At 46.5% G+C, this 143,982-nt stretch overlaps 1 protein-coding gene and 1 pseudogene across 1 annotated transcript; one reads left to right on the top strand and one right to left on the bottom strand.

The window, feature by feature from the left end:
- Window positions 1-28,923: 28,923 nt before the first annotated feature.
- LOC142835536 (ubiquitin-conjugating enzyme E2 variant 1 pseudogene) lies at window positions 28,924-30,020 on the bottom strand (annotated as a pseudogene).
- A 45,523-nt stretch (window positions 30,021-75,543) lies between these two features.
- On the top strand, window positions 75,544-127,090 carry Lats2 (large tumor suppressor kinase 2). Its single transcript, XM_075948987.1, has 8 exons — window positions 75,544-75,677; window positions 87,513-88,054; window positions 115,120-115,252; window positions 116,889-118,183; window positions 119,420-120,002; window positions 120,469-120,651; window positions 122,321-122,427; window positions 124,987-127,090. The coding sequence occupies exons 2-8, from the start codon at window positions 87,716-87,718 to the stop codon at window positions 125,467-125,469; spliced, it is 3,123 nt and encodes a 1,040-aa protein (XP_075805102.1). The 5' UTR covers window positions 75,544-75,677; window positions 87,513-87,715; the 3' UTR covers window positions 125,470-127,090.
- Window positions 127,091-143,982: the final 16,892 nt, after the last annotated feature.

The following is a 143,982-nucleotide window of genomic DNA, read 5'->3' as shown; positions in this document are numbered from 1 at the left end:
TGCCTTCAACTCGGAGGCAGAGTCAAGCGAAGCTCTGTGAGTTCGAGGTCGGCCTGGCCTGCACAGTGAGTGCCAGCCAGGACAGCTAGGGCTCCGTAGAGAGACCATGTCTCAAAAACAATACGAAACTCCAAAAGCAAACAAAAAGAATGAATCAAAACCCGGAATGAAGGTTAGGAGGAAGTGTGGTGGCAGAGTACTCAGCTAGAACCTAGGAGGGAGGCCCTGGGTTCAAACCCAGCGCCCGCCCTCTATTAGCCTCTGCAGTGACAGACCTTATAAAATCGAGCGCTCTCTCTCTCTCTCTCTCTCTCTCTCTCTCTCTCTCTCTCTCTCTCTCTCTCTCTCGTGTGTGTGCCACCACCGCCCCGCTGAGTACTTTTTGAGTAACATTTACAATCTAAGCCATAGCATCACTGACTTTATAATATTTGATGAAAGTTCCTTTCTTTCCTTTGTTGGCTTTTTGTTTTGTTTATTTTTTGAGACAGAGTTGCCCTGTGTAGCCCTGGCTACTACCTTGAACTTGCTCTGTAGATGAGGCTAGCCTTGAACAGAAATCCATCTGCCTCTGCCTCCCAAGTGCCAGGATTGAAGTGTGTGCTATCAGACCTAGTTTATTATATTAATGGTGTGTTTAAGCTGTGAGTGACAGCATACACCTGTGATACCAGCAGTTAGGAAGCTAAGATAGAAAGATTGCTATGAATTTAAGGCCAACCTGGGATAAGAGTGACCCTGTCCAAAAAGGAGGAGGAGTGGTGGCCAGCTCAGTGGTTAAGGCACCTGCAAGCAAGTCTGACAGCCGAAGTTCAAGATCATCCCTAGGACCCACGGAAGAGGAGAGAGAACTCCCACAGAAGTGTCCTCTCTCTCTCTCTCTCTCTCTCTCTCTCTCTCTCTCACACACACACACACACACACACACTAAATGTAATTGAAAAAAGGAATAAAAGCATTTTTATCGTGTTTGCACCTTTCTGTGTCAAACACTATACTATTACCAAAACAGTTCCACCAATGTGGAATAGTATCTTATGGTTTTGTTAGGAGGACATCTGAGGGTAAGAATAACTCTGTGTGTGTGTGTGTGTGTGTGTGTGTGTGTGTGTGTGTGATGAGTATTATTCTAGTAGACAGATGTTAATTGATCAAAAGAGAAGCAGTCAAGAGGCTGGGATTCTGACCGGTTTGTAGAGTTGCTTCTCGGCATTTTGATGTCTCCTCATACCTTTGGAAATTGCTTCTCCTACCCAAGACTCAATATTATAGTCACAAGTCTCAATGTTCATTGTATACAGAATCTATTCATCCATTGGTGCTGATCTAACCTTTAAAGGCACAAGTATCTTTTTCATTCTAAGTTGGCATTTTCAAAAGCCAGAGATTCTATAAGTACTTTACTAGCTTCTGGGTCTGTTACTCCTATTTGTATAGTCTTAGTTAATCTTTGTAAAAAGTCACTAAAGGGTTCTCTCTGGCCCTGTTTAACCCTGGTATATGATTCAATTGTTTTTCTAGTTCTTGAATCCTGTCCCAAGCATTTAAGGCTGCTTTGTGGCATAGGGACAAGATTTGTTCATTGTAAAGAACTTGAGCCTGTGGGTCAGCATAATTGCCTTCACCAGGAATTTGATTTTGGAAAGTCTCAAGTCCCTTTGTTTTTCCCTGTTGTTTTAAAATTTTTGCCTCTTCTTGCTAATAGCATTTCCACAGTAGATTTAGCCCATCTTTGAGGACCACTGAAACTAATTGAAGCCAATCATGTGGGGTTTCTTTATTGCTGGAAGCCCACGTCTTTACCATTTCCCTAACAAATGTGGAATGCAAGCCATAAGATACTACTGCTTACTAATGTCTTTCAGATCTTTCATACCTATAGGCATTCATCTACCTTCTTTGGATCCCTTTGAACATTTAGAACTTGATGATTTTTCAAAGTTGATTATAGAGTAGGAAGCTAAAACCCTGCATTAGTCATCTCTGACTCTGACAGGTACTGGCAATGTTGAATCCTGTCCTTGGACCTTCTGTCATCTCTGACTCTGACAGGCACTGGTGATGTTGAATCCTGTCCTTGGACCTTCTTTCCCTGCTCATCGGCCCCAATAATTTCCTCAAGTTTTTCAAATCTTTTTATTAATATCTTTTGTAAAGCATGAATCTCTTGACCTGTATGTATTTCTAGAGAGATCCCCCATCTGTGCTAACCTATCATAACTTTAACAGACTTTGGTTGTCAAATTCCAGAGTGTGACTTCTTTCAGATAATTTTTCAGTACCCTTTGACATGGATTGAATTTTGCCTGTCAAATTAGTGTTACTCTTTTTGGTAGTATGAATTTTTTCAGATAACTTGATTTTTGTGGTATTAATCCTGTCAGCTAGCTGTTCATTATTAGTCGGTAAAGACTGTATCATTTCTAAAAGTTCTGTGGTACCAGACAGTGCTTTGCACATTAGACAGGGTGTGGATTTTCATTAGCCTCTGCCATCCGGTTAACTGTCAAATTTTTGGTTTTTTAAAAATGCATTTAGGATAAGATTCAGCAGGCAGGTCATGTTCATTTTTAAATGATATTTAAATTCCTTCTGTTAAATGATTTTAATTGTAAGCCTGTTTTGAAATGTTCATAATAGAAAGGTGCAGACACATGAGGGCACTGTTAACCAATCAGTTAAAAAGGAAACTGTAGCTGTGAAAAGGAAGAAACTCAAACCTTTGTAGTGGCATTCATTTGTATTTTAATAAATAAAGCTTTCCTGAAGATCAGAAAACAGCAACACTGGCCAGCTTTACAAACAAGGCAGCAATGACACACACTTTAATCCCAGTAGGTACAATGACACACACACACTTTAATCCCAGTAGCCACAGTGACACACACCTTTTATCTCAGTAGGTACAATGACACACACCTTTAATCCCAGTAGCCACTATCTTGCCACAGAAAACCAGGCAGCAGGGTTGCACACCCTTAGTCCCAGAATTAGAGAGGAATATAAAATGGTAGGAGACAGCTCTCAATCTCAGTCTCCTTCTGAGAATTCCTGGAGGCAGAATCCCCAATTTTGGGCTGAAGTCAAGGTAAGAACCAGTGGCTGGCTGCTTTGGTTTTCTGGTCTTCAGGTTGAACCCCAATATCTGTCTCTGAGTTTTCATTAATCATGCTTCACCTTTTGTTGGGGATATGGGAGAAGAGTTCATTTCCTAGTTACCAGTTCTCCTCGGGGGACTTTTTTAAGTAACCCATTGTTCACTAAGATGGCCTTTCCCAATACCACAAGGCAGTAAATCTGCAGCTGATCTTCAGGGAATTCGGATCAGGTTATAAAGACTCCTGAGCAAGCTTGGTGACATGAACTCAATCCCTGGAACCCAATAACGGTGGAAAAAAGAGGAGGGAATGCACAAAACTGTCCCTTGGCCTCCACACACGTGTGAGCAGGCACAAATACAACAGCAAATCACTTTAGAGAACACTAAGATCACTTTTGGTCTCCTTTATCCACTCCCCACCCGTGTAGGAGCAGCTCTACACAACAGTCTTCAGGTGTATGCAAACTCTCTCTGTGTATTATCTATTTATTTAGAATTTACACAAGGATGCATTAGGCTTCCAGGTATGTCGTCCTAAGAATTAAAGCAGGGACTTGAGCAGACACTTCCTAAGTGTGCACAGCAGCATTAGCCACAAGAGTCACTCTAGAAAGTCCCAATAAGGCATGTTCACAGAGGGAAAGACACGCACGGGCTGGGTGTGGTGATGCTTTAATTCCACAAGGAAGAGGCAGGTGGATCTCTGAGTTTGAGGCCAGCCTGGTCTACAGAGCGAGTTCAAGGACAGTCAGAGCTATACACAGAGAAGCCATATCTAAATAAATAATTAAGAAGAAGGAAGAAAGGGAAGGAGGGAGGGAGGATGGAAGGAAGGAAGGAAGGAAGGAAGGAAGGAAGGAAGGAAGGAAGGAAGGAAGGAAGGAAGGACACTGCAGGTTATTTAGTTTTTAAAGGGAATAGCATTCTGGTACTTGCTACTGCGTGGATGAGCTGTGAAAAGCTGGTAACTGAAGCAACCAGGACAACGAACAAACCCGATTTTACTCACATGGGCACTTGGAATAGTCGGACTCATAACACAGAGAGTAGAATAAAGGTTACCAAGAGCTTGGTGTGGGTGCAGTGGGCCACTGTTGCATCATGAGTGGAGTTTGTGTTTGAGATGATGCGGACTGCTAGATATGGACTGTAGTATTGGTGGTACAACACTGTGAGTCCACTAAATGACACTGAATTACATACCTCCTAGGGGTTAAAATGATCAAGTGAAATCTATGGAAACTCTATCATCATTTTTAAATTAAAAAGGAAACATCAGAGTTATATAAATATAAGTCATCAAACTTTCTACTTCCTTTTTGAACTCCATATTTTTTACATGCCCCTCAGCAACATGAATGAGGAAAAGGCAGATTAGCCTAATTAAAATCAGAATACACAGTGGGAGGTTTCTCAGCCACTGCAATTTCTTTTAAGATTTAAAAGGATGGGTTCTTTCTGACAACAGAGAGTAAGCCTTTGAGAACACTAGGCAGAATGTGTTCTTGTCGAGACCAAATGAAATGTCTTATCCATAGTTGTTTTAATATAGAAAAGTTTGAGGCTATACATTTGCGTATCCCTGGGGGATTATTGTTCCTTCTCATGTTCCTAAAGCGGCCCTCTTACTTCCAGGTACATCTGTGGGCAACAGTGGGTACAGAACTCATAAGCACAGCGTTGGGGATTCTGTCTCAAAGAGGCATAGACAAGCATCCCCAGCAGAGCATCTGACTCTTCCTGAGAGGAAAAAGGCATTTTTTTTCTATCTTCCAGAGCCCTAGTTCTCAACCTCTGGGTCATGACCCCTTTCCCAGGGGCTGACTCTCAGAGACTCTGCACATCAGATATTTACATTACGATTCATAACAGTAGCAAACTTGCAGTTTTGAAGTAGCAACAAACATAATTTTATGATAGGGGTCAGTCCAACACAAGTAACTGCTATTCCATGTTACACAACAGACACACTCTCTTGTTGTGGGTACTCGATCACACTGTGAACCCTGAGTTTGCATTTGCATAAATAAAAATCAACCTTGGGTCAGGAAGTTGAGGTAGCAACTAGTGACAGAAAGTCACCACAGAGAGTCAGAGAGTCTGGAAGACGGTAGAGGGGTGCCCTGGAAGTAGTAGGGAGGGGCTTTGAGTAAGGTGAGGGTTTTTTTCATTGTTGTTGTTTTGGCAGAGGGAAAGCCTCTCTCTTTTGGAGAAGCCAGAGAAGCCAGCAAAGAGAGATGTTCAGCTAGTTGGTACTCAACCTCTCTGAGCAAGCATTTGACTTCCGAGTCTTATGGATAACTAGAATAATGGAGATTTAATTAAAAGCTCTATGTGGCAGCAGTGACATAGCCAGTGCCTGCAAGAACAGAGTTCCTGCCAGGCCATAGCCTGAGTGACCAGGCTGCTGCCGCAGAAGCAGGTCAGTAACTGTGGAGCTACAATTGCTGGCTGAAATAGCAGTAGATAATTGGGGGAGCCTGCTTGTTTGTTCCCGGCTGCTCAGCTCCGAAATAACCATGCAGAAACTGTATTAATTAAATCACTTCTTGGCCCATTAGCTTCTTATTGGATAACTCTTACATCTTGATTTAACCCATTTCTATTAATTTATATTTACTATGAGGCTCGTGGCCTACTGGCAAAGTTCCAGTGCATCTGTCTCTGGCGGTGGCTACATGGCATCTTGGTGGCTACATGGCATCTCACTGACTCCGCCTTCTTTCTCCCAGCATTCAGTTTAGTTTTCCCCACCTAGCTCTATTTCTGCTAAGCCATTGGCCAAAACAGATTTATTCATTAGCCAATAAAATCAACACATATACAGACAGACTTACCACATCAGTAGATTAAAGTGCAGCCACTGTGCTGATGGGAAAAGGACTCTTTCTCTTCCTTTCTCTAATCTCCCCATTGTTAGTATTCCAACCTCAGGACGGTAGCAGAGCTGATGACTGTTGGCATTTGACTGTGTGTGAGGGAACTCTGTAAATGGAGATAATTGTATGGTGTTGCTATCGACTCCCAGGCTTGAAGCAAGTATGGTGGGCTAGGAGTAAGAAAACCCTCATATTATGAATTAGTTGGCTCAGAAGGTCAACCTGTTTATTTTGGGGAACACAGTTGTGAAATGATGGGTTTATGAAATTAAATTTTTTCACATTTCTCTCTCTGTCTTTTTTTCTGTCTCATCTCTGTCTCAGTCCATATCTGTGTGTGTTTGTGTGTGTGTATGTGTATACACCACATGTATATAGTGGCATGTGGTAGTTTGAATGTAATTGGCCCCTATAACCTCATAGGGAGTGGCACTATTAAGAGGTGGGGCTTCGCTGAAGTGGGTGTGGCCTTGTTGGAGGAAGTGTGTCACTGTGTGGGTGGGCTTTGAGCATTCCTATGTTCAGGATACTGCCCAGTGTGTCAGTCACCTTGATGTTGCAAGATATAGACTCTCAGCTACCAGCACCTTGTCTACCCATCATGATGATAATGGACTGAACCTCTGAACTGTAAGCTGCCACCTCAATTTTTATAAAAGTTGCTATGATTATGGTGTCTCTTTGAAGCAAGAGAAACCCTAACTAAGACAACTTACGTGTGGAAGTCAGGAAAGCAGCAGTGGAAACCCTAACTAAGACAGTGGATGCCAGGACATCTTACAATCACCTCCTTCCACTATGTGGATCTCAGGGATCCAGCTCAGGCTGTCTGTCTTGGTGACAAACACCTGTCCCCACTGAGCCATCTCACTGGCCCTGGTTTCAGAAACATGTTATTTTAATCATGACATGATGAGGAAGGCATTCAAATGACATTTTTTTTTCATTTTTTCTCACAATCTACTCCCGACTGGCCAGGAATTTATACAGATTTGCTGTAGGATAAAGCTCTTGTATACTATAAAGACTTGTCACTTGTATTAGTTTAATAAAATGCTGGTTGGCCAGTAGTCAAATAGGAAGGATAGGTGGGACAACCACACTAAAAGAACTCTGGGAAGAGGAAAGGCAGAGACACAGTCACCAGCTAGATGCAGAGGAAGCAGGATGAGAATGCCTCACTGAGAAAAAGTACTAAGCCACATGGCTAAACAATTATGGGTTAATTTAAATTGTAAGAGCTAGTTAATAATAAGCCTGAGCTAATATGTCAAACAGTTTATGATTAATAAAAGACTCTTGAGTGTTTCTTTGGGACTGAATGGCTACAGGACTGGGCAGGACAGAAGCTTCTATCAACACAGATTCTCTTGCCTTTGCCTCTACCATGTTTGGGCACATGAACACCTCAATTAGATTTTGCTCTTTTTGAGGCAGATCTTGCCATGTATCTCCCTCCAACTCTCTGTCCTTCAACCTCACCTCTCAGATGCTGTCACTCTTCGCCTTGCTTTCTGAACAGCAAAACTTTCATTAAACTCTAGGCTTGTGAGAAGATTTGGGTCACAAAGTGAGGACAGTGTGCTGACAGAGCATATCTCTGCTCACCTTAGTTATCCTCCAAGGAAACCCTGGTACTAGAGGCACAGTCTCTTTCTCCAAGAGTAGCCCAGCCAGATCACCTTCCACAGGAGCCCCCCTCTGCCAGGAACAGTGACATTGACACATCTGAGAAGCTGGGAACTCTCAGCATCCACTTTTACCATAATTCTCAGAGATGCTTCTAGAAGGTCTGCTTGGCCACATTTTGTTTTTGTTTTTCCCAGAGTGTTTTGTTGTTGATAATCCCCCTTCGTATTTATTTATGTGCATGTACACTTGAGTGCATGCATGTGTGTGCTATGGTATGCACGTGGGAGTCTGAGAATAGCTTTCTAGGGAGAGAGAGAGAGAGAGAGAGAGAGAGAGAGAGAGAGAGAGAGAGAGAGAGAGAGAGTTTTTTCCTCTGTCAGTTCAGGTGCTTAAACATCAGGTGTATTACTTTTCTATTACTGTGATAAAACGCCATGACCAAGGCAACTTATAGAAGGAAGAGTCTATTTGGGGTTATATGGTTCCAGAGGGATAAAAGCCCATCACAGCAGGGAAACATGGTAGCGCGGGGGCAGAAGAAGCAGTCAGGGACTTGTGTCTTGAACCACAAGCAGGCAGCAGAAAGAAGGAACTCAAAATGACCTGCATCCTTAAACTCTCAAAGCTTACGCGCAATCCCACACTTCCTCCAACAAGACAACACCTTCAAAACCTTCCCAGATATTACTATCAACTTTGGTAATGTGTTCAAAGGTGCAAGACACTGGAGACATCTCATTCAAACCACCACAACGGGCTTAGAGGCAAGTACCTTTACCCACTCAGCCATCTTGTCAACCTTCCCATCTTAGTGTTTCTATTGCTGTGAAGAGACACCATGACCACAGCAACTCTTATAGAGAAAACATTTAATTGTGGTGGTGGCTTATAGCTCAGAGGTTCAGTCTATTACCAACTGCTGTGGAATAATTCTTTTGTACACTGTAAAGATTTGTCATTCGAATTGGTTTAATAAAATGACGATTGGCCAGTAATCAGATAGGAAGTATAATCAGGGCAATCAAACTGAGGATGCTGGGATAAAGAAGGGTGGAGTTAGGGAGGCACCAGCTAGCCTCCAAGGAAGCAATACATGTAGAAAACGGGGTAACAAGCCATGAGCCATGTGGAAAGCATAGATAAGAAATATGAGTTCATTCAAATGTCAGAGCTAGCTAGTAACAAACCTGAAGTATCAACCAAGAATCTGTAATTAATTTTAAGCCACAGAGTGATTGAGAGCAGCTGTGGGAAAGAAACATCCATCTATGATCATCATGGTGGGGAGGATGGTGGTGGGCAGACAGGCATGGTGTTGGAGAAAGAGCTGAGAGATCTACATCTTGCAGACAACAGGAAGTCAGCTGAGACACTGGGCAGTATCCTGAGCATAGAAAACCTCAAAGCCCGCCCCCACAGTGACACACTTCTTCCAAAAAGGCCCTACCCATTCCAACAAAGCCACATCTCCTAATAGTGCCACTCCTTTTGAGATTATGGGGACCAATTACATTCAAGCTATCATACTTCCTGTGTGAAGAATGGAAGGGATGACTGCTTTACTTTTCATCAGAAAATCTAGAATGTTTCTGGCCATTATTATGCAAGCACTGACAGAGCCTCCTCACTGTCCTTTTCCATGTATTTCACATTGTTTGTCCTGAGAAATTCCATGCCTGGATCCCTGGGGCTCTCCAAGGTTGATTCCAGGCTGTGGGTAGACAGTAGGGGCTGATAGGTCTCTGCGGTCCTGGCCATTCACACACTGTGGACATTTCCACACTACTTACCAACAGCGGTGTGGTTTCAACTCTACAGCAACGCTTCTCAAAGAGGTAGAAGGTGATGGAAAAATATATGAAGAGCAGAGATCTAAACGGGAGTAGAAGGAAGAACCTGCTGGGAAGAGTCACAAAATAAACACCCTAGGTTTCGTTGAGAGAAGAGAGCAGGGAGGTTAAGTAGAGGACTGTGTGGGAGGCCACAGCCCCGTGGCATGAGTGTGCTGCCATGGTACCTGGCATGGCCTTCTGAACCTCTTGGATGTAGTGGTCAGACAAACAGAGGGCCTCAGTTCTCAGTTCTCTACCAAAGTCCTTGTTCAAAGATTTTCCTTATTGTTATTCACTTTGAGACATTCTCATACACACATACACACACACACACAATTTTAAAGCTCACAAGTTCAAACGCAATCAGACTGAAATAAGCTTCCAACGCGTTTTAGGTGAGTTGGTCCCACAGTTGGCCAGGGAGACTCTGTAGAATGAGCGGCCCTGCTGAAGTTAGTATTTAGAACTTGACAGACATCAGATACTTTGCCCTTAAAAATATGTTTTGCCTTTAAAAGCCTTTTATATTCAAGAAAATATGTGCAGGAGTCCCCTTTGTCAACAGCAGTACAGTCTGAGACTCCAGCGGCTGCCTGGCGACACAGGCAGCATGGAGCCTGTTTTCTCCTGTCCGGTGACTAGTTTGTTTATGTCAGGCTCCTTAAGAGATGAATACAACAATCACAAACAGAGCCAGTTACAAAAATATAAATGTACTTATTTTTGAGCAAGCTCTGACATGTTTTATTAAGGAAAGGTTTTCCTGGTTTACTTGGCACCTGTCTGCCCCAGGAGGACCAGCGTCACTCTGTCACTCTGGACTGCTTCCACCTGTGCCCAGTCCCTGCCACTGTAGTGACAGACAGTGCTTGGCTAATGTCCTAGTTCAGATTTCCTCAAAGCTGGGCCGTTGTTGACAAGGATGACCACTTGACTTTGCCCTGTCTGATCGTCCTCAAGTCTGTTCATATCCCAGCATGTACTTTGCCTTTTTCATAAGAAGATGGAGCCCAGAGTTGATCCACTCCAGAAACTTTTCCATCTCCTTCGTGGCCATCATCTTCCTGCCCTAGGTGTAGGATTGCCCCCAACCAAGAGCAGCAGCCAAGATGTCCAGAGAACAAGAAAGGAAATTATTATTTTATTTAGATTTATTTATTTATTATGTATACAACATTCTGCCTCCATGTATGCCCACACGCCAGAGGAGGGCGCCAGATCTCATTAAAGATGGTTGTGAGCCACCATGTAGTTGCTGGGATTTGAACTCAGGCCCTCTGGAAGAGCAGCCAGTGCTCTTAACCAGTGAGCCATCTCTCCAGCCACAGGAAATTATTTTTAAAAATGTTTTTGGTCCTTAAGAATTTCATGGAAGCCGGGCGGTGGTGGCACACACCTTTAATCCCAGCACTCAGGAGGCAGAGGCAGGCGGATCTCTGGGAGTTCGAGGCCAGCCTGGTCTACAAGAGCTAGTTCCAGGACAGGCACCAAAGCCACAGAGAAACCCTGTCTCGAAAAACCAAAAAAAAAAAAAAAAAATTCATGGAAGGGGCAAAAAAAAAAAAAAAGAATTTCATGGCCAGGTGGAGGTGACGCACACCTTTAATCCCAGCACTCAGGATTGAAGCAGAGACAGGTGAATCTCTGTTAGTTCGAGGCCAGCCTGGTCTACAGAGCGAGTTCCAGGACAGGCTCCAAAGCTACACAGAGAAACCCTTTCTTGGAAAAAAGAAAAAGGAATTTCATATAGTTTATTTATCATAGTCTTTCACAGTCCCCTCCACTCCTATAAAATTTCTTACTCTTTCTTTCTTTCTTTCTTTCTTTCTTTCTTTCTTTCTTTCTTTCTTTCTTTCTTTTCTTATTTTTGAGAACTCACTGTGTAGACCAGACTGACCTCAAACTCACAGAACCCACATCCTCTGCCTCCTAAGGGCTGGGATTAAAGGCATGTGCCACTACCACCCAGCTTTAAAATGTACTTCCTTTATCATAATTGTCATTATTACTACTATGATGTTTGGAGTCATTATTAAGTAACATATGGGTAATTTGAATGTTAGCACCAAGGCTCTATGACAATCAGTCTGATAAAACAGATGACTTCTCAGGGATTAACAGGCAGGTAGTGTATACAGTGTGGATATGCTTGCCAAGTGGATGGTCCATACAGTATTTGCGTGAATGTGGTTAGTCCTGATACTTCCCCTTTAATATCTTTGGACCATGGTAAATAACGGCCACTAGAGCTTCAGTACGTGAAACCATGGGTATTGGAGAGTCTGCTACACACACACACACACACACACACACACACACACACACACACACACCATAGTCATGTAGACTCGGATATCTACCTTCAAATGGTCAGTATACACATATTAACATTATACATTTTGTAACATCCATTATACACGAAGTTGTGAGATGTACTCACCTGTTCAATTGAAACCTCCAACTTAACCTGCACGATCCCGAAAGCCCCAGTACCCCCACCTCTTTCCCCTCTAAATCCCACCCTCTCAGAGAATCTCCAACAAAGAAAAGGTGCCAAAAAGAAACCAGGTCCGCATTCCTAGGACGAATCAAGTCCCTGTCTAGGCATTCCAGGTCTCCTCCTACTTGGGCAGAGACCCAGCCTGTGGTGAGCATTCATCACCCTTCAACTACAGGCTATAGAATCTGTCTACTTTTACTTCTGGCGTGCAGCTTCTCCATCCTCCATCTCCATCTCTGGGCCTGGAGAACCTGCCCAGGAGTTGCTTTGCTCAAATAAACCTGTTGTTAATACTTTTTCAATTCATCTTCATCTGGCTTACTGCATTGGCAGAGAACCCATTACCACCTACTTATTAAACAAATGTCATTTTATAACAGTACTTATATTAAGTAAAAATAATTTTCACTGCATTTTTATTAAAATAGCACATTCATTGGGTGGTGGTAGTACATGCCTTTAGTCTCAAATTTGGGAGGCCAGGTCAGGAGGATCTCTGTCTGAGTTCAAGCCCAGCCTGGTCCACAAAGTGAGTTTCAGCATGGCCACTAGGACACGGGAGAGGTGAAGGGCAGGACACATGGGCATCTCATAAGGGCAGGTGTTAGAATAGCTGTAATTTAATTTTAATCTGCAGTCAGCTTGCATGATGCTGCAAGTCAGCTTCCATGTGAGTTAACTCTAAGAACGCCTGGCGACCAGCCTGCCTGCAGCCTGGAAGGAATGGGTTACTGTTCCTCACAGCCACGTGTCTCAAATGCCACCCTGAAAAGGGAAAGGAGAAGGGATGGAAAAGCCGTGATTTCATCCCCAAATCATCCTGGGAAAGGCAATGCTGTGGGGTTGGAGGAACAGCCAGTGATTGCCAGGAGCTGAAAGGTGGGGTCGGGGAGGAGTAGTCATCCCTGTGGGACCACGCTGTGAGTTCCTCTCCAGACTCAGCTGCGTGTTAAAAAGAGTGAATTACTCATTCCCGCACACAAGCCGCTGTGAGGTAGATGGGAGCACTTAGACATAGGGGCTGTCGGGACATTGTGGCTTAGGAGGACGGAGGGCTGGGATGGGATAGCTCGCTGGTTAGGAACACTTTCCAGAGGACCTGAGTGTGATTTCCAGCATCTAGGCCACAGCCTCCTGTAACTCCAGTTCCAGGGAATTCCACACAGCCTCAGGTCACAGAGGGCTCACACAGGCACGCATGAGGATGCACACACATACACACACATACAAGAAAATGAAATAAAGCTTATGAAAAAGGAAGCAAGGAAAGAAGGGAGGGAGGGAGAGAGGGAGAGGGAGAGAGAGAGAGAGAGAGAGAGAGATTAATCAAAACCATGAAGTGGTGGCACATTCAGAGGCAGGCAAATCTCTGAGTTCTAGACCATCCTGGTATACAGAGTGAGTTCTAGGACAGCCGTGTTACACAGAGAAACCCTGTCTTCAAAAACAAAACAGCAACAAAAAGAGAACTATGTAGAACGATTTACGAAGCTGCTTAGCACTCACCGAGAGAGTGAGGGGAGAACTCTGATTAAATGATCCCGGAAGGCGGAGAAAAGTCAGTCTGGTTGGTTAGAGGGGGACTCCCTACATAACACTAAGTCAGTCTTTTCATTGGGCATCAGTTTGCCTACATGTACGCTTAAAGAGGGCCTGCCTGTCTAGTGGCCTCACAGAAAAGATTTTCTTTAAAATCTTTCTTGAAAACTAACCTTTTAAAATCTATACACAAATGCTGCTGAGCAGTTAATGGCTTGCAAATTGGAGTGTTTGGGGAGACAGTAGGGGTGCCTGTTGACTAAATAAATCCAGACATTAATAACATGGACAGATAGACAGATGGAAGACTAAATAGATAGATGTGTGATAAGTATTTGTGTACCACATAATGACATTTTAGACAATACAAGACCGTGACATTATAGGGAATTTTTGACAGCTTGCGACAGTGTAGCTGTTAGCGTCATAGAGCGCCCTCACGTGGACGTGTACACTGTATGTCCCCAGCAGCGGCCTTTCATGTCTTGTGCTTATGTGCTGTCTCCTGTCACATCTAGAGGCTGACGAGTGAGTGTCGCCACGGTGACGTGGCCTGTGACTGTATGCCGAAGTATCGGCGTAGCACCATGATCTGTGACTCTCAAATTGATGTGCAGCACAGAGTGGCATCTGCGTCCCTGGACACGTCTCTGAATGTGTATCGTCAGCTAGAAGCCTTGAGGCAGACTTCCTGGGGCGGCAGCATAACCTGTGTTTTACAGTCTGGGTGATTCCACTGGTGTACGTGGATGACGGACAGCTCTGGACAGTGGTCTGCTGGCATACGTGGATGACGGACAGCCCTGGACAGTGGTCTGCTGGCATACGTGGATGACGGACAGCTCTGGACAGTGGTCTGCTGGTGTACGTGGATGACGGACAGTCTGGACAGTGGTCTGCTGGTGTACGTGGATGAAGGACAGCCCTGGACAGTGGTCTGCTGGCGTACGTGGATAACGGACAGCTCTGGACAGTGGTCTGCTGGTGTACGTGGATGACGGACAGCCCTGGACAGTGCCCTGGACAGTGGTCTGCTGGCATACGTGGATGACGGACAGCCCTGGACAGTGGTCTGCTGGTGTACGTGGATGACGGACAGCTCTGGACAGTGGTCTGCTGGTGTACGTGGATGACGGACAGCCCTGGACAGTGGTCTGCTGGCGTATGGGCCTATGCATCACACAATGCCTTCATGCTTCAGCTTGTGATGACCAACTGTATTAAGATGCTGGCTGACAGAGAACAGAGTCCAGGAGGTGTTGTAATAAGAGCAGCGGGGCTGCGTTCCTGGCACCCGGCCGCCCGCATGGCTAGCTTTATACCCGAAATAATTACACGGAAACTGTATTCATTTAAACACTGCCTGGCCCACTAGTTCCAGCCTCTTATTGGCTAGCTCTTTCATATTGATCTAACCCATTTCTAATAATGTGTGTAGCCCATGAGGTGGCTTACCAGGGAAGATCTTAACCTACGTCTGTCTGGAGTGGGAGAATCATGGCGACTCTGCCTGACTCGGCTTCTTTCTCCCAGCATTCTGTTCTGTTTACTCCGCCTATCTAAATTCTACCCTATCAGAGGGCCAAGCAGTTTCTTATTAGTTAACCAATGAAAGCAACAGATAAGATACAAGACCCACCTCCATCAAGGAGGGGTTCGTTGGCCCTGTCAGGAAGTAGAACCTCTGTGGGTAACTATGGCCTGTCCTTCTAGTGTCCCTGTCCCTGTGAGCAACTAGACTTTTCTGAAAAACATGCAGAATCTCACAAACAGGCTTTGATTTGATAGACTAGCCTCTTGTTATTTAGTGGTACAAACCGCAGAAGTGGGAGCTCTCTGGAAATTAAAAGTCTCTAAGTACTAACTGATTAAAAACAATGAGAAATTGCCCTCGCTGGCAAGAACGAGAATTCAGAAGCCTGCAGCCTTTGCATCTAGAGTCTGGCTTGAGGTTGGAGGATCACTTGGCCCAGAGGCCAATCTTTGCTGGTATGTCGTATCAGCCACAAAGTTACAGGCACAGCAACTCTGAGGACAGAGAGCTAGAACTTCTCTGAGCTACTAAATGGGCTCTATCAGCTGATTTGTGCTTGCTTTGCTAATAGTTATGTCTAAAGCACTGATTCTCAACCTGTAGGTCTCGACCCCTCTGAGGGTCAAATGACACTTTCACACAGGAGGCATATCAGATATCCTGAATATCAAATATTTGCATTATTATTTGTAATAGTATCAAAATTAGAGTTATGAAATAGCAGAGAAAACAATTTTATAACAGAAAGGACTGTATTAAAGGGCCCCAGCATTAGGAAGGTTGAGAACCACTGAGAAAGCCTGGTGGTGGAGCTTGATGGCCCTTGGTTCCATTCCTAGCGAGCGCGCGCGCACGCGCGCACACACGCACGCACGCAATGCCCTTTTGTTATGCACATTTCTGAATTCTTTTGTTGGCAGCTACCGTTACTCCCCAACACTGCACCTAGGAATGTAATGTGATCAGGCTCTGTTCAGTCCGTCATAGCACTGGGCAACAGATTATTTCACACCCAGATATTTTTGGAACATTCGCGTGGTTACTTGACCAGAAATTCACCAATGTGCTGCATCTACTTTAAAAATTCCTGCTCCAAAACCACAGAGAAACCCTGTCTCGAAAAACCAAAAATAAATAAATAAATAAAAATTCCTTGTTAAGCTTGGCAGTGGTGTTGCATGGCTTTAATCCCAGCACTTGGGAGGCAGAGACACGCGCAGTGCTGTAAGTTCGAGGCCAGCCTGGTCTACAGAGGAAGTTCCAGGACAGTCAAAACTACAGAGAAACCCTGTCTGGGGGTGGGGGGAATCCTTGAATCCTTGTTAAGTGTTTTCTGGAGAAGTACAAGGCTTTAGGCTGTGGTTTCCAATTAGTTACAGATGATGTTGTCACCTACAGATGGTGTTGTCACCTACAGATGGTGTTGTCACCTACAGATGGTGTTGTCACCTACAGATGATGTTGTCACCTACAGATGGTGTTGTCACCTACAGATGATGCTGTCACCTACAGATGATGTTGTCACCTACAGACGATGTCTGTCACCTACAGATGGTGTTGTCACCTACAGATGGTGTTGTCACCTACAGACGGTGCTGTCACCTACAGACGATGTTGTCACCTACAGACGGTGTTGTCACCTACAGACGGTGTTGTCACCTACAGACGGTGTTGTCACCTACAGACGGTGTTGTCACCTACAGATGGTGTCTGTCACCTACAGATGGTGTTGTCACCTACAGATGATGTTGTCACCTACAGATAGTGTTGTCATCTACAGATGGTGTTGTCACCTACAGATGATGTTGTCACCTACAGATAGTGTTGTCATCTACAGATGATGTTGTCACCTACAGATGATGTTGTCACCTACAGATGGTGTTGTCACCTACAGATGGTGTTGTCACCTACAGATGATGTTGTCACCTACAGATGATGTTGTCACCTACAGACGATGTCTGTCACCTACAGATGGTGTTGTCACCTACAGATGGTGTTGTCACCTACAGATGATGTTGTCACCTACAGATGGTGTTGTCACCTACAGATGATGCTGTCACCTACAGATGATGTTGTCACCTACAGACGATGTCTGTCACCTACAGATGGTGTTGTCACCTACAGATGGTGTTGTCACCTACAGACGGTGCTGTCACCTACAGACGATGTTGTCACCTACAGACGGTGTTGTCACCTACAGACGGTGTTGTCACCTACAGATGGTGTTGTCACCTACAGATGGTGTTGTCACCTACAGATGATGTTGTCACCTACAGATGATGTTGTCACCTACAGATGATGTTGTCACCTACAGATGATGTTGTCACCTACAGATGGTGTTGTCACCTACAGATGGTGTTGTCACCTACAGATGGTGTTGTCACCTACAGATGGTGTTGTCACCTACAGATGATGTTGTCACCTACAGATGGTGTTGTCACCTACAGATGGTGTTGTCACCTACAGATGGTGTTGTCACCTACAGATGGTGTCTGTCACCTACAGATGGTGTTGTCACCTACAGATGGTGTTGTCACCTACAGATGGTGTTGTCACCTACAGATGATATTGTCACCTACAGATGGTGTTGTCACCTACAGATGGTGTTGTCACCTACAGATGGTGTTGTCACATACAGATGGTGTTGTCACCTACAGATGGTGTTGTCATCTACAGATGGTGTTGTCACCTACAGATGGTGTCTGTCACCTACAGATGGTGTTGTCACCTACAGATGATGCTGTCACCTACAGATGGTGTTGTCATCTACAGATGGTGTTGTCACCTACAGATGGTGTCTGTCACCTACAGATGGTGTTGTCACCTACAGATGGTGTTGTCACCTACAGATGGTGTTGTCACCTACAGATGATGTTGTCACCTACAGATGGTGTTGTCACCTACAGATGGTGTTGTCACCTACAGATGATGTTGTCACCTACAGATGGTGTTGTCACCTACAGATGATGTTGTCACCTACAGATGATGTTGTCACCTACAGATGATGTTGTCACCTACAGATGATGTTGTCACCTACAGATGATGTTGTCACCTACAGATGGTGTTGTCACCTACAGATGGTGTCTGTCACCTACAGATGGTGTTGTCACCTACAGATGGTGTTGTCACCTACAGATGGTGTTGTCACCTACAGATGGTGTTGTCACCTACAGATGGTGTTGTCACCTACAGATGGTGTTGTCACCTACAGATGGTGTTGTCACCTACAGATGGTGTTGTCACCTACAGATGGTGTTGTCACCTACAGATGATGTTGTCACCTACAGATGGTGTTGTCACCTACAGATGGTGTCTGTCACCTACAGATGATGTTGTCACCTACAGATGGTGTTGTCACCTACAGATGGTGTTGTCACCTACAGATGGTGTTGTCACCTACGGATGATGTTGTCACCTACAGATGATGTTGTCACCTACAGATGATGTTGTCACCTACAGATGGTGTTGTCACATACAGATGATGTTGTCACCTACAGATAATGTTGTCACCTACAGATGGTGTTGTCACCTACAGATGATGTTGTCACCTACAGATGATGTTGTCACCTACAGATGATGTTGTCACCTACAGATGGTGTTGTCACATACAGATGATGTTGTCACCTACAGATGGTGTTGTCACCTACAGATGGTGTTGTCACCTACAGATGGTGTTGTCACCTACAGATGATGTTGTCACCTACAGATGGTGTTGTCACCTACAGATGGTGTCTGTCACCTACAGATGGTGTTGTCACCTACAGATGGTGTTGTCACCTACAGATGGTGTTGTCACCTACAGATGGTGTTGTCACCTACAGATGCTGTTGTCACCTACAGATGATGGTGTTGTCACCTACAGATGGTGTTGTCACCTACAGATGGTGTTGTCACCTACAGATGGTGTTGTCACCTACAGATGGTGTTGTCACCTACAGATGGTGTCTGTCACCTACAGATGGTGTTGTCACCTACAGATGGTGTTGTCACCTAAAGATGGTGTTGTCACCTACAGATGATGTTGTCACCTACAGATGGTGTCTGTCACCTACAGATGGTGTTGTCACCTACAGATGGTGTCTGTCACCTACAGATGGTGTTGTCACCTACAGATGGTGTTGTCACCTACAGATGATGTTGTCACCTACAGATGATGTTGTCACCTACAGATGGCGTTGTCACCTACAGATGGTGTTGTCACCTACAGATGATGTTGTCACCTACAGATGATGGTGTTGTCACCTACAGATGATGGTGTTGTCACATACAGATGATGTTGTCACCTACAGATGATGGTGTTGTCACCTACAGATGGTGTTGTCACCTACAGATGATGTTGTCACCTACAGATGGTGTTGTCACCTACAGATGGTGTTGTCACCTACAGATGATGTTGTCACCTACAGACGGTGTCTGTCACCTTTGTCACTTTTCTACTGTGACAAAACAGGGTGAACAAGGCAGCTTATAAAGTGTTCAACTGACTTAGAGTTTCAGAGGCTTAGAGAGAACGTTTGAGAGATCCCGTCTTGACTGACAAGCAGGAGGCAGAGAAAGAACCCCAGGATGGCAGAGTCTTTTTTGAAACCCCAAAGCCAGTGACACACCACCTCCAACAAAGCCACACCTCCTAATCCTTCCCAAACACCCCACTGACTGGGGACCAAGCACTGAAACATATGAGCCTGTGGGAGACATTCCCATCCACATCACCACACTAGGCGTCTCCATTTCCCCTGAGTTCTGAAAAGTGTTTACAGACCATGCTAGGAAGTTCAGTCCCTGTGGAAGGAGAGGGAGTAACTTAGCGCATATTGCAGTTGCTTCTGACAAGTACTGACCCTACACTGTGTTAGCCCAGGCTATCCGTGTGTGGAGCTCTGAGGGTTGCTGTTAACTATCAACACGACAGAGGTTGGTATCACGTATCACCCTTGGGGCGGGCCTCTGAACGTGCCTAAGGTCGTTATCTTTATTACATTCATGGAAGTGGGACAGCCCACACACTGCAGGTGCCATCATTCATTCCCGAGGCAGGGGACTGTGGGCTCTGTAAGAATGAAGAAAGCAAGGGGCGAAGAGGCAAAGGGAGGTTGAGGCAGTTGGGGACTCCGGGACTCCGCAAGTTCAAGGCCAGCCAGCTTTACATAGCACATTCCAGGCCGGTCAGAGCTACAGAGTAAGACCCTATCTTAAACACACGCACACACACACACACACACACAGAGAGAGAGAGAGAGAGAGAGAGAGAGAGAGAGAGAGAGAGAGAGAGAGAGAGAGAGAGAGAGTTAGCCAAGCACCACCTTATGCACATTGCACACAGTGTCCCAGCTGCTTCCGGCAGTGGTGGACAGTAACTGGAACTGTGGGCTCAAACAAACCCTTTTGCCTTTACGCTGCGTTGGTGAGAGTATTTTATCACAGCAGGAAAAGAGACTAAAACACTGTCAGCGTGAGTACAGGTTGTATTTTCATTGCCTGCCTGCCTGCCTGCCATCTGTCTTCCTTCTTTGCTTTCTTCTTTCCTTCCTTGTCTTTTTTCTTCCTTCCATCCCTTATTTATTTATTTATTTCCTTTTGAGGTTGAAGTCTCCTTATGTTACTGAAGCTGGCTCTGAACTCCTGGGCTCTCTGGAGACACAGGGGTCCAGCTGAGAGCGTCTTAATCGCAAGTGGATAGAACCCAAGTGGGTTCGCGAATTGGTAAGAACTGCATCTTTATTTTATCTGACCTCTGATTAAAACTGACTTTCTTTTTGGTGTAAATATAGTGTATCTTAGTAACACTGGCACTTCCAGTGGCCGCACTGCCCACAGAAATTCTGGGTATTCTCACCGCCATTCCAGGAATGCCATGGATACCGATTGCTACTGCAGAGAACCCGACACATCAGGCCTGCCGTCAGGACCTGATACACGCACCTGTGTGCACACAGAATAACCAGATCACATGGTCATTCTCCTGCCTCAGCCTCCCAAGTGCTGAGACTACAGGTATGTACCATCATATTAGCTAAAAGTTGTCTCATAAATTATCACTATTTTTAGTTTTTTGCTACTGTTATTCAGTGCTGGAGGTTGAACTCTGACTTCATACACGGCAGACAGTGATGTACTGCTTTTCTCAGTCTCGTTTGGGAGCTCATGGCTCAAAACAGGGTCTAGACTGAGACTCCCCTGAGATCTCCTGAATGGCATGGACTTGCTGGAAACCACTCCTGGGTCCTGGCCAGTCAGACTTTGCATTATCCCAAAGTCTGAAGTCCGGACTGAAGGGAGGGGCTGTTGATAAGAGTTGCTGGAGGAGCCAGGCCAGAAAAGGAGGCTCCTTGGCCGAGTCAGCTTCTGTCACCTCCTCTGAGTGCCCCAAACCTCCCATGTGGGTCTGGTGACTTGCTAATATTTCGTTGACATGCTTTTTGCTATGAAAAACAATCTTCGAATTCCTCGGTTTTGAGATGAGCCTCAGTCTTTTCAGTGGAATAAAAACAAAAGTCAATTTATTGCAAATGTATTACATAGTTTTCAGTGAAGCTCAGTCTTGGCCCGTTGTATAAAATGTCACGGTAAACGTCTCTTGGTTTGGCTGCTGTAAAGTCAACTAGAAGCTATTCCAAGCTCCAGATGAGCAGTGTGTTTAATGTAATAAGGAAGAGGAGGAGGGGGTAGGCTCCTTGATGACCTCATTCAAGTCACTAGCTTTATAGAAAAGGTGATTTCTGGTTGTCATGTCGTGACTGTTTTTTTTTTTCCCTTCCTTTCCTGGAAAAAAAAGTGTTAAAATGCTTAATATAAGTTGTTAACTTTGTTTTTTTTTTCATTTTTATTGAAAATAAATTTTTTTCATACCAATATATTTGGATCCCAGTTTCCCCTCCCCCATCTCCTCCCAGATACTCCCTACCTCCCCACCCTTCTAACTACATGCCTTCTTTATATCTTTAGAAAACAAGCAGGCAGAAAAAATTAAAAAGAGTGCACACTAACATACATGCACAACCACCCCCCCCAGAACAATACACAGCTGGAAGCCATAATATAGAAAGATAAAAAGTGTATGATAAAAAATGCTCAAAGCCGGGCAATGGTGGTACACACCTTTAATCACAACACTCAGGAGGCAGAGGGAGGTGGACCCCTGTGAGTTCGCAGCCAGCCAGATCTACAGAGCGAGTTCCAGGACAGCCAGGGCTATACAGAGACCCCCCCCCCCGCCCCTTCTCCAACAAACAAACAAACAAAAAAATCTCTAAAACTGCTATTGAATTTGTTTTCTGTTTCAACTGCTGGGCATGGGTCCTGCCCTCTGAATGTGGTTTATATACCCAGTGAAACTCCATTGGAAAAAAACAGATTTTCCTACTATGCAAATGGCTGTCAATTGGAGATAGAGAGCTTCCTGGTTAGGGAGGGGAGCTTATCTTGACTTTCCCCTTCAGTGCTGGGAACTAGCTTGAACCTGTGCAAGCCCTGTGCAAGCTGTCACAGTCTCTGTGCATTCACGTGTGCACCCGCCCTGTTGTTCTGCAAGACACTGTTTCCTTGAAGTCACCCATCCTCTCTGGCTCTTACAATCCCTGCCCCCTCCTCTCCTCAGAGTTCCCTGAGTCCTGAGGAGGGTTTCACTTATGATTCCACGAAGTGTTTCAAAGTCTCCCACTCTCTGCATATAGTCTAGTTGTGGGTCTCTGTGTTTGTTTCCATCTGCTGCAGGAAGAAGCTTCTCTGATGAGGGCTGAGCAAGACACGGATCTGTGAGTCTAGCAGAATGTTGCTAGGAACCATTTTATTGCTATGTTCCTTTAGTAGAACAACAGTTGGGTTTCCTTTGGGCCTGTGGTCTGTCTGGTCTCCAGACACCACTCACATAACCACAATTGATGCAAAAGCAAGAGGATTTTTATTCTGTCATGACAGGGCCCTTCAGGTTCGGGATATGAAGGACAATGATAGCTGTTACAGTCCATCCTTTAAAGCAAAAAGCTACAGACACAAGGGGGGTGACCTGTAGGTTGTTTTCCAACTTATTGGATTGGCTTATTCAAAGGGTTACTAGCAGTGATTGGTCTATTCCAGGGCAGAAGAATAGCTTGCATGATAAGGGAAATATCTGTGGGTTGTCTTTGCCTCAATTTCCAGAATGGAGTTATGTTTGAAGATTATTCACAGAGACACAGGAGGATAAGCAGTCCAGCAATGTGTGTGTTGGGGGTGACTCTTCCATTTGTGAACTGCTGACATTCTAAGTTTGGCACATGTGCCAATCACAGATATCCTGTTCTCCTAAGCAAACGGGATGTTCTCATGAGAGCAGGCCAGCTGCAGGTCCTGAGGGGGTCCTAGGGGTCTCTCAAACAGGATGTTCTCATGAGAGCAGCCAGCTGCAGGTCCTGAAGGTCTTTCAAACAAACAGGATGTTCTCATGGGAGCAGGCCAGCTGCGGGTTCTAAGGGGAGGGGTCCTGAGGGTCTTTCAAATGGGGTGGGGCTTAAATCCAATCTGATAGTGGTTGGTTACTCCCACAACATTTGTGCCATTATACCAGCTCATCATGCAGGCAGGTTACCACTGTAGAGTGCAGTTTGCTGCTGGATTGATGTGTACCTTCCAGGACTATGAACACTAGTCAGTAGGGAGGAAGCTTCAAGCTATGACTTCTGTGTTCAGTGAGATATGAGATACGCAAGTATTGTCTCCAGAAACAGGGACTGGACTCACCACCAGGTTGTAGAGAGTAACCAATCACCTTGGCAATAGTTTGTGATGTTTTGGGGTTTCTGTGGGGTCCCTTTGGCCAACAACTCAACAAAATGTAACCCATTCCAGGAACTAGAGGTTTTACTTGGTGGCCAAAGTCTAGTTGGAGCATCATCTCCCCTGCAGTTTGCTGATTCCACTTAGATTCCTTTCATGTATAGAGGTTTTTTAGGAAGCTTCTACAGTAGCAGGTTTCCATATGGTTTTTCAAATGGTTTTTAGTGTTAGTTGCCCTCCCCATATTCCTTCCTACATATTCTATTTCCCCTTCCTTAGGAGAGTATCCCTTCCTCCTAGTTCCTCACTCCATGCCTAGCCTTTGTGGCTATACAGATTGTAGCACAACCATCAGAGGCTGAAGTGCTAACATCCACATATAAGAGAACACATACAATAGTTGTCTTTGTGGTCTTGGTTACCTCACTCAAGAGGATTGCTTTTCTAGCTCTATTCATTTATTATTTTTTCTTTTTTTAAATATTTATTTATTATGTATACAATATTCTGTCTGTATGTATGTCTGCAGGCCAGAAGAGGGCACCAGATCTCATTACAGATGGTTATAAGCCACCATGTGGTTGCTGGGAATTGAACTCAGGACCTTTGGAAGAGCAGGCAATGCTCTTAACCACTGAGCCATCTCTCCAGCCCTATTCATTTATTTTTTTGACAACTGAATAATATTCCATTGTGTAAACATACCACATTTTCATTATCCATTCATCAGGTGGTGGACATCTAAGATGGTTCTAGTTTATGGTTATTATGAATAGAGCAACAATGAGTGTGGTTGAACAAGTGACTCTGTAGCAGCATGAAGTGTCCTTTAGGTAAATGCCCAAGAGTGGTGTAGCTGGGTCTTGAGTAGATCTACTCCCAGCTTCCTGAGAACCACCACATTTGATTTTATTCTTCCACCAGCAACTGATGTTTCCCTTCCCCCACATCCTTGCCAGCATGAGCTTACTGATCATGCATTCTGACTGGGGCAAGAGAAATCTCACAGCAGCATTGATCTGCATGGTAGTTTGAAGGCAATTGGCCCCCATAAGCTCACAGGAAGTGGCACAATTAGGGGTGTGACCTTGCAGGAATAGGTGTGGCTTTGTTGGAGGAAGTGTGTCACTATCAGGGTAGGTTTTGAGGTTCCCTATGCTCAAGCTACTCCTGGTGTGGACAGAGACTCCTTTTGCTGCCTGCAGATGAAGATGTAGACCTCGCTGCTCCTTCTCCAGCACCATGCTCGTCTACACACCACCATGACCTGCCATGACGAGAATGGACTAAATCTCTGAAACTGTAAGCCACCCCAAGTAAATGGTTTGTTTTGTTTTGTTTTTAAGAAAAAGTTGCCATGGTCATGTTGTCTCTTCACAGTGATAGAAACCCTAACTAAGATAATTTGCATTTCCTGGATAACTAAGAATGTTGAATATTTCTTTAAGTGTTTGTCAGCCATTTGTGTTTTACCCTTTCAGAACTATTTAGTCCCGTACCCCATGTTTCATGGGGTATTTGTTCTCTTGATGTATAGATTTGGTTTGGTTTTTAATTCTTTATATATCTCTAAATATTAACTCTGTATTGGATGTAGCCTGCCACTTTGTCTGGATGATGGTATCCTTTGCCATACAGAAGCTTTTCAGTTTCATTTGGCCCCGTTTATTAATGTCGATCATAGTGCCTGTGTTAATGGTGTCTTGTTCAGAAAGTCTTCTGTGCCAATGAGTTCCAGACTGCTCCCCACTTTCACTCCTCTCAGATTCATGGCATCTGGCTTTATGTTGAGGTCCTTGATCCATTTGGAGTTGAGTTGTGTAAAGGGTGGTAAATACGGATCTATCTGCATTCTTCTCTAGCCATCTAGTTTGAGCAGCACCATTTGTTAAAGATTCTGCCTTCTAACCAGTTTGTATTTGTGGCTTTTCTGCAAAAAATCAAATCTCCTCCATAGGTGTGTAAATTTATGTCTGGGTCTTCAGTTATATTCACCAGTATGTTAACGTCATGCTGTTTTTATTACTATAGCTCTGTGATCCAACTTGTAATTGGGGTTGGTGATACCGCCAGCAATTTTTTTATTACTCAGGTGTATTAGCTTTTCAAAATTTTTTTTGTATTTCCACACGAAGTTGAAAATTGTCTTTTCAATTTCTGTGAAGATCTGTAATTTTGATGGGGATTGCACTGAATCTGTAGATTGTTTTTGGATAGGTTGGCCATTTTCATAATATTAAACCAACTGATCCATGATCATGGGGGATCTTTCCATCTTCTGATAACTTCTTCACTTTCTTTCTTCAGTATCGTAAAGGTTTTATTATGCAAGTCTTTCACTTGCTTAGTTAGTTACCCCAAGATATTTTAACTTTTTGAGGCTATTGTGAAAGCTAGTGTTTCCCTGATTCCTTTCTCAGTTTGTTTGTCATTTGTATATAGGAAATCTATTTATTGATTTTTTTAAAATGTATTTTGTATTCTACTACTTTCCTGAAAGATGTTTATCAGCTGCCAAAGTTTCCCAGTGGAATGTTTAGGGTCACTTATGTATACTATCATATAGTCTGTGTCTTAGGATTTTATTTCTGTGAAGAGATAACATGACTATAGCATCTCTTAAAATGAAAACACTTACTTGGGGCTTGCTTACATTTCAGTGATTTAGTCCTTTATCATCATGGTGATATTTTCTTTTGGTTGCCAACCAGCTTCCAAATAAGGACATGGAGGTTTATTGTTAAATATGAGTGCTCAGCCTTATCTTACACTTGTCTCACTAACTCTTTTAACTTAATTTAACCTGTTTCTATTCATCTGTGTTTTGCCTTGGGGCTTTTTACCTTTCTTTCATTCTATATTCTATATGTCCTACTTTTTTGCTTCCTCTGTGTCTGTTTGTCTGGCCCCTGGAATCTTCCTGTCATCTCTTTTTCTTTTTTCTTTTCCCCAAGCCAAATTCTTCCTCCTGCTTACTCTCCCTGCCTGGAAATCCTGCCTGTACCTTCTCCCTCACTGTTGATCATTCAGCTTTTTATTAGATGATTCTAATGTACTGCCTAAGGTATCTTAGGCAGGCAAGGTAAAACAGCAGCGCATCTTTGCATAATTAAACAAATGTAACATATCTTTACATAGTTAAACAAATATTCCACAACATAAACAAATGCAACATATCTTTACATAATTAAACAAATATTTTGCAACATGGTGGGAAGCATGGCCACACGCAGGGAGGCATGGTGCTGGAGAAGTAGCTGAGAGTTCTACATCTGCATCCAAAGACAGCAGGAGGAGAGAGGGCCACAGTGGGCCTGGCTTCAGTATCTGAGACCTCCAAGTGACATACTTCCTCCAACACCACCGCACCTACTCTATCAAGGTCTTACCTCCAATGGTGCCACGGAGACTAAGGTGGTCATTTTCTTTCAAGCTACTACAATCTGCAAATAAAAATACTTTGACTTCTTCCTTTTCAATTTGTATCCCCTTGATTTCTTTCAGTCATCTTATTGCTCTTGCCAAGATTTCAAATGAATACTATATTGACTAGGTATAGAAAGAGTAGACATTCTTTTATTGTCTCTAATTTTAGTGGGATTTCTTTGAGTTTCTCTCTCTTTAAGTTGATGTTGGTTGTGAACTTGCTGTAAATTGCCTTTATTATGTCTAGGAATGTCCCTTATATCCCTAGTCTCTCCATGACTGTTTTGTTTGTTTGTTTCTCCAGACAGGGCTTCTCTGTGTAACCCTGGTTGTCCTGAAAATAAATCTATAGAGCAGGCTGACCTTGAACTCACAAGATTCTCCTGACTCTGCCTACCAAGTGCTGGGATTAAAAGGCGATTGTGGCATCATTAAAAGAAATAGGTAATGCTCCTTTTGTTCCTATTTTGCAAAATAATTTGAGGAGTACTGTTGCTAATTCTTCTTTGAAGGTCTGGTATAATTCTGTGCTAAATCCATCTGGCTCTGGGCTTTTTTTGATTGGGACATTTTCAGTGACTGCTTCTATTTTACTAGAGGTTATGGCTCTGTTTAAATTGCTCATCTAGTCTTGATATAACTTTGGTAGATCAAATATATCAAAAATTATCAATTTTTTCAAGTATGCTAAAATACATAGTTTTAAAAGACATCCTTATGATTCCCTGGATTTCTTTGATGTCTGTGGTGATGTCCTTCTTTTTTCCTCTGATTCTATTAATTTGGGTAGTCTCTCTTCATCTTTTAGTTAATTTGGCCAAGGGTTTATCAATCTTACTGATTTCCTCAAAGAACCAACTGTGTGTTCCATTGAGTTTTGAATTTTTTTGTTTCTATTTTATTGATTTCAGCCCCAAGTTTATTCCATGCTATCTCATCTTTTTTAGTGTTATTTCTTCTAGAACTTTCAGTGCACCATTAAATTGCTGATATGCACACTCTCCAGGTTTTTTATGTGGAAACTTAGTGCTATGAACTTGCTTCTTAGGACTGTCTTCATTGTGTCTGATAGGCTTGGGTATATTGTGTTTTCATTTTCATTCAGTTCTAAAAAGATTTTAATTTCTTTCATAATGTCTGCCTTGATCCATTTTTCATGAGGTTTTTTTTTGCAACACAACAAATTGCCTTTATTTCGGTATGCATCCATATTTCAACATTTAGTGGTCCTGAACAGAGTGAGGAACATGGCAACGAGCCAGGAGGCTAGGCCCACTGAAAACTCGTGACACCGAGCTCCTCCAGGTCCCTGCCTAGGGTCTGAGGAGCAGCAACACTGAAACCTGAGTCCACAGGATCAGGGCCTCTGTTCCAGCGGTCAGGCTCCACATCAGACAGGGCCAGGGAGCCCTGTCCAAATCTCTTCAGTTTGTAAAAGCAAAGCGATTATGAGAAAAGGAACCAACACAGAACCCCGTGCACTTAGGACTCTCCGCATGGCCTTTCTCTAGGCGGAATCACCAAGGACCCTGAGCACTGTCAGGTTTGTTGCCTCGTGACTGCTCTGTTCACCTCAAGACCTGAGCTCAAAGTGCATCGGCTGAGGACCCAGCACCCCTTCCCAGGCTGGTGGCAAGTGAATGTGTGGTCCAGAGCTAAGTGAGGGAGGCCAGGCTCTTCCAACCTCATCTGATGGCTTCTGGCCACAACAAGTGTTGGGTGGAATTGAGGAGGGGGAAAGCAGCACCCCTTGATAAAGGTGGGGATACAGGAAGCCCTGAATTCCTCACCCACGGCCAATTTCAGAGGGAGGGGAGGGTTACAATCTAAGCCTTGGCCAAGGGCGGGAGTGGAGGAATGGGGGAGACGATGGCTTGGACGGGGCATCACTTAAGACTTAAGGAATCAGGGGTACAGCCAAAGCACCCCAAGCCCAGCAGTAGTCCCACGGCTGCTACCTGAAGCCTTCCCATCTAGTCTAAGGGCCACCACACAGCTGTGGCAGGAGGGCGGGGCGGGCAAAGGCAGACCCAGGCCATGTGTCAGCAGCTGGTGATTGTGTGACGTGTCTGTTCACAGTTGCGTTAGCTGTGCCCGCCGCTCCCAAAGGAAATTGATTTCAACACACCTTCTTGATCCCAGAAGTTCAACTAGGCAGCCAGCGGTTACACTCGACAGAAGATGTTACACAGCACAGCTCAGGTATTTCAAATGGACAGAAATTAGTATCAGAACAGTGTCTCAGGATGAAGTCTCAGTGGAGCTTCCTCTCCAGGACTTTGAGGTCTACAAGATGAATCTAGAAAATTCACTACTGTGGAAAATGAAGACTTAGGTTGGATTGGGGAGGGGAGGCCTGGGCCCTGGTGATGAATTGCTGTAACACTGTCCTTCTGGCGGCTGTGGCAGCTTCATGTTCTCTTTTGACATCATCAAGCGTCGAAGCTCCTGCAGGATGACTTTGGTGCTGTGGGAATTCTGCCACTTTGCCAGCACTGCTGTGGCCCTTGGGTCCACCACGCCATTTGAACTACTCACGCCACTCATACTGACTTTTGTTACAAATCTCACAGATGGGGGTGCTTCTGGGTATTTAGGCCCACATTCTATTTTAAGGCTGTATATTCGGTTTTCATAAATTGTTCTTGGAGGCACAATTATCATCCCTGTCCCTCTTGTAAGTGTTCTGTCTCCTCTAGACCCCAGCTAACTGTGCCGTCGCCTACTCCTTTCTGGCCTTCTTCCAGCTCTTCCAACAGTTGGAAATTTCGAGGGACTTTTACTCCCGAGCCTGTGGTGGCTACCATCTTGCGTCGCTGTCGCTCAAAGGCTGGCCCCTTCTTCACCCCCCCCCCCCTTGAGCTCTGCCGAGCGCTGGTGCCAGTTTTCATGAGTTTTATACTTTCTGTGATGGTTGATATCCAGCTTTAATTCATGAGGGTCAGATAGGATTCAGGGTGTTGTTTCAATTTTCTTATGTCTGTTGAGACTTTGTATCCAAGTATGTGGTCAATTTTGGAGAAAGTTCCAGAGTTTCTGAGAAGAAGGTATACTCCTTTGTATGTATATTCCTTTGTGTGTATATTCCTTTGTGTGTATACTCCTTTGTGTGTATATTCCTCTTTTGTGTGTATATTCCTCTTTTGTGTGTATATTCCTTTGTGTGTATATTCCTCTTTTGTGTGTATATTCCTTTGTGTGTATATTCCTCTTTTGTGTGTATACTCCTTTGTGTGTATATTCCTTTGTGTGTATATTCCTTTGTGTGTATATTCCTTTGTTTGTATACTCCTTTGTGTGTATATTCCTCTTTTGTGTGTATACTCCTTTGTGTGTATATTCCTCTTTTGTGTGTATACTCCTTTGTGTGTATATTCCTCTTTTGTGTGTATACTCCTTTGTGTGTATATTCCTTTGTGTGTATATTCCTTTGTGTGTATACTCCTTTGTGTGTATATTCCTTTGTGTGTATAATCCTTTGTGTGTATATTCCTTTGTTTGTATACTTCTTTGTGTGTATACTGCTTTGTGTGTATATTCCTCTTTTGTGTGTATACTCCTTTGTGTGTATATTCCTTTGTGTGTATATTCCTCTTTGGTGTGTATACTCCTTTGTGTGTATATTCCTCTTTTGTGTGTTTACTCTTTTGTGTGAAATGTTCTGTAAATATCTGCTAGATCCATTTGATTCATGATGTTATTTAATTCCAGCATTTCTCTGCTTAGTTTTGCCTGAATGACCTATCTGTTAGTGAGAATAGGGTATTAGAGTATCCCACTATTACTGTGTGAGAATCTATACGTGACTTTAGCTGTAAAAGTGTTTCTCTCATGAACTTGTGTGACCTTGTGTTTGGTCCACAAATGTTTAGAATTGTAATATCCTCCTGGTGGAGTTTTTTTTAAAACTAGTATGTAGTGTCAATGAGTATGTAGTATCCTTCCTATTTCTTCTGATTACTTCTAAAGATTTCGTTTGACTTCCTAAATTTTTCTTTTCCAGTTTTATCTTGATTTGGGCTTTCTCTAATGATTCCATTTGTACTTTCACATTTTGGACTACTTTCATTATTTCATTGTATTGTTTGTGTTTTCACAGATTTTGTTTTTGTTTGTCAAGACAGGGTTTCTTTGTGTAGCCCTGGCTGTCCTGGAACTTGCTCTGTACACCTTTAAAATGGCTAACTGACAAACCTGTCTGGGTGGATCAATAGCCTTTGACATCAGAAAAATTATAGCAGTTGGCACAGGAGCTGCTAAATGCTCAACATATTGAAGAATAGACCAGTGCTTGAAATTATCCTCTATTTGTTACTAAAAGAAATCTGGAAAATGATGAATGGTGACGGATTTAAGAGCTATTAATATGGTGACTCACCAATGGGCTCTTTATAACCTGGAATTCTTGCCTTCTCTATTACCTAAATGATGCTCTATTCTAGTGATTGATTTAGAAGATTGCTTTTTAAATATACCTTTGATAGAACAGGATAGTGAAAAATTTGCCTCCACAATGCCTACTTATAATACATCCCAGCCTATAAAAAGATATCAATAGAAAATCCTTCCACAAGGAATGTTAAAAAGTCCTATCTTATGTCAATATTTTATACAACAGTCACTGGAAATAATTAGTAAACAGTTTCCTCAATCTATAATTTACCATTATATGGATGATATTTTACTAATGTGTTCAGATGCAGATACCTTAGAGAAAATGTTTAGAGAAGTAAAGAAAAATTTGTCTTGTTGGGGATTATAAATTATTCCTGAAAAAACAGAAAGAGGAGATACTATTAATTACCTAGGATATAAGATAGATTTACCAAAAATTCAACCACAGAATGTATGAATCAAGAGAAACCAATTATGAACTCTTAATGGTTTTCAAAAGTTGCTTAGAGATATTCACTGGCTACAGTCTATAACTGGACTGACAACTCAAGAACTAAGTAGTTTATTTCAAACCTTACAAGGTGATAAGCACTTAAATAGACCAAGAAAATTATCAGCTGAGGCTGAGAGAAAATTGGCTTTGGTAGAAAAGAAATTACAGAATATACATGAGGATCATTTGCATCTACAACTTGGTTGTATTCTGGCTATTTTACCTTCTATGTATTTTCCTACTAGAATTCTAATTCAGAGAGAAGATAATATCCTAGAATGAATAATTTTTTACCACACAAACAGTAAGAAATTAAAGACCTATGTAGAAAAGGTTTCTTATTGATTCTAAAAGGAAAATTAAGACTTTATCAATTAGCAGGAATAGACCCAGCAGAAACTATAGTGCCTTTTACTAATGTTGAAAGCTCCTCATCATGGACAGATGATATGAGATAACCTTCTGTATATGTGTTGCTTTTATTGGATAATGAATAAAGTTGTTTCAGCCTATGGTAGGGCAGAATAAAGCCAGGTGGGAAAACCAAACAGATGTATATACAGAGAGTAGGCGGAGTCAGGAGTCATCATGTAGCTGCCAAAGAAGACAGACACCCAGAACCTTTACTGGTAAGCCACAGCCTCGTGGCAATACACAGATTAATAGAAATGGGTTAAGTCAAAATGTAAGAACTAGCTAGAAATATACCTGAATCATTTGGCTGAACAGGGTTATAATTAATATAGTTTCTGTCCTATATAATTAATATAGTTCAGGTCTAAGCAGTCGGGAAATGAACGAGCAATCTCTGTATACAGACAGAAGATTGGCAAAGGGCTTGCAGTAAATTTTTGGGAGAGATTAACAACAAATATCCCAAAAGCAGGAATTGGATCCTTCCTCACACTGTAGAAGGACACCAATTTCTGGAGTCCCTACATTCTATACTAATGCAAACAAGTCAGGAAAGGCATGTAGGAATTTCAAAAAGATAGAAAGACAGTGTTGCTTGCCCTTACTGACAAACAGGCTATCACAGTAGAGATTGGGATGAAGGGAATGGGTGAATCCAGGGTTCAGGGATATTTAGTAACTTTATCTAATGTTTTGGATTGTCAGGTATTTCGCTTTGTGTGCTGGCCCTTCCTGGGTGGTGTCAGCTTTTCTTGGAGTACCACATTATCAGGATCTACCTGTCTTTTTTTTATGATTCTGAAATGCATACTGATATCATTGTTTTGTCCTATGGAATTTTTTTAAAACATGTTTGTAAACTACAAACCTGGTGGAGATACCCTTCTCTCTGCTCCTTTGCCCAAAGAATAAAGAACATGCAGAGGTAATGTGCTTAAGTTAATGTATTCATTTACCCTCAGACATTTTTTGTAGCGGCGTCAATAAATGCAGGCAGATATTAAAGAATATATACAACTTTAATGATTAAATAAACTTATAGAACTGAGGTTCCCGCGTAGCACAGGAGGCAGGAAAGAAAGGGCCGAGCCGCCTCCCGCGTGCCCGATTTATCCGTATGCATTCGCCCGAGGCAAACCCACCCCCTAAAGGGGCTGGCTTAACCCTACAATTTTTACTTGCTATGATGTCCTGCTCTGAGCTCTGAGGGGGTGCCGAGGCTGGCACTCAAAGCCGCCATTATACCTGTAATATGCATTATGTTGTGATATGCAAAAAACTGTTTTGTCTTACTAGACGCATATGCTGGAGCATTGTCAGTCTTGATTTGTACAGGTATTCCCATGATGGCCATAACTTCTAATAAATGTCTAATTACAGAATCAGCCTTTTCAAAACTCAAAGTAGTTGCCTATTGAAATCCGGAATATATAGCTATGGTATAGTATACATATTTTAATTTACCAAACTCTGCAAAATGAGACATTTTGGGGTCTTTATTACCCCTTTCTGTTTATTAAGCATAACTTCTAGAACTCGATTCGATCTTTCTCTAACTGCTTGCCCTGTAGGATTGTGTTGTACACCTGTGTGGAGCCACAGGTATTATACAGTAAATGTACAGCTGCCAGATTCTTAGACAGACACACAAGTGTGCAACTTACGGGGACCCAAGGGCAGAGCTTTGGGAACACCTGTCTTTTGGATAGTCGCTGTCAATTCTGTAGAAACCTTGTGACGCCATGATTCTTTTCCCCTTTAAAAAGGGATTCATGCCCGAAATACCTCATCACTGTAATTTCCTGCTGTACAGACAACATAGCGACCTTCCATGGGCCTTAGAGCAATAACATTCAACTCCTTGTTCTAATAGTCAACTGTCTTTGGTCATAAAGTCAATCCTCCACAATATTCTAAAAACTGCACCCTCAACAGCTTCAAGAAAAGAGAAAAGAACATTGTGAAAATGACTATATTGTTGAAAATGATTAGTCAACCCAAATCCGACCAAAGTCCAGTGGCATTCTTTATAAAACCATAATGTTGATCCCCAGTCGTCGCACGTCTCTCATATACGCCCTGCCCTCCGTTACGTGAGTCATGCCCCTCCTCTCGATACTGAACTTGTAGAAGGTGTGCATCACCAGGATCAAGGTTTGGAGCTTTCCTGCTGCATCTTCTACAAGTTTTATAGTTTCAGGTCTTAGACGTAAGTTTTGACTCTACTTTGAGTCAATTTTTGTGGATGATGGAAGATAACTGTCTTAGCTTCAGTCATGAACTTGACAATCAAAGAAGAAGAGTCTCAACTGAGGAACTGCCCTCATTGGATTGACCTATAACCTTGCTTGTGGGGTTTTTTTTTCTTTCTCTCTTTGTTACTAATTTTATTTTTATAATTACTTTATTTTACTTAGTCTTTGTTACATTATATTTTGGTAAAATCCTTTTCCTTCCCAAACTCCCAGATCCTCTCTACCTCTCTACCCATCCAACTTCATAGTCTCTCTCTCGTTGTCTTTCTAAAAAAAAAAAAAGCAAAACATCATCATCAACAACAACAAAACCAAGACAAAATTTAAATACCTAATGAGAAAAATGCCAAAACAAAACAAAAAAACACCATGGAGTCTGCTTGTGTTGGCCAACTAACTCCTCCTGTACATAGGGCCTGCCCTGGTATGTGGTTGACACACCGGTGGCACTCAGCTGGCTTGGCACCCATTCCCATCAGGCATCAGTTTGGTTAGAAGTGGGCCTTTGTGTTCACTTCCCCTTCTCTGGGACTTTGTCTGGCTTGAACCTGTGGGGGTCTTACGAGTGAACACTCTCCGGGAGCTCACGTGAGCGTCAGTCCTGTTGCGTATGGAAGACCGTTTCCTGGAGTCATCCGCCGCCTCTGGCTCTTACAATCTTTCCATCTCCTTTGGGGCATTTTATTCATTGCTAATGGTGTACAAGGGTCAAGTCTGATAGGGTAGGTGATCCCGGGCGGTGTTAGGGAGCTGAACAAGCCAAGGAAGCAAGCCCGTAAGCACCATTCCTTCATGGTCTCGGCTTCAGTTCCTGCCCCAGCTTTCCTCAAAGATGAAGGGTCACCTGTGAGCCAGATAAGCCGCTCCATCCCCCAAGTTGGTATCGGTCAGCGTTTATCACAGGAACTGAGAAGCAAACTGGACCAGCATTCAGCCCATCGCTCGGCAAGGTCTGCGCCGTCATCTGTTGGCCTTGCCCACTGCGCATTGTTTGTTTCTGGGCTCCCTATTCTGCTCCATTTATCTAGATGTCAGGAGTAATAGCGGTATAATAGTGTCACGTGGCTTTAATGCCATAGCTTTGAAATGGATGTTGAAGCCAGCGACTGTGCTGCATCCAGGTTTGTCATTCTTCAAGATTCTTGTGTCTGTTTGGGACCCTTTCAGATTTCAAGTGAATCTCAAAGTTATTCTTTCTATAACTAAGCGTTACTATTGGGGCTTTGGCAGGGATATCACTGATTCCAAAGATTGCTTCGGGACTATGGACATCTTTCTTACCAGTATCAAATCCAACCCCCTCCTTTCTCAGGAAGAATCCAGGGACTACAGTCTCCTGGTTGTATGGAGCTGTGCTGAGGGTAGTGATTATGGTCACAAATATCTTGACTTTCCCTAACATTTTTGATAGATGTGTTTCTGCACTCGTTCAGGGTGCAGGGGTCTCTCACCTAGTCACCTAGTCTCTGAATTTCTCATAAAGAGGAAATGTATATGGAGCGAGTTCTGGTCTTTTTTCCCACCATCTGGTTGACATCATTGGTCTGATTAATTTCAGTGTACTGACTTGGGAAAGTGGGTCAGATATGAGTTTGGGACCTGGTTTTGCCACTTCCTCCCTGCGAGATGTTAAATCAAAAACTTCGTGCCTGAGGCTTGAGACATGCCTTGAGTAGTTTCTGCTCCTGTAGGGGATCGGATCTGGATTCAGTTCCCAGCACCCACGTGACAGCTTACAACTGTCTATAACAACAGCTCCAGAGAACCCAAAGCCCTCTCTGGCTTCTGAAGGCACGAGGCCCTCCCATGGCGTACATACATACAAGCAGGCAAATATTCATGCACAAAAATAAATCTTAAAAAAATCTTTAATAGGCAGGTGGATTGCTGTGAGTACAAGTTCAGCCTGATCTACAGAGTTCCGGGACAATCAGGGCTGTTACACAAAGAAACCCTGTCTGGAGGGGAGAAAAAGCTTTGTTCTTCATTTTAATTTATATAAGATGGTGTGCCAGCTACTTTTATATCAAATTAACACAAGCTAGACTCATTGGGGGAAAGGAAATCTCAACCGAGAACACATCCCCACCAGACTGGCTTACAGGAAAGCCTGTGGTACATTTTCTCACTTAGTGAACGCTGTGGAGTGGCCCGGTCTGTTGTAGGTGGGGCCACCCTGAGCTGGTGGTTCCAGGAGTTATAAGAAAACAGGCTGAGCAAGCCATGCGAAGCAAACCAGAAAGCAGCTCTACCACAACCTCTGCAGCAGCTCCTGTCTCCGAGTTCCTGTCCTGACTTCCCTGAGTGATGGGCTGTTACCTGGAAGTATAAACTGAAATAAACCTTTTCCCTCACAGGTTGCTTTTGGTCCTGGTGTTCTTGACAGCAATGAATACCCGATGGTGGCTGGTATCAGTCAGATCGGTCATTTCACAGGATGTCTCTGACGCTATGATGAGAAAAACCCTTGAGGGAATGAATTTACCCCAGGACTTGCATTCTGAGCAAATGCCTCAGCCGGGTTCCCCCTGAGCTTGGAGAGAGCAGCCGCCTGGGAAGGAAGCGCCTGTTTTGTCGTGGTAATATATAGGTACTAAGATGGCCTTTTCACTATTTCGGCTCAGTGGCATCACGTATGTGGCACTATTGTGTGATCACCACTACTGTACTTCTCCAGAAAGTTTTCATTAGCACGAACAGTAACTCATTAAACAATCACTTTCTCACCGGAGGAACTTCCAAATAATGTCTAGGCCCCACCCCTGACCCACTGAGTCAGGGCTTCCTCGAGGAAATCCCAGCACTGGTGTTTAAAAACTGTCAAAAGGCTAGAGAGGTGGCTCAGCAGTGGAGAACACTTGCTGCTCTTGCTAGGTAGCCAGATTTGGCTCCCAGCACCCTCATGGTGGCTTGCCTATAATTCCAGCTCTGATGCCCTCTTCAGGTCTCTGCAGGCACACACACACAGTAAATAAAAGCATTTAAAATCACAATCAAACTGGGCACTCTGGTGCACACCAGTAATCTCAGCACTCAAGAGGCAGAGGAAAGAGGATTGCTACAAGTTCAAGGCCAGTCTTGTCCACACAGGGAATTACAAGTTATCTAGGGCTATCAAGTGAGACTCGGAGAAGTGGCTCAGTACTTAAGAGCACTCTTCACTCTTACAAAGGACCCAGATTCAATTCCCAGTCCCCACATGTCATCCCCAACTCCAGCTCCAGAGCTTTGATGCCCTCTTCGGACCTCAAGGACAATGAGCACCTGTGATATGCATACACACATGTAGATAAAACATTCACATAAAGTAAAAGGAATAAATTTAATTTAAATTTTCTAAAATAAAAATAAAAACACCACAAAGCAAACAAGAGTAATAGTTACTGAATTCATCCACTGTTAGCAATTAAGCATAAAGATTTCAGGCCATTAAGTCTGTCCTGTCACCTAGACTCCCTGAACCTATTCAGGAAGAAGATGAAAAGAATTGCATTCTTGGGTGTCTCAGCTGGTTTTCCATCAATATAATGAAATTGGTTTCATTAACTTAGATAAAAGGTTTGTGTAGCTCACAGTTGGGTTCCAACCAAAGCCAGAAAAGCACATGCATTGAGCCTCTGGCGGGAACGCTGGGTGGCAATGACCAGGGGCCTATGACAGAACAAAACTTTGTACCTCGTGGGCCAGGAAGCATAGAGAAAGAGAAAGAGGTCAGAGTCCCACCATTTCCAGGCACCAACCCAAGGATCTCCTATTATTCTCTCCCCTCTACAGGGTCACCATTCCTTAGTAATGCCACTGTCTTAGTTGGGGTCCCCATAGCTGAGAAGAAACACCATGATCACAGCAACTCTTACAAAGGAAAAACCATTTCATTGGGGTGGCTTGCTTATACAGTCTCATAGGTTCAGCCCAAGGCTAAAGTTGAAAGTCTCTTCTGAGAGTCATGAAATTTCTTAACTGTAATTGTTATTCTTTTTTTAAAAATGCTGCAAGATCCCCGCGGCAGTAGGCAGCAGAAATGCTGTAGGTCCCAAATGGTGGTAGCTGGCCATGTGGTGGCAGGCAGCGGGCTCTGGGAGCAGCCAGTCCCAGGCAGAGACAGCTGCTGGTCCCAGAGCAGTGGTGGCGGGCCATGTGGCAGCAGGCAGTGGGCCCCAGGCAGAGACGGCTGCTGGTCCCCGAGCAATGGCTGGTTCCAGGCAGGGAAACACATGGCGGGCAGGCAGAAGACAGAAACATGGATAGACACGACATGCAGGGTAAGGTTGAATGTTTATTCAGGGGGTTATGGAAGAGGAAGGGTGAAGGGGGGGACAGAGAGAGAGGGAGGGAGAGAGAGAGAGAAGAGGAGAAAGAGACAGAGAAGGGGGAAGCAGAGAAGTGGGGAGAGAGGCAGAAGCGAAGCTGCCTCTCCGAGAGGAAGATGGAAAAGAGAACGAGCTCAGGCTGGAAGCTGAAGATCAGCCTGCCTCAGTGGATGGGGGAGGGAGTGGGGGTGGCTTGTCCCTTAAAGGGACCAAAACCATAACATTCCCAGGTCTTCCTTATAATAAAAAGCAGATTAGACACCACAGTTTGAAGGAATTGGAGTGGCGAATTCTCAAAACTGCTTCCTGCTGACTTGTGGGCATTGTCTTTGGGGGGGGGGCTGAAGAAGGCTGTGTGCTGGGAACATCCTGGCATAGCTGGTGTCTTTGCTTCTGACTGATGTCTGTGGCATGGGAATGTCTGGTGTCCCTAAGGTATTGGCAGAACAAAGAACAAAGTTAAGGTAAAAAAAAAAAAATTTAGGACTAGGGAATCGAGAGAGATGATCTGACCTGTTTAAGGTAGATTCTTTAATTCGGCTCCCTGGAACTCACAAGAACTCCTTGAATTTGTGAAAACAGAAGTTTTAGACATATAATGACTGTAGCATAAGAGATAAATTTGGTTTGAAATTTGTTTGGTGAGGTAATCTGGGAAAACCTCTCAGCTATCAAACTGTCAGAGATCTTTGAGAAGGATAAGATTTTACTTGAGTTACTGATTAAAAAATGACAGAGAACTTACTTGGTTGGCACCCAGTGCTACTCTTTTTTGGGTCCTCCATGGTCGCGGAAGGTTGCACTTGAGCTTTGCTGTTTAGCGCAGGGCCTGCCAGGCTCCAGAAGATCCTGTGGGCTAAGAAATCTGTAGGAAGACAGGCCTACTTTGACCTGAGCAGCTAGACTGTCGATTCCAGTGATTCCGTCCATGTCTAGAGGTCTTTACTTTAGACGAAAGGCAGGTTTGCCCAATGGTCAGTGCTCGCAGTCGAAGTGAAATGCAGAAGGACGTTGTTCTGTGCGTGTCTGTCTTCTGTCTTCTTTGGAGGGAGCAAAGAGCTGCTGCTAGGAGCCAACCTGTCTCTTTTTTGTTGTTGTGAAAAGTTTTTAATAATTAAATACTTAAATATCACATTCCCGAGATCTCTGAGCAGTTGAGGGCTGTTTATCAGGTATAACTATAGTATAGAATTTGTTTGGAAAGTTGGGTCTGAGCTTGACCACACTGGCTCTCAACAGGTAAGATTTACATTTGTAAAAAGGCAGAGAGAGGGAAAAAACTGCTTGTAATATAAGGTTAGTGGCAGAACTGACAATGGTAGAGAACAGCTTAAGAGACTTAAAGGTACATGGCAGTTTAAAAGATATGTATTATTATGTATAGAAAGAGTGAACAGGAATTGGGCAATGTGGACAACTCTGACGGGCCCCATCAGAGACATGCCATTGCTCAAAACACACGTAACCGAGTTAACAGGAGGATTTTAGTGAAAACGGGTGAGAAGGCAGGGTAAAACCAGGAGAGTGTGGTCACATGACCTGGCTCTCAGCCAAGATGGCGAAAAGGTCACCTGACCCATCTGGCCTTCAGCCGAGATGGCGACCACCACATGTTGTCTGCTCTGTTGGTGAGTCGGCATGCCATAACAAAAGCCGCAGAGGGGAGGGGCAAAAGGCTGGAACCCAAAAAACCGGCCATTTAAAATTTTTTTAAGGTAGTTGGGGCCATTTTGGACAGAGACTGATAAGTGTGAGGCATTTAAAGCATGAGGCCAGAGTGATAGGTCTGGATGGCTTGGCTCCCATGGTCAAGGCCGTGAAAACACCCACAAAAACCGTGGTACCTCAAGCCTACAACAAGAACGGCTCCCCGTTAAGGCAAGATGCAGATGGCACGAACACCCAGGCCCTGTGAACAGGCGTCCGAGCTCACAGGGGGGTGCTATAACCTGGCTGAATCGACTCGAGCCTCCGACGGGAGAGGGATTCCCAGGGAAAAGGGATTCAACCAAGGTCAGGCCACACCGTAGCGGCGTGCCGCACCGTAGCGGCAGTTACGATGAATAGAAGGAAGAAAAGAAATGAAAAGAGAAAAAGAGGGAGAACTGGAGACCCCGGGCCTCCAGGCGCGGGTGAGCTGAGGGGCTGGCTAAGGCCATGCCATCCCAGGCACAGGCTTAGCACAGGAGACAAGCCGAATTGAATGCCAGCGAAGGAAACAACCGAGGCCCTGAAAGCCTGCGGTTGGAGGTTCCCCCATCCCTAGAAAATGCGAAGGGTTGCCGGGAGCTCAACGGTCAATCCCTTGGGTTAAAAGAGATGGTTAAGCTGGCCGAGATGGGGACACTCACGATTAGTTGATTTGTTGTTTGGAGGAGCTGCATCCAGGCAGATGGAACACGTGGGTTGTTGTAGAGAAGGTCTTCGAGTCCTGATTCTGCCCCAGGAGGGAGCTCAGAGTCCCGGACTGCGCCTAAAGCCAGAACTCTGGCCCCAGGTGGAAGTCCGGGGCGAGTGAATCATCCGAGTCACGGCACCAAAATGTTTTTTTAAAAAAAATGCTGCAAGATCCCCGGTGGCAGTAGGCAGCAGAAATGTTGTAGGTCCCAAAAGGTGGTGGTGGGCCATGTGGTGGCAGGCAGCGGGCTCTGGGAGCAGCTAGTCCCAGGCAGAAATGGCTGCCGGTCCCAGAGCAGTGGTGGCGGGCCATGTGGCAGCAGGCAGTGGGCCCCAGGCAGAGACGGCTGCTGGTCCCTGAGCAATGGCTGGTTCCAGGCAGGGAGACACATGGCGGGCAGGCAGAAGACAGAAACATGGATAGGCACGACATGCAGGGTGAAGTTGAATGTTTATTCAGGGGGTTATAGAGGAGGAAGGGTGAAAGGGGGACAGAGAGAGAGAGGGAGAGAGAGAGAGAGAGAGAGAGAGAGAGAGAGAGAGAGAAGAGGAGAAAGAGACAGAGAAGGGGGAAGCATAGAAGTGGGGAGAGAGGCAGAAGCGAAGCTGCCTCTCCGAGAGGAAGATGGAAAAGAGAACGAGCTCAGGCTGGAAGCTGAAGATCAGCCTGCCTCAGTGGATGGGGGAGGGAGTGGGGGTGGCTTGTCCCCTAAAGGGACCAAAACCATAACAGTAATCCCCTATAAATTCAAAATCAAAAAGCAGATCATATACTTCCAACAGATGATGGAACAGATGATTCCAAAACATAGGGAAGGGAGCATAGTGAGGAAATACTGGACCAAAGCAAGACCAAAAATCAGCTAGACAAACTCTGCATCTCCATGTCTCATGTCAAAATGCTCTTTAGATCTGCAACTCTTTCCGGCTTTGTTGCCTGAAACACACTTCTTTGTCTTGGGCAGGTTCCACTTCCTGTTAGCAGCTCTCCTCTGCAGGTATCCCACAACTCTGGCGTTTCTAACATCTTGAGTCTCCAAGTTCAATCCAGGACTGAACTTCATAGCTTCTAGCAATGGCCTGTGTAGGCCTCCATTCAAGGGCATCCCTGACACAGTGGCTTTCCTTAGTCTCAGAGGCAAATTCGATAGCACCTTTTTTCTGTCCTTAACTCTGGGACCACATGGCTGAAGCCGCCAAGTTCTGCGCTTACTGGGGCTGGAACACAGCCAACTTTACCAACTTTCTCTTTTCCATGGTTTCTTTCACTGTCTAAGCTTGGCTGTTCTGGAACTTGCTCTGTAGACCAAGTGGCCTCGGATTCAGAAATCTGCCATCCTCTACCTTCCAAGTGCTAGGATTGAAGGCATGTGCCACCACACCCAGCCCTAAACTTTTCTTTAATTCATTTCACAGGTTGGAAACTCAGCTGGGTGGGATCTTGCCCTGAGGTCACCACTCCCTTTATTCCTTTTCTTACTCTGTTTATATCCTCGAGCACAGGATTTAGCTCCATTCCACTTCCTGGTATTCCTTTCCCCCTCAAATTGTACATTTCCTTGTTCCTTTTCATTATAAATCTTCATTAGAGTTACCACTAATAACCACAGGACAGAGTCTGTACTGGGCTGTTTTGAGATTTCCTCTGTCGACGGAATTAATCTAAAACTCTTCACTTCAGTGTCAGGCAGACTCTTCAGACGAGGGCAAAAGACAGACACATTCTTCACCAAAATATCACAAAAACAATCTCTAGGCTGTATACTAAAAATTTTCCTCCTCTGAAACCTCTTGAGTAAGCTTCTCACAGTTCAAATAACTCTTAGCACCATTGTTTTCCATGTTCCTATAAGAATGGCCCATTAAGCAACACTCAAATCACTCATTCAACTGCTTTTCTAATCTACAGTCCCAAGGTCCATATTTCTCCAAACAAGAGTATGGTCAGGCCTATCACAGCAGTACCCTACTCCTGGTACCAGCTTCTGTCTCAGTTACGGTTTCTATTGCTGTGAAGAAACATGTTGACACCTGATAGGTCCACTTCTTTTAGGGGCCATTTTCTTTCAAACGACTACAGCCACCAATGGGACTTAGCGTATGGACCTCAGGGGAACATTCAACTTCCAAACATTAACACAAGGGCTTGAACAGAGAATACAGAAAAAGTATCAGGTTCTTTCAACCTAAATTCCCTGAGCTGACTTCCATCCCAATTACCTTCATACACTCTTTTCCAATCTTTTAAAATCTTTATTATTATTATTAATTTTTCAAGACAATGTTTCCTTGCATAGCCCTGGCTGATCTAGAACACACTCTGTAGACCAGGCTAGTCTTAAACTCAGAGGTCTGTCTGTCTCTGCCTCCCAAGTGCTGGGATTAAGGCCATGTGCCACCATACCTAATTTAATATTTATTTATCAGGGGGTGGGATGGGGTGGACAGAGCTTGCACGCTACAGTGTGAGCATTAAGATCAGAGGACAGCTTTCACAAGTTGGTTCTCTCCATTTTCCATGTGGGCCTGGATCTCAAACTCAAGTCATCAAGTTTGGTGGCAAGCACATTGCCACCTTTACGATCTTTCCAAAGGAATCTACACTTGGAGTCATTTGTTGTTGTTTATTTCTTCCTGATAAGAAAGGCAACACATGTTTTTTAAAGTCCTCAAAAAGAACCGCTGGAGAGATGGTCCTCCTAGCGTTTAAGAACACTTGCTATTCCATCACCAGAACACGAGTTTGGACTCCAGGACCCAAGTGGAGCACTCTTTTGGCCTCTGTGGGTCCCCCCCACACACATACACACATACACACAAACACACACACACAAATACACACACACATATTTTTAAAAATAAAAAAGAACCATAGTTGTCATATTATACCTACTTATGGGCTGGGTGGTGGTAGCCTTTAATCACAGCACTCAGGAGGTAGAGGCAGGTGGATCTCTGTGAGTCCAAGGCCAGCCTGGTCTACAGAGTGAGTTCCAGGACAGTCAAGTCAACACAAAGAAACCGTGTCTCAAAAAAAAAAAAAGAAAAGAAAAGAAAGAAAGAAAGATGAAAAAAAAACCCTTCCTATGATGTTTTAAAAAAACTCTAGGTCTATGAGAAGAAAGATGCCTGACGGCCATCTGCCATATGTCTATCCTGGGTAGCTGTGGTTCAGAGCATCCTGTGTGGCCTTTAGCCTTATGCTCAAAATTTTAGGGAACAGTTTTGTAGAGATGGAAGATTCTGTTTCCTGACACATTCACGTCACATCCTTGGCTTGATTTGTTCTTGTTCACATTTTTAGTTGGAACCAATTTTACTTCAGCCATGTGAAGTGCCCATAAAATATAAGGTGAAAGGCTCTGTTCATTCAAATAATTTTAGCTGCTTCCAAAGAAGAATCTAAATTTCCAACGTGCTTTTTAAAATATTCTTTCTCACAAAGAAAAAAGTGAAATCACCAACAATCATGAATACTGTTCAAATGACTCTCGGAAGAGAGCCGAGGGATGGAAGAGGATGGGCTTCTGATTCCCTGTGATGATGTTCTGTGTCCCTGTGGTTGGGTTCTAGCTCCCTGTGGTGGGTTCTGAGTTCCTGTGATGGGTTCTGAGTCCCTGTGATGGGTTCTGAGTTCCTGTGATAGGTTCTGAGTCCCTGTGATGGGTTCTGAGTTCCTGTGATGGGTTCTGTGTCCCTGTGGTTGGGTTCTAGCTCCCTGTGATGGGTTCTGAGTTCCTGTGATAGGTTCTGAGTCCCTGTGATGGGTTCTGAGTTCCTGGGATGGGTTCTGAGTCCCTGTGATGGGTTCTGAGTTCCTGGGATGGGTTCTGAGTTCCTGTGATGGGTTCTGAGTCCCTGGGATGGGTTCTGAGTTCCTGGGATGGGTTCTGAGTTCCTGTGGTGGGTTCTGAGTTCCTGGGATGGGTTCTGAGTTCCTGTGGTGGGTTCTGAGTTCCTGGGATGGGTTCTGAGTTCCTGTGATGGGTTCTGAGTTCCTGGGATGGGTTCTGAGTTCCTGGGATGGGTTCTGAGTTCCTGGGATGGGTTCTGAGTTCCTGGGATGGGTTCTGAGTTCCTGTGGTGGGTTCTGAGTTCCTGGGATGGGTTCTGAGTTCCTGTGGTGGGTTCTGAGTTCCTGGGATGGGTTCTGAATTCCTGGGATGGGTTCTGAGTTCCTGTGGTAGGTTCTGAGTCCCTGGGATGGGTTCTGAGTCCCTGGGATGATGTTCTGTGTCCCTGTGATGGGTTCTGAGTCCCTGGGATGGGTTCTGAGTTCCTGTGATGGGTTCTGAGTTCCTGGGATGATGTTCTGTGTCCCTGTGATGGGTTCTGAGTTCCTGGGATGGGTTCTGAGTTCCTGGGATGGGTTCTGAGTTCCTGGGATGGGTTCTGTGTCCCTGGGATGGGTTCTGAGTTCCTGGGATGGGTTCTGAGTTCCTGGGATGGGTTCTGAGTTCCTGGGATGGGTTCTGAGTCCCTGTGGTTGGGTTCTGAGTTCCTGGGATGGGTTCTGAGTCCCTGGGATGTGTTCTGAGTTCCTGGGATGGGTTCTGAGTTCCTGGGATGGGTTCTGAGTTCCTGGGATGGGTTCTGAGTTCCTGGGATGGGTTCTGAGTTCCCGTGATGGGTTCTGAGTTCCTGGGATGATGTTCTGTGTCCCTGGGATGGGTTCTGAGTTCCCGTGATGGGTTCTGAGTTCCTGGGATGATGTTCTGTGTCCCTGTGATGGGTTCTGAGTTCCTGGGATGGGTTCTGAGTTCCTGGGATGGGTTCTGAGTTCCTGGGATGGGTTCTGAGTTCCTGGGATGGGTTCTGAGTTCCTGGGATGGGTTCTGAGTTCCTGGGATGGGTTCTGAGTTCCTGGGATGGGTTCTGGTTCCTGTGATGGGTTCTGTGTCCCTGTGGTTGGGTTCTGTGTCCCTGGGATGGGTTCTGAGTTCCTGGGATGGGTTCTGAGTTCCTGGGATGGGTTCTGAGTTCCTGGGATGGGTTCTGAGTTCCTGGGATGGGTTCTGAGTTCCTGGGATGGGTTCTGAGTTCCTGGGATGGGTTCTGTGTCCCTGGGATGGGTTCTGAGTTCCTGTGATAGGTTCTGAGTTCCTGTGATAGGTTCTGAGTTCCTGTGATGGGTTCTGGTTCCTGTGATGGGTTCTGTGTCCCTGGGATGGGTTCTGAGTTCCTGGGATGGGTTCTGAGTTCCTGGGGTGGGTTCTGAGTTCCTGGGATGGGTTCTGAGTTCCTGTGATGGGTTCTGGTTCCTGTGATGGGTTCTGTGTCCCTGTGGTTGGGTTCTGTGTCCCTGGGATGGGTTCTGAGTTCCTGGGATGGGTTCTGAGTTCCTGGGATGGGTTCTGAGTTCCTGGGATGGGTTCTGAGTTCCTGGGATGGGTTCTGAGTTCCTGGGATGGGTTCTGGTTCCTGGGATGGGTTCTGAGTTCCTGGGATGGGTTCTGAGTTCCTGTGATGGGTTCTGAGTCCCTATGGTTGGGTTCTGAGTTCCTGGGATGGGTTCTGAGTCCCTGGGATGGGTTCTGAGTTCCTGGGATGGGTTCTGTGTCCCTGGGATGGGTTCTGAGTTCCTGGGATGGGTTCTGAGTTCCTGGGATGGGTTCTGAGTTCCTGGGATGGGTTCTGAGTTCCTGGGATGGGTTCTGAGTTCCTGGGATGGGTTCTGAGTTCCTGGGATGGGTTCTGAGTTCCTGGGATGGGTTCTGGTTCCTGTGATGGGTTCTGTGTCCCTGTGGTTGGGTTCTGTGTCCCTGGGATGGGTTCTGAGTTCCTGGGATGGGTTCTGAGTTCCTGGGATGGGTTCTGAGTTCCTGGGATGGGTTCTGAGTTCCTGGGATGGGTTCTGGTTCCTGTGATGGGTTCTGTGTCCCTGTGGTTGGGTTCTGTGTCCCTGGGATGGGTTCTGAGTTCCTGGGATGGGTTCTGAGTTCCTGGGATGGGTTCTGAGTTCCTGGGATGGGTTCTGAGTTCCTGGGATGGGTTCTGGTTCCTGGGATGGGTTCTGAGTTCCTGGGATGGGTTCTGTGTCCCTGTGATGGGTTCTGAGTTCCTGGGATGGGTTCTGAGTTCCTGGGATGGGTTCTGAGTTCCTGGGATGGGTTCTGAGTTCCTGGGATGGGTTCTGGCTACCTGTAATGGATTCTGAGTTCCATGTGCTAGTTTCTGGGTTCTGAGTTCCAAGTGATGGGTTCTGAGTTCCTATGAGAGATTCTGAGTTCCTGGGATGGGTTCTGAGTTCCATGTCATGGTTTCTGGTTCCTTTAATGGATTCTGAATTCCATGTGATGATTTCTGGCTCACTGTGGTGGCTTCTGAGTTCCTTTGTTGACTACTGAGTTCCATGTGATGGTTTTCTGGTTTCCTGTAATTGGTTCTTAATTCCATGTTGTGAGTTCTGAGTTGAGTTCAATTTGATGGTTTCTGATTCCCTGTGATGGTTTCTGAGTTCCATTTGATAGGTTCTGAGCTCCATGACATGGTTTCTGGCTCCCTGTGATGGGTTCTGAGTTCCTAAGATGATTGACTTCTAGTTTTGGTTTTAAAAACACAATGACCCTATGTGGTTCCTGCCTTCACACTCTCTTGTTGGGAAGCTGTTCTTTCCTACCAGATAGAACTTGATACCAAATTGTCAAAGAGGTCAAAGTTCAGTTTTCCTTATGAAACACCTTCTTTCCTGAACTACTCTCCCCTCCCCACATGCCTTTCCTTGAAGATGAAGAAGGCAGCTTAGAAGCTTCCTTATTTTCTTTGTTTTCATATGAGATACTACCAGACAGCCAAAATAAATATTGAAATGTTTGGCTGGGCAGTGGTGGTGCATGCCTTTAGTCCCAGCACTTGGGAGGCAGAGACAGGTGGATCTCTGTGAGTTTGAGGCCAGCCTGGTCTGCACGGTGAGTCCCAGGACAGGCTCCAAAGCTACACAGAGAAATCCTGTCTCAAAAAAACAAAACAAAACAAACAACAAAAAATTGAAATATTCATAGAGCCTTTTCCACAGGCCATGGTAGGCACAGAATAAAGAGCCATGGTTGGCAATCTCTCCTCCTCCTGTTCTTCCTCTCCCTCATTAGCATGGTCACCAACACCATCATTGTCTGTGCCACACCGCCTCTGGCACAGGTGTGCTAGGTTGCTTGTATTCACCTTAGATTTATTTCTCCCCAGAGAAGGATTAATAATAGACTAATTTCAACCCCGCACTTCTGGCCCCAGTGAGTAACATCTACTAACAAGGTTCCCTTCAATCAACACAGACAGGCATGTCATTAGATACACGTTGGTGAGCTTGTTAAGGACAAGTAGGACAGCTAAACTAGACGAATGTCTTAATCTTACATATTTTAAATGTGTCTTATTAACATATATTAATTATGTATAATAGTGAGGTTCGTTATGGTTTATTACATGGACAGAGTGTGTTTCAGTCATATGCATCTCATCCTGTGTTTCTCTCCTGCATCCATCTCCTGTTAACCACCATCCTCTACTCCTCACTCAATATTCATGTCCTTTGGGTGTGTGCGATGACTCAGTGAGTTTCATCTGGGTTATGTCCAGGACGTGGGCACCTTACCTGCGGATCCACACTGAAGAAAACAGCTCTTGTTCCGCCATCAACATTAACTATGAATAAATCCTTAGGGAGGGGTATGCCCCAGAAGTCCCTCCCTCCTGCATGATAGAGTACTGATGGCCTCAATCTTTTTTTTAAGAAACATTTAAAAATATTTTGTCAAAGTAATTTGAAAATGAATCTAAAAGTTTGACATCTTAGAAGTTTACTTTTAAAAAGTGCACCTTTTTTTTATTGTTACTTATTGAACTCTACATTTTTCTCTGCTCCCCTCCTTGCCTCTCCCCTCCCTCTTCAGCCCTCCCCCAAGGTCCCCATTCTCCCAATTTACTCAGGAGATCTTGTCTTTTTCTACTTTCTTCTACTTTGCATCTGGATTAGATCTATGTAAGTCTCTCTTAGTGTCCTCATTGTTGTCTAAGTTCTCTGGGTTTGTGGTTTGTAGGCTGGTTTTCTTTGCTTTACGTTTAAAAACCACCTATGAGTGAGTACATGTGGTAAACTGTTTTTCTGTGTCTGGGTTACCTCACTCAAAATAATGTTTTCTAGCTCCATCCATTTTCCTGCAAAGTTCAAGATGCCATTATTTTTTTCTGCTGTGTAGTACTCCATTGTGTAAATATACCACATTTTTCTTATCCATTCTTTGATGGAGGGGCATTTAGGTTGTTTCCGGGTTCTGGCTATGACAAACAGTGCTGCTATGAACATAGTTGAGCACATGTCCTTATGACACGATTGAGCATCATTTGAATATATACCCAAAAGTGGTATTACTGAGTTTTGAGGAAGGTTGTTTCCTAATTTTCTGAGAAATTGCCACATTGACATCCAAAGGGGGTTGTACCTGCTTGCATTCCCACCAGCAGTATAGAAGTGTTCTCTTTTCCCCACAACCTCTCCAGCATAAGTTGTCATCAGTGTTAATTGATCTTGGCCATTCTTACAGGTGTAAGATGGAATCTCAGAGTTGTTTTGATTTGCATTTCTCTGATGACTAAGGATGTTGAACATTTCCTTAAGTGTCTTTCAGCCATTTTAGATTCCTCTGTTGAGAGTTCTCTGTTTAGGTCTGTACTCCATTTTTTTTCATTGAATTATGTGTTCTTTTGGTGACCAATTTCCTGAGTTCTTTGTAGATTTTGGAGATCAGACCTCTGTCTGATGTGGGGTTAGTGAAGATTTTTTTTTCCCCATTCTGTAGGCTGTTGTTTTGTCTTGTTGACCATGTCCTTTGCTTCTCAGTTTCAGGAGGTCCCATTTATTAATTGTTTCTCTCAGTGTCTGTGCTGCTGGGGTTCTATTTAGGAAGTAGTTCCCTGTGCCAATGTGTTCAAGTGTACTTCCCATTTTCTCTTGTATAAAGTTCAGTGTGGCTGGCTTTATGTTGAGGTCTTTGATCCATTTGTACTTGAGTTTTGTGCATAGTGATAGATATGGGTCTATTTTCATTTTTCTATATGTTGATATCCATCTGCCAGCACCACTTGTTAAATATGCTTTCTTTTTTCCATTTGTTATTTTTTGCTTCTTCATCAAAGATCAGGTGTTCGAAGATGTGCGGATTGATATCCAGGTCTTCTATTCAGTTCCATGGGTCCTCCTGTCTGTTCTTATGCCAATACCAGGCTGTTTTCAGTACTGTAGCTCTGTAGTAGAGTTTGAAGTCAGGGGTTGTGATGGGTTGCCTCAATCTTTTGCAGATCCTGGGTAGGCAATCACAGCTGCTAGCATTCAAGAGTCTAAGGAACACAACGCACTTAGAGGTCAGTATCCACCCTGCTCCTCACTCCTTCCTCGGGCTCCTACTTCTTTATGCCCCTTGTTTCACCGTGCTCCCTGAACCTTAGAAAAGTTGATATAGAGGCCCCACAACAGCTGTGCACTCAGCAGCCATTTCTCTTCAGCACCTTGACCAGGTGAGTGTCTGCAATAACCAGTAAGCACTCTGAAAAGAAACTTCTGGAAACAGAGCTGATAGGCGCACTACTGTGAAGGCAGAAACACAGTTTGGAAAACAACTCCACCGCACATTTTGTCCATTTATTATAACAATGGGAGTGGCTTCTCACTAGGATCTCCAATCTCCCCAGCCCTGGGCTTTTGACTAGGTTTACAGTACCCAACATGAATCCCTCTTGTGGCATGGGCATCAAATTCAATCAGAAATGGTGTCTCCATAACAAACCTGCCACTTTTGTCTCTCTCTCTCTCCATTCAAGGACTCTTTCCCTGCTCACAGGCCCCTTTCTGGTTTCCTGAGCTCTATACACACACTACCCCAACATACGTGCACATGTAAGTTAGAATGATTTCCACACGAGAAAGAATATGTAGTTGTTTGTCTTTCTGAGCATGAGTTACCTCAATGTATTTTTCAGTTCCATCTCGGAAATTCTGCAAATTTCCTTTTCTTCACAGCTCCATAAAAATCTACATTTTCATTATCCATTCATTGGTTGACAGACATCTCAGCAAATTGCATCATTGCTATTGGGGCTTTGCTCCATTTGAAGTTTATTTATTTGGGGTGTGTGTGTGTGTGCATGTCCATCCAGGGTGAGAGAGGAGGATCTAGTTTGATTATTCTACATGGAGATACCCAGCTTTTGTGGCACCATCTTTTGGAGAGGCTGTTTTTCCTCTAATGTAGCTTTTGTCAAAAATCAGGAGGTCATAATTATGTGGGCTTCTTGCTGGGCCGTCTGTTCCATTGATCTACCATCCCTTCTTCTTTTCTTTTCTTTTCTTTTCTTTTCTTTATTTTTGTTTTGTTTTGTTGATTTCTTTGAGACACAGTTTTTCTGTGTAGCCTTGGCTGTCCTGGGCTGCATCTCCCCCAACTCCAGAAGCTTTGGTGTAACTGTGGCTACTGATAAGCCGACGAGCCTAGGGCCAAGGAAGAGGTTTCTGGGACAGAGCTACAGCTAGCTGCCTCCTGTAGATTAGCCACCACTGTGTGTTGAGAAGGTATGTCATAGTTGGAGTTTCTATTGCTGTGAAGAAGCACCAGGACCATGGCAACTTTTACAAAGAAAACATTTAATTGAGGGGGTGGCTTACAGTTCAGAGGTTCAGTCCATTATCATCATGGCAGGGAGCATGGTAGTGTGCAGGCAGACGCAGTGCTGGAGCTGAGAGTCCTACATCTTGCAGGCAACAGGGAGTCAACTGTTTCACCGGGTGTGTGTAGTAATATGAGCGGCGGGGCTGGGTCCCCAAAACCCCAGCCGCCTGGCTCGGCTAGCCTATGCCCGAAATAATTACACGGACACTGTATTCTTTTAAACACTGCTCTGGCCCATTTCTAATCATCTATGTAGCGCCCCTAGGTGCGCTTACCGGGAAGATTCTAGCCTAAGTCCATCCTGGGTCGGAGCTTCATAGCGCGCGTCTTCCCTGGAGCAGGTAGCATGGCGTCTCTCTTGCGTCTGCTCCGGAGAGCAGAGCTGTGGAGTCTGACCTCACTTCCTCTTCCTCCCAGCGTTCTGTTCTGTTTACTCCACCCACCTAAGGGTGGGCCTATCCAATGGGCCTAGCAGTTTCTTTATTGCTTAGCCAATGAAATCAACAGATTGATATATGACACTCCCACATCACTTCCCCTTTTTCTGTTTAAACAAAAAAAGGAAGGCTTTAACCTTAACATAGCAAAATTACATATAACAAAACAGTTATCAAGTAAAAATTACATCAGAAACATTCATACATATAACAAAATTGACCGTAAATCTCTATCAATAAAGCAAAATCTATACTAATGCAAATTATTCATATCTATAACATATCCCCCTTTAAATGTAAAAGAACGTTTATAAACCATATTTGGGAACATGGGCGCAGTTTTTTCTCTCCAAACTGCTTCCTGCTGAATGGGGGCGTCGTTAATTAGGTCTTTCATAGTATAACCTGTGTGCTAGTTTCATCTCAGTTGGCAGTTGAGCAAAGCAATTTTCTGAAGATGTTCACAGCAACCCTTCAGGAGGACGTGGTCCATCATACCAAATCGGAATAGATGTAATCCACAAGGTCTGATCCTCTGTGAAAACAAAAGAAGAATCTCTTTTCCAAAGTATCATATCCTTAGATCCAAATTCTGAAATCATACCCTCATGATATCCGTTCTGGTTCCACTTGGCAGCCCATATAATGAAATGTCTCTCTGTACTTAGCTCTTTCACAGTCAAAAATTTTAAAGAAAACACAATGTACATAATCCAGACTCTCTGTGAATTTTCCATTTTTTACGAGGCTTATTATTTTTTTTAATCTCTTAACTATCTGTACTCTGTCTCTTTAAAGACTTTACCTTTTTTTTTTAAACCATTAACTTTATTCTCTATATTCTTTTTCTTCTCTCTCCCAAGCCTACGTACATTCATCCAACAGTGTGACTCATTTAGTGGTCTGAATCTGTCCTATTGTGAATCTGCAATTTTTTACTATTCAGGAGCACTTTTGATTTGCGCCTTTAAATCACTAGGTGCTTAAGAATCTAAGCTGTGACATTCCTAAATTAACTTTTTGCTTTTTGGGCGTATATCTGTAGACCAGGCTGTCTTTGAACTCTCAGAGATCCGCCTGTCTCTGCCTTCCAGGCATTGGGATTAAAGGTGTTTGCTACTACACCTTGAACTCACAGAGATCTGTTTGTCTCTGCCTTTTAGGCACTGGGATTAAAGGCGTGTGCTAACACACCTTGAAGTCACAGAGGTCTATCTCCCTCTGCCTCCCAAGTGTTGGGATTAAAGGTGTGTACACATAACAACTCTCTTCCTTTTTTTGTTTTTTGCTTTAAGAACTTCAACTTTCAGCTTGCATATATTTTTTAACACACTTTAAACCATTCAGAAGTTTTCTCTGTCTTTGAATCTCTCTTTACTGTATATCTCTCTTTTTCTGACCACATGAGTCTTTAATTTACCAAGCAATCTCAGTAGGACTAAAGGCGTGGCTTTGCCAGCTAGATCCAGTCCATTCCTTAGCTTTCCAGCCCCATGGCTGAGGTACTCGCTGCAAGGTCCCTGCCAGCCAGCGAGCTACAACAGACAACACTCAAGTCCTCTCTCTGTAGCTGGCCCTCCTGCCTCAAACAGTCAGTGTTTGCCCTGGCAGGACAGCCCAGAAAGCCGGCATTTTTAAACGCGCAGCTTTTTTCCTGCTATGGCTGAAAACCGAAAAGCATGCGTTCAGCTTTTCGCCAACACCGTTTAAGTGTTTTGTGGCAGGACCTCTTAATGAGCTGCAGGGTGTTGCAGCTGAAGCTGAGTCAGGAAAGCCTCTCTTAGATTAGAGCGCTTGCTTGCCTCTAGCAAGCAGAGTAGACCAGAGAAATTGTTGCTATAAGAAACATGCTTTACTCTATTCTTTTCCAAGCTTTCTCAGGCTTTCTGTGGACTCAGTTAGCCACACGTCTGGGCGTCATCTGTAGTAATAGGGGGGCGGCGGCGGGGCTACGTCCCCAAAACCCCAGCCGCCTGCCCTGCCCGGCTAGCTTTACCCGAAATAATTACACGGACACTGTATTCTTTTAAACACTGCTCTGGCCCATTTCTAATCATCTATGTAGCGCCCCTAGGTGCGCTTACCGGGAAGATTCTAGCCTAAGTCCATCCTGGGTCGGAGCTTCATAGCGCGCGTCTTCCCTGGAGCAGGTAGCATGGCGTCTCTCTTGCGTCTGCTCCGGAGAGCAGAGCTGTGGAGTCTGACCTCACTTCCTCTTCCTCCCAGCGTTCTGTTCTGTTTACTCCACCCACCTAAGGGTGGGCCTATCCAATGGGCCTAGCAGTTTCTTTATTGCTTAGCCAATGAAATCAACAGATTGATATATGACACTCCCACATCAGGTGTGGCTTGAGCATATGAGACCTCAAAACCCGCCTCCACACTATTTCTCTAAAAAAGACCACACCCACTCCAGCAAAGCCACCCATCCTGAGAGTGCCATTCCCTTTGGGGGCCGTTTTCTCTCAAACTGCCGTGGGAGGCAGAAGGCTGGGCCACCAGTTTCCACCCCCACTGTACTTTCTTGCAGGAGAGAAATGACTTAGCTCGGGATGGGGTGGGGACAAGCATGGCATTTTCCCTTTCACTGCCTTCTGATTTGGTGTCCATGGAACTTCTGTTTGGGTTTAGTCTTCCAGAAGTTCATAAGCAATGAATTTGGCTCAGTCTTTTTTTTTTCTCCTTAGAAACTCCAGCTCAACACAAATCTTCCAACATTTGCCTTCACGTTACACAGATAGATCCTTTGTCTGCTCCTTCTTTTCCTAACACCCCTTTGTCTGTTTTTATATGAACCTGATTTATGTGCCTCTGTAAACCATTCTGACCTGGGGAGCCTCTGTTACTTCTTCTACTTCTTCTACCATAAAGCTCAGCAACGCCACTAAAGCCCCACAGCAGTCCTGAGGTCCCTGGTCTTAAACTCCGGTTTGGTACTGGGCATCAGACACACCCTCCCTCGTGCGCAGTGCACTACGTAATGCCTATGCTTCCTGTGTTTTTCTCCAGGCTCTGATGCTCACAGGGACCGTGGCTGACAATACCCGCTCTATTTCATGCTCGTATGCACCAGTCCAGAGTGACCGATTTTCCTCATATTGCCCCAGATTATTCAGCCTTGGTTACATAACTCTGATGTGGGAGTGTCATATATCAATCTGTTGATTTCATTAGTTAAGCAATAAAGAAACTGCTTGGCCCTGATAGGTTAAAACATAGGTGGGAGGAGTAAACAGAACAGAATGCTGGGAGGAAGAGGAAGTGAGCTCAAAGACGCCATGCTCCCCTCTCCCAGACGGACACCAGAGCTCTGCTCTCTGAGGCACACGCAATGAAGCTCTGACCCAGGATGGACGTAGGCTAGAATCTTTCCCGGTAAGACTGATGCTACACAGATTATTAGAAATGGGCTAGTCCAGGTGCAAGAGTTAGCCGAGAAGAGGATAGATATAATGGGCCAAGCAGTGTTTAAATGAATACAATATGTGTGTTGTTATTTCGGGGCATAAGCTAGTCAGGCAGCCGGGGTGCTGGGGACGCAGCCCCGCCGCTCATATTACTACAGAATGGCGCCCAGATGTGTGGACAACTGAATCCACTGAAAGCCTGAGAAAGCTTGGGAAAGAGTAAAGCATGTTTTCTTGGTAGCAGCAGTTTCTCGGGTCTGCTCTGCTTGCTAGAGGCAAGAAAGCGCTCTCAGCTAAGAGAAGCTTCCTGACTCAGCTTCAACTGCAAAACCCTGCAGCTCTTAAGAGGTCCTGCCACGAAATATTTAAATGATGTTGATAAAAGCTGACTGAATGCTTGTTTGTTTTCAGCTGTAGCAGGAAAAAAAGTTGTGCTGTTTTAAAATGCTGGCTTTCTGGGCCACGCTCATATTACTACATAACTCAGTTTCTCCATTTGCTCAGCGTTCAGACTGATCCCATTTGCCCCATGTCCCACTGTTGCATGGCCACACTGTGAGAAAGTTTCCCATCTGTTGTTTAGAAGTCTCTTCCCAATCCAAACAGTCCAAAGGCAAAATATTCCCTGATCATCATGGTCTCCTGTATAGGGCCATTAGTAAGGCCCCCATCTGCGTGTTATGGAACGGACTTTTCTTTCCTCTGTATGAAAGGCTAGCTTCTATAATTCACTCCTTACTCCCTCCCTCTTCGTTGTCTAATTCTTCCTGAGTTCCAGGTTTGGGGATTCCAGGAGGGGCTGCTTAGCAATAGCCTAATTTGTACACTTTCCTTTCCCCTGCCTGCCACGAGAAAGAGCAAGCCAGGACCTCCATCTCCTTCCCCACCATCGCCAGCCCCTTTCCTGCTAATTTAGAGCTAGTGCAGAAGGTAGCATCCATGCGTCCCTCCTCCCTCATGTATGCTCTTTCTGGGCAGAGAGCTCAGCCTCAATTGCATGTCTTACAGCCCAGAGCCACGTGACCGATGCCACGGCCTGCTAACCATCCCATCCCGTACACACCACTTTCAGATTGTAATATCGTCTCTGGTGTGTCCACCACCACATACGCATGTGTAGACCCCATTCATCAGGAAGGCCCACCACTGCATACCACACAGAGGGCGACAGCCACCCCAGGGTTCACACGGCAGCGTTAGCTGTACATCTTCACACACTGTAGACAGTGCAGCTGTCACTGCAGCAGTAGACACGACAGTCCACACCACACAGAGGACAACATACTGCATTCATCAGGATTATGCCCCATGCATGCTGAACCCTCAAACAGCTTGGCTTCAGCCACATCTCGTCACTCAGCGAAGAGACAAGGCAAGGGCTCCTCTTTGACTCATCTTAGGTGATGGCAGGCCCCTTTCTCAGGCTCCAAGTGTATGAACTTTTTCTAAGGAGACCTGAGCAACATCTGCTCACCCCAGAGCGACAGGAACAAAGAAATAAATGCCTGCAGGCCAGAGTGGTCCGGTGAACCAGTGAGTACCACTGACTTTCTTACAGGAGCATGGGAAACTTCACGGGTAGTTATAACAATGAAGGAAAAATTTCTCTTCCAGCAACTTCTGGGTGGTGGTGGTGCCCACCTTTAATCTCAGCACTTGGGAGACCAAGACAGGTAGGTTCTGTATAAGTTTGAGGCCAACCTGGTCTGTAGAGCGAGTTCCAAGATAGCCAGGGCTACACAGAAAAGGCCATTCTCAAATAAATAAATAAAGCAACAATAAAACTGTCTACAAACTCTCGTGGAGGGGAGGAGTCTTGTGAGCCTCCTCTGGATGAGCCCTTGGGGAGGGGAGACCTGGTGAGCTCCTCCCCACTTTCACGACACAGAGGGAGCAACCTTGTGCAGGCCTCTGTCTTTCCAAGGTCACAGCCGTTGACCGTTCAGGAGTGTGGTCAAGGACAGTGTTCCTTAACATACCCTACGTGTGGGCAGTGCCCCTCATGGGCTGGGGCTCCAAGGTGATGTAGAAAAGAGAAAGCAAACTGAGCGCCAGCATTCCCCATTCCCTCCCTCCCTCCTCTCGGCTCTCTCTGCTTCCCAGCTGTGGACACAACGCAATCAGTGTCTCACGCCCCTACCGCCATGCCTTCCCGCCTTGGTAGAGTGTTTCCTAGACTGCCAGTCACGTTAAGTCCCGCCTCCCCGTTACGTTCCTTTAGTCAGGTGTCTTGTCACAGTGACAACACGACAACACTTGTACCCAACCCCCTGCGTCTGTGCACACCGCACACCGTATTTCCGGAGGCTTTCGGCCCAGCCTGTGATAATGAAGACGGCGGGCGGCATCTCTCCTCTACTCTCAGAGCCGCTCCTCGACTTTACCTCCCTGGTACTTCGCCAAACAAAAGCCTGTCTTCGAGGAGCCACAAGGAAGGTGCCCATCCACCATCACCAAGGGCTATGCTGCCTCGGCTGGCCTCAGACTCCCTCCTTCCATCTCAGCATCCCAAGTACCATGCCTAACTCTGTGCTTAGGTTGCAGCCGAGCCCCAGTGGCTGAACACATTCTACCTCTTCTTAATGTCTTGTTGCCATCGAGCCCCACACGTTTAAGGGTTGTCGTCAAATCAAACGTCAGTTAATTATGCAGAAACTCAGGGTTTTTTTTTTTTTTTTTTACATTTACCCATTGCAGTTCAGGGAAGCAGATAGCGCTTTTGATTGAGCAATAAAATTAAGATATTGGAGTGAAATTATAGTTCTCTGAGGCTAATTTGGGGGTGTGGTTTTAAAATTGCGTTTCCAGGCTGTGGTCCTGGGTTTGAATGGCTTGGGTTGTCATAGCTCTGACCCCAGCATGAGGTCTGTGCTGTTCGCCTGTGTTTTCTCCAGAGCAGCCCCCGTTTGAACTTGGGGTTCCAACTGAGCCCTCAATTGCTGTTCGATGCCCTCTGGGCACTTAAACTTTGGTTAGTCTTTTGCTCTGAGCTTCTTGGCGGGTGGTGTTATAAAAAGCATGGTCCATTATTTCTCTCCTGTGTGGGACTGCCCCTTCGGTTTATCCCATTCATTCTGTTCATGTTCTCTCAGCACAAACGCGCTCAATGGAGGCCTCTGGCTGACACCCGGTCCTCTTCAATCTGACAACAGAAACAAAGTCTTACACCACTGAGGGCTGCTGGGTATTGCCAGGAAGGTAGTAGCCGTGACCCAGCACCTCAGAAAACTACCCCCGGTTGCTTTCTTTATCTCAGCGGAGCCAGGAATGAAGGTTCAAATATGAAACCCATTTCAACAGAGCCGAGACGTGCTTAACTCAAATGGAACGTGCGTGCCAGTGTTTAGTCAGCTCTGGTTTTTCGAGAATTTGTAGGTAATGACTTCACTGCATATTAACGTCTAGGGAATAATCCATTACAAGTAGCTGCCAGGGAATTCTGGGGGTCTTACCCCTCGCGCGGGCCTGCATCCTCTGGCACAGACTGCCATGCACATGCGCGTTAGATAGGAGAGCTGCTTCCAGGAAGCAAAGGGCAAATTCCTCTCAGCATTCCTCGTGGTGTGAGGAATGGCTTCTCCAAAGGAAGGAATCGGAATCATCTGACCAGCTCACTTCACCCAGGGTCTCAATTTCCTGACAGTCTGCAAGTTTTTTAGTGACACATTCTGCAGGCGTGTGAACTGAGGAAGCCGGGAGCAGCCTGAAGCTGTGAGCACCACGCTGTGGAGACTCCTGCCCAAAGAGCCAGCACCCTGAACTGCTGAGGGTGGGCGTGCGTGTGTGCTGTTTTAATTATTGATCTTTTAAGACAGGGTCTATCTATGTAACCTAGGCTGGCCTTAAACTCCTCACTCAAGAGATTACAGGCCTGCTGGGTAGTGGTGGCTCACACCTTTAATCCCAGCACTCAAGAGGCAGAGGCAGGTGGATCTCTGAGTTGGAGACCAGCCTGGTCTACAGAGAGAGTACCAGGATAGGCTCCAAAGCTACACAGAGAAACCCTGTCTCGGAAAACAAAAACAAAACAACAACAAGAAATTACAGGCCTACATCATCAGGCCTGACTTGGATCCCTTTCAGTAAAGGAGCACAGGGCAAGCACAGAGCTTGCTTGGCTGAGATCAGCTCAGGTAACTATATGATGAATGCAAACAGACCTACCAAGAAAGAAGGAAAAATAGAAGGGAGGGAGGGAAGGAGGAAGGAAGGGAGGGAGGGAGGGAGGGAGGGAGGGAGGGAGGGAGGGAGGGAGAAGGAAGAGAAGGAGAAAGCAAGGGAGAAGGGAAGGAAGAAGGGAAGGAGAAAGCAAGGGAGAAGGTAGGGAAGGGAAGGAGAAAGCAAGGGAGGAGGGAGGGAGGGAGGAAGAAGGGAAGGAGGGAGGAAATGATGCAATGCTACGGGCTCCCAACAGATCAAATCATCTGCCTATTTCTAGTCTAACCTGTGAGTCCTGTTTCTTCTCTCTGCATATAGTGTTGAGGAAGACTCTGGTTATCCCTGAACGAGAACCCCAAATTTCAAATCCTCCACAATAGTGTTCTACTCTTGCCAAACAAAATACTTGTCAGGCCTTAAAATGGCTTAAAATTAATTCCCCAGCTGCAGCTGTGTGGTGTTGAGTTGGTGGTGTTCCTTGCTAAGGCTTGGGAAATTCCAAAGTCCCCAGATTCGTTTAGCTTTCCTTGGCATGCACAGCTTGTAGGATAAAGCCTAAAACTATTCGAAAGCTACAGGATGTTTGCTGTAACTGTGTCTTACTCAAAAACCACCAAGACTGCCTCTTTTTAGAGGCTGCACTCCTGAGTCCTAAGAACATGGAGCTCTGGGAGGTAACAGGCAGTACATGGGGCCATCTCGTTCTGAAAGATGCCACTTCCCTCTTCATCTGGTTCAGAAGACGGGACATTCCGGAAGGTTTCTACCCTCCCTTCTAGAATGTTCTTTCCACTCTTGGTACTAAGCTCGGGTGAAAGGTTTACTCAACACCTACTCTCCCCCCCAGGGGCTTCACACATTACCTCACCAGATTCTCTTGGCACTAGAGATAGCCGTGGACCTCTGCTTTACCAATGAGAAGAAAAAGGCCCTAAAAGTTAAGAAACTTAGTCATGGTTCCACCACTGGCTGGCTATGTTGGCTTCCAAGCTTGGTGGGGGTGGGCGACGTCTTTCCAGACACACACACACACACACACACACACACACACACTGTTGCTTCCCAGATTAAAGGTTGTGAACCTACCATCCAAGGTCAGGAAGGGCTCTTCTTGAAAAGGGTGGCAGAAGGAAGAAATGTTTTAAGGTCAGATAAATGAGACTTTTTTTCTTTTGAGAAAAGAGAGGGGAATTATCACAAGTAAAACCCCACATATGGAAGCCAAGGTTGTGCTGTACCAATGAATTTCAGTATTCAGGAAGCTGGGGCAGGAGGGTTGCCCTAAGTGTGGGGCTAGCCTGGGCTACAGAGTGATACTCTTGTCTCAAAACTGCAACACCAAACACAAACAAACAAACGGAAACCCATAAGCAAAATAAAACTTTAACACAGAATTCCTGGGTACCTGACCTAACCACGAACGAACCCATGCGATTGCCTGATCAACCCTTCAAGGTGAAAATCGTCTCTGCAGCGCTGTTCACTGCAGCAAGGTGAGGCTTCTCGCCAATACCCCAGGGGTTCATTTCTAGCCCTGTTCAAGAAGAGGAGGTTCCAGCGTAGCTTCACAGCAGATCCCGGCTGGAGGCGGGGCCTCAGGGGAGCAGAGGCACCCACAGCATCTCTGTCATAGCTACCCTCAAACCTGATGGCACAAACACATGGCTGGCGGCAGCAGGCTGGCAAGGGGAAGGCCCACTCACACCTGCTAGGCTTCCTAGCCTCTCCAGTCTCCTTCACTTTGTTTACTCCGGTTGCTTGGCCTACAGCCCAGCAGAAGGTGCCGCCTCCCACTTCCTCTCCTTATGCGGGCCCAAGAAGTCAGCTCCTTCCTGTCTCTGCTGCTTTCCCCAGACAAGGATACGGGAGATCAATTGAGTTTGAGGGATGGAGGAACCTAAAAACCTAGAAGGGAAAATAACATTCCAGGAAACATGCTGATGACCTTCAGAAAGAAAGATGCCTGGGCCTGCTATCCACTAACACCAGCTGGGCAGGTATCTTAGTCTGTTTTGTATGTGTGGGAATTTTTTCTGTGTATGTGTGTGTGAGCGTATTGTATGTCATGTGTGCAGGTGCCTGCAGAGGCGGGAGGAAGGCACAGGATCCACGGGGCTGGAGTAAGCAGCCGTAATCAACGAGCCCTTTCTCTAGCCTCCCTTCCACATCACACTAGCGCCTGGATAATTTCTAAAGAAATTTATTTTTCACGAGAGTCTTGAAAATCTGAAATCAAAGTGCCAGCATCTGCCATGGAGAAAGGGAGTTACAGTAGCCTGCTGTGCTTGACATAAGCTAGAGGTATCTGGGAAGAAAACTATGTCAACCGAGGAATTGTGGACATCAGATTAGCCTGTAGGCACATCTGTGAGGATATGTTTTCCTTCCTTCCTTTCTTCCTCCCTTCCTTCTCTCCTTCTTCCTCTATTTATGTATTTACTGTGTATAGGTGTTTTGCCTGTGAGTATGTGCACCATCTGTGTGCCTGGTGTTAGTAAAGGTGAGAAGGGCACCTGATCTCCTGGGGCTGGAGTTACAGATGATGGTGAGCCACCATGTGGGTGCTGGGAACAGAACCCAGATTCTCTGCAAGAACAGCCAGAGTTCTTAACCACTGAGCCATCTCTCCAGCCTTGCAGGGCATTTTCTTACTTAATGGTTGATGTGGGAGAGCCCAGTCACCCCTGAGTGCAGGGTCCTAGGTTGTATAAGGAAGCCAACGGAGGAGCCATGGAGAGCAAGCCAGTAGCAGTGTTCCTCCCTGGCCTCTGCTTCAGTTCCTGCCCTCATGTCCCTCCATCATGGACCTGTAGATACCAAGTCCCTTCTCCTTCTCATTGAGCCCATCAAGGGATTTGCCCTCATTTCCTTATCTAACCCTAATTGGTTTCCAAAGGCCCGATCTCTAAAGCCCATCAGCAAATACTTTGGGGAATTGGTTTCCAGCACACGAACTTTAGTGGGGGATGCATACAATCACAGCAACAGGGACCCTGGGGTTTGACTGACACGGGCTCCACCACTGCCCGGGAAGGCTCACTGGACTCTCACTCACTGAAGTCGTAGAGCGGTGTTCTAGTAGATCAGCCTGGACTAGCATCTGGTTCGTGTGTCTCCTTCATCAGTATAGTGCTTCTCACAGGGAAAAAGGTTTTCTTTTTCTTTTTTGCAAACCTGTAGGCTAAGCATTTGCCCATTAGTACAGGTTCAGTCACTGGGCACATTCTGGGCTATTCCGTAATGTGCAGGTGGGTGGGGATGCTAGAGAAACAAGAGTAATTGACAACCCCTTTCTGTTCCCTGGCCTTCCCCCACACTGTGCTGATCTTGTCTCAATGACTCTCCCTCCCATTCACGGTTTCTCCACGCCTGCTGCCATCGCTCTGGAGCAGAGGTTGGCAGATTTCCTGTAAAGGACAGATAACAAATCTTTAGGCTTTTCTAAGCCATATGGAGTGTGCGGCAATTGCTCTGCTGTGGAAGAAAGCAGCCCAGGGAGATAGGGAATTGAATGTGCATGGCTGCGGTCCAGTTACAGCTTGCTTCGTGGCACTGCAATATGGGTTGCACCTCCTGTTCATGGGTCACGAAACGCTTTTCTTCTTCTGGTTTTCTTCTCCCGATAACTTATAAATAAATACTCCATAAATAGACAGACAATGGACCAGACTTGCTCCATGTGAGCTTGTGACGTGTGAGCCTGTGTTCTTCCAACATGCAGATGCTGGTACCTTAACCCTCACTATCTTACCTCAAAATAGGACCTTAATTACAGATAGGATCTGTGTTAGATGCAGTCACACTGAAGTGAAGCCACTCTCCTGACACAAAGCAGGGGGTGCAGACAAACACAGAGGGCCAACCATGTGAGAAACACAGGAGGTGGCCAGGGACGTGGAAAGATTATCCAAGGCTACCAAGAGGGGGAGAAGAGTCTGAAATAGATTCTCCTCAGCTTGTGGGCACCGATCTTCTCCACACCTTGCTGGAGGACTTCCAGCCTCTGTGGATTTGAGGGCACTTGGTTTCTGTTGCTTAAGTGACTCGGTTTGTGGCACAGCTGCTCTTCAGTCCACGATGGGGCGTGTCCCAGTAAGCCACCATGAGCCAAAAAGACCAGGAAGGAAGCAGAAAATGCATTTAATAGCCCAAGCCAGCAAACACGGTAGCTCAGTCACATAGCACACTATGGCTGTACTGTTCCCCTTGGAGATTTCAGAGCTGACCTGGAGCCCCAGATGCTTATCAGCACAGCTGACTCTGCTTGTATTGGAAGTATATTTTCACCTAGCTAGGAATTACCTCGCTTGTGGGTTAGCTCAGTGTTTAGTTTGAGCAGCACACACACCCTGTCTTCATAGAACGAGCACTTTACAGGAGGAACTAGGCCTAAGTCAAATAATCCTACAGAGAAAAGCGTGAGAAACAGTACCACATGCCACACAGCGTAATTTCCCTAGCAGACAGCAATCGATCTAGTGGGCAGGAGAGGCCATCAGGCCTGGCCTTTTGGAGGGGAGGACACAGGGAGTGACACTAATATCCTAAACACATAGCATCCCCTCCTTTTCTTGAGGACATTTTCCAAGCAAAACCCCAAGAGATGCCTGAAGCAGGCTGCATTGCCCTCTGCGACACTGCTTCCTCTTGGGAATACTTGTGGTAAAGTTGAAGCTAGGAAGTTAGCACGGTGAGACTAACCACAGTCAGAGTCAAACGGGAGTTCTAACACTGCACTGTGACCCGTTATGGATGGTCTCCCCCAAAGTGGTTATGACACAGTAACCCCCTTTTATCTTCCTTCCCCTCCTCCCCTCTCTTTCCACCCTCCTCTTTTTGTACTGGTGGTTGAACCTAGGTTTCCCCACCTGCCAGGCAAGCACTTTAGTGACTGAGCTATATCCTATCCTAATTGTTTCTTTCTTGAATTTTCCATTTAGAAATTTGGGGGCAGGGTTGACTGTGGGAGACGAAGACTTTGGATAGAGGGGTGGGTACTACTGTGCAGTTTTTGCTATGCTCACTTCCTCTTTGTGGTTTTTAAAGAAATTAAGACATGAAAAGATTTTCGTGGGGTTCTAACAGCATTGCACGCTCTGGGATTTGGGGTCCTCAGTCCCTCCAGTAAAATAGACAACCCAGGTACTGGTGGCTTGGGACAAGCTCCACATTTGTCTCAGCCAACCGTGGCCCCCCGATCGCCCTGTGATGGCTACCACGAAGGATGTGTCTGGAGAAAGAGTGGATGGGCCCAAGTGCGGTGTCCGTGCAAGCTGGTGCAGCCGCCCCTGTCCAGGAATGCTCCAGTCGCCCCAACGCTGCTCCCACACACTCAGCCCTGCCACCCAGTGTCCTCCCCTCCAGAAGGCCAGGCCTGAGGGCCTCTCCTGCCCACAGATAGATTGCTGTCTGTTAGGGAAATCAGACTGTGTGGTATGCAGTACTGATGCTCACCACACCGTTTCTATTGAGGATGATTTGACTCAGCCCTGATTCTCCCTACAGAGTGCATGTTCTGTGGAGACAGGCTGTGTGGGGGCTCACCGCGATGTTCAGTCTAAGCACGGAGCCTGAAACTCGCAAGCTAGGTAACTCATAGCTAAGTGAAAACACACTTCTGGTTCCACCTCCAGTGACAGAGTCCTGCTCTCCAAGGCTTTATACCTTTGGCGGGTCCCGTCACAAGGGTCCCTTGTTTACTGCTCAGAAAATGTTGCCCAGATTGGATGGGAGAGGTTCGATGAAAATGTTCAGACTTTTGTTTTCTGACATGCCTCTTCTCAGATTTTTGTTTGTTCATCTGTCTTTGGAAATAATCTCTCTACATAGCTCAGGTTAACCTTGAACCTGAGGTCCTCACGGGCCCCAACTCCCGGCAAAGCCAGACTCTAGCTGCATTTTCTCTGAATTTTCATAGGTAAACTGCAGTTATGTCTGAGTAGCTGCAGTCATCAGGGGGAATCTTATCCTCTCTGCTAAGTGAGCTACCTGACAAAAAGCCAGGAAGCAAGACCCTGCTAAGGCCTACACCATCATGCCTTGTCTTTCCAGACAGACCTAGTCTTTGGGTTTAACTTGGAGTTGGGCTGTGTTTTTATTTTTAACTATGTGTGTTGGGGAGCTGTGTGAAGGAGAGGCCAGGAGAGGACTGCGGATCCCCTACAACAGCAGCTGCAGGTGGCTCTGAGCTGCCAGATATGAGTGCTGAGAACTGAACCTGGGTCCTCTATAAGAACGTGTGGTCTTATTCACGGAGCCAGCCCATAGCTGTTACTTTAAATAAAATTTTAACTTTAATATATTTTCTTTGGAAACCAAGAGTGATATTGATAACCTGTGTGTGTGTGAACTTAGCACTCAGGAGGTAGAGGCAGGAGGATCAGAAGTTCAAGGTCATTTTCAGCTAGTGAGTTTGAGGCCTTCCCGTGGTTTCCAGCACACACATCAGAATCACCAGGGAGTCCAGCTCCAGGGGATCCCGAGCCCTCCTTCTGGCCTTCAAGGGCACCAGAATACACACGTGTCATACCTACAGACAAGCAGGAACACACACACACCCTAAACAAACAACTAACGGCGGATAGGCTAAAGGTGCCTGGTGCCAGCCCTGACTACCTGAGTGTCCACGTGATAGGAGAGAACCAATCGGCACAGGTTGCCCTCTGATGTCCACTGTGACCACGCATGTACACACACGCACACACACAAACGCAACAGAAGATTCTTTGTGTCTTAAAGTCATGGGATCTCCTAGTGTCATGCTTCCATGGTGAAAGGGAAAGTCACAGCCAGTGTTTGAAGACGGCTTGATTCTCAGCTATTTGAACAACGTAGCGTGGTGCCGATGGCAGGGTAAGGGCCTGTAATGGTACTGCCCATTACCATCAGGCATCTCCTTGGAACACATGGCTGTGAGTGTGCCTCTGAACCCCGGGGAAGTTTGGGTTTTAAATTTAAATTATTTTTCCCTTTCTAAGTCTAAACACAATTTCTATCACCTCATCCTCTTCCCTGTCCCCAGTTCGATCAGGAAGTACAGCCTTGTAATCCCGGGTCTGGGCCTGCTGGTAATGCCAGCCGCTCAGGAAGGAGGGGGGATGTCACAAGGACGAGGCCAGCTGGGAGATGCTGGGAGACCCTGCCTCCAAATAACAAGGCAAAAATGGATGAGGATAGGGAAGATATAGAGATCCAGCTCAGCAGCAGAGTGAGCCTCGGATGCAGGAGTCTCTAAATTCAAACTCCAGTGCCATAAAGAAGCACACAGACTTGGGCACTCATGAGGAGGCCAAGCCTTGCTGGTATGAATTTATTTTTTATAAAAAATAACACCTTGGGTCAGTAGCCGTTTGCAGATAAAAGTACCTTTTTGTTGTGGAAAGTTTGTTTACACTGTGTGAAGATGCATTCCTGTGATTGGTGGAATAAAGAGCTGAATGGCCAATAGCTAGGCAGGAGATATAGGTGAGATTTCCAGGGAGGGAGAGAGAGGAGAAGCTAAGCTCGAGAAGGGATGCCAGGAGACATGAAGAGGAAACAGGAGGTGCAAGATGGAAGAGAGGTAACACCTCTTGATAAAATGTAGATTGATATAAATGGGTTAATTTAAGTTACAAGAGCTAGCCTACGCCAAAGGCTAAGCTTTCATAATCAATAAGTTTCTGTGTCGTTATTTGTGGACTGGCTGTTCCGATTAGAAAGTACTGTTATACTGCTACTGGTTTCTAGGTTCTAAGGTCCTCTTCTTTGAAAAGTCATGAAATATAACTGATTAAAATCAACTATATGCTAAGAATTCTATTTCCTGTTAACCATATTCAAATACTTGATGGATTTGTGTGCCTATAATCCGAGCCCTGGGGAGACTGGTGCAGAAGAATCACAAGCTTGTCAGTCTGAGCTATATAGTAAAATTGTTTGCAAGAAAAATAGGAAAAAGCAATAAGAAAGAAGGGCAGGAGAGATGGCTCAGCTGTTAAAGGCTAGCTAGACTCACAACCAAGATACGGAAGTGGGGAAGGGACAAAGGGAGGCAGCTATTCTAATTTCAGAAGACACAGGAAGGGTGCAAGGGCTTCTGTCTGTCCTTTCTATTATATGACATAGATTGGTTAAGTGGCCTCTGGGCACTCGATAAGGGATTAGATTCTGTGGTAGCTACCACACTGACACAAATCCTAACCCCATCCTTAAACATGTTGGTCAGCTTTCTGTTACTATGGCAAAATATCTGAGGAAACCAGGTTACCACAGGGAGCTTGAGAGGTTCCATTCAAGTGGTCCTGTTGGTTGTGGCCTACAGCAGCAAGCACATCCTGGCGGATGCGCAGAGGAGGCTGGTTAACTTCTAACCGCTGGTAAAAGACACAGGAGGGCACTGCGGTCCCCTGTTCCTTTCTCATTGCTTCAAGGGATGGTGTTTTTAAATTTGTTTGGTTTGTGCTTTATTTTGTGTTTCTGAGGCAGGCTGTCTTGTAGGCCAGGCTGGCCTTGCACACACAGTGTAGTTAGGCTGACCATGAACTCCTGATTCTCCTGCCTCCGCTTTCCAAGTGCCGGCATCACAGGTGTGCCCACCACACCCAGGTTCGTAGCTGATGGCGGTGGTTGTGGTCTGCTTTTTTATTCAGGGTCATCGGCCAAGCAGACCTTGAATTTCTGAGCTCAAGGGACCCTGCCACCTCAGCCCCTTGGCTAGCTAGGGACCACAGATATCCACTACTACCGTGATGGCTTTAGATTTGGCCGTACCTAATCACAAAGTTCTGTCATCTCTCCTCCTCGCTTTGTTTATCCCTGCTGCTCTAACATCCTCCCTCTCTCTGGCCAGTCCATTCTCTGCATGCCTCAAATGCCAGCCTCCCTCCTGACTGTTCAGCCGCTTTCCCTTCCTACCAAGCATATTTCAAGCTGGTACTCCCTCTCACCTCTGTCCTTCTGCAAGGGATTGGCACTGGGGCATTCGCCCAGTTCCAACTTTCCTGGGCCTTCCACAAGGGATGACCTAACACAATCTGCAGCCCTGGCAGCCGGGGCCTCACCGGCCTGCTCCGGCTTTTGCGTGAGGAATCAACTTATCGCCATTTCTCAGGCTTTCTTCTAGCCAGGTTCATCGAGCATCTAATGATAACACACTCCATTTTTCTGTTTCTCATCCGGTACCTGGTAGATTAATGGAAATAGTTTGTTGTTAACATAACTGCTAACAACCCAAACAGCACTTCAGAGTTCATTTTAAAGTCAACCTTAAAAAGAGATCACAAAAACATTTCCTTTACCATCAGTTATACAATTAACGATTTATTGTAAATTTAGACAGGCTGGGATGCTCCCACAAGAACTCTGAAATGTTCATTTTGTTACAGAAATTGGCTGTTATAAGACAAAGGCCTTGGACTTACTCTTTATAAAGTGTACCCACACCTGCTACAAAACAGTCCATTCAAATTGTTAGCAGGTGTGCCAGCACACCATATAGCAGTTAGCAGAGGCAGGGGATCAAGAGTCCAGGGTCATCATCAGCTACGTGAGACCCAATCTCAAAAATAAATGAACAAACAAACAAAGGTTTTTAATGAGCCGCCTGAACCTCCTAGGGCATAGACTCAGTGACTGGGAGACTAGGCAGCAACACCGTTCAGGCCCAGACGTTTGGGAGCAGAGTGGACCAGAGGCACCGGCTCATTGTGTTTTAGTCTTTGTTTCTGAGACAAGATCTCTCCCTATGCAGGCCAGGCTGGCCTGGAACTCACATTGATCTCCCTGCCCCTGCCTCCCAGGTGCTGAAATTAAAGATGTGCACCACCCACCACACCTAGCCTGTTTCGAGTGTTTTCAATTCGTTTTTAAAAAAATACTTTCTCGCTAGGTGGTGGCACATGCCTTTAATCCCAGTACTTGGGAGGCAGAGGCAAGTAGATCTCTGTGAGTTCAAGGCCAGCCTGGTCTATAAGAGTTCTTTCTAGGATAGGCTCTAAAGCTACAGAGAAACCCTGTCTCAAAAAACAAAACAAAGAAGTTTTCTCTTATGTATGTTTGTGTACCTCTTTTGTGTCTTGGTGCCTGCAGAGACCAGAAGTTGGTATCAGATCCCCTGAAACTGAAGTTACAGCCAGCTGTGAGCTGCCAGGTAGGCGGGTCATCAGGAAGAGCCGTGATAGCCACTGCGCCATCTCTCTGGTCCCTGCTTTATGTGTTTTATGTTTTTGTTATTATTTAGACAGGATCTCTCTATGTAGGTCTGGCTGACTTGGAACTCATTCTATAGACTAAGGTGGCCTTGAACTCACAGAGATCCATCTACCTCTGTCTCCTAGAGCTGGGATTAAATGTATGCCCCCCCCTTGTTTTACACTTTTTAATGGAAGGTTTCAGAACATACAGAAGTAAAGTAGCCCCTTTCAGTGGAACATTTCCAGATACAGACATAGCAGCATTCTGTTCATCTCTGGATGTGACGGACGTTGCAGCCAACCATAAACTATAAACATAATGAAGAATCCTCAAGTACAGTCGAGCAGAACCAGGAGAGCGCAAGAGGGGCTGTACAGGAGAATGTCGACCAATTCCCTGACTAACATGAATCCTTAAAAGAAATTGTGTAAAAGCAGAAGTTGCTGCTTTGAACTTTCCTGGGAACAAATCTCAGAGTATTGAGCAATGCTGGCTGATGCAACCGCATACTTTATTACTCATCTGAGAAGCAGAGAGGCTATTCGGAGAATGAAAATGCCTTAGCATCCCTGCAGGCATCTGGAAGAGCAGGTCTCAGGGATTTGCAGGGGCCACCACCACGGCCCTGGTTCCTGAACTGTTCCAGCAGACATGGGAAGCTTGCGTAGCTGCTGTTTTTCTTTATTTTTGTTTCTGTTTTTGAGACAGGGTTTCTCTGTGGAGCCCTGGCTGTCCTGGAACTCACTCTGTAGACCAGACTGGCCTCAAACTCAAGAGATCTGCCAGTCTTTGCCTCCCGAGTGCTGGGATTAAAGGTGTAAGGCACCACAGCCCGGCTCCTCTGCATGACTTTGTGAACGTTTTTCTAGGAGGGCCTCTCTTCTACAATATCTAGAAGTGACTAGAAATAATTTAAAATCAGGGAAGAGTTCACCTCCCCAACTTTAACACTGTACAGTGAGTGAGACAGCTGATATTCTAGGGATTTAGCTCTGACATCCAAACCGTTTCATTATTGAGCAAAATACTTAAATATGGTTAAGGGCTAGGAATGTGCCTCAGAGGTAGAGTGCTTGAAAGGCCCTGGGTTAAGATGGTAATTTTTGTTGTGGTTATTTTGCCTTTTCTAAAAACAAACAAACAAAAAAAAAACACCTAAGTAACAAAAGTGACATGGTTAACTCTTTTCTCAAAGTTCTCTGTTTTTAGAACCGAAATAGCCAAAGAACAATGGAGGAGTGTTCCCTAGCTGCCTCGGTAAACAGGTCCACTCCGCTCATTCATACCCAGCCCAGCACACAGGACTTTACGTAGTCCACGCTGGCCTGGAACTCTCAGTCTTCCTTCCTCAATCCGAGTGATGGGATTCGGGTTTGCACCCCCACACTCGACCAGAAACAGTTAATGCTTCAGGTGCTGATATTTAGCAAACTAAAGATGGCTTTAAAGTATATCTGCTTTAAAAAAAAAAAAAAAAAAAAAAAAAAAAAAAAAAAAAAAAGTATATCTGCTTTGCTTGTCAGTGAAGACATTCTGAACAGTCTATGGTCGTGGAGGAAGCTGTGGTCTGGCTAATGAGACAAAACATATGGGCTAAACCAACCCCCAACTGGAAAGAATCAGTGTGGCATGCCTTCTTCTCAGTCATCCGGGTCTTTTGTGATCTCATCTTGCTCTATGGTTTGTGGTTTTTTTTGTTTGTTTGTTTGGTTGGTTTTTTGGTTTTTCAAGACAGGGTTTCTCTGTGGTTTTGGAGCCTGTCCTGGAACTAGCTCTGTAGACCAGGCTGGTCTCGAACTCACAGAGATCCGCCTGCCTCTGCCTCCCAAGTGCTGGGATTAAAGGCATGCGCCACCACTGCCCGGCTTGCTCTATGTTTTTACGACTGTCCAGAGAGAACCATTTTTTCCGTGAGACAGATGTCACAAGTCTCAGTCACACAAGCGACGTATAAGGGCCAAGCATAAGCTTTAGACCAGAGCCTGCTCTCCGAACACCTACTGTAGCAAGAGCTGCAGTATGAAGGGGCTGAGTAAATTATCACTCAGAGACAGCGTAAGCAGGGTGTGAGTCTTAGGGGATATTCTGCTCGGACGGACACCGAAAACTATCGTATCCTTACCTCAGGAGCCTCCATGGCGAGCAGGCTTCCAGTGTCTATGACAGCCCTCTGCTCTGATGCTAGAGACCTGGGCTCTTTTGCTCCTCTCCTCCTGACGCCTCCTGTCTCCAGGCATTGCTCAAGGTATAGCTTAGTGGTAGTGGGGGGGTCTGCCTAGCACCTGGGGGGCCCTGGCTGCCACCTCTAGCGATGCAACAACAAACCAGCAACACTAAATGCATAAAGGGGTTAATTTGACTTGTTTCCGTATTTATAAGCACATTGTAATCATGACGTCTTGTGATTACCTCGAGAGAGCCTAGTAATTCAGGGCTCCTAAGCTCCGCAGTTAGTGCTATCTAGATTCAAATCCCAGCTCTTTAATCCTGGGCAAATTACTTGGCTCTCTGCACTTCAAGGTCGTTTTCTATCAGAAAGGGTTAATAACAGGTTACTTTGGAGATTAGATAACTCGGAAACACCAGCGTATCCCTGGGAAGGAGAAGGCTACGGCACAGAACACACAAATAATGTATCAGTCTATACATGGTCATTTTGTCATGAATGATGTTGTGCTCAGCTGACCCTGTGTTATCTTTCCCTCCTCAGCTACATACATCATGTGAGTGTACACAGTTCACTAATTTAAAAATATTTTTGTTGTGGGCTGTCCTACTATAGATGTATCAAGAGTTACGACAAAAAAAAATCACCTAGAATCACTATATTCAGAGACTATAGTTTATTATTATTATTATATTTATTATTATTATTTTAAAGGTAGGGTCTCTGGCCTTTAAGCTGGACTAGAATTCACTATGTAGCTTAGGATGACCTTAAACCTCTGATCCTCCTGTATCCACCTCATGAGTGCTGGGACTATGAGCATGCACCACAAAGCCTGAGTTGATTGGCTGTCTTCGACATCTGTTTTCAATTTGTCTCTAGTCTCAAATACATGCATTTAAAAACATTTTAAAACTTCAAGGTGTTTGTGACTCAGTGCCAGCCATCCCGGTTCCAGGGGACCCAGTGCCCTTCCTGCCATGGGCACCAGGCACTGGCGGGACGCACATGCCTACAGTCAAGCAAAACACACACAAATCTAAAGGGAAAAACATTTTTAAATGTTAACAATTTACCTTCATCTTTAAAAACATTTCTTAATATGCATTGACATTTCCTCCTGCATGTGTAGTTTGAGCAAGAGTGCTAGATCACAGACAGTTGTGAGCTGCCATGTGGGTGCTGGGACTCGAACCCAGGTCCTCTGGAAGAGCAGCCCAATGCTTTTAACCACTGAGCCATCTCTCCAAGCCCCACTGTCATCTTTTTGATTAAACCAATCAAGCACTATAGATTAGGTTGAAGATTTTTCTCTCCTCAGTCCAATTTCCATTCCCTCTACATAGGCCAGTGTTGTCATGAATTTGGTGTGTAAGAGTTTATACTCACCCAAGATATTGGTATAGGTTCAAAAGGTTCTGTGTATTTATGAATATAGTATCATAACATATACAGTTTTGCAAATTGCTTTTCTTTGTTTCACATTTGTTCTGAAGTCTATCTGCAGTCCTTTATCCTTTGGCAGAAACAAAGTCAGTTCCTTCGTGCCCATATATACCGCCACGTGAATTTTCCTTCTCTGCTGCTGCACACTCAAGTTGTTCAAGTTGTTAGGCGTGCGCCACCATGGCCCCCCTGAATACGTGTACTTTTGAGGGGCGTTTACAATCTAAACCATGACACCATTTCATAGCATTTTTTATTTGAGTAAAGTTTTTCTTTCTTTTGTTTTGTTGTTTTTCTTGTTTTTCAAGACTGGTTTCTCTGAGTAGCCATGGTTGTCTTGGAACTCACGCTGTTGATCAGGCTGGCCTCGAACTCAGAGATGCACCTGCCTCTGCCTCCTAGGGCTGGGCTTATAATTGTGCACCACTAACAGTTGGCTTGATCAAAGTTTCTTACACCTTTAAAGGGCAAGAGGCAAGAACTTTAAACACACAGTGAAGGCTGCCAGTGTGCTTGCCGTGGGGGGAGGAGTACACAGGTGTCTGTCAGTGGGTTCCTCTTCTACAGACTAAATTGTTGGCGATGCATTGGGTTCCCATCACCCTGCAAGATGTCAGTGTAAGCACTCAGGGTCAGACTGACAAAAGAAAATGAATGCTAATTATTAAAGTTCAATGGGTGGAGAAATGAGAACTGAGGAGATTCTCTGGAAGACAAGGGATTTGGGAAAGGGGGCAGTTCAGGGCTAAAGGTTTGGCGAGTGGTTTAAGCAATCAGGACAAGAGTTCCGCTGAATTTAGTACAGGAGAGACAGTTCGAGTTCCTTTCCCAGTACAAAAATAAAATAAAAGCTGGAACAAACGATCTTCGTTATTGTTTCTTCCGGAATTGAAACTTCAAATGTCACGATTGTTAATTAAAGAGGAAACCAGGTTGACTTTTAAAAACCATTAGTCCTCACCATCACTTACCACAGACCGTAGGTGGTGGGAAGTGTGATGTTAGAGAACCAATAGTAGATGGAGGACTTGGCTTCCACGCTGTTATTTCTTCTCAGCATCTGTCCCTGGACCAAATCCCCAAATGGAGGCTAAAGGAGTGGCCGAAGTGTAAGCGCCTGTCTCTCTGGTTGGTTCGTAGTGTTCTGTTCTATAAAACCATAAGGCACTTTGCAGAATGCGTGCCTGGGGAGAAAGCTGGTTAAACTGGGTCCTATTAAGTAAGCACGGATTGTCAGGCGTCCCGGTTTTTTATTCGGCGCCCTGGTCTCAAGAGCCGGCTCTACTTTTCGTGGCTGGCACCGGAGCCCGTGAACTTTTTTTTTTTTTTTTTAGCCGACTGGTACGAGGAGCTTGGGAGAAGCGGCGACTTCCGAGGCGAACCGCGCGCCGGGCAGGTGGCGGCGGCCGGGCAGGGCGGCGAAGGAAGCGGCCGGCGAGGCGGAGCGGGCGGGCGGCCGGGAACGAGGCCGCGGGCGCCCCGCCCGGGCTGGTGTGCGGCCGGGAGTGACGCGGGAGGAGGGGTCACGTGACGCCCGTGGAATGCCAACAATGTAGCGAATGTCCCGCTCGGGTCTTCGCGTCGGAACCGCGGCGTGAGCGCCCCGGGAAGATGGAGCCGCCGCCGCCGCCAGCGCCGCCACCGCTTCTCCGGGATCCCCCGACCCTACGGGGTCAGCAACCACTGCCGCCACCGGCGCCCGGTCTCCCGGCGCGCGAGGTCCCGGAGCCGCGGGCCAGGATGCCGCCGAGGGTGTAGAGCGCTCCCGGAGGTGAGGGACCGCGGCCGGGAAGTTTGTCCGGACGGGGCTCCGCCCGCGCGGTCCCGCCCGGTCCCGCGGTCGAGCCGCCCTGCGGGCCGCGGAGAGTCCACCGAGCCGGTACCGGGCGGGTGCGAGGCAGTGGGTGGAGGCGGTGGGACGGCTTTGTTGTGCTCTGCGGCGGCGTCCGGAGGCCGAGACCCCGCGTCCCGCGGCGCCGACCCCGCCCAACCTGGGCCTCCGGAGCGTCGCGCCGTCCACCACGCGCGCTCGCGGCCTTGCGCGCGGTCCCTCCCCGGGCCCTCGGCGGCGCAGTCCCCGCCCGGTGTCCCGTCCCTGGCCGCGTCGTCCGGTGCGGGGCCGTTGCGTAACGCCTCTCCGGAGCCGACTTCTCCCCGGCCGGCCTCGGCTCCTCCTCCCCTCCGCCACTCTGCGGCCTGAGTTCGTAGCGCTGGTCCCCAGCCCAGGTCACCCACACATGAGCAGTCTCACCCGGGGCGACCTCCGCTACCGGCCTCGTACTCGAGGCCGCCGGGTGAAAACAAACGCCTGCGAGGGGACGGGAGAGAACGGGACGTGCAGATTTTGTTGACAAAAAGTTTAAGGGAGGACTTTTACTTCTTTAAACCTTTTCTGCTTGCTTGTAATGTGGCTGTTTATTTAGGGGTTTGTGGGAAATCTTGCGCCGTATTTTTAGTTTAACCCTTGGTTAAATGATGCTCACCATTTTTGAGGGCTAAATCTGGAGATTAAGCCACTTTTTATGATCCCCCCCCCTTGGCAACTGTTGTAATAAGGCGTTAACAAAAATCTCCCAGTACAGGAATGTAGACGCTGCTTAGGAAGCCTGTTTTAACTTAACTGCAATTAACAAAACATTACAGTATTCGGCCTCTTGTAAAATATCGTCTCGTTATCCCGGTCTAGAGAAGACTGTGGAACAAATCTACCATGGTTCCTTTGAAATTGCTGAACTTTTACCGCGTTTCGAGTGTCAGCTGCGTATGGTACCAACAGAGGCTGCTGTGCAGTTCCTAGAACAGTTACAGAATCCCCGAAGTTTTGAGCCAAGAGTTATATTCTTCAGCCTCTCCATCTCGTTGGAATAGTATTAAGTGTAAATTGGAGCTGTCTGTCGGTATTTCTTTTCTTAGCAAATCACAGCTTTGGTGGGAGGGACTTTCAGTGGTGGGCGGGGAACACGTTACAATAAAATGCCTTGTTATTTTAAATGCTGTGTTGTAAATAGCCTGCCCTGTGTACTTAAAGCCCACTGGAGAGTGGAATGGAGGGGTTGGAACTGGTAAATCCACCCTAAGCTTGTATACGAAAGCTTTTGGGGAGCTTTGGGGGGGGGTAACGTGGGGTGAGGGTGTTGTGTTTGTGTTGGGAAATACAGACCAACACAACGTTTTCTATTTCGTGCTTGTAATATGAAACTTCCAGGCAGTATTCTATACTATTTAAAAATAGTATGCTCGAAGGACTGCAGTTGATGAAGGCAATGTATTTACATTGTCTTGACTAAATCAGTTCTGCAAATGGGTAGACTTTTAAAGTAGTCCTCGGAGGTCAGCTTTGTGGAAGCTGTAGGAATTCCCAGAAATCTCCGTCCTTCTAAAAAGCCTGTGGATTGCTGATTCCCCTGAAGCAGCTGGCGTGCGGAGAAGTACCTCTTCCAGTAGTAGAGGGCTGTTTCTTTCCTTGGTCAGTTCAGTGCCACCCTCTGAGGGGCGCCCTGAGTGTTTAAGGATCTGCTTGGGTTGCTGCTGTCCCTGAGCTCAATGCTTTGAAGCCGAATGGTGCTTGATTTATTGTTTCATCTTGAAGGTATAATAAAACAGTAATGTTGGAAATCAAGATAATTGGTGGTGATGCTAAAATTAGGAAGTAAATTTGGCATTCTTTAATGCTTGCCATTCACTTGGCAAATACTTTATGTTGGTTAATGTCTAGACTCAGTCGACTTAATTGTAAGAGTGGTGGGGTTTTTTTTGTAAAGTTAATAAGTACTTTTTGTTTATGTGCCAATATTTGGCATACATGGGATTTTTCTGGCTGAAGAAGGAAAGCCGTTTTATTTCATTGCTTTCCTTGTTGGCCCTGATTGCTAAGATACCATTGCAGACCGCACAGATCTCCAAGTCAGACCTTGAAGAGTGGAAGTTGCTTTTGACTGAAGTAGGCCTGGGTTTAGACCAGGAAGCTCCTTGCCTCTAGCAGTTATCTGGAGCCAGAATGCTGAGAGCTAGCGCTTCCCATTACTAATGAACTCCACCCAACCTCCTGGCTCTTCTGCTTTATTTTCTTAAATATTAAAAGTCTCCCAGACAGCACCTGCCCCCTCCCCAGCATTGTCTGTCTCCCTGGATACATTCTTCACTCGTACGTTCAAGCCTTTATGTGGAAGTTGGAGACTCCAAGATTATTAGCTCCACACTCCTTCAGCAGCCAGAGCCCTTCAGCTCTTCCTCCCTCCCGAGGGTTTTCTCTAAGTGGTCTTCCGCCTGGAAGACTCTTGCGTCAACAGGCGGACACACACGCCTGCACACACACACACACACACACACACACACACACACACACACGGTTCTTTTTTTTTTTTTTTTGGTTTTTCTAGCTTTGGAGCCTGTCCTGGAACTAGCTCTTGTAGACCAGGCTGGTCTCGAACTCACAGAGATCCGCCTGCCTCTGCCTCCCGACTGCTGGGATTAAAGGCGTGCGCCACCACCGCCCGGCCACACATGGTTCTTTAGCTGGGTTGATCACCGGCTGTGATTCTCCAATGGGATACGCATTCTGACTCCCAAGTGGGGAATACGGGGGAACTTGAGAGGGGTGGGTGCAGAGGAAGCTTGCTCAGAGATGTGCAGCCCTGCTGGGAGTGGCCTGCCCTGTCCTCTTTAGCTACTCATTCTTAGGAATTCTGCAGGGAGGAGTGCATTTGGCTCCTCTGGCCACTGCACAGGCACCCAAGGCTGTATGCTGGTTATTGGAGAGTGGGAAAACGGTGTTTTCCTGAACCTCTAGGAAGATTGTCGCTGCCCTCCTTAGAGCAGGGACAGTTTCAGCCTGTGGCCTTCCGGCCTGGATGGGACTGGGGTGGTATGCGAGGTTGACATTTAGTGTCTGGCTCAAGGCCTGACCTGTCCACTTGATTTAGTTTCGTCGTTGCTTCTAGTGGGAATGTGATTTAAATAATAACTGGAGGTTTTGGTCCAAGAAATAGTGTTTTAAAATACCCACTCCCCCAAACCCCTGAACCATGTGAGCAAATGAAGAGAACTGATAGCGGGGTGGCCTCTGTTTGCCCTTCCAGTGTGGGGGCATTAAGACAGCCCGGGCCACACAGACCATGTTACAAACAAGGCTGGCACACCGCCCCAAGCCTGTGACCTGCGTTTGAGTCCCCAGAACCTACATGGTAGAAGGAAGGAAAGAGCTGACTTCTGTAAGCTGTCCCTGACCTCCACAGGTGTGCTGTAATGTTCACACACGTACATACAAACAAAGGGAAAACAATTTTATAATTAAAATAAAACCCCTAAATTAAACTAGAGCCAGTGTGTGTCGTTAGCACTCTCATACCAGGTACAGGTTTTGGCTGGTTCGGTGGTTGCTGGTTGGTGTGTGTATGCAGCCTGGGTTGGATTGGGAAGCAGAAGGGAGAGTAAGCATCCTTGGACATCTGCTAGCATTCTCCGGGATCAGGCCGAGGGCTGGACTGGGTTTGGGAGGAAGCATGGAAGGAATGCTTAAAATGCCGCACTGGGTGCTGGTCGGCCCAGCTAAGCCGAAGGTCTGCTAATGGGCTCAGTTTTGCAGTGAAGTGCTTTTGTCTTGTGAGTTGTTACAGGTTTTATGTTTGGGGGTCTCTGTTTTGCTTTTCTTTGAGATAGGGTCTCTTTGGGAAGCTGTGGCTAGCCTGGAATTCACCATGTAGGCCGGGCTGGCCTGGAACTTTCGACAGTCTTCTTGTCCTGGCTCCTAAATGCTGGGATCACAGGTGTGAGCTGACTAAATTGTTTCAGGTTTTCAGTTTTAGTGTCTTACTCAGTTTCCTTTAAAATACATTTAAATCAGGTGTTAATGCCGAACAAATTAAAAAATAGATTTACTTTAATATTCCTTAGGGTCGTATTTATAAACTTATTGATGCAGGAGAAATTCCCATCTGTCAGGTCTTGTTAAAATGGCGTGGGAGTGCAGTGCAGCTCATCCCCAGCTGTAGTCTTCATTTGACTGATGAATGTTTCCATGAAAAAATTCTTTTAAAAGTTCAAGATTTGGGGGGCTGGAGAGATGGCTCAGAGGTTAAGAGCACTGACTGCTCTTCCAGAGGTCCTGAGTTCAATACCCAGCAACCACATGGTGGCTCACAGCCATCTGTAACGAGATCTTCTGGTCAGCAAGCATACAGACAAACAGAATACTATATACATAATAAATAAATAAATCTTTAAAAAAAAAGAAAGTTCAAGATTTGGCTGTAAAACCAACTGTCTTCAAATTAAACCTTAAAATGCAGAGTCTCCAAGTTGAGAAAAGAATTCTCTTTTTAATGATACCGAAAGCCTTCTTCTTTCTAGATGATTCTGTCACGGACCTGGGGCACTGGTGGGTGCTGTCTACCTCTTAAGAAGACAGTGTTCTTGGGGCGTTCTGGGACCAACACTTCCCACAGAAGTGGGGAGAGATGGGGAGAAAAATCAGAACACTCAAGAAAGCCGATGGTAGCTTCATGGGTGTCACTGAAATCCCCTGCTCCCGAGCTTTGTGAGCCTGGAGAGGGAGGAGCAGCAAAACCCTGACCCTGCTGCTGGTCCAGGCCACCACCACTTGGTATTTCTTAGCTCTAGTTAACAGTTTGCTTTTGAGACAAGGTCTCAGTAGTCCAGGCTAGCTGCAAATTGACTAGCTAGCCAAAGACTAAACTTGCTGTTCCTGTCTGCACGCCCAACTTTGTGGGTTGTTTGTTTGTTTGTTTGTTTGGGGAGGGTGGATTGTGCCATTGGAGTAGTTGTGGCTGGAACTCAGAGACCCTGCTTGCTAGGTGGGTGCTGCCCACACCTCCAGTTCCCTGGCTGACTTTATGCTTGGAGTGTTTGTGGAACATGTGAGGCTGCTGTGTGGACATGCTCCCACATGTGAGGCTGTTGTGTGGACACGCTCCCTTGGTGTTTCAGTATCTGTATGAGAGTGACAGAAGGGCTAGGATGGTGTGTGAGCCGCCCCTAGAGTTTAGACTCCAGCCTGAGTGGGACTTCGCCCCACTCTTGGGAACCAGTGACTAGGGCCACGTTTTCATCTAGGAACTATCATTTAGAAAGAGAAATGTGTGTGTGTAACTATTTACGAGGATGTACAGTTTAGTTCCATGACATTAAATATATTCTTGTTGTTGCAACAAGCAACACTTGTCTATACCTAAAACTTTCTCCTGGACCATCAGGCAGTCACTTCTGTCCTCTTGCTTCTGATTAACCTCTGTTCTGTGTCTGGACTTGCCCCTCTAGGTATGCAACATATACGGAATGGTACATTATTCCATACTTTTTTGTTTGGGTTTTTTTGTTGTTGTTTTTTTGTTTTTTTTCTCCCAAGAAAGATTTCTCTGTGTAGCCCTGGCTGTCCTGGAATTTGCTCCGTATGTAGACCAGTCTGGCCTCAAACTCAAAGATCTGCCTGCCTCTACCTCCCCAGTGCTGGGATCAAAGGTGTGTGCCACCCCCCATCCCCCACATACACACTCTGGTATTTCATTTTCTGAGCAGTTAATTTCACTCAACTCAATGCTAGCGTGATATTTCTAAGATCATCTACAGTGTGGCCTGTAATGGGACTTCCTTCTGATGGCTGAGTACTAGGACATGGACATGTAGGTTGTTTTTTTCTATGTTCCAGCAGTTGCTCCCAAATAACCACAAGAGATTCAATATTAATTATAAGTGCTCGGCCAATAGCTCAGGCTTATTTCTAAGTAGCTCTTACAACTTAAATTAATCCATTCATATTAATCTGTATTCTGCCCCATGGCTCATGGCTTTTACCTCTCCTGCATGTCCTGCTTCCTTTCTGTCTTGCTGGTAACCCTCTGACTCTGCCTTCCTTCTTCCCAGCATTTTCTGCCCCAAAATTAACAATGAGAGCAATACATATTTACAGTGTACAAAGACTGTTCCACAGCATGGACATGTGATGATTTGTGACAGTTTTGTGAGAGCTTCCCCCAGCCACTTTTTTTTTTTTTTTTTTTTTTTTTTTGCTTGGTTGGTTTGTTGAGACAGGGTCTCAGTATGTAATGGCTGGCCTGGAACTTGCTGTGTAAACTAGGCTGGCCCCAGATTCACAGAGATCCACTTGCCTCTATTGCTGGGATTAAAGGGGTGCACCACCATGCCTGACCCCACTCAGGCACATTTGTTTTGGCCATTGGAGTTATGCTTAGAGAAAGGGCTTCCCTGTGGATTCTTGCTCAGCCCAGTGCTCCCTGCTCTATAGCACCTGCTGAGGCTCTAGGGGACTGCTTCTGAACAGGCGTATCCTGGGTATATATGGCCGCATGTCGGGTAGCAGAGGGGTGAGCAGACAAAAATGCATCTGCCCATCTCTCAGATTGTTTGTAGACTGGAGTAGGTGTAGAAGTGCAGTTGTGGTCCCTTAGGTTGCTGAGCCAGGGAGACCCTGCCTGCAGTCCAGGGGAGTGAGCCAGCAGGTATTAGGATTGTCTCTTAGTGGCATATAGGCCTGTGCCATTCAGATGCAAGGAAAGACCTGGTGCTTTTAAGTTGCATGGGACCTAAGAGTCAACTCCGACCTGCCTGTTGGGCTGTGGTCACTTCCTGAAGCTGAGCTACTGCTCAGACCTGTGCAACCTAGTGTTTGGCTGCAGGTCCATGTCTCAGTTGGCTTGGGACACGGCTGGACTGGCTTTTTTTCCTTGTGCTCTTCTCTTCCACACTCAGAAGTCGTTTTCAGTTTCCCAGGCCATCCTTACACCCTGACGGACAAAGGAGACACATGGACATTCTGCCTCTGTATTCAGCTTGGTGTCTTTAGTTATCATGCTGAGTTTTGGCTGCTTCTTGTCTCCTGATCTGAGTAAAATGTTATACTGCTCATTCTGAACCCTTAGGTGTGTATCGCTGTGATACACTACTTCAGCCCTTCCCATGAGCATCACCAGGTCTGATGGGTGCTACCTCTCAGTGCTATTAGACCGGGACACTTCTCTTTATCTTCCAGATACTAGCCTGTGTTAGAGCCCTAGAATTCTTTGTTTTTGTCAATTTTTTCATTAACACATTTGTGCTTAAATAATTGGTTATTTTGTCTGTCTTCCGTCTTGAAGTTTAAGCTGCACAGTCTGAATCTCATTCTTAAGCAGTGAGAGGCACCCCTTGTATGGAAGTTCATTTTGTTGACTGTCAGAAGTCCTACATATATGAGGGTGGGCCTCATACCACAAGTACAGCCGTTCATTCGAGTGCGTGTTTAGCATACTTGGAGACTCTGGGCCACTTCAGAGGACACAGGCGGTAGCAGTCACCGTCGCTGGTGGTGTGAACGTTTTCTGCACAGTGCTCGTGACTGCCTCTTCTGTGACCTGTGCTGCTGAGACCATTTCAGTTTTTCCCACGTCCGGAAGTTGGTCCAGTTTCTGCCACCCCTTTGGTTTAGACTCTTCCTGTCCCACTCTATGCCAGGTTATGACAGGCGGCATCAAAGTTGGCTGTCTGTGGTCAGGGCTGTGCCTGCCAGCCTTGGGAAATATCCCGGGGCAAGAACTGCTGCACAATAGAAATGAATCGCATCTTCTTCTTTCCTCACAGATGTCACATCAGCTACCATGACCTCCCAGGAACCGTAGCAAGTGCTGATGGGGGAAGCAAGGGCTTAGAGCAGACCCCTCGCCCCTGCCTCTTGCTACAGGCCCTGGGCTGGTTCAGTGTGACCTGAGAGGCACCAGCACCGTATAACGATGGGTGAGGGCGTGGCGTGGATGAGTGAGCAAGCGTCGTGCCCAGAGTGGTGAAACAGAAGCCAGAGGCTACATAACCACATAGTAGAAAGTACAAAAGCTGGTCAGACTGATCCTAGGTATTAGAAGTCAAGAAAATGGGTGCCCCCGATCTGGGCATGGGGGGGGGGGTGTGCCGTCTGATGTGACTGGTTTAGTTTCTGAGCATCTGAGCTCCTTGTGAATGCTGTGAGCCTAATGATCATATGCTAGGAAAAGATTGCCCGTGGTCCCCAGTCCTTTTTTTCCTGGGAGCAGCCTCTGTTTCAGAACAAATCCCAGGGAAACTTGGAAGGCCTGAGACCACCAGGGCTTTCTTTGTTACCGTGACCCAGCCTTCGCTATGGGATGGGCAGGAAATGTGGCTTGCTCTCGTTTAACAGAACTTTGAATCGCTGTTTTCTGCACAGCCCTTGCCCTGGCGAGATGTGTGAAAGGGCTCTCGTTTTCTTTGGTCCGCTAGGGTCTTTTGTAGTAAAGTACAGACCATACCTTCCTAGAGGAAAGTTCCAGGAGGGACATCTACTCTCTGTCCTGATGACCCTATGGCATGTGTGAATGGGTAGCCTACAGGCTGGTTAAATACCTGGGACTCTGACGATAGCTACTTATGCCTTTAAGCCCAGACCTCTGGCTTGGTGTGACTAGGTCCGGAAGCCCTTCCCTGTTCTACATCTCTCAATCAGTCCCCAGATTCCTGGCCAGGGCCCTGCTCCTAGCCTGGCTTCTGCACCGAGACCAGAATGACATTTGCTAAAGGCACTTCAAGAGAATCCTCTGGTTTGTCCCCAGCCTCACTAGAGGAGCCTGCGTTCTTCCCTCCAGCTGGAATTCCACCCCCATCCCCACCCCCAGTCAGACTCCTTATCTTCTGCTTCTTTGACTTTCCCTCCATCCTCCATCCTGTGCTGGATTCCTCTCCTTTGGGCTTCTCTTTCTCTCAGTCCTTGCTTCCCTTACCCTCTGCCCCAGTTCACTGTGAACTGCTGAAGGTGAGGTTCCTGCTCATTCTGTCGCTGCCTGAAGCTTAGTAGGCATAAGCTGTGGGGAGGCTGAGGCAACAGGACTGGGAGTTCCTATATTTGCTATAGAGCAAGGCCTTCTCTCAAAAAAGATGCCCCCAGGACTGGGGAGATGTCTCAGGGGTTAGAGGATGAGGGTCCCATCCCTAATACCTACATGGGTCTCACTCACTCCAGTTCCGGGAACCAGGCATGCATCAGGTGCACACACATACATAGAGGCAAACATTTATGTGGAGAAAGTAAATTTTTTAAACCTTTTTAAAAAAAGACACTTCCTTCCCTGTTTGCAGAGTGGATAGGCTAGATACTGAGTAGAGGGTAGCATAAACGCACTGTGTCAAGTCCATGCCTTATAAAGATAGGGCACTGTGAGATTAATTGTCATAGTCACACGGGAAAGAGTCTTATTGTGATTGGTTGGTCAGTTTGGCCTGTGGGCGTGTCTGTGGAGACAGTTTTGATTGTATTGTATTCCACTGAAGAAGACTCACTCATATGAGCCCCACCATTCTGGGGGATCCTGGGCTGTCGGAGTACAGAGTGAGGGAGCAGGGATGCTTGCATTTTCTCTCCGCGTGTGACAGGTGTCATTTAATGATGGGCTGTAACTTGGATCCAAGCAGACCTTTTCTCCCTGAGTGCCCTTTATCAAGTGTTTATCATAGGCATTTTCAAAGAAAGGGAAGAAAATTAAAGCTTAGATACCACATGTCTGTGTGAATTCTGGGCGAAAAGTAGTATCCTTTCGAGTTCCCAGCCTTTCGAGTCTCTCCAGGACCCTCCGCACATGCTCTGTGGGCTCTCAGGAGCCCTCAGGGTTTGTTGAAATGTGAGCTTATGGTTTTAGAGATCTAGGTCTTTCAAAACAGATGCTCAGACCAGGAAGTCCCTGGAAATGCATGTGCTTGCAATATGTCCCATTTTACATCAGTCCAGCAGAGTTCTAGGCTCCTGGGCCTTAGCCAGCCTGGGCCAGGGGCTCAGCTGTCTGGATCTCATAGCCCACTCACTCTCTTTATTGCCTTATACAACTATTTCAGTGACTCAGGGTACTAGAAACCTTGTATTAAAATAGAGATTTCACGTTGAGAATTTAGTCTGGTTCTTTTTGTGGATTCTCCTCAGTTCTTCCAATAACGTGGCAAGTTGTGGCAGTAAAGACCACTGTCCCCATACAAAGCAGTCATTTTAATGTTATCTCTAGTATTTCCTGCTCTATGTGGTTATGTAACATGAGTTAATTCAAGTAAAACTTGTGACAGTCTCTGGCCTGTAGTCAGTATTGGATAATACTATTTATTTCTACCACACATAAAGGTGTCTATAAACAGGGTCTTGTTTGTGGTGGGGTTACCTACTGAAGCTATTCTTTAGAGGCTGTTCTTTGAGGAGGCAGTTTTAACCTTGTTTATTGAAACTCAAAAGTTTATCCTTTGAAGTCAACTTACTGGGCTCTGTAGAGTAAGAGGGAGTTGGGGGAGGGCAAAAGACAACAGGTAAAGGGGCCCCTGTGGGTGAAAAAAGTTGTGAGTGGGCACAGTGGAGAGTGCCAAGGCTTCGCTGTGGTGGGTGCCAGTGCCTCTTGGTGTGTGATTGGGTTACCTTTTGATAGATGCATCATAAGTTGGAAATACTGTGAGCGGGAGATACATTCAACCCACAGATCCTCACAGCTCAGAATGTTGCAGAGTGTCATGCTTCTCCCTTGTGATCCTGGAGCAGCTAGTGGCTGGGGTTGCTGACTAGTGTCGAGAGGAGCAGACCACATGTTAGCCAGGCCAGGGACAAGTCCCAGTGCACATCCTGAGGATAGTCTCCCACTCCTAAGCACGACTTTGCTAAGAGGGACTCTCTGGCTCTCTCTCGCTTCCCTTTTAAAGATGTATTTATTTGGGGCTGGAGAGATGGCTCAGAGGTTAAGAGCATTCATTGCCTGCTCTTCCAAAGGTTCAGAGTTCAATTCCCAGCAACCACATGGTGGCTCACAACCATCTGTAATGGGGTCTGGTGCCCTCTTCTGGCCTGCAGGCATACACACAGACAGAATATTGCATATATAATAAATAAATAAATATATTTTTAAAAAAAAGATGTATTTATTTCACACATATGAGTGTTTTGCCTGCATATATGTATGTGCGCCACATTTGTGGCTGGTGCCTGAAGAGGGCATTAGATCCCCTGAACTGGAGTTACAGTGGTTGTGTCCTACCCTGGGGGTGGTGGGAAGTGAACCCTGGTCCTCTGAGCCATCTCTCAGCATAAAGCGTATTCAAGGTACTGAGTGCAAACCGCTTTGAACTGCAGTGGAAGATCCCTTCAATATGATGAGTTTTGACCTTATTTTTCAGAATATTGGAGAGGGTTTCATCAGGAAATTTTTCAAAAAATGTGAAGGATCACAGCCACAGGTGGGTGAGGATGTTGAGAGCCACAGGGACAGGGGTGTGGATCAGGAATTGATTGATATTAGGGACAAGCCAGAAATGTACTTAGTATGTTTAACCCCAGATCCTCAAGCTGTGTCCAGAATTACATGACAGTGAGCTGGCAGTTGTTGAGACTCCAGTGTTGCCCCGCGTGGTGTTTGTGGGGGTGCACTCAGCTGTAGGCTTCCTGTTACAGGAGCTTTCTCAGGGTGGCTCTAGAGCAAGAAAGATCGTACTGACGCTTCTGAAGGCAATGCGCTGCTTCTTTACTCTCTGGGTAGAATATCTCCAAATCACCGTGCACTTCTGCAAAGCAACTTTAACAGGATGTGAAATCCACAAACGAATGTTTTTGTCCTGTTTTCTTTTTCAGGGAATGATGATCTTCAAAATGAAAACTCTGGAAAATTTTAGGTTCTCTTTAGGAACTACAGAAATTGAAGGACAGAAGATGTTTGAAAGGAAGCTGTTCTGAAAATATGTTTACAATTAACTGACGTGATTGCCCGTTCTCTTTTTAAATAATAAGACACATTGAGAAGATTGTATTTATGGTAAAAGGAAACTGGACTAACGATGAGGCCAAAGACTTTTCCTGCCACAACTTACTCTGGAAATAGCCGGCAGCGATTGCAAGAGATCCGGGAGGGGCTAAAGCAGCCGTCCAAGTCTTCCACCCAGGGGCTGCCTGTGGGACCAAACAGTGACACTTCCCTGGATGCCAAAGTCCTGGGGAGCAAAGATGCCTCCAGGCAGCAGCAGATGAGAGCCACCCCCAAGTTTGGACCTTACCAAAAAGCGCTCAGGGAAATCCGATATTCCCTACTGCCTTTTGCCAATGAATCGGGCACTTCGGCCACAGCAGAAGTAAACCGGCAGATGCTTCAGGAGTTGGTGAACGCCGGGTGTGACCAGGTGGGTTCAGGTGCCAGCACCGTTCAGCAGTTCTGTGCAAACTTTCAACTGTTTAACACACGGCCCTTTTCTGTGTCCTGAGCTGATGGGCACCTTATCTCCAAGGGAAGATCTTAGGTGCTTTTCCTTGTTGATGTTGTTCCGTCATGGTTTGTGTGCACATGTATAGAGCCAGGGCCCTGTGCACTCTTATGCTTCCCTACTGAGCCACGCCATCTTCCACTTCTATTCTTAGTCTTTCCTTGACCTGCTTGGGATTATTTTGAGCTTCTCTGGGGAAGAGCCTGACTTCTCTTACCTTGTTTTTGCTTTGTACATTTATTTCCTTCCTGTAGGAGTGCTATTTAACATGTATTTACTAATGTTTATTATTTTTGTTTTCTTAAAAATTTTACTCTGACAAATTTATACCTGTGTTTGTTCTGATTTATTTGACTTGTTTTGAGACAAAGTCTCATATATCATGCTGGCCTTGGTCCTCTGGCCTGCACCTCCCTAGTACAGGAATTGTAGGAGTGTGCCGCCATAGTCAGCTGTCCTCTCCTATTTAAAAGAGCGTGTGTACTGTTCCAGAAGTCATGACCATGCCCAGAAAGGCAGAAGCTATGCCAGACAGTGTGGCAGTCATCAGCATGGGGCTGCATAGAGTCAGAGTCTGCACTGAGGGAGCAGAGAGCACGTTACATGACAGCATCGACTCAGAGCTGCGTGGTTAGGATCTCCTCAAAGTCTGAGTATCTGACTGAAATCCAGGTTGAGGGACAGGACCATAGAAAGGGAGCTAGTGTCCAACCAAGTAAAATGTGATTAGCAGACATGTGAAAGCCCATAATTTACTTCCATGTACCACTGTAAAAGTCACAATTGTGTGAACTAGAAATAAGTGAAGTCTTCTTGCTGCCTTAGACAATTAGTAAGATTTGCTCAAAGAGCATCAGGTTGGCTTAAATGCTTTTAGTGTCTTAGAAATAATTTAATGACTGGGTCACAGTCATAGCACAGGCTAACCATGTCACGCTTTACTTCCACAGGAAATGTCAGTCATCTTGTAGTTTGATGATGCAGATCTTAGAGAATTGATTACTGGGATGATGTGTTTGTGAAACACCTCACCTTTATGTCTTGTCCTCTCTGACACTCGGGCTGTGCTGGATTAGCTTGGTCAGTGAGCCCCTTCTGTGCAGCGCAGCTTCCTGAGTAACGGCCTGCGCTAGCAGTGGAGGCTGAGGGCAGCTGCCCAGCCTGTCTCGTTGTGAGAGTACTCAGTTAGGTTTGCTGCCAAGTGCTGTTTCCTAACAGAGTAGGGGAGGAAGCCCAGGGAAACAGCCTGTGAGGTTGAATGGGGGCTTTGAGGCCAACAGCAAATTTTAAGATCCTCTTCTAATGTAAATCACTTGCAAACAAAGGAGGCAATCAGAGCCTGGTGTTTTTGGAGTTATATTTCAAATGTAAGAGAAAGAAGTCAAATAATCCAAAGTACAGATGGGATCCTGACTAAAGTAAAACCCATTAGTGTTAATTGCAGAGCCAGGAATGAACTGGTTGCTTCTCTAATACATGAACCATAAATACAGGGAAGCTAAAGCTCGTGATGCTTGCAGAGGGCCCATCAACATCCAATTTATGTTCATTGTAGCAGAAAGGCCTCCCTTTTACCATATTAATGCTCCCGGAATAATTCAGTCTGCTGTCTAGTGTTACTTTAAAACTTAAAACAGCTGCGCCCTCCCTACTTCCCTCCACCTCAGGAGTGAGTGCGTTTGCTTTCTGAGGATTCTGGTGGGAAAGTCATTATGTGAACACAAACAGGAGGGAAGATTGACAGTGCCCCGGAGCTGTGCATGGGTGGATTGGTGCTCTTGTTAGAATCTGCTGTACCAGGTGAGGGGTGGTCTTCTTCGTCCAAGTCCCACAGGTGCAGTGTTTAGATGCAAATTTGTTCTTCACTAATTTGACTTAAAGTGCTGGCTTTGTTTTCTGAAACCCATTCTTTTTATACACACACACACATTCCCTCCCTCCCTCCCTCCCTCTCCTTTTGCTCTACTGCATTTAACTGTACAAGTAATAGCTTATTGCCTGTGCACACACACGTGTATTTTTTCTATATTATTTGTACTATGACTAGTTGAAAATTTTTACTTGACTGCTTGAAATGGGCATTTTCTTTTAAATGTTAAAATAGACTTACATCTTAAATGTGCACAGTTTATAAACTTACAGCCCCATTAATTTTTTTTAATATTTATTTATTATGTATACAATATTCTGTCTGTGTGTATGCCTGCAGATCAGAAGAGGGCACCAGACCTCATTACAGATGGTTGTGAGCCACCATGTGGTTGCCGGGAATTGAACTCAGGACCTTTGGAAGAGCAGGCAATGCTCTTAACCGCTGAGCCATCTCTCCAGCCCGTGCCCCATTAATTTTCATACATTAATTATACCCATCTAGCATGCATGGGCACTTTTGTAATCAAACCTCTTAAAATGGAAGTATCAGGAAAAAGTGAAAGACGTTAGGGTATTTTCAATGTAATGTGTTTGCCAAATGATGTACTGCTTACATAATCTGACCAACTTTTGTAAAAGATGACATGAAGCCTGTTAAGTAAAAATAATAAGAGACAGCTCCGTCGGCAGAAGAAATCTAATTAGGTCAAATCAAACCGAATCAAAATGTGTATCGTTTTATTAAGAATGACGCTCTCGGGTGGCCGAGTGCATGGCGGGGAGACAGGAAAGCAGGGAGCCCATGCAGACCCGAAAACCATGTGTTTCTCCTCTGGGAGGCCCCTTAAATACCTTGTGGGAGTGGTCCTGGCATGCTGGGATTTGGAGTCCAGACCAAAGCAACTCCCAGGCCAGGGGTGCTGAGATGGATGCCAGGGGCTGGGGGCTATGCTCCCAACTTAACAAAGCCCTTCTGAGATGAGTAGGTAACTAGGTTACTGTTCTAGGAGAAGCTAGCTGATCTTCAGCTAGAGATTCAGGCCTTGGAAGGTAAGGGTCCAATTCCATTGTGACACTCTGCAGCCTTGGTTCATGTGGGTAGCATATCTCTGTCCCATTATCTCCCTAAGCTGTAGTGGGTGACAACCAGGTGGATGTTGAGGATTGTCATGTGGAGCAGCTGCATGGTGAGGAAGGTTGCAGAGTTGTTGAGTGACAGGCAGAACATGTACACGGAGGGTCAGAGGTGTTGCTTGATAACAGGAGCTTCCATATGGTGCAGATGTAGGGGTGTTGCTGGGTGACAGGCGGAGCACCTGTATGGTAGTGTATGGGTTGTAGGGGTGTTGCTGGGTGACAGGCGGAGCACCTGTATGGTAGTGTATGGATTGTAGGGGTGTTGCTGGGTGACAGGTGGAGTGCCTGCATGGGGTACAGTGTGTTGATAGGTGGCACGGCTAAGGTGCAGGGGTGTTGCTGGGTGACAGGCGGAGCACCTGTATGGTAGTGTATGGATTGTAGGGGTGTTGCTGGGTGACAGGCGGAGCACCTGTATGGTAGTGTATGGATTGTAGGGGTGTTGCTGGGTGACAGGTGGAGTGCCTGTATGGTAGTGTATGGATTGTAGGGGTGTTGCTGGGTGACAGGCGGAGCACCTGTATGGTAGTGTATGGATTGTAGGGGTATTGCTGGGTGACAGGTGGAGTGCCTGTATGGTAGTGTATGGATTGTAGGGGTGTTGCTGGGTGACAGGTGGAGCACCTGTATGGTAGTGTATGGATTGTAGGGGTGTTGCTGGGTGACAGGCGGAGCACCTGTATGGTAGTGTATGGATTGTAGGGGTGTTGCTGGGTGACAGGTGGAGTGCCTGCATGGGGGTACAGTGTGTTGATAGGTGGCACGGCTAAGGTGCAGGGGTGTTGCTGGGTTGGTAGACAGCTTCTGCATCCAGAGATGGAGGGGTATTACTTGACTTCCTGTTCTCAGGGAACCCCAGGTGTTGTGGAGCCTGAGGTCTTGAGGGATGTGCAGACCTGTGGCTCCTGTCTATAGCACCTTCCTCAGGTTGTGTACCCTAGAGGAAGACTTAGATAAGAAGTTTCTTTCAGATGCCAAATGGCTTTGCCTCCCTTGAGGAGTGATCTCCCCCCTCCCCCAGACTCCTGTGGTTTGTGCTCAGTCTGTTACCAGCCTATAGTCTCCGCGTCCTTAACAGTTCCTTGGTCCTGGATTTCTGTGATTTTCCTAACCCACTCCGCATGTGCTCTAGTAATTCAGGTCTTTAATGGGATCAGGGTAGAGAGAGTGTAAACAAACAGACCTTCTTTACAGAGGGACGGGAGCATAGGCAGTGGCCAGGATGGGACTTCTCACAGTGGCTTCCTGACAGCAGGCCCACGAGGGGTGAGTGGGATGCTGTGGAAAATGAGCACAGGAAGTCAGTTTGTGACATTTTTAAGCCATCAAGGGAAGAACGTGAAATTCCCCAGCAGTCACCTGAAGGGGCAGAGGCTCGGTGTCCCGGAGCCCACTTAGGAGGGAGTGCTCTTGGCAGCAGGTGCTCCCAGCTTGTCCTTTGTTACAGCCATGCACAGCAGCCATGTGACGTGGGCTCTAGGGGAGTCAGAGAGAGAGTCCTGCCTGCAGAGTGCCTGCCAGTGCAGGTCTGGAGTGCCTGACTCCCTGAGTGGTGGCTGCCTGTTCTGGTTTGGACAGTGTCTGTCACTAGGCTCAGTGTTGGATGGCTGCTGGCTTTTCACAGTCTGTTTTCCATGTGCTGTGACTTTTCCATCTTGTTCCCTTGTATCCACTGAGGGTGTGGGTTATTATCACCTCCTCTTCTGGCATTTTGCTGGTTGAGTGCACAGCCCTTGCGAGTGCTGGCACCCAGCGCTCCAGCTACAGCTGTGGTCCTCAGCACACTCCCAACTGCCCATTCTCCTCCGGAACAGACTTCCCGTCTGTTCATTTGGGGGCTTTCAAGGTGTCGTTCCATAGCTTCCTAGAGGGATCCTAGTATCTGCCAAGCTTGTTTTGCTTTAGCAGCAGGCTTTTCCTGAAGCCCCCACGTGGACTGGAGCTGTTCCTGTTTAGCCCTCCACAGTAACTTGTTTCCGACTCCAGTGCACTTGATTCGTGAGGCCTGTGTTGGCAGGCTGTGAGTACTGCTGTCTGACTTCCCTCCTCTCAGGCCTGGGCTGGGCTCCTAAGACTTCTCCCGCAGGCCTCCCAGCTGCTGCTCAGTATTTGCCAAGCAGATGTGATTCACGTACTAGTCTAGGCAAAAGCCTCTGCCACCGCCCCCACACCAGATAAGGAATAATCGATAGTCCACAAAGCAGATCTTCCTTATGAAGTTTATCTGGTTAACATGAAAAGAACCATAGAGAGCTGGATGTGGTGTGCACACCTGTAAGCCGGCTCTGAGTTTGAGTCCTCCCTGGGCTACATAGGGAGTCGCTGTCCCAAAGCAGCGAGGAGGGTGTGAAGAAGGCTAAGCTGTTCTTGGCTTTGTGATGGGCTCTGCCTCCTGTGACTCTAAAGTACAGATATTGGCCAGTGAAAGGACAGTGAATTTAGATCTCGGATATTTCCTCGTTTTTCCGTTTTTCTGGAAAGGGATCCACTTTTCAACACGAAATACTAATAAGCAGGGAAGGAGGAAGCCTTGTTACAGAGTGCAGCTGGTACAGGAAACGGCTTACAATGGTCTTTGGTGGGACAGCTGTTTGCCTCCGCACCTCCTTCCAATGGCTTTCGAGACAAATTTGGCCCTGCCAGAAGGTAAACCACATACTTTTTGAGAAAGGATATTTTAAAAGTATTTAAGAGTAGTTCAGTAGCAGAGTTTGTGCCTAGAAAGCCCAGTAAGTGAGTAAATAAAATGACTGAGGAGGTCCAGGAGTTTCCTCTCTGTCGGCCCTGCTGTGCAGTCTTCTCCCTGACTACTAAGTGCGGCGTGCTCCTTTGTGGAAGCCTAGCAAACAGGGAGAAGTGTGAAGACAAGAACAGACTACCTGCGGTTCTCCCATCCCAGCGTGCTGTAGCTGCAAGCAGATCGCTTCTAATTTAATGGACACAAGTCCAACCGCTCTTTACATCTGGGTTTTGTTTTTTTGTTTTTTTGGGGGGTTTTTGTGTGTTTTTTTTTTTTTTGATTTTTCGAGACAGGGTTTCTCCGTAGCTTTTGGTTCCTGTCCTGGAACTAGCTCTTGTAGACCAGGCTGGCCTCGAACTCACAGAGATCCTCCTGTCTCTGCCTCCCGAGTCCTGGGATTAAAGGCGTGCGCCACCACCGCCCGGCTTACATCTGTTTTTTTTTAACTGGGCAGTGTTTTCCTAATTTAAAGATGTGTGTATTCTGTGATTGGTTAACAGTGGATGGGTGTACTATATATGCCCTCCCTCCCTTTTGTTGTTTTTGTTTTGTGTTGATACAGCAAAGTAGGTTCACAGTGCTGTAGTGGTTTGCTAAGCTCCCTTAGCACCCGAGGGTCTTCTCACTCCCGGAAACATTCCCACCATCCTGGGAAGGCTCTGAGCACCTGTAGCCTCAGGCTACCCTCTCCCTTCTGTCCTGCTCCAGTCCTAGGGATTCTGTTCTCAGACTTCCTGGTGCTGTCCTCTCCTCCCCAGCCTGTCTTCAGTGACTGGAGTGAGCCTTTCCCATCCTCCAGTTTAAATTGGATTCCTCTGTTCCCTCATTAGCCTGCCGTTCCTTCCTAGCATCTATCCGAGAGCACTGGAGGCCTCACTTGTAGCCCAGGAAGACAGCTCTGTTCTAGCCGCCTCTTCCTGGAACTCCGAGCCAAGCAAGCACAGAGATGCCTACAGCAAGCCAAGGAACTTACATTTCAGCGTGAAAATGTTCATGTCATTTAGTACCATTATAAAACGTTGCTTTTAAGGCCTGCATTGTAGTCCTTTATTTTATCATAAAGAGCTGGACTGAGTCAGATGGTGGTGGCGCACACCTTTAATCCTTGCATTCGGAAGGCAGAGGTAAGCAGATCTCTCTGAGTTTGTGACCAGCCTGGTCTATAGAGCGAGCTCCAGGACAGCCACCGCTATGCAGAGAAACTCCATCTCAAAACAAACAAACAAACAAAAGGTACTGATTTCCTTGGTGTAAATTTTAGAAGTAGAATTATGAGTGTAATAGCATTTTTATAGTTTTACCTATGAGTTAGTAAATTGTGCTTAAGTATCCATCCTTGCTCTCCTTGACCAAGAAAGCACTGGGGTAGTTGTTCCGCCATGTTTGCTCCTGGTAGTGGGAATGGTCCTGGCTTTAAATTGCTGGCAGTTGTTACATTGTTAGAGTTCCCGCTGAGTGTCCAGGCTGACTTGCTTGTATTCAGACCACACTTAAGGGTGATTTCCTCTCTAACTCTCAAGTCTTTGCTGACTTTGGAACCCCACTCAATCTAAATTTGCAAGAGAGCTGGCAGTGGTCAGGCAGGTGGGGGAGACAAGCTGCAGGCACCCTGGAGCCATGCTTCCCCTCCCCACTGCAGCTGCTCGCGTGCAGGGTGTTCGTCCTCATAGCCTTTAGGGAGCCGAGCGCCTGACCTCTGTCTGCTTTCACGGCCTTTGGCCTGATTCCAGCCCTCAGTCCGAGTCAAGCATCTTCTGTGTGTGCCCTAATGGGAAGATTGCTGGCAATTACAAATAGATCTTACGTAAAGCCTGTTTTCTCACCCTGCAGGTCTCTGGCACATTTATGTATTGTTAATGGTATTTTATTCTTTTGGGGGGCCTATCCCCCAGCTCCCAAATAAATCACACATGGAGGCTTATTCTTAGTTATGAATACTGGGCCTTAGCTTGTTTCTTGCCAGCTTTTCTTAAATTTTCCCAACCACCTTTTGCCTCGGGCTTTTTCCTTTTCTTACTTGTGTATATCTTACTTTCACTCCTTCTCCGTGGCTGGCTGGGTGGCTGGCCCCTGGTGTCCTCTCTTCACCTTGCTCCCAGATTTCCCCTTCTCTTTACACTCTCTGCCTGCCAGCCCCGCCTACCCTTGCTCCTGCCTCATGTCAGCTCTTTAGTAAACCATCGGGTGTTTTAGACAGGCACAGTAACACAGCTTCACGGAGTTAAACAAGTGCAGCGTAAACAAACGTTACACCCTTAGAATACTATTCACCAACAGCTGTGTAGTTGTCAGCTGGGCTCCCAGCTGTAACACAGATGCATCTCAGGTTAAGAATCATAGCAACGTGACAGGAGGGGTCTTGGGGGTGAGGCTCTGAGTTCAGCCTTGGGTTTGCACAACTGTTGGGGACTTTTAAAGACAATTTGGGTTGCCAACAAAGTGGATATAGAATAGAGGAGGGACTAGAGAGATGGTGCAGTTAAGAGCACTGGATTTGATTCCCAGCACCCACACTGACAGCTCACAACTCTCTGTAACTCTGGTTCCAGGGTATCTGACTCCCTCTCCTGGCCTTCTCAGGCACTGCATGCACTTAGTGCTCAGATGTACATGCAGTTGTTTAAGTTCCTTACATCTTTGCTGGGCTGTATAGCACCAGCCTCACTGTCAGGGGCAAGGTGCTCAGTGATGCCCAGGTGTCAGGCAGACAACTGTAAAGCACCTCCTGAGTGTGCTGGCCATGTCAAGGCTGGCAATACTCCCCCCCCCCCACCGCCGCCCTGGGGCTCACTGCCTGGAGATAGATAAGGGCAGCTGCAGTGAGCAGGAGGAATGTGGCTGACATAGGGGACTCATGTGTCTTGTCCATCCTTCACCAATGGCAATTTTTCATCCAGGATCATGCCCAGGAGTAGGTGGAGCAACAGGAGCTTCCACTCCACTTACTGTTTCTCCTAGCGCTCCTCCCAGGCCAGGACCTGGGAGCCAAAGAGCCTTGGCAACAGGCCTGTCAACCAGCACAAGACCACTAGCAAAACTGTGTGCTGTCCATCAGGAAGAAAGAAAGGTGGCTTTTGTTAGGATCTGTGGTGCAGCCGCACCCGGCAGTTTCACCAGAGAAGCTCGTGTAGACTATTGAGGCGAATTCTCCTGCATCGTGAGCTGTCTGTGGAAAGGAAAGGATGCCTGCCTGCTTGGTGGCTGGCACGTGGCTAGAACATGTTAGGAGGTGGTGGCACCACCTAATGCCATCTGCCATATTTTATTAAATCGCAGGGTCTTGTCCTTTGACCAGCTTTCAGGGTTCTGATCACCTTTTCCACGGAATCACATAGATAATATTTCCCCAAACCCAGAAACCTCTGGGTTGGATGGACATACATTTGACTGGCTATGATACTAAAAAATTATTAGTCATGTGTTAGACATAAAAGTTGTTTTGTACAAGAATAGATAATTAACCACAAATTTTGCCCCAGCCAGCAAGTCAGCATTCAGTGTAAATTTGACATAATTTCATTTGGTTTATAAAAGCTTTTATCCAGCAAAAGAGCCTTGACTGGTGACATTTGACGTCTAGGAGTCCCAAGAATGTGGCAGAATAGAACAGATTGAACCTGGTCGGCTCTCACTCTCGGGGTGTCTTAGAGATGGCTTCAAGGAAGGCTGTGTAGCTCCGCCACCTTCTGACTTTGACTCCAGCCTTCGTTTAGCCTTGCTGTTACTTCCTGGTTTTCTGTTTTACTTTGGAAATGTTCTGGCAAGCAGAGGCAGCCCCCCCTCCCCCGTAACTGGAATGAGCCAGGGAGTCTTGGTAAGATGGCTTCTGGTTGGCCATATTCACAGCTCTGCCTCGGGGTGTCCCAGGGTTTCAGGGTCTTTCCCCAGAGAGGAGGCTCTGCTGCCCTGGCTTCCCTCTCTAGTGCTTCTCCTTTCCTGCAAGTCCTTTCTGCCCCCTTATCCACTCGCTGACCCAGGGAAGCCCTGGGCGTTCTTCCTAGTGTCTGGATATCCTACTTGGGTTGGCGGTGTGTGTAGCGCTAGTCACTGTGTTAGTGGGGCTTTCCACAGCGCTCCTGCTGGTGTCTTGTGAAGTGCTTTTCCAGCGTGCGTTTTCATTGCCCATCTGCTGAGTGTGGAGGTTCTCGCGTGCCGTTGCCTTGACACAGTGACTCTTCCAGCAAGCTTCCAGATGTGGCCTCCTGCATCTTCTTTGGTACCCGCATCTGTGGCCTCCAGCTCCTCTTTGGTGCCCGCGTCCCTTACTCCTTCCAACCTATTACTGGTTCAAGTGTCCTGCTTCCCTGTCCCCACACTCTGTGACCTTCTCCTTTCTGGCTTTTCTCATTGTCATCCCGAGCCACATAGTCACACCACCACTGTCCGAGCCACATAGTCACACCCCCACTGTCCCGAGCCACATAGTCACACCCCCACTGTCCGAGCCACATAGTCACACCCCCACTGTCCGAGCCACATAGTCACACCCCCACTGTCCCGAGCCCTAGTCACACCCCCACTGTCCCGAGCCCTAGTCACACCCCCACTGTCCCGAGCCCTAGTCACACCCCCACTGTCCCGAGCCACATAGTCACACCACCACTGTTCGAGCCACATAGTCACACCCCCACTGTCCCGAGCCCTAGTCACACCCCCACTGTCCGAGCCACATAGTCACACCCCCACTGTCCCGAGCCCTAGTCACACCCCCACTGTCCGAGCCACATAGTCACACCCCCACTGTCCCGAGCCACATAGTCACACCACCACTGTTCGAGCCACATAGTCACACCACCACTGTCCCGAGCCACATAGTCACACCACCACTGTCCGAGCCACATAGTCACACCCCCACTGTCCCGAGCCCTAGTCACACCCCCACTGTCCGAGCCACATAGTCACACCCCCACTGTCCCGAGCCACATAGTCACACCACCACTGTTCGAGCCACATAGTCACACCACCACTGTCCCGAGCCCTAGTCACACCACCACTGTCCCGAGCCACATAGTCACACCACCACTGTTCGAGCCACATAGTCACACCACCACTGTCCGAGCCACATAGTCACACCACCACTGCCCATAATGCCTGCGACCATTTGGTTCATTCAGTGCAAGCTGGCCTCTTGGTTTTCTGGATTCCTGTTTGTGTGGGTGCTGTGCTTGGAATCCCAGTAGATTCCCTCTATTAGGGATTAGAAGGGATTACCACTTCATCCAGTTTGTCCACAGTTGAGCTATGGTGCTGTGCAGCTGAGTTCAAGGGGTAGAGGGAGCTGTCCCCTCCACTTAACTATAATGTAACATTCTCACATAGGAAACTGAGCCATCAGCTCCCCACCCAGAGGCACTGTTGTTACTTGGTTGTGTGAATTTGTTTTTTTGGGTTTTTTTTGGGTTTTTTTTTTTTTTTTTTTTTTTTTTTGGTTTTTCGAGACAGGGTTTCTCTGTGGCTTTGGAGCCTGTCCTGGAACTAGCTCTGTAGACCAGGCTGGTCTCGAACTCATAGAGTGCTGGGATTAAAGGCGTGCGCCACCACCACCCGGCTGGTTGTGTGAATTTGTAACTTCTTGTTTTACAGATTTTCAGACAGTCAAACAGCACATGAAGCTGGCATACCCTCTGCTGCTCGTTTCATCTGTCTCTAGATAGAAGCAGAACTTCAGCTGGGGTGTGGTAGCTGGGTAGTTTAAAAGCAAATACTGCCATGATGTCCGTCATGAACACTTAAGTACACTGCTCTCTAAGTGACAGGCACAGACCGTGGGCTGGAGAGACGGCTCCTGGGTAAAGGGCTGGTGTGCAGGGTCAGCCTGGGCCATGCCGTGAGGCCTGGTCTCTAAACCCACCACTTTCATCACACAGGGAAATCTTCACCTTTGTTTGAGAGATTGAAAATGTTCATCCAAGATGGGCACAGTGGACACATCTGTCATCCCAGCCCTTTGACGTCTGACGTCACCCTGGACTGTACAGTGACAGTCCTATCTCAGAAAACAAAAACTTGAGAGCCAGAGGCAAGTGAATCTCTGTGAATTCAAAACCAGTGCTACAAAAAAAAAATTTCAACTAAAAATACAAAAATAAGTAGTTTTGGGCTGGAGAGATGGCTGTCCTTAAAGGCTAGACTCACAACAGAAAAAATACAAAATAATTTCCTTTGCATGGCTCATGTTTTAAGATCTTACATCTGTCACAATAGTAAACAGTTACTTGTGGTCCACTCTATAGCAGGCATGGGCTTTGATCTTAGGATGTTTGACGAGGGGACTATGAAATGGCTCAGTAGGGAACAGCACTTGTGGCCAAGCCTGGTGACCTCAGTTTGATTCCCAGGACCCACATAGTGGGAGAAAACTGACTTCTACAAGTTGTGCTCTGACCTCCACTTGTGCCCTTGTACGCACGCGCGCACACACACACACACACACTCACAAAAGGTTCACATAGGGATTAAGGAACCTCCTTCCCTTGGCAGCATAAAAGATGGCTGGCCTAGGATTCAGGCTCAAGTCTTTCAATTCCTGCATTTCAACCCTGTGCCAATTGCAGAATGAAGGGACTCTGAGAGCATCCATGTGCAATGGCTTTTTTTTGGACCTCTGGGTAAAGAATATCAATGCAGTGGACATGGTCTCCGTGGGCCACCCTGTCATAGCCCAGGTGGCCTCAGCTGAACTATTTCACCTTCTCCCCTCCTCTCAGCACTTACTCTGCCTTGGGCACAGCTTCCCTCAGTGTCAGAGCCTCCTCTCGTCCCCGCAGCTGGACTAGAGTAAACTCTGTGGTATTGCACACTGACCTTGGCACCCACACATGACAGTTGCTATGGCTACAGCTCTGCTCCAGAGCAGAAAGGCGCTTGTTTTGTTTTGTTTTTAGTAAATGCTTACATTCTAGTTGAATTCTGAGTATTTTTACACTTGCCTCTCAGAGAATGCCTGGGTTTTAGAGGTCTCTCTACCAATTTACATATTTGTTAACCCCCCCACAGCCAAAGCCTCTTTCCAAGGCAAAACAAAGTGTACATCTTCTGTGTACACTGGAGCCAAGGAGAGCAGTCCACACAGCTGTCACTGAGGTGGCTTAGCCACCGTCAGTTTAACGCTAGACAGAGAAGCTTGCCACTTCACTGAAGGGACACTTTCCAACACCTCCTTTTTAAACTTTATTTTTATTTTATATGTATGGTGTTTTGCCTGCATATGTGCACAGCGCTATGGAGGCCAGAAGAGGGCATCAGATCCCCTGGAACTCAAGTTCAGATGCCTGTGAGCCACCTTGTGGGGCGCTCCGAATCGAATCCAGGTCCTCCAGAGCCACCAGTGCCCTTAACCACTGAGCCATCTCGTTTTGAAAGTATATTAGGTAGCCCAGGCTGGCCTTAAACTGACAGAGATCTGCCTGCCTCAGCCTCTCAAGTGCTGGGATTAAATGCATGCGCCAGAAATGAGTCATCCTAAGGGAAGTTGTCAGTGACTCGTGGCCCTCACGCCTGCTTTTCAAGCGGTGGGGTAAATCTTGAGCTGGTCAGTTCATGAGTACAACCATTACAAGGTCTCCTCCAGGGCTCGGCTCCAGGACCCATGGATACTAAAATCTGAGGTTGCTCAGGTCTCTTCTCCATGAACTGTAGTCCTCCTCAGACTCGGGCCATCTCTAAGCGGCTTAAAGTCCAGTGGGAATGTAAATGCTTTAGGAATACTTGGTTTATAGTCCCGGGATTGCACCCAGGGTCTTGGGCATTAGGCTGGGGTTCAGTCACTGAGCTGCGTCCTCAGCACTGAGCAGCTGTCACATTCTATTAGTAAATAACAAGAAGAAACTCCAGGCCGTCTCTTCAGTTTGCATGTTCATTATACAAAGAGCAGGTTCCATGGTGACATTTTTGTGTGTGTATCCTGTACTTTGAACACTCCCTCCATTATCCTGTCTTTCTTCCTCCTGATGCCCCAATTCCCCCAACTTCCATGTCTTAGATTCGTATTTTTAAATTTTCACTATATAATCTGTATATATGTGTGTTTGTGTGGATGTATGTATCTGCACAGTGTGTATGTGCACATGTGTAGTATTTGTGATTGTAGGCAGTGTGGGCATGTGTGTGTACAGAGGTCATAGTCCTCATTTTCCCTCGGGACACATAATCCAGATGCATGCAGGTATCTGGGCTTTTGTGTCTCCCTCCCATCTCCCAGGTAGCAGCCCTGGGATCATGAATGCTCACGCTGCTCCAGCTTTGCAAGGCTCCAGGAACTCAAACTCTGTCTTCACACGTGAACCTCAGGCATGGAGCCCTCTTCACAACCCTTTGTGTTCACATAGTATTAAGGCTAGGTTCTGCCAATGGGAGAAAACATCTTTCTAACTTGGCTAATTTTGCCTCATGGGATGATCTCTGATTGCATCCACTTTTGTTTTTTTTAACAAATACGACTTTGTTCTTCTGTATGGCCTAGTAAAACTCCGCTGTGTTCACCTTTGTCTATTTATTGATGGGCAGTCAGACTGGTTCCGCAGTTTGACTGTTGTGAGTAGTGCCTCAGTGAGCACAGGTCTGCTTGTTGTCTGTGACCTCGGTTCCTGGGGCAACCCAGGAATGTAGGGCTGAGTCACAGCACTTCTGTTTCTAGCTTTCCTGAGGAATTTCCACCCATACGCCCATAGGAGCCGCATCAGGCTACATCACAGCAGCCCTGTTCCCCTCGACATCCTCACCAGTGCTGGCCATTTGTTTCCATCACGACACCGTTCTGTGTGGGGTGGAGGGGCTGGAGTAGCTGTGCAGTGTTTCGGTGACTGCGATGGAGAACCTTCTTTATAGGTCTCTGCTGTCTGCACTTCAGAGAACTTCCAGTCCACTTCCTCCTTCCTTGATTGATTCGGTTTTCCAGGTGTTTAGGGGTTTTTTCTTTTGTTTTGTTTTGTTTTTAAGATTTTATTTATTTATTATGTATACAACATTCTGCCTCCGTGTATTCCTGTAGGCCAGAAGAGTGCCCCAGATCTCATTACAGATGGTTGTGAGCCACCATGTGGTTGCTGGGAATTGAACTCAGGACCCCTGGAAGAGCAGACAGTGCTCTTAACCACTGAGCCATCTCTCCAGCCCGTTTTGTTTTGTTTTTATTTCTTTATAGATTTTGGAAATTAAGTTCCTGTCAAATGTATAGCTAACTATTTCCCTACCCCCTCACCGCCCTGTAAGCTTTCTCTTTACTCTCATACTTACTTTGCTATGCAGGAACCTTTTAATTCCACAAAATCTCATTCTTCAAGTCTTTCAATTATCCTAGTCTATCAGAGTCTTTTTTCAAAATATCCTTGCCTGTGTCTATATCTTAAACTGTTTTGTCCTAGCACTTCTGAACTCTTCCATTAAGGTCTTTGATCTCACTTTTTCCTTTTTTAAACAGAGCAGAGTATGTTTTTTTTTTTTGCGTATGGATATTCAGTTTTCCAGCTGTCTTTTCTCCAGTATCTGTTTGGGATACCGTGTGTGTGTGTGTGTGTGTGTGTGTGTGTGTGTGTGTGTGTGTGTGTGTGCGCACGCGCGCGTGCGCGGTATTTCAAGACAGGTTTTCTCTGTGCAACAGTCCTGGAACTTTATAGACCAGGCTGACCTTGAACTCACTGATATTTACCTGCCTCTACCTCCCCAGTGGACCACCACATCTGGCTCAATTATTTAGTTATTTGAGACAGGGCCTCACTATGTAGTGTCCACATTTTTAGCATCCACTATGTAGACCAGGCTAGCCTCTAACTCACAGAGATCTGCTTGCCTCTGCCTCTTGAATGCTGGGATTAAGGGTGTGTGCCAGTACCCCAAGTTTTTGGACCTTCTTGATCAAGGCTGGTTGAATCCATAGGTCCCAAATTCTGATATAAGAATATATCAGATACAGACAACTGAGAGAGCTGTCCGGTTGTACACAGACAACTGAGAGAGCTGTCCGGTTGTACACAGACAACTGAGAGAGCTGTCCGGTTGTACACAGACAACTGAGAGAGCTGTCCGGTCGTACACAGACAACTGAGAGAGCTGTCCGGTCGTACACAGACAACTGAGAGAGCTGTCCGGTCGTACACAGACAACTGAGAGAGCTGTCCGGTCGTACACAGACAACTGAGAGAGCTGTCCGGTCGTACACAGACAACTGAGAGAGCTGTCCGGTCGTACACAGACAACTGAGAGAGCTGTCCAGTTGTACATACAGACAACTGAGAGAGCTGTCCGGTGTACACACAGACAACTGAGAGAGCTGTCCGGTCGTACACAGACAACTGAGAGAGCTGTCCGGTCGTACACAGACAACTGAGAGAGCTGTCCGGTCGTACACAGACAACTGAGAGAGCTGTCTGCTTTTAACTTAGAATGCCATAGTGTGTATTACTAGTTGCTTTCATGACTCTGGTTCCCATGACAGGACCTGAGGAACCCTCTCGGAGCTTATGGTCCAGCTTCATCCACCAGGCAGAGTGTGCTGTCTGCACCTTTTTCTAAAGCCAGCTTAATTTTCTTAAAGATCTTAGAATAGTGTAGGCTGTTGGAGGTGGAGAATAGTGTTGCTGTTATTTGTACATTTCTGAGGAAGGAGCTCTAGTTTGGTTTCATGTATGAATGTAACCACTCAGCAAGCAGTCTTTCCCTTTTTTCCCTTTTCTCTTTCTTTTCAGCATATTGTCCTTTCTTTCCTTGGCACTATGATGATGTGGGATTCCCCCCTATATGCTGTGAATACGTTTTATTACCATTAGTTAATAAATAAGCTGTTTTGGCTAATGGCTTAGCAGAGCAAAGCCAGGCAGGAAATCCGAACAGAAATATTGAGAGAGAGTAGGCGGAGTCAGAGAGATGCCATGTAGCTGCCAAAAGAGAAAGATGGTACTGCCAGTACCTTACTGGTAGGCCACACCCTCGTGGCAATACACAGATTAGCAGAAATGGGTTAATTCAAGATGTAAGAGCTAGCTAGGAATACACTAACGTCATTGGCCAAACAGTGTTGTAATTAATATAGTTTCTGTGTGATTATTCGGGTCTGAGCAGTCGAGAAATGCACAAGCAGTCTCAGTTTACACTGTGATGCCTGTTTCATTGCTTGGGTGGACTTTCAGACTACAGGAAGCCATGCTGGCTGTGGAATCATAGTTTTCCGGCAAAATGAATTTGACAGTGTTTATTTGCCAGGCAGACAGTCTTAGCCATTCTGCAGAACCCAGGAGCATGGCATGCACACCTCAACCTGCCCTGGCTGCACCCTGAGAGCATTGCTGTAGCTGCAGGACCCATGGAGCACAGCATGCACCCCTCAGCCTTCCCTGTAATGTGAGTGTAGTAGCTTTGTTGAAAATAGCAGTCTTGGGCTGAAGAGATGGCTCAGAGGTTAAGAGCCCTGCTGCTCTTGCGGAGGTCCTGAGTTCAATTCCCAGCAACCACATGGTGGCTCACAGCCATCTGTAATGAGATCTGGCACCCTCTTCTGGCCTGCAGGCAAACATGTGGACAGAATACTGTATACGTAATAAATAAACAAAATCTTTGTTTGGTCTCTTGGTTTTGAAAGATAGATAGCCACAATTTAGCGTAAGGAGGAGTAAGGATCATGCTCATTTCCTGGTTCTAAGCATGTCTTTGTCTTGAGTCATTCTGAGGGGTTCTGCCAACCAGTGAGACCCCAATGTCTGGAGCAGCTGGAACTGGGCAAAGAGGTTGGTTGGGACTGGCAAGACCCTCCTGGAGCCCCCACAGGAGTCTCAGGAGAACCCTCTGGACCCGCAGCTCAGGGTGGAGACTGGCCATGGCGGCTGGATACAGTGGCCAGTACAGCTGCCCATCCATGCCCTCTCGAGTAGCTCTCCACAGAGCAGTTGGGTTGTCTGTTTTAGTTGAGGGTGCAGAAACATAGCTCTCACTTCACAGGGAATAGGACACATTTATTCTGGAGCCAGAATCAGAGTGATGATGGTTACCCTGAATACATGTTCTAACTTGGTAATGGTGTCATGAAGTTTTATAGTAACAGAATAAAGACAATCATAAGCCAAGGCACCTTCTAAGTTGGTCGGTGGAAACATCAGGTAGACAGGGCAGGAAGATCTCAGCCATTGGCCTCGTGCCGTCTGATGACATTCTGAGCCTTTGGGTGGTGGAAGTTAGGGATCTGTTTGCACATCCAAAGGGATTTACCTCATGTCTCAAGGATTGTTGGTCACTCACAGGTGGACAAGGAATGGCAGCTAAAGGAAGTTAACATAGCGTGTGATACGGCAGAAGAGAGGACACAGGTCCAGGGCCCTCTCCCGCAGCGGCAAAGCCTTACTTGCTTGTCTGTGTGCCATGGGCAGGATATGCTAATGGCACTTTGGCCTTTATTTCCCTAATGTACAAATAATGCAGGACTCTAAGGAGAGTCTCTTCTGATGTCGCCGCATAGGATCCCTGTCCCTGCACGTATGTCCTTCCTCCAGCACTGAGAGCCTTCAGTGTGCATCAGATGAAGACCTAGAGGCACTAATTCAAATATTGGTGGCAGTTGCCATGGAGAAAGCTGCAGCCAGAACTACACATGACTGGTCCTCTTCATTGTTTTATAGGAAGGTACTTTGTATCTCGGTTCCCACACATGCATCACATCAATTTAAGGCCCCTTTAATTAATTTTTCTATTTTGTGTTTATATGCCGTGTTCAGGCACATGTCGTAGTGTACATGTGGCAGTCAGGACAACTCTTGGGAGCTGGTCTGCCCTGATGCACGTGGGATCTGCAGACTGAACTCTGCTCTTCAGATCTGTGCCCTAGCTGAGCCATCTCAGTGGACCAGACCTGTTATTTAAAAGGCCACTTATCCATCTCTCTGACCATACACATGTCCTCCTTAGAAGTAGAGATGTCTTGTTTAGAAGGATTGGGAGGTTGGTTGGTCCTTCTGGGGGAGGCTCTAGTGTATGTCTATCAGGAAGATGGTTGGTCCTGCTGGGGGAGGCTCTAGTGTATGTCTATCAGGGGGTTGGTTGGTCCTGCTGGGGGAGGCTCTAGCGTATGTTGTCTTGGGTGAGTTGGTGTCACCTGAAGTTGTTAGAGCCAAGGACTTCCTGCCTGCAGCTGGTGGAGGGGCTGCTTTTCTACGCCTGGAGTAGCTGGCTGTTTGTGTGTCCACGTCCGTCCATGAGTGATTTTGTAAGGGCCTTTTCTGTCTTCTGTTGTTGCTGGTTTCGTTTGGTTTGTTTTCTGAGACAGGGTTTGTCTGTGTAGCCAGTGTAGCCCTGGCTGTCCTAGAACTCACTCTGTAGATCAGGCTGGCCTCAAACTCACAGAGACCCACCTGCCTCTGCCTCCCAATGCTGGGTTTAAAAGTGTGTGCCACCACCGCCCGGCAGATAAAAATATTTTAACCTGAAGAGCACGTTTAAGTTTATCCAGGTAAAATTTAGGAGATCAGATCATTTGAAATTTAAGATAACAGGTGGGTGTGTCTCCCGGTGATGTACAGAAGAGGCAGGAATTGTCAGTTTTTAAAGCCATCCTGTGGCTTAAAAGCAGCAGTGACTTGTCCTTGCTTATGACCCTAGGTTGGCTTGGCCCCGCTGGGCACTTCTGCTCGCTTCCATGTAGCCCGGTCCCAACTGCCCAGCTGGGGCTGGACGTGCACAATAGCTTTACTCATGGGTCAGAGCTGCAGCAGGCTGGCTGGGTCAAGTGGGTGTCTAGCAATATGGTCCCAAGGAGAGGAAGCGGAAACGGCCAGGCTTCACAAGGGCGAAGCCCAGAACTGGCGTAGAACTGCTTCATTCCAGTCTTTTGTTTGGGGCAAATGGAAGAGCCTCAGCTTGTGCAGACGGGCGGAGCGGGGGCGGGGAGGACTTGCTGGCACTCATGTTTGGTCGCTCACATAGCCAGGGACACAAGAACAGAAATGTGGGCTCATAAGCCGTCAAGTATGCATGCAGCTGTGTAAAAGCTCTTGGGGGTTGTGGATAGATTACATCGACTAAAACCTTACACCCCACATTCTTGTGTTTGTGGTGGCAGAGTTGTGTTTTGTTTTGTCAGGCATCTCTCAATCTTGGAGTTTATAGAGTTGAAAGGAACTTTGTAGCTACTTGTCTCACACTCTTCGGATTCAGTTTTAATCTGGAGAATTTTTGTGATCTGCCCATCCATAATTAGGAAATAAAATAGCACAGGCAGTTTTATCACAGTGAGACTAGAAGTAAATATGTTCTTGTCTTTAACCAAAAAAGAAGCCATTAATTCAAAATGAAAACAAATTAAGGCAAATTTATGCCTCATGCTCTAATTGAGCTTTGTTCACGAGCCTGCTTGGTTGTTACCAGGAGACAGTGAGTGTTCCCAGCCTTGCTCGCCTTGGTATTCTGCAAGTGTCTGTCTGTTGATAGAATTGTGATTGTTGGGGTTTCTCCACGCCTGTACTGTGTGTACTCTGAGGGTACACTAACCACCCTGTGCTGTGTGTACTCCGGGAGTACACTAACCAGAACCAGCCTGTGCTGTGTGTACTCCGGGAGTACACTAACCAGCCTGTGCTGTGTGTACTCGGGAGTACACTAACCAGCCTGTGCCGTGTGTACTCGGGAGTACACTAACCAGCCTGTGCTGTGTGTACTCGGGAGTACACTAACCAGCCTGTGCTGTGTGTACTCGGGAGTACACTAACCAGAACCAGCCTGTGCTGGGTGTACTCGGGAGTACACTAACCAGAACCAGCCTGTGCTGTGTGTACTCGGGAGTACACTAACCAGAACCAGCCTGTGCTGGGTGTACTCGGGAGTACACTAACCAGAACCAGCCTGTGCTGTGTGTACTCGGGAGTACACTAACCAGCCTGTGCTGTGTGTACTCGGGAGTACACTAACCACCCTGTGCTGTGTGTACTCGGGAGTACACTAACCACCCTGTGCTGTGTGTACTCGGGAGTACACTAACCAGCCTGTGCTGTGTGTACTCGGGAGTACACTAACCAGCCTGTGCTGTGTGTACTCGGGAGTACACTAACCACCCTGTGCTGTGTGTACTCGGGAGTACACTAACCACCCTGTGCTGTGTGTACTCGGGAGTACACTAACCACCCTGTGCTGTGTGTACTCGGGAGTACACTAACCAGCCTGTGCTGTGTGTACTCGGGAGTACACTAACCAGCCTGTGCTGTGTGTACTCGGGAGTACACTAACCAGCCTGTGCTGTGTGTACTCGGGAGTACACTAACCACCCTGTGCTGTGTGTACTCGGGAGTACACTAACCAGCCTGTGCTGTGTGTACTCGGGAGTACACTAACCAGCCTGTGCTGTGTGTACTCGGGAGTACACTAACCAGAACCAGCCTGTGCTGTGTGTACTCGGGAGTACACTAACCAGAACCAGCCTGTGCTGTGTGTACTCGGGAGTACACTAACCAGCCTGTGCTGTGTGTACTCGGGAGTACACTAACCAGAACCAGCCTGTGCTGTGTGTACTCGGGAGTACACTAACCAGAACCAGCCTGTGCTGTGTGTACTCTGGAGTACACTAACCAGCCTGTGCCGTGTGTACTCGGGAGTACACTAACCAGCCTGTGCCGTGTGTACTCCGGGAGTACACTAACCAGCCTGTGCCGTGTGTACTCGGGAGTACACTAACCAGCCTGTGCCGTGTGTACTCGGGAGTACACTAACCAGCCTGTGCTGTGTGTACTCGGGAGTACACTAACCAGCCTGTGCTGTGTGTACTCGGGAGTACACTAACCAGCCTGTGCTGTGTGTACTCGGGAGTACACTAACCAGAACCAGCCTGTGCTGTGTGTACTCGGGAGTACACTACCCACCCTGTGCTGTGTGTACTCGGGAGTACACTAACCAGCCTGTGCTGTGTGTACTCGGGAGTACACTAACCAGCCTGTGCTGTGTGTACTCGGGAGTACACTAACCAGAACCAGCCTGTGCTGTGTGTACTCGGGAGTACACTAACCAGCCTGTGCTGTGTGTACTCCGGGAGTACACTAACCAGTCTGTGCCGTGTGTACTCCGGGAGTACACTAACCAGCCTTCTCCGTTTCTAGAAATCCAGGCTTGTTCTACCCAGCTCCTCCCCTACGACTCTGTAGATAGACTCTGACAGACATCATAATGGAGAGAGGCTTTGTAACTGGTTCATTTAAATTAGCTTCAAAGTAAATTTTGAGAAGAAAAGTATCAATTTTTAAATTAATTATATTTATCTGGTATATTGTTTGGCAGGGATGTACATGTGTGGAAACAGCCTGCAGAAGCTCGGTTTCTCCTGCTAACTCAGGGCGTCAGTCTCAATGGCCTACGCCTTCTCCTCCTGAGACAGCTCACTAGCATGATAACCTTTTATTCATTTTTTTTACAGATTTATTTTATGTGCATGCATGTTTTGCCTGCATGAATGTCTGTATACCACGTGTGGTATCAAAGAGGGCATGGGTCCCCTGGGACTGGAGTTACTAATGGTTGTGAGCCATCATGAGGGTGCTGGGTCCTCTGCAAGAGCAACAAGGGCTCTTAAGCACTGAGCCATTTCTCTAGCTCCAAATTTTTTATTCTTATTTGTTTATTTTTGCTTGCCAGTGGTTTTACGATTTCTACAGCTTCAGAACCATGGCTGTGAATCTATACCAGTCTTTTTTTTTTTTTCTTGAATAATTACTAATCTTATTTTGGTGCTGATGAGATAGAAGATGCTACTGGCAAAGCTGACCATTTTTCTTGCTGGTTTAGATTTAGAACAAATTTCTTCCTCATTCCCCACATATAAGATACCTTTGAAAATATATTTTCCTCCGCCGTGGTTAGCATACAGCCCCAGGGCTAAAGAGAATGGTACGATGAGCAAGCTGCAGCTTCCCCAGCAGACTTGGAAGGTGCTGTCTGCACCAATGCGCTACATGTGCTGGGCCGCACCACACACGTGTGAAGCCGTAGCTCCCTTTCGTGTTCACCCATTGAAACCGCGCAGACTGCTTCCATTTTCTTCCCTGTTTCTGGCTTTGCTTGAGCATGTTCTCAGGGCCCATGCTAAGCCCTCCAGGCTCTCTCCAGAAAGTACAAAGGCAGTGGAAATAGTCTCACATGGGTCCCCCCTGGGCCATGTTTCTGGTTAGGGCTGACAAATGTCAGTGGGATATTCTGAAACACTGTGTTCCACTGTGCTTCCAGAAGGTTCCTGTAAGCCACTTAGAGAAAGGCAGTCAGCCTGAGAAGGACAGTGGGTGGAGCCGGAGGCCTCGACCACTGCTTAAGCCTCTCTGGCTTCCTCCATTCCACCCCAGCTGGGCCGGGGCAGCCACTCATTCTTCCCTTGCGCTCTTGTTCTCCAAGAAATGGAATCCTTCAGACTTTGAAATAAGTAACAGTCACCATGGTCTGCGGACCCAGCCACTCTCCCAACCGTGGACAGAAATCACAAGTTCTGTGAGAGGCTCAGAAACAGGCAGCTGCAGACCGATGCAGGCGCTGGAAGACCAGCAAGGCCAGAGCACTCCGTTTCCAGTCCCAGCCAACCCTCATTGTTGGAGTGTTAAAGCATGGGATACGGCTTCCTCACCAGGAAGGGGTGGGAGAGGATCTGCGTAGGAAATTCTTTCCTCCATACATAATAAATTGTCACTGAATTGAAATAACTCGCAGTTACTAGGGATGCTAGTGAAACCATTCCGCTGTACAGCAGCTGGAAGTCCAGCCTCTGCCTGCCTGGGCACTGGGTGAACCTGTAACAACAGATTCGCTCCCCCAGCAGCCCCCAGGCCACAGAGAGTGAAGTCACTGGCATTTCCAGTATGTTGGGAGGCCTCCCAGCTGGTTGGTTCTTGTCATGTGGGTAGTCAGGCAGACAGGGCAAGGCTTCCTAGCTTGGACAAAGAGGACAGTGAGTGACGATGCAGCTGCCGCAGAAGAGAAGCTGGGCAGGTCCCCTCACATGAGAGGCCAGCCTTGAGCGACTCTGGCAGGGCATCAAGAGGGCAGCTGAGCCTGGTGCCTAGGAATGGAGTACAGCAGCCAGGGACTTGACCCGACTGGGCTGCGGGGCAAGAGAATGAAGAAAAACAACCAGACACAGAAAAACAGAAAAGCTGGTGTGGGGGGTCTGGACTCTCAGGTGGAGATAACCGTGATGTGTCTATTATATGGTTGAATGGAGGCAGAATTGCTGCATACAGCTGAACAGATGTGGTTACACAGCTGGATAAACAAGGAGGCGGGGTTTACAGTGTACGGCTGGTCCAAGGAAGTGGGTGTAGCTGCTCTCAGTGTGCAGTTTCTGTAGGGAGCAGTGTCCAGGCACTAATCATGGTGGTGGGGTGGGCGGGGCTATGGTGGACATTCTCTATACATGCTGTTGGCAACCCCATATGGACCAAGAGGGAAGACCTGGCCATTTCCATGAGCCTAACCTGGGCTTGTAATCTAGATAAAGCCAGAGGTAGGTATTCAGGGCTGGTGAAAGGAGCTTAGCACATTGTTTTAGGTAATTGTGGTTAAAAGAATAAAATAAGAAGTATTAGAGGTCTTTGATCCCAGTGCTCTTAAAATGGACAAATATCATCTTTATATCTTCTACCAGAGACACTTAAGGGAAGTATTGCAGCTGACGTGGAGATCTCCTTCCATCCCTAGTGCAGCCCTAGGTAGCTCCGCTGCCCAGATGAGGAAACACGTGCTCAGAGTCAGAGTAGGTAGATTTGTAAAGGCTGCGCAGCTGCACAGCAGTGAAGAGTGGGCTGTATGATGTGTGTGTGCGCGTGTGTGCATGTGTGTGCGTGTGCGTGCATGTGTGTGCGTGCGTGTGTATGCATGTGTATGCGTGTGTGCGTGCGTGTGTATGCATGTGTATGCGTGTGTGTGCATGCATGTGTGTGTGTGTGCGTGTGCGCATGTGTGTGCACGTGTGTGCATGTGTACGCATGTGTGTGTGTGCATGTGTGCATATATGCACCGAGTAGCTTGCCTCTGTCTCTTGAGCTCAGCACGGCTTTTTGGAGTGGTCAGAACACTGGCTTAGTCCTCTGAGAAAGGAGAGGCCAGGTTCCTCTGCTGGAGTTCAGCCACACTGGGTCCTCTGGAGACCCCCTGCCGCACCCCGTCATAGTTTAATATGTATTGTCCTTGCTTGCTGAGACCTACGCTCGTGGTGGACTTAGATTCTGAGCTTCCTTTAGCTCTTAACACACAAGTGTGGGGGGCTGGGGGTGGAGCTCAGCGGTGCAGCATTGCCGGCCTATGTGAGGCCCTGGGTCCCATCCCCAGCACCACAAAATGAAGCAAGAGCCACAGTCGTTTGGAATATGTGCAGGAGCACATTTGAGAGTTGGTGTGTAGAAAGTATGGATTTGCTAACCGTGTGGAGATGGACAGACAATGCAAAGGGCAGAAGTGAAGGTTTTATTTATAAACTTGGCTCATGGATGTCACTTGGGTTCCTGATTTCAAACATGCCTGCCATTCCAAGTCTTGCCCTGAGGTTTCACTAGACTCCTGGCCAGGTCCCTAGATCCGAAGCGCAGTAAGCTCACGGAGCTTGACCTCAAATACAGGTGACAAGCTCTGTCTTCTGCTGCCGCTTCCCTGCTGTTGGCAGGTCCTGAAAGTAAGGAACTTAGGCAGATAGCCCACCCTGCAAGAGACACACAAAGCAGCTGATCCCTTGTTGCCAAAGGCTGTGGTTAGGGGCAGCTCCACTTGGCACATTTTTAGTGGGAACAAAAGACTTCAAGTGGTGTGCTGAGATGCAGTCTTAGGGCAGCCTTCCTCCGAATCCTGAGAGTTGTGTAGACATGACCTCATCACATAGCTTAGCCATGAAGTCGGGAAGCTGAGATGTCATCACCAGCTCCAGGTGAGCCGGATAGTGCTTCACGTCTGAGCTCTGCTGCCTCCCCTGCAACTGCAGATGGTGAACACTAGCCAGCCTGCTTCTTGAGCTCTCGCTTCCGCCCCTCCTCTCTGTGGTGGCACCATGGACCTCCATCTAGGCTCATCCCTGCAGTCTTGTAGAATCCCCAGATCTGGCCAGTGACTTTACAGTGAGTCCAGCCCCCACCCCTTTGTTTTACCACTCAGCTGTCACACAGCCAAGAACAGAGAACAGGATTTAATGTTGATGACCACATGGTTAGTATTAAGTGCTTGGTTTGTTCTAGGCACCGTGTGAAGTGGGTGGATGAAGCTGTGTGTTGTGGCGATTTAGACCCTGCCAGATTACTCACCGGTTTCTCCCCCTAAGACAGGTTTTCTCGTGTAATTCTGGCTGTCCTGGAACTTGCATTGTGGAGCAGGCTAGCTTCAGACTTATAGAGACGTGCCTACCTAGTACACCACCATACCTGATTTCTCCCCGGAAGCAGACTGGAATAAAGTTTCAGGTGCCAGGAACGGCAAGGACAGTGCCCCGCCCCCAATATTTCTCTTCTCCACAGCAAGCCTGCCTCCTGCTGAACACCTCTGTGTGTCCCCTGCTGCCATCCTGCCCCCTTTTCAGTGCCTTCTTCCCACATTTTCCTCTTACAGTGCTTGGTACCCTCTCACAGCCCCCAGAGACTCAGGGGCTTAGCTGCCCTAGCTCTGCCCCCTTCTGCTTCCTTTTTCTCTACCCCAAAGTGCCTGAAGACTGCACCCCACAGTTGCCCCCGCTTTGTCTTGAGACTGTGTATGTCCTGGAACTTGCTCTATAAACCGGGCTGGCCTCGAACTCATAGAGTTCTGTCTCTGTCTCCTGAGTGCTGGGATTAAAGGCGTATGTCACCAGCAGCTGGCCTACAAACACTTTTAAGGGACATGTCCTGTGCAGACAGAGCTCTAGGGGCTTTACAAAGACTGCTATACTCCTTACTGCTGTAGATGACAGAGGACATTGTCAGCAGGAGCCCTTCAGTAAGCATCTCGTAAACGGCTTCAGCAGTTTCTCCCTGTTCCCACCCAATGAATCTCTGCCGATTCCAGAGTCAGCATAGAGCTGAGCAGCTGGGATCAAGGCCAGTTTCCTACTGCCAGCGTACTTCATTCTAGGCACCGTCAGGGGCCCTGCACGTGCTTGATCCAAGCTCTTCATGGTACATGGTGTGGTGTGGACAGATGGTTGCAACCACCATCTGTGCTCCAGGTCTTCTGCAGCATGTGGCCGGGCCCCAGCAGCCACAGAGAGGAGTCACCAGGGCTTGGTGGTGGTGGTGGTGACAGTGACATCGGTGCTATCCCTTGCTTTCTTTCTTCCTAGGAGATGGCTGGCAGAGCTCTCAAGCAAACAGGCAGTAGGAGTATTGAAGCAGCCTTGGAGTACATCAGTAAGATGGGCTACCTGGACCCCAGGAATGAGCAGATTGTCCGGGTCATCAAGCAGACCTCCCCAGGTGAGGGTGACTGTGAACTGGAAATTATGGTGGTCTGAGAGTGGAGCCTACACAGGGAGTCAGACCTGTCCCTGAAAGTTGATCTGGGGTTGAGGGTCAGTCCTGGTATTTAACCTCACCTGACCCTCTGACCCCTCTTCATGGCCGCCTATGTTACTATCTAGAGGGTTTATGTGTCTGTTGAATTTTTCCAATCTTTAAGGGGGGGCGGGGGGTAGTTCAAGTTTTTAAAACCTTTTATTGGGCCTAGGGAGAGTCTTCAAAAAGGAAGGCTTTTCCAACTCCAAGCACACTTTTCTCACCTCCGGTAGCAGGCAGCTCTCAGGGCTGCAGCTGTGAGCAGAGTGTGTCAGCTCCGGAAGGACAGAGATGCCGGCTCTGCTTCCCCTACTGCCCGGATGCTCCTCTCCAGAGGTGGAGTGGATGGGCTGTGGTTCCTGGAGTGTGATAAAGGATGTGTGTAATCCCTGCTCGGTAAAGACCTCAGGAACAGCCTACATGAGGACATCTCAGGGGCTTTCGAAGTGTTTGTGTTGTTAGGGGATATACAGTTCTGGTTTCTTTTTTTTTTTTTTTTTTTTTTTTTTTTTTGGTTTTTCAAGACAGGGTTTCTCTGTAGCTTTGGTGCCCGCCCCAGAACTAGCTCTTGTAGACCAAGCTGGCCTCGAACTCCCAGAGATCCGCCTGCCTCTGCCTCCCGAGTACTGGTATTAAAGGTGTGTGCCACCACCGCCCGGCCCAGTTCTGGTTTCTTGAGAAAAGGAATTTCGCTCACCAGCTCTGACTGGCCCTCTTTCTTGGGTCTTGGCATTCTGGGGTCTGTCCCGGAGAGCAGTGCTGCGAGTGGTTAAGACACAACCTTTGGGCGTCAGGGTCCTCTGCCAGGTGGGGCAGAGCAGAGGAGTCCACTAGGAAAGTGAAAGGGACCTCTGTCTTGTCCAGGCATCCACTTTAAATGAGGAAAGATTTTCAAAACGGAGAAGCCAGGAGTAAGGAAGCAGCAGCAGCCATCTGTGTGCCTGGTATTTGTAGAGAGGGGGACACTTTGTGGGTTGTTTTTAAGGAGTTTTTAAAAGATTTTTATTTTTAATGGTGTGTGTGTGTGTGCGTGCGCTATTCCTATCTCTCCATCTCCTCTTCATGGTTTTGCTCTTAGTTATGTTGGGTATATATTATCTTGTTTATCCTTAATGAAGACAGAAACCCAGCAAATCTCTAATTTGGGAAATGGGCAAAAGGAAAATGATTATTTGGACAGTGGGTATAGTTCTGCCCTTTCGAAACCACGACAGTGAGTAAACTTGGCTCCCCCAAAGAACTGCACGTCATGGAGAAAATGGAGTTGACTGCCCAGGTAGCTCCCTAGCGTGGCTGGAGCCTGGCCTTGAGTGCTGTGCCCTCTAAGACAGGGGACCCCCTCTGACCCATGACTTTGCAAATGCTCTTTGGCCTTCAACACCATCATCCATCTCCCCTCTACCTTGCCTGCCGCCTTAGAGAGAGCAGTTTCTGCTGGGACTCTCAGTAGACCTTACACATTTGCCCAAAGCTGGGGCTAGTGTGAGGACCAACCTGTGAGTAGCAGCCCACTGGCCCTATGTGCTTTTAAACTGACTTTTCATTCTTTCCTCTGCAGGAAAGGGCATGGTGCCCACCCCGGTGACACGGAGGCCCAGTTTCGAGGGCGCAGGGGAAGCATTCCCATCCTACCACCAGCTGGGAGGTGCAAACTATGAGGGCCCTGCTGTGCTGGAGGAGATGCCACGGCAATATTTAGACTTCCTCTTCCCGGGGGTCAGCCCGCACAGCACCCCTAGTCACCAGCACCCTCCCAAAGGCTACAGCACAGCGGCGGAGGCTGGCGCACACTTCCCGGGCACACACTATGGTCGCACTCATCTGGTAGCGGAGCAGCCCGGATATGGGGTGCAGCGCAGCCCCTCCTTCCAGAGCAAGACACCACCAGATGCCTATTCCGGCCTGGCCAAAGCCCAGGGTGGCCCTCCTGCCAGCCTCGCCTTCCCTGCCCACTCTGGGCTGTATACCACTGCGCACCACAAGCCGGCCACTGTGGCTCCCGGGGCCCACCCACTGCATGTGTTAGGTGCCCGGGGCCCCACCTTCGCTGGCGATAGCCCCTCTCAGGCAGTTCTGACGCCATCCAGGAACAGCCTCAATGCCGACCTGTATGAGCTGGGCTCCCCAGGACCCTGGTCTGCAGCCCCACTCACTCGCCGCGACTCACTGCAGAAGCAGGGTCTTGAGGCCGCCCGGCAGCACGTGGCCTTTCGGACAGGGCCCAGCAGGACCAACTCCTTCAGCAGCCCACAGCCCGAGCCCTCGCTGCCCGCCCCCAACACGGTCACCGCAGTGACGGCTGCGCACATTCTGCACCCTGTAAAGAGTGTGCGTGTACTGCGACCCGAGCCCCAGACAGCCGTGGGTCCCTCTCACCCTGCCTGGGTGCCTGCACCCTCAGCACCTTCCTCCGAGAGCCTGGAGACCAAGGAAGGCAGCACAGGCCAGCACCCACTGGACGTGGACTATGGTGGCTCTGAGCGCAGGTGCCCTCCGCCACCTTACCCCAAGCACCTGCTGCTACCCAGCAAGGCCGAGCAATACAACCTGGATGTGGATAGCCTATGTGCCGGTGTCGAGCAGAGTCTGCGTGGGGGCGCCGAGCAGGACAGGAACGACAAGAGCCACAAGGGTACCAAGGGAGACAAAGCTAGCAGGGACAAAAAGCAGATCCAGACCTCCCCGGTGCCGGTCCGTAAGAATAGCAAGGATGAAGAGAAGAGAGAGTCCCGCATCAAAAGCTATTCCCCCTATGCCTTCAAGTTCTTCATGGAACAACATGTAGAGAATGTCATCAAAACCTACCAGCAGAAGGTCAGCCGGAGGCTGCAGCTGGAGCAGGAAATGGCCAAAGTAATTTTCCTCTTCCTCCTTACTCTGTTCCAAACTCCCCTGTCCACTGTAGCAGCTTTGCACCATCACCACACGTCCCTCCCTTCTGAGGACCCTGGCTGCAAGTCAGTCAGCAAATGAGAAGAAAGCACATCAAAGATTACCTGCTCTTAACATTTAAAAAGAATGTTTAAAAAGTTTTCTAAGTTAGATATTTTAGAGAGAAATACAATATTGCTGGTCCATTTTTCTAATTTGGATCGTAGTGTTTTGGGGCTTGTTTCTTTGAGACCACATGTCCACCTGTAACCCCCATAGAACTGGGTCTCCCAGTCCTGCTGCAGCTTCAGATGCCCAGGAGATAGTGTGTGTGTTTGTGTATGTGTGTTGTATTGTTTTAGATTTTCTTTGTATGTGAGTGTTTTGCTTACATATATATCTCTATACTATGCTTGTGCCTCTGAAGGTCAGAAGACGACTTTTGATCCCCTGGAACTAAAATTATAGACTAGAATTACTTGGTGAGCTGCCACCTGGGTGCTGGGGACTGAACTGGGGACCTCTGAATTTTATGACATTATTTTAAATTTAAATGTGATAGTAAATGCCTGGCGGCAGTGGCGCAGGCCTTTAATCCCAGCACTCCAGAGGCAGAGGCAGGCGGATCTCTGTGAGTTCGAGACCAGCCTGGTCTACAGAGCTAGTTCCAGAACAGCTGAGGCTGTTACACAGAGAAACTGTCTCAAAAAACCAAAAAAAAAATAAGTAGATAAAAGAGATACTAAATTTACATTGCACAAACCAGTCATTTCAAATTCTAAAACTTAAATTTGTGTTCTCATTTCCTTTTGGTCCAGATCCATTGCTTGTTTTGTGTTTCCCCATTTTCTTTAAGCTACTGAAGTGGTTAGTGACTTCAGGGGGAGATAATGATAATAGTCAGTGGATTCCAGGAATGTTTTCCACAGATATTTACTTAGTCGTAGTCATGGTAGTGGTTTTCCATGGGTTTTAGGAACCCAAAGTCACGTAGAGAAAGACTTTTCTCTGATTCCATATCCGCATCCGTGTGAATGGATATTGCACACAGAGGTGGGTGTCCACATTCAGGTTCACAGATCAAGGCTGCTTGGTGTCTTGCCTGTAGTCTCGTAGACTCGTCATTTTGAGGAGTCCTCGCTGTTCCAGGGTGGCCCTGCCCCACACTTGGCTGCTGTGGGTCCTTCTAACACTACTCTCTGGTTTTCCTGTGTGCAGGCTGGACTCTGTGAGGCTGAGCAGGAGCAGATGAGGAAGATCCTCTACCAGAAGGAGTCCAACTACAACAGACTCAAGAGGGCCAAGATGGACAAGTCCATGTTTGTGAAAATCAAAACTCTGGGCATTGGTGCCTTTGGAGAAGTGTGCCTTGCCTGTAAGGTGGACACTCACGCCCTGTACGCCATGAAGACTCTGAGGAAGAAAGACGTCCTGAACCGGAACCAGGTGGCCCATGTCAAAGCCGAGAGGGACATCCTGGCTGAGGCGGACAACGAGTGGGTGGTGAAGCTGTACTACTCCTTCCAGGACAAGGACAGCCTCTACTTCGTGATGGACTACATCCCTGGTGGGGACATGATGAGCCTGCTCATCCGGATGGAGGTCTTCCCTGAGCACTTGGCCCGATTCTACATCGCAGAACTGACTCTGGCCATTGAGAGTGTCCACAAGATGGGCTTCATCCACAGGGACATCAAGCCCGACAACATCTTAATCGACCTGGATGGCCACATTAAGCTGACAGATTTTGGCCTCTGCACCGGATTCAGGTGGACTCACAATTCCAAGTACTACCAGAAAGGTACTGCTTCAGGCCTACTGTGTGCACCACCTGCACCCACATGGGGACGGCCCTACTAGGCAGTTGCATAGTCTTTATGCTACCTACTCATTTCACAATTACCTGTTGGTGTGTTTACTGTGATCTGGAGTGGCATCTTCCCTTCCTAAGGGAGCGGTATGATATCTGTGAGGGTGTTTTCTTTGTTAGTGGACTTTCTTGCAATAGATTTTGACCATTGAAGGGTTCTTTCCTCCACACTGCCCTATTAAAAGAAACCTTGGAAAATCAGTCTCAAAGCTGCTGGAGTAGTTCAGTGAGAGAGGGCTTCCTGCATGCCGCAGGCCTGGGTTGGCCAGTGGGAGGAGAGTGCTGACATGGCCAGAGTTAGGTTTTCTGTCTAAGCTGTGGACTGGCTGCAGTGCTGACTCAGAAGTGATGTTCTTTTCTGCTCTTTTCTGTCACCACACCTTTTCCCCTGGTAAAGGGAACCACATCAGACAGGACAGCATGGAGCCCGGTGACCTCTGGGACGATGTTTCCAACTGTCGTTGTGGAGACAGACTGAAGACCCTGGAGCAGAGAGCTCAGAAGCAGCACCAGCGGTGTCTGGCTCACTCTCTGGTTGGGACACCAAACTACATCGCGCCCGAGGTGCTTCTCCGCAAAGGTATGCCAGCCCGCTCCCTCCCCAGCTCACTGCCTGGCCTTGTAAGAGCTTCAGCAGTAGGTGTCCAGGACTCTTAAATATTCCTGTTGTACTTTTGTGCTTAGGAATACCTGGGAGCTTGATGGTTTCCCTAGCAACAAAACTCCATCATCTTACCTCTCATCTGGAGGGGCCTTTGCTTTCACCAGGATTATGCTGATGTATTCCCTCACCCTCTAACTGAGGAGTATGGGTCGTGGGCTTTCCACCTGAGGTCCAAGGAAATGACTCTCCAACTAACTGACTTTCAGGGCCGGCTAGGGGCTGGACAGATGACTCATTGGTAAGAGCATGGACTGCTCTTTGAGAAGACACAGGTTCAATTCCCAGCCCCTCTGTGGTTGCTCGCAGCTAATAGTAGTCCCAGGGGAATCCAGTGCCCTCTTCTGATCTCCACAGGCACTGCATACACATGCTACACACATACATGCAGACACAAAAATAAATTAATAAATGCAGTCAGCGGATGAAACTGTTGGGGGTCTTAGGGCCACTGCCCTCCCTAGCCCACCATTTTCAAGCTCTAACTGATCTCTCCCTGTCCAGGCTGGATTACTCCATGTCTGGCACACAAATGAATTCTCCATGTTAGGCCCAAAACTCCTAGGAGGTAATAATATGCAAACCTTTATGGGCATCAGATTACTAGTTGGTGAAATTGGTTTCCTGGATAGATAGTCTGGACACAGTGTTTGCTTCAGACCTGGAGGAACCCTGAGTGTGTCTTTTGTGGTCCACTGAGACAGTGGGCTGTCAGCTTGACCTTGCAGCTAATCCAGACACAGTCTTTCTGTTCAAATTGTACCGTTAGACCTAGTCTGACTGGGTGCAGGATGAGATTTTCCTTCAGTGTGGTGCTGATACAGGCTGTTGATCCATTCAGCCCTGTACACAAAGGTATCTCCTGAGAACTTACAAATGCTAATTCTGGTGCCCAGGAGAGATGCCACACTCCAGCCGTGAGTACTTTTCTGTATTCTGTAGCAGCCATCAGTGCCAGGAGGTAGATGAAGGTAGAGTCCAAAGCCCCTCCTGGCTGTTCCTGCCCCAGAGCCTACTAGCAAACCTGGCTGGACTGAGATATGCGAGTACATGAGAGATAACTGAAACTGTTCCCATGCCTCCTTGCTCTTCAGCCTGCCACCCTGTTCTTCAGCGTCATCCTCAACAAAGTTACGTAATTCTCTAGGATGCTGTCCTGCTTTCTGCACCTGCCCCATAACAGGGGGTAAAGCACTGCCAAGCCTGAGTTCCATCCCTGAGACCCCATGGTAGAAAGAAGGAATGGACTCCCACAAGGTGTCCTCTGACCTCAAACATATGCCATAGTGTGTCCACACACACTCAAGTTATAAAAATGTTTAATGACTGTCTTGTCTCCTTACTCTAAAAGCATCCTGTGTTTATGAAGACCAGTGAGTAAAAATAAAGAAATCCCAGTGTCCGTGGCCCCGTGTCTCTTGCCCTTTTGTGTGAACCCACTGTAGCTGCACTGAGCCCCCTGCCCGAGGGCGTGCATTTCCACAGATCTCTCCTTTTATTAGCATAGTGCCACCTCTGAGCCAGCCCACTTGGGTGCTCAGGCCGAGGGGAGCCTGAGCTGAGGGACTAAGGGATTGCTGTCTTTCAGGGTACACACAGCTCTGTGACTGGTGGAGTGTTGGCGTGATTCTTTTTGAGATGTTGGTTGGGCAGCCCCCTTTCTTGGCACCTACCCCCACGGAAACCCAGCTGAAGGTAAGTAAGCAAGGCGCGTGTGCCTGTGTGACTCCGAGCCTTGTGCTCTCCACGGCCCTGGGCCGCCTTGGGCCTCCTCTTCTCACTAGAATAAAAGTGGCAGTCATCTTAGTGAGTTGTCCAAAGACTCTCTTATTCTTACTATACTTTGAATTTTTTGTATTAAAACAACAGAGCTAGGCCTGAGTTTTAATGTCTTTGTATACCTGTAATTTTCTTTAGGCCATTGTTACCTATCTGTCTGTCCTCTTGGTGTTCCCAAGCAGGAACCACACACAGTGAAGTCCAAGTGGCGGCTGTGGAGCAGCTCGCTGTCTGGGCCCTGAAGAGAAACCCAGCCCTGCGGTAGAGAAGCCAGTGTGCTTATTTGGATACTGTGTCACCATGGCTAGTTGTGTATATTCCCAGTACTCGCTGAAAAAACTGTACCTGTCAGTTAATCGTTTAATAATTCATTTTAGGTTCACAGCCACTTTCTGAATTCAGAGTTAAGCTGAAAACCTGAACTCTTTAGTGAACTTACAGAAACACAGTTCTAGGGTGCTTACGTCCTGATTAGTCCATGGTGGAGTGGAAGACACTGGTCCACGGAGAACTGGAAGGAAGTGGTGGTGCAGGCCTCTGATCCCTGGGGAGCCAGAGGCTGGTGGATCTGAGTTCAAGGCCAGCATGATCTATAAAGGGAGTTCCAGGACAGCCAAGGCTACACAACAAAATCCTGTCGAGAGAGAGACAGAGAGAGACAGAGAGACAGAGACACAGAGGGAGAGAGAGAGAGAGAGAGAGAGAGAGAGAGAGAGAGAGAGAGAGAGAGAGAGAGAGAGAGACTCTGAACAGCATGGTTGGTTTTGGCATTTCCTGCTTACCAGTTGAACTGCTGAGCCACTCACTGATTTGCCTACATGACACTAAGCCAGACCTTTTTTTAGTGGCCATAGGTTTGCCGTGGAGTTCACGGTCAACAGTTTTGAAGTGTGTGATTTGTTAACCTTGAGTGTGTTCACACAGGGCTCTGCAAACCATTTCCATCTGACACAGAAACTTTGTACCCATTAAATAACGTCTCCCATCCCCTCTCCCCGGCCATTTGTAGGAACCTCACAGATGGGGAACTCTACACTTACTTGTCTTATTTTAACTGCCTTCTTTCACTTAGCATAATACATTAAAGCTCATCCCTGTTTGTGCATGTATAGATTTCCTTTAAGACTGAATTAGTGTGTGCCCTGTGTTTTTATTTTCCGTTCACCGGTTGGCAGGTGTCTGGGTGTCTCCTGCCTCGGCTACTGAGACTAGTGCTTCAGTGCGCACAGGTGCATCACCTCTCTTTCTGCTTCCCTCGTAGAACTGCCACACTGTTTATATTTATGTATTCATTCTTCCATCCTTTTATCTATTTATTTTGAAACAGTCTTACTATATATATAGACCAGACTACCTTAAACTTGAGTTATCCTCCTGTCTCAGTTTCCAGTTCCTTCAGTTCTGAGATTACACATTTGAACCTCCCGTGGTTGGTAACATCTGTTTGACATTTCCCTCCAATAGTGTGCCCAGGCTTCTTTGCCACCACTCACTAGTGTCCACCTGCCTTAGCCTCCTGAGTGCTGGGATCGCAGGCATGCACTACCACACACAGCCCAACCCCCTTTTTGGAATAACAGCCATCTTCATGGGGGGGGTGAGGTAGTGTGTTGGGGGGTGAGGTTTTCGTTCAGGTTTCCGTGGTCATTAGTAGTATCGAGCATATGTTTCTGTATTCATTTACCACCCATGTATTTTTATGGAAATGGCCCATAGTCTTTAACCTGATTTTAAAGTTCAGATTATGTTGGTGTAGTTCTTTCTCTCTGTATTCTAGATGTTAAGTCCTTTACACACGTGTGCTGTGCAGACACAGTCTACTTTACGGTTGGCCTCTTCATTCTAAGTTCAGCTAGTGAGGCCCCAGTCTCATACCCCTGGCTGACCCAGAACTCACTGTATAGACCAGCCTGGCCTTGAGCCTGCAGCTGGCCTGCCCAGTTTCTGAAGTGCTGAGATTGCTAGATGCATGCCATCATACGACACAAAAGTTTGTGATTTTTATGAAATCCAACATACTGTTTCCTTTCCTGCTGGTGTCTTGGTATCATATTCAAGAAGACCCGGGTCACATCTCATAGTTCTGGTCCCCCTAAAACCCTTGCTGCAGATTAGGCCTCCCCAGCAGCCACAGCTCCACTGCCAAGGCCCACTCCGGGCCTGAGCCTGAGCAATGCAGACAGCATTAGGTTTTTCTTCACAGTGTGTGGAAGGACGCAGGGCTTCATGCCGACATACTTAATGACCGCCCAGATGAGGCCAAGGCTGGCTGGTATCAGTTACCTCAAAGGAAAGAAAAATCCCGGAGACCAGCCACCAGCCGCAGTAAACACCGAGTGAGCACTGTGGTGGCCCAACAGAAACCTGTTGCTGTAGCTGAAGATTTTTGTGACAGGCTCAGCCCTTAGCTGTCCGAGGCCGCAGCCGTGCAGTCCTGGGTTGCGGAAGCTCTAACCCCAGCTCTGCTCCCCACAGGTGATCAACTGGGAGAACACGCTACACATCCCAACGCAGGTGAAGCTGAGCGCCGAGGCCCGCGACCTCATCACCAGGCTGTGCTGCTCAGCTGACAACCGCCTGGGCAGGGATGGGGCCGACGACCTCAAGGCACACCCGTTCTTCAGCGCCATCGACTTCTCCCGCGACATACGGAAGCAGCCCGCACCGTACGTCCCCACCATCAGCCACCCCATGGACACCTCCAATTTTGACCCGGTGGATGAAGAAAGCCCTTGGCACGAGGCCAGCGGGGAGAGCACCAAGGCCTGGGACACACTGGCATCCCCCAATAGCAAGCACCCGGAGCACGCCTTCTACGAGTTCACCTTCCGCAGGTTCTTCGACGATAATGGCTACCCTTTCCGGTGCCCGAAGCCGTCAGAGCCAGCCGAGAGCACAGATGAGGGGGATGCGGAGCTGGAGGGTGCTGCCGAGAGCTGCCAGCCAGTGTACGTGTAAGTGCCAGTGGCCTCACATCTTGTGAAACTCTGATCTTTGTCAAGAAAACACGAAACAAGATTTTTTAAAGACAAACTCAAGTTAGGGATCCTTCGTTTCTAGTTCTGGTTAATGGGCAACAGGGAGGGTCACCATGACTTGGAATTGGTCCTCTGAGGACCTTCACTGCGTCAAAACAATATTTTTAAAACTCCAGTACAATATGGAAAGAGCACTTATTTTATGGACACCCATTTTTCTTACTGAATTTTAAGGATTAACTTTGACAAACCATGCTGCTGTTCCTTCCATTTGTGTTTTTATCTGATAGCACTTGTCCACATTTAGAAAGAACGTGATGAGAAGTCTGTGCAATAAGTGAGAACAAGACCGCGCTCCGCTCCGGGTCCCGGAGACCGTTCGTCTACACAGTGCTCTGTTTATAGCCCCACATTTCAGAATTGTGATGTAACGTTTAAAAGCTGCTTTTGTGCTTTTTCCTTTGCATATTATACTAGGAAGAGTGAGCAGAGAGAAGGTGGTGACTCCAGTGTCTGATTGTGGGAAGCGCTGCACGAGCAGGGTTCCTGATATAAAATTACCGTATCTTGCCGTTCACAGCAGGTCCTGTGAATATGTTTTTAAATGAGGTATTCTAGAAAGTGTGCTGATAATGTATTGTGTGGGTGATGATTGTAGCCCTTATTGTTAAAGAAATGCATATGTGTAACTGAAGTGTGATTTTTCTTTTCTTTAACGTGTGTGTCTTGCATATGACTGGGTTCTTTGGAGGCAAATGTAAACGTTTGTCATATATAAAACACATCAAAAGGGATTAATTCAGCTCTGTCAAAACATTGGACATAATCACTCTGTCCGTTTCTCTAGTCCAGTACGCTGTCAGTCTTGGTATGTGGAAGGTGTGGCAGGGGCCTACTACTTAATTTTTTCACTAACGGGTTCCCACACCAACAGGCGAGGTAAGTGTTGTTTCCTGTTACCTCAGTCAGCCAAGGTGTTACCATGAGACTGTGTTTCTTTCATATGTTGAGGTGTCAAATCTTAATATGGCTTAACCAATGCATTTTTTAACTTTGTAAAAAGAAAGATTCTTCAGAGTGACATTGAAGTATAAAAACAAGCCATACATTCTTTCTTAGACATATAGGTGTATATATAACTATAGATAAACACAAAATATTCCTATTTCAAATTAGTATGGTTCCTATTTAAAGTGATTTCTATTTGAATACATTCAATTTCTTTTGCTTTTTAAAAGAAGAATGCATCACGTTTTCATTATACTATTCCACATGTTTTCCTCGAGGGTCTTAGCATAATGTATCCATTACTTAGTATGTATCTAGGCAGAAACACTTACAAATTTACCTATGTCTAAGAAACATTCCCGTGTCGTGGTTTACATTTGTATGAATGGCGAATTCTGAAGTCTGCTGTGCTTGTATTGTGACTCACAGTCTTCTCGCTAGTTTAGAGTAACGCCGTGTCATTTATAACGCTCTCATGTAGTTTCGTGTGGTAGGTTCTTTCTCAGGAACTCGATTTAACTATTATTTATTGATATATCATTGCCTTTGAAAGCTTCTACTGGCACAATTTATTATTAAAACTTTAAACCCAAGTCTCTCGTTGGTGGTGTTTTGTTGGAACCTGTAAGGCCTTTCGTAATAAGCATCCTGAAGCCTCCCACGTTTTCCTACTGGTTTACCTGCCGTTGGGTTTCTGACAACAGAGGCCAGAGAGATAAAGTGCAAATCAACCTAATATGTGACATCTGTAAACGGTCATCTGTAAAATGGGGATAAATATGCCTATTCAGGGTTTCTGAGCGGATTAAGATTCAAATAGAGACAATAGGTGATCAAGTCAGGTGGAGGAGCAACTCGGCTAGGGTTTAGGTGTACCCCTCAAGCTGGTGGTGCTGTTAGAAGCAGCTGGAAGGTAGGGGCTCTGCCTTGAGCCAGGGTTTAATCCATGTTGGAGGCTTTCACGGTTGGTAGAAAGTACTCTCTTTCCCCAGGAAGACCCTAGGGATGCATGCTGTGCCCCGCCCCTTCCTAGCTCTCTGCTTTGTCCTCGGTAGGGTGGGTTATTTCGCTGAGCGATCAGCCTCACCTCAGGCCCTCACTTGGAACAGGCTGACCACAGATTGAGCCCTCTGCATCCATAAACCAGAATCCCCCGCCCCGTTCAACAGTCACACTGGTGAGCGATGATGGCGAGCTCACAGCCTTATGTTGGAAGTGGCTGATGTCTGGTTTACTCTGGGGTAGTCTTTCTTTTGACTATGGTTTAAAAGTCATTTCATTTCCCTACAGACCACAAGTGGTCATAGTTGCACATCCTGGGAGAAGTGCACTATACGGAGAAACATGCTGTACCATGCAAGAATACTGTGCCTTTTCATCATGGAAACTTATTCTTGCAATGCTGAGATTGAACCCAAGGCCTCATGCATACCTTAGTACTACACTAAGCTAGATCCCAACTCATCATTCTTTATTGTTACTGCATAGTATTCTAGCAAGGTTTTGGAAACAGCCCCCTCACATTGGCCTTCAGTTTCTGGGATAGTTTGTTTTGTTATAGGATCTCATCATGCAGTCTTGACTGCAGTCTTGACTATCCATGAACTCTCTATGTGTAGACCAGGCTGGTTTCAAATTCAAAGAGATTTGCCTGCTTCTGCCTCTCAAAAATTCTGGTATTAAAAGTGTGCAGCACTGGCCAAGCGGTGGCGCATGCCTTTAATCCCATCCGCAGACAGGCAGATCTCTGTGAGTTCAAAGCCAGCCTGATCTACAGAGTGAGTTCCAGGACAGCCAGAGCTACACGGAGAAATTCTGTCTCAAAAAACCAAATTGAACCAAAAAGAAAAAGGAAAAGTCATATTTCTGTCTCTTGCTACTTCTCTCCAAACAACCATTCTTTAAAAAACCTTTACATGTTTTTAAAGATTTATCTTGATTTACTTACTTTAAATATTTTCTTTTATTAGCTGTGTATTACAGTCATTTCTTAATATTCTCTACTTCAACCTCTGTTTCTCAATCTATTTCTGTCGTAATCTTTAGATGATGAGTTTTCAATATAAGTAATATTAAGAGCATATGTAAGTAGTCTTTGAACCAAGTAATGTATCTTGGTTATGTTTATTTTTCTCTTTTAGAATTGTTACCTTATTTTTCTAGCTTGCATTACTGTCTAAGCCTTCAGAGGGTTTGGTTTTGTTTGAGGTTTTTCCTCTTTTATGGGGGTGAAGGACCCACCCTCCAGCTCACCCCTCCCACCCCCGTTTCCTGTTTCAGTCTCTCGGGAGCATCTGCCCAGGGCCAGGCTGTTTTCCAGGAGCCTCGTTCTCCTCCAGCCTGGATGGGGTTGCTCTCCAACCCTGACAAAGAGCTGTCATCTCTGGCGTTCTTTGTCTCTCTTCCTGGGCTGGATCTCATTTTTGCCAGATGCCAGACCTTCTTTTATGACTTGTGCCTGGAAAAATATTTGTATGATGAAAATGCCCCCTTTTCTACCAGACTGAAAATGCACTTGGGTATAAAATCCTAAAGTGAAAATTGAGCATACAGGCTTTGTCTGTCATCCTTTTTCCCTGCTTTTAGTGTTACAGGCATCTAATGCCGATCTGTTTGGTTGTTTTTTGTTTTTTGTTTTTTTGAGACCGCCACACTGTGTAACTAGCCTCAAACTCATGGTCCTCCTACCTTTGGCTCAAACAAGTTTCATGATTACGGGTGTGTGCCACTGGGTTCTGCTCCCCAGGCCTGGTGGTTCCTTTGCTCTTAGAAGCCTCTAGGATGCTCTCTTTATGTGTCATGAAGATGTTCCTTGACGGATCATTGGCTTCATGCCTCTGCATGGTACTGAACACTCAGCTGTCAACCTCACCACCCGTACCCTTCAGTTTTTAGACATGTTCTGCTATTCTGTGTTTTTCATGCCTGTATCTTATTCTGTGGATCTCCTGGACACCTTCCAGAGTTCTTAGACTTAAACCTGTGTGTCAGGAAAGCCTAAGTGACTTTTTCCTCTGCTCTCATCCCCAGTCTGTCAGCACAGGACATTCCTGTGACCTCAGAAGGTAGGGCTGTCTCCCTCCAGCAGTCCTGCAATCCCGTGTCCCCACAGAGCAGCCAGTTTTCTAGTCTGCCTGGACCCACAGGTGAGGGATCTGTCCCCACGAATGCCTCCACTTCAGTCAGTCAGAAGCCCTGTGTTATGTCGCCTGACCTGACTAAGCACTCTGAATCCGAGTCCCATGCCAGGTTTGCTGCACATACCTTTAATCCTGTGTTTAGGAGGTGGAGGTAGGTGGATCTTTGTGAGTTCAGGGTCAGTTGGAGACACACAGTGGGACCTAGTATAAAATAAATAATTGGAGTTCCATAACCTATCTTTGGCTTCAGTGGTGCTACCCAGGTATATTATAAAGGGTATTACAGGGGCTGGAGAGATGGCTCAGAGGTTAAGATCACTGACTGCTCTTCCAAAGGTCCTGAGTTCAATTCCCAGCAACTACATGGTGGCTCTCAACCATCAGTAATGAGATCTGGCGCCCTCTTCTGGCCTATGGGTGTACACGCAGGCAGAATACTGTACATATAATAAGTAATAAAGAAAGCATTTAAAAAAAATAAAGGGCCGGGCGATGGTGGCGCACGCCTTTAATCCCAGCACTTGGGAGGCAGAGGCAAGTGGATCTCTGTGAGTTCGAGACCAGCCTGGTCTACAAAAGCTAGTTCCAGGACAGGCTCCAAAGCCACAGAGAAACCCTGTTTCGAAAAAGAAAAAAAAAAGGATATTACAAAGCCCACAGATAAAGACATACTTAAGGAAGGTACAGGAGGAGAGTCTGGGCTTCTATGGCCTTTCTGGGTGCCAACCTTTAGGACTTGACATTTAGAAGCTCCCCAAACTCTAGCCTTGAGAGTTTGTATTTACAAGGATTTCTTTCCATAGTCATGTATATTTTACTAGATTTCTTTCGCTGTAATAAAGACATGACCAAAAGCAACTTGGGAAGGAAAGGCTTTATGGTAGCCTACAGTCTTAGTCTATCATGAAGGAATTCAGGGTGGAGCCTAAAGGCAGGAGCTGAAGCAGAGACCATGGAGGAGTGCTGCTTACTGGCTCGCTCTACAGGGTATCACAGTGTAGCTCAGACTGGTCTTAAAACTCTTTGCATAGGCCAGGCTGGCCTTGAACTCATAGAGATAACCCTTGCCTCTGCCTGTTCTGGGACTAAAGGCTTGTGCCATTCAGACTGCTTTCTTATACATTTCAGTGATGTGGGTGTCCTTCTGTATACGTGTTGCATTTATTGGTTGATGAATAAAGCTGTTTGGACCAGTGGCTTAGCAGAGTAAAGCCTAGTGGGAAATCAGAACAGAGATAAAGACTAGGCAGAGTCAAGGAAAAACCTTGTAGCTGCCAAAGGAGAAGGACACCTTACCTGGTAAGTCACAGCCTCATGGTGATACATGAATTAATAGAAATGGGTTAATTTAAGATGTAAGAGTGAGTTAATAAAAGCCTGAGCTAATAGGCCAAATGGTGTCATAATTAATACAGTTTCTGTGTGATTATTTGGGTCTGAGTGGCCAGAAAACGACCTAGCAGTCTCTGTCTACACCTCAGGACTACCCACCCAGGGGCAGCACCACCTTCTTGAGGGCTGGACTCTCACAAATAAATCATTAATCAAGAAAATGCCCTACAGACTTGTGTACAGGCCAATCTGATAGAAGCATTTTCTTAATTGAGGCTCCTCTTCCCAGAGGACTCTAACTTGTTTTAAGTTGATTTAAAAACAAAGAAACAAAACCAGCCAGGACAACATGATTGATTCCATCCTGGCCACAGAGGTCAATGTACCCCTCACAGGGCTACAAAGTCCCAACCTTAATCCTACCTTGGTTTTTCAGCTGACCAGTCCCCATTCTCCACCAAGGGGCTGGCGGGCAGGAGTCAACTCCTTCACACTGAGAATGACACGTATCACTTTAGAGATTTCAGGGATTACCTGGGTGGTAGTGGTACACACCTTTAATTCCAGCACTCAGGAGGCAGAGGCAGGTGGATCTCTGTGAGTTCGAGGCCAGCCTGGTCTACAAGAGCTAGTTCCAGGCCAGGCTCTAAAACTACAGCGAAACCCTGTCTCGATTTCCCGGACTGGGGAGTTGTCGCAATGTTAGAGCTGTATTTAGGAAGTGTGTGTATTGGAGTGTATTAGTTCTGTTGCTCACTGCTGTGATGACTGAAGCCCCTAAGGACAGTGTATTTGGCTCATGGATTCAGAAGATCCATCATGACAGAGAAGGTAGGTGGCAGCTGTCACATTGCATCCCTACATGGGGGCAGGGGAGCTGAAGAGATGGCTCAGTGGTTAGGAGCACTGACTGCTATTCCAGAGGACCAGGGTTCAATTCCCTGCCGGCTCACAACTGTCTGTAATCTCAGTTCCAGAGGACCTAAAAACACCAATGCACATAAAATGAAAATAAATTTTAAAAATATAAAACATGAGTGAGAGAGCACACAGGAAGTGATCCCCACAAAATCTCAAGCCCTGCTCTCAGTGACCCACTTACTAAGACTTCACAACCTTCCCAAACAGTGCCACCAGCTGGGGAACATGTGGACCTGGGCAGGACCTCTTACGTTCGAGCTACAATAAAGATCAAATATATGTTTCAGAATATCACAGCTTGCCATCTGTGTCCCCTTTTCTACCATTTCCTGGAAGATTCCAATGACTTGACCATTCAGGACTATTAAACTTTTTGAGGGGTAGGCATTTTTTTTTCATTCCCCAGAGCTCATCCTTGTTTGTTGATCCATTTGTTCTTTTTTTAAAATATTTATTTATTATGTATACAATATTCTGTCTGTGTGTATGTCTGCAGGCCAGAAGAGGCCACCAGACCTCATTACAGATGGTTGTGAGCCACCATGTGGTTGCCAGGAATTGAACTCAGGACCTTTGGAAGAGCAGGCAATGCTCTTAACCACTGAGCCATCTCTCCAGCCCCTGATCTATTAGTTTTTGTCTTATACCTTTAATATCTGTCTTCATTTCTCGGCAATTACTGCGTCAAGGTGGTCTGGGCTTCTTTCCGAATTGTCTCTACTCCCTCTAGTTCCTCCTAAAAGCTTTGTGCTGCTTGTGTATTTTATTCTTTCACTTTCATTTTGGAGGTTTTCCTCATATGACTCTACCTTGTTTGTTTGAAATAATAGCATTATTAAGATATGATCACTTATTATAAGATTTGCTCATTTAAAGTATCCAGTTCTACCACATCTGTAATTCCAGCACTTGAGAGGCTGAGGCAGGAAGATAATAAGTTTGAAGCTAGCCTGGGAAACTGCAAAAAGATCCTATGTCAATAAAACAAAACAGGGAGCCAGAGAGATGACTCAGCTGTTAAGAGTACTGGCCACTCTTCCAGAGGACCCTGGATCCACAGAGGCGTATAATAGTACAACACCATTTCCAGGAGATCCATCGCCCTCTTCTGGCCTCCAGAAGTACGGCATGCACATGGTACACAGATACAGCAGGCCAACACCCATATTCACAAAATAAAATAAAAAATTAAAAACACAGGCTATCCAAAGAAGACAACAAAAAGTATATAATTTTGTAGGTTTTAGCGTGTGCATGTAGCTGCACAATGATTATCACTCTCACAAAAACCCTGCCCCTTCAGCCATCATCCCCCTTTCGTTCCCTTCCACCTATGGACCCCCTTCAGAAAGCTGTGGTCTCCTTTTGGGCATCTTGGATTTGCCTCTTCTAGTCACTACCCCATCAAAAACCTTAAGTACTGGGTCCCATTGTGTTCAGTTTCATTCGATGGTTAGCAAGTGTTTGCCAGGTTTATCCAGGAGCACCTGTCAGCACTTCTTTGCTTTTATGGCCAAGCAGAATTCTGTTACCTGGATACACCACATTTTATTCATTCAGTCCTCAGTAGATGAAATTTGGTTTCCACTCTGGGTCTTTTATGTGGAGCACTGCTCGGGAGCAGCTTTGTATAGACAGACAGACATGTTTTCATTTCTCTTGGGTGTCCCCTGAATGTGGAATTGCTAGATCAAATAGTAAGTTTGTGCTTAACTTTCGAGGCACTGCCAAATTGTTTTCCCAAAGCAGCTGGACCAGCCTACATCGCCCCAGGGATGCAGGACAGCACCGAGTTCTCCCGTCCACACTGACACTCATTGCCTGCCTCCTATCCTGTGGTATTTCATTGTGGTTCTGATTAGCATCGCCCTAAGGACGAATGGGATTGAGCCACTTTCCATGTGCTTCTTAGTTATTTTTGTATCTTTAATGGGAAAACGTCTTCAGGTTCTTCACCTATTTTTAATCAAATTTTATTTCACTCGTGGGTTGTGAGGGTGGTTTATAGATTCCATGAGCAAGTGCCTTAACAGGAATATCGTTCCCAAATACTATTTACCAACCCTAGGACATTTTGATTTTCAGGTTTTTTTATTATTTTTTGTATGTATATGGATGTTTTGCCTACACGTATGTGCACCATGTACATGCAGTGACTGCAGAGGCCAGAAGAGGGCATTGAATCTTCTGGGACTGGAGTTAAGGATGGTTGTGGGCCACCATGTGGGTATTGGGAATTGAACCTTGATCTTCTGGAAGCTCAGCCAGTGCTCTTGACCACTGAAGCATCTTTCCTCTCCCTCTTTCTTACTCTCTTATTTATTTCCTTTTTTTTAAAGACTTACTTTTTTATGTACATTGGGGTTTTACCTGCATGTATGTCTGTGTGAGGGTGCCAGATCCTCTGGAACTGGAGTTACAGACAGTTGTGTGCTATGAGATAATCCTTCTGTACACTCTGAATATATATCAGATATAGGAATGATTGGTTTAATAAACAAGCTGACTGGCCAATAGCTGAACAGGATAAAGTTAGGTGGGAAAGCCAAATTGAGAATAATGGGGTAAAGAAGGTGGAGTCAGAGGAGACAGCCGCAGAGGGAGCTGAAAATGAAATAACAAGTCATGAGTTGTGTGGCAAAGCATAGATAAGAAATGTGAGTTTAAGCCGGGCGGCAGTAGTGCACACCTTTAATCCCAGAACTCGGGAGGCAGAGGCAGGCGGATCTCTGTTAGTTCGAGGCCAGCCTGGTCTACAAGAGCTAGTTCCAGGACAGGCACCAAAGCTACAGAGAAAACCTTGTCTTTGAAAAAGAAAAGAAAAAGAAATGTGGGTTCAGTGTGGTTAAGTGTAAGAGTTAACTAGTAACAAGCCTGAGTTATTGGCTGAGCATTTATAATTAATATTAAGCCTGTGTCAGTTACTTAGGAGCAGGCAGTCAGGACAGGAAAACTCCAAGAATTGTGACCCAAGTCCTTTGAAAGAGTAACTGGTTCTCTTAATAACTGCTTCCTTATTAAACTCTTCTTTATTTCTCTATTTGGTTTTTGGAGACAGGGTTTCTCTGTGTAGCCCTGGTTGTCCTGGAACTCAATTTGTAGACCAGGCTGGTCTCCAACTCTCAGAAATCTGCCTGCCATGCCGGGCGGTGGTGGCGCACGCCTTTAATCCCAGCACTCGGGAGGCAGAGGCAGGCGGATCTCTGTGAGTTCGAGACCAGCCTGGTCTACAGAGCTAGTTCCAGGACAGGCTCCAAAACCACAGAGAAACCCTGTCTCGAAAAACCAAAAAAAAAAGAAAAAAAGAAAAAAAGAAATCTGCCTGCCTCTGCCTCCTGAGTTATGGGATCAAAAAGTGCTCTACCATGCTCAGCTCTTAGTGGTGTCTTTTCAAGCACAAATATTTTTAATGATAATACCGTTTTCTTTGCAGTCCTGGGGTCTACCAGTGAGCTACATTCCTAGCTTTTCTGAACCCAGGTTCTCTAGAAGAACAAGTGCTCCTAACCTTTGAGGCATCTGCCCAGCCCTTGTATTGGTTTTCTGAAAACTAAGGCAATTCAATGAGAAAAGAATCTTCTGGGGAAGGGGATTAAGTGGGAGTAGAAGGGAATGAAGAAGGGGTAGTAGTGGGACTGGAATGATGGCTCAGTGCTGAAGAGCACTGGACTTAGAGAGACCGGGTTCAGACCCCAGCACCCACATGGCAGCTCATAACCATCTGTCACTCCCATTCCAGGGGATCCGATGCCCTCTTCTGACCTCCGTGGGTACCAAGTATGCATATGGTGCTATACATACACACAGGCAACACACTCAGAAAATAAACATAAATCTAAAACATAAACAACAAAACCCAGAAAATCAATTTACCAGGCTGGGATGTTGCATATTCAAGGAACCTAGTTCCATCTCAAGTATTAAAATAAATAAACAGGCCATAGATTCAGAGGTTTATTTCTAGACCCTCAATTGTATATAACTATCCCTTTGCCACTTTTTTTTTCATCATTGTTTCCACATTTTTGTCAATGTTTCCATATTATTGCTTTGGTATTTGTTTTCAGCCTGAAACTCACTATGTCCATCAGACTGGCCTTGAATTCACCCTGAATTTGCCAACCTCTGCCTCCTAAGTGTGCACCACCACACCTATCTCCACCTATTTTCTTTCTTCTTTTCTTCCTTCCTTCTTTGTTTTGTTTTTTGACATTGGGTCTCACTGCTAGCTCTGGCTGGCCTGGAAGCTGCTGTGTAGCCCAAGCTGGCCGTGGTCCCACAGGGACCCTCCCCCCTGCTCTTTCTTCCCATCTATTTTTCCTTAAAGTATCAAGCAAACTAGAATCTCCACTTGTAGTTTGTGAGTGCCTGTGTCTCTCTCCATTTGAGGTTTGGAGTCAGGGTCCCTCACCGAGTCTGCTGCTTGCCAGCCGACTGTGGGGATCCTTTTGTCTCTACCCTCCTCCATCAAGAGCCGGGACCATAGGCACATGCCAAGCTACCTGGCTATTTTACATGGATGCAGGGACCCAAACGGAGGTGCTTATGCTTGTGCATCGGGAACTTCCTAAGCATCTTCCCAGGCATCCTGCACTCTGTTTTAACGTCCCTTTTCCTGGCCTTCATCTTCCTTATTCAGTCAGCTCTTTTCTTCTGGGGAAAAGAGCCAGGGTGGGAAGTGGGGGGGCCTCTTGAGTTCTAGCGACTTGGACCAGGAAATCAGCTTCCTGCCTGGATCCTTCTAGACATCGCTGTGAGTGGGAACCACCTGGTGGCCAAGGCTATGTGACGAGGCAGCTGCGTCAGCTTTGAAAACTGGCGTCGGGCTGAATCATTCAGACTGCCAAGATGGTTCCGCTTAGTACTGTGGCTTCCTTTTCGTTTACAGACATGTTCATTAGCATATGGCAGTTAGAAGAAACGGTGGGCTTTAGTGGAACTTGTGGCTCACACCTGCAGTCTCAGTGCTCAGAAAGCAGAGGCAGGAGATCGCTGCAAGTTCAAGAGCAGCGTGGACTTACAGCGTTCCTGGGCAACCTGGGCTACAGTGTGAGATCCTATCTCAAAGGCCAATAGCATTTGGGAGTCAGAGGAGTTGGAGGCCAGCCTGGTCTACAAAGTGAGTTCCAGGGCAGCCATGGTTACACAGAGAAAACCTGTCTCAAAAACAAACATAAAAGTGTCAAAAGTAAATGCGTAAATACAGAGGATATATTATGGGGATTTGATTATAGCTACTCCTAGACACCCTTCTTTCTCCCCTTCTCCCTTTCTTTCTTTCTTTTTTCTTTCTTTCTACAAAAGTTTCTGTTACAGCTTTGGCTGTCCTGAAACTCACTCTATAGCCCAGGCTGGCCTCAAATTCACAGAGATCCACCTGCCTCTGCCTCCTGAGTGCTGGGATTACAGGCATGCGTCATCACTGCCCAGCTAGATGCTGTTTCCGAACAGTATTTTTGTCTTGTCTGTTGAGGGGCCACGGCTCACAGTCTGCTAGAGTACTGTTTATGTGGTTGCAAAACCTGCACTTCAGACTAAAGCAACAGTCGGGGTCCACACAGTTTATTTTTCTACCTCCATTTGACAGGTGATTAGACTCTTGCATAAGTCTGCCAGAACACCGTATCCAGGCAGACCAAATTCAAGAATCCAGCTATGAATCCTTCTGGTCTTCCACTACGTCCTCTCCAGAACCGGTCTCAGTTGTGTAGCAGTGTGATTGCGGAAGCCCGTTCTCCCATCCTACCTCCATTTCCTGGGAACTCTACCTTTTGGTTGGGACCCAGTTCAGCTCTTCCTGACAGACCCTCTCAGCCTTTCCTCTAACCCATCTCCATCCCTCTGTGTCAGCTGCTAATCTCCAGAAACACTTTCTACCAGGGACCTTGGGGCTCCAGCAGGCTGAGACTCGGTAGGCAACTTCCGCTGTCTCCATTAGTCTCTCTCCAGACTTACTCTTGGTCCTGGAGTAGCCTGCTTGCAGGAGCCTCTTCTCCTACATTTCCTACAGATCTCAGCTCTTTTCCGAAAGCCCCTCTCAGTCTTTCCTCCTAGGCCATCTACATTCCTCTCTGTCACCCACCAACCCGCAGAGGTCCACAGCCAGCACAATGGCTAGGATCCAGAGGGCAACAGCAACGAAAGAATGGAACACCCACCCAAAAAAGACACCACCAGATATTGACACCAGAAACACTTCAAATATAAGTCCGGATGCCCAAGAACAGTCAAGACACTATGCCTTCACCAGAAGCCAGTAGCCCTAGGCCAGCAGACCCTAAGAAATGCAATAGAGCTGAAACACAAGACAAGAACTTCCAAATAGCAGCCACGAGTATGTTCGAGGACCTTAAGAGGACGTGAATGTTTCGGTGGCATAAATGCAAACCATTGGATGAAATAAAACAATTTAAGACATGAAAGTTGAATTTAAGAAAGAGATAGAATCGCTACAGAAAACTGAAACAAAACTGGAAATAAAGATTTTACAAAGTAAACAAAATAATCTCACCAACACTTTACAAGAAGTCAGGTGTGGTGGTGCCTTTAATCCCAGCATTCAGGAGGCAGAGGGAAGCAGAGGCAGGCAGGTCTCTGTGAGTTTTTCTTAGTTAAATCATGTGAAATGAGAAGACCACTTTGTTTTGTTTGTTTTGTTTGAAGATAGGGTTTCTTTGTGTAGCCCTGCTTCTTTTTAAACTGCCCACTTTTTAAAAAGTTATTTTACCAACATTTTAATTTTTCCCTTTTATTGAAAATAGAGGGGGCTGGAGAGATGGCTCAGTGTTAAGAGCACTGGTTGTAGAGGCAGGCGGATCTCTGTGATCTCTGTGAGTTCGAGACCAGCCTGGTCTACAGAGCTAGTTCCAGGACAGGCTCCAAAGCCACAGAGAAACCCTGTCTCGAAAAACCAAAAAAAAAAAAAAAAAAAAAGAGCACTGGTTGTTCTTCCAGGGGACCTGAGTTCAATTCCCAGCACCCACATGGCAGCTCACAACTGTCTTTAATTCCAGCTCCAGGGGACCTAACACCCATAGCAAAATACCAATGTACATAAAATAAAAATAAATACATTTTAAAAAATAATATAGCATATTTTTTCATACAGTATAGCCTGATTACAGTTTCCCCTCCCTCTACTCATTTTGGTTCCTCCCCACCTCCCTTCCCATCCAGATCCATTCCCTTTCTGTCTCTCATTAGAAAAGTAGCCTTCATTTATACCAACAGTATGCGCTCAGAGAAATTAGGAAAAATAATACATTCCCATAAGTCTCCCTAGAATAAGTATTTAGGAACGTATCTAACCAAAGAAGTTAAAGACCTCACTCAGACATCGTTGGTGGTACACACCTTTAATCCCAGCACTTGGAAGGCAGAAGCACCTGGATCTCTATGAGTTCGATGCCAGCCTGGTCTGTGGACCGAGTTCCAGGACAGCAAAGCTACACAGAAAACACTGGCTCGAAACCTGCCTCCCCTAAAAGTTAAAGACCTCTATACTGAAAATTTCAAGATATTAGAGAAGAAAATCATAAAGCCAGGCGATGGTGGCGCATGCCTTTAATCCCAGCACTCGGGAGGCAGAGGCAGGCGGATCTCTGTGAGTTCGAGACCAGCCTGGTCTACAGAGCTAGTTCCAGGATAGGCTCCAAAGCCACAGAGAAACCCTGTCTCGAAAAACCAAAAAAAAAAAAAAAAGAAATAAAAAGAAATAAAAAGAAAATCATAGAAGATAACTAGACCTTGGGGGTCATGACCCCTTGTGAGGGGGTTGTAGTTGGTTGTTTTTATTGCTCTTTTGGCTCTTTGGTCTTTTGGAGGCCTACCACCTAGCTACCAAATAAATCGCATGGAGGCTTTTTATTACTTATATATGCCTGGCCTTAGCTTGGTTTATTTCTAGCCAGCTTTCCTTAATTTAAGTTCTCCCATCTACCTTTGGCCTCTGGGCTTTTTCCCTTTTCTTACTTCTGTAATCTTGCTTTAACTCCTACTCCATGGCTGGTTCCTAGCATCCTCCTCTTCTTGTTCTCTTGCTCCTTGAGCTTTTCTCCTACTTATTCTCTCTGCCTGCCAGCCCCACCCATCCTTTCTCCTGCCTTGCTATTGACCATTCAGCTCTTTATTAGACCAACCAAGTGTTTTAGACAGGCAAGGTAACACAGCTTCATAGAGTTTAAACAAATGCAACAGAAAAAAATGTAATGCATCTTTGTACCATTAAACAAATGTTCCACAGCAGAAACAAATACATACCTTAAAATAATATTCCATAACAGGGGTTGAAGGATCCTTTCACAAGGGTTGCCTAAAACCACTGGATTACACAGATATTTACACTATGATTCATAACAGTAACAAAATTACAGCAATAATGAAGCAATGAAAATAACTTTATGGTTGGGGATCACCGCAACATGAGGAACTGTATTAAAAGGTTGCAGTGTCAGGAAGTTTGAGAACCACTGCACTCACTGGTTGATGATGGAAAGACAGTTCATGTTCTGTGATTGGCAGGATTAATCTTTTTTTAAAAAAAATATTTATTTATTATGTATACAGTATTCTGTCTGTGTGTATGTCTACAGGCCAGAAGAGGGCAGCAGACCTCATTATAGGTGGTTGTGAGCCACCATGTGGTTGCTGGGAATTGAACTCAGGACCTTTGGAAGAGGAGGCCATGTTCTTAACCACTGAGCCATCTCGCCAGCCCCTGGCAGGATTAATCTTGTGAGCATGACTATATTGCCAAAATTTGTTCATATATTTTAATGCAATACCTATCAAAAGTCCAATTTCATCTTTCACAGGTTTAGAAAAAAACAGTACAAGGATTCACATGTGACCACAATAGACCATGAAAAGCTAAAAGAATCCTAAGGGTAAGAACACAGCTGGAGGTATTACAATACCCAACTTTAAATCATACTCTAGAAATATACCAATGGGGCTAGAGAGACGGCTCAGAGGTTAGGAGCGTTGACTGCTCTTCAAGAGGTCCTGAGTTCAATTCCCAGCAACCACACGGTGGTTTACAATCTTCTATGAGATCTGGTGCCCTCTTCTGACGTGCGGGCATACATGCAGACAGAACTCTGTATACATAATAAAATAAATCTTTTTTTTAAAAGAAATATAGCAATGAAGACAGCCTGGTACTGGCATAAAAGTAAACAGCAGGACTGGAGAGATGGCTCGGACATTAGAGGCTAGACTCAACAATGGAATAGTTGCACAGGAAGAGCAATGGAATAGAACAGAGGACCCAGAAATAAAATGACAAAGCTATGCCCACTTCATGTTTGAAAGGAGAAAAAAAAACATACATTGGGGCAAAAGATAGCCTAGTCAATAATAATTCTGGAAAATCCTGTTTTTACCTGCAGAAGAATGAAAATTGAATTTGTATCTTACACTGTGTGCAAAACCAATTAAAACGGACCAAAGACCTTAACTTAAAACCAGAAACACTGAAGCTTCTTTGAGAAAACACAGGGGTACCTTCAAGATATTGGGGTACGCAAGAACTTGCTAAAGAGAACAACAGCACAGGAGTGGCCCCAAATATCAGCAGACTGGACAACATGAAAATAAAACGTTTCTGTCCAGCAGAGGGAGCTATCACATAGCAAACACCACATAGGGTGGGAGAGAATCTTCACCAGCTACATTCCAGACAAGGCACTAATATCCAGAGTTCACAAAGACTTACAGTAATTAAATACCAGGAAGTAAAACCGCCAATCATCAAATGGACACGTGAACTTAAGTTACTTTTTTAAAAAAAGTGAGAAGCACAAATTGCCAATAGATGGTTTTATAAGTGTTCCAAATCCCTAGCCGTCAGGGAAATGCAGATCAAAGCTACTTTGAGACAGCACCTCAGCCCGCTCAGAACAGCTGCCGTCAATAACTGACAACAAAGGCTGGAGAGGCTGCCCAGAGAAAGGAGTCTGTGCTCACGGTTGGCGGGCTGCAGAGTCACAGCCGCGCTGTGGGAGCCGGGCTGTAGATTTCAGAACTGTGAAGACAGAGCTGCCCTATGACCCTGCTGTTTCTCTCCTTGGCATGCATCCAGCGCGTGTACAGTTAATAAACAAAAGATCCGTTATTTGACAAGGTAATAAGATGGCAAACCCTTAGCCATGTTAATCAAAAGAGAAAAAAGTGAGAGTTGAGATATGACAACCTAGGCCAGTGAAATTCAAACAGCAGAGGGAGATGTTGCTACGCTTTCGCAAGGGTGATCTGGGCTCCATCATATTTCTTGGCACATTGTTTCCGTGGAGACACAGGCAGTTCAGCAAGCTGCCTGAAAACTGCAGCTCTTTTCCCAGGGATTTCTTTTTTCTGTCTGTGTTTTCCTAGGAAGGCATTGTTAACGCTACTCAGTCACTTAGAAATGTGACATATTTTGCAACTTTCTATTCCATTCACATTTCCATCAGGTGCTACCTTTCCTCCAAGGTGAAAAGATAACAGATAGCTAGACACTCCTAAATGACACAGCAGTGTTTTACTGTGCTTGAACTGCTATGAGCATCCATATTCATTTACTTCATGGTAAAGCAATGAAATGACAGTGGGCAATGTTATGCTGGAGCATAACCTGAGCCCCATTTTGCAGATATAGAATGGCTAAAATTGAAGCCTGAATGTTTGCCAAAGCTACAGGGGTGAAGTGTGTACAGAAGTTGATTGCAAGTTTTGATAAGATCAAAAGAATAAAACAGGGGCTGGAGAGATGGTTCAGAGGTTAAGAGCACTGGCTGCTCTTTCAGAGGTCCTGAGTTCAATTCCCAGCAACTACATGGTGGCTCACAGCCATCTACAATGAGGTCTGGTGCCCTCTTCTGATCTGCAGGCATACACGCAGGAGGAATACTGTATATATAATAGAAAAACAAATCATATACAAGTATATATATATTAAAACAAAGAGGATTATCTGGTTTGCTTACATACTTTAGGTCATTATTATTTTTTTAACTTAATTTTTGCACCGTTTAACCTCTAGACTGAGAATTTGGAACTTTGGAGAAAGAATTAACACCATAGGAAAAAAATATGTCATTGCTTTAAATACAGCTCTTTATTTTGAATAAAGATAAGGACTGTCCTGATTATGTAGACTTGACACAAGTTAAAGTCATTCAGAAAGAGGGACTCTCAATTGAAAAAAAAAATTGCTTCCAAAGAGTAGGCTGTACGCCTGCAAGACATTTCCTTTTTTTTGTTTTTTTTCTTCTTTTTATTGATATTTATTGAGCTCTACATTTTTCTCTGCTCCCCTCCCTGCCTCTCCCCTCCCCCTTCAATCTTCCCCCAAGGTCCCCATGCTCCCAATTTACTCAGGAGATCTTGTCTTTTTCTACTTTCTACTTCCCATGTAGATTAGATCTATGTAAATCTCTCTTAGTGTCTGCATTGTTAAGACATTTTCTTAATTGGTGATCAATGTGAGAGGGCCAAGCCCGTTGTGTGTGATATCAATCATGGGCTGGCAGTCTTGGGCACTATAAAAGAAAGTAGGCTGAGCAAACCAGGAGGAGTAAGCCAGTAAGCAGCACTCCTCCATGGCCTCTGCATCAGCTCCTGCCTCCAGGTTCCTGCTCTATCTTCAATGATGAACTGTGAGGTGGAAGTGTGAGCCAAATAAATTCTTCCCTTCCCAAGTTGCGTTTGGTTGTGGTGTTTCATCATAACAACAGAACTCTGAAACAGGACAGAGTAGGAAAAGCTGCTTGGAATACTCTTTAATAAGAAGCCTTGAGGGTTTGGGGTGTAGCTCAGGGACACAGCACTCACCTAGGGCATTATAAGACCTTGGACTTGATCCCCTGCAAGATAAGAGACCAATAAAACAACCCCCAAAGTGCGACTTGAGCTTTGTTGGGAGAAAAGTAAGATATGCATCTTCTCTAGAGGCAGAGATCCTGTGAGGAACAGAGCTCTAGGGCAAAATGCCTGCTTGTGCAAGGCCCTGGATTTGAGTGTGTGGTAATTTGAATGGGGATTCCCATAGGCTCACATATCTGAATGCTTAGCTCCCAGGGAGTGGAACTAAGGATTAGGAGGCCCTCTGCTGT

This window comes from Microtus pennsylvanicus, chromosome 15 (assembly GCF_037038515.1).
Source record: "Microtus pennsylvanicus isolate mMicPen1 chromosome 15, mMicPen1.hap1, whole genome shotgun sequence".
Taxonomy (NCBI): domain Eukaryota; kingdom Metazoa; phylum Chordata; class Mammalia; order Rodentia; family Cricetidae; genus Microtus; species Microtus pennsylvanicus.
This window is presented reverse-complemented; position numbering and strand designations above follow the sequence as displayed.

What these genes read in the sequence shown, in the direction of transcription:
- Lats2 (XM_075948987.1), top strand. Translation starts at nt 87,716, where the DNA reads ATGAGGCCAAAGACTTTTCCTGCCACAACTTACTCTGGAAATAGCCGG. An exon ending in TGGAGCAGGAAATGGCCAAA is followed by an intron (nt 118,184 to 119,419) that starts GTAATTTTCCTC and finishes TCCTGTGTGCAG; the next exon opens with GCTGGACTCTGTGAGGCTGA. An exon ending in CCACGGAAACCCAGCTGAAG is followed by an intron (nt 122,428 to 124,986) that starts GTAAGTAAGCAA and finishes TGCTCCCCACAG; the next exon opens with GTGATCAACTGGGAGAACAC.